We start from the raw sequence: 144,179 nt of genomic DNA, 5'->3' as shown, positions 1-144,179 counted from the left end.
TGTATGGATAGTATAATGTTGACAGACTCTTACGTTTTATAATACTATTGCTGTCTGCCATATATTAGGTGGTACATGAGGTCACTAATTCGTCTTTATTTTTCAATGTCGCGTCAAAATATCGAGCCCGTCAGCGGCGTCAGGTATATTGAAGTGCACCATTCTTTATTAAGGCGACTTGTTTTCATTATCCCGTTTAGTGCTGAGAAGTAGGACGCTAAACTTAATTTAATACATTCATTATTCAGACAACCTTAACAATTGTAATATATATAACACGATGTATATATGTGTAAACGCTCCACATTCCACATTCTCAGTTAACCAAGTTAATCTTTTAAATGAATAAACCTCTTGAGTCAAAAAAATAAAATTGTATACATATTGGATGTATTGGATATTGTATACATATATTTGTTTAGGAGAAAACATTGAAAATTGCACGCCTGTTGGTCAATCCAAATTTGCGATATAACCGTTTTTGAGTACGACTTTTAACACATTAAATGAAACTAAAACTAGTAAACATGCGGACTCACATTTAATCTTTTCAAATAAAATGTTTAATTTTTTTACACCTTACGTTTCGTACATTTTGTTGGTTTTTTTGCCCGAATGGTATACTATAAATCTTAAGAGATTGCTTCGAAACATATTTTAACAGACGAAAAGTTAAAACGGCAACCAAATAATCTGTCACTGATGCCATGTCATGTAACGGCCGAGTAAACATAACACTGCAGATCTACCCCTGAAATTTTTTTAAGCGACCCAGAATTTGTGTCTCAGCGAAACCATATCTATCGATCACGTGATACCCTTTTTTACTAGTAAAATAAAATATGAATGTCATGATGAGACGCTCGACTTCTATACGTGGACATTAAAATCAACAATAATGACGGATATAGAAATTCCCGTTGTTTCTCTTACGGAATTTATGTTTACTTGGTTTGATAAATTTCCAGATAATGTGGCACTGGTAAGTTGTATATCTCCTGAACAGCTTACGTCCATTCTACGGGATCTCGGCCCTCGGATTTGTATTTTATTATCTGGTAAGCAGTGCTAAAATATAGTCAATTATTAATTTGTAATTATGGCTGTTGACATGTCAAGGCGTGTTATTACATGTACCCGTATGGCTGACTTAAGGGTCAGGCGTTAGACCACCGACCTTCGCCCACATTCTAAACCTCGCCCACATTCCAGTTCAAGGACGGCAACCATAATTGATTACCTCTTAATGCAACTTAATTTTTTAAATTAATTTAAAACGTTTGCATCTGGTGTGTTCTTTTATGAACATTCTGATGGCGCCCCCGGTTTGTTTTACTTTAAAATGGGATATAAACAGTATTTTATCAAATCTCGTGTGTACTGATTTTTCTAGTATTATTGTTGATGGTAGCGTTTAAGATCATAGAGGGAGTGAGGAATGGGGTTTAACGTCCATTCGACACAAACTAGGTCATTTTTCATTTCGGGACTATTAAGACAATAGCCATTGACCACAATACTTAGTCTTTTTAAGAAATTGGCTAATCTTGTCTTTCCCTTACTATGAGCATATATCACTTTGATAAACCAAATACATTCATACTGTATTACATTGAACAAAGTCGATTTTTAAAGGGATATTCCGCATTTAATCGACAATACAATCCAACCAGTCTGAACTCTAAATTGGTGTCAAATAGAGAATATGCATGCACGAAAAATACATTCTTAAACAATTTCTTTTCGGACAAAAGAATATTAATTTTAAAAATAATTGATTTTAAAAGAATATATCAACCCTTAGCACTTGATAGTCTCGACTGATGTTAGTTTGATAGTGACACTTATAGGATGCAAAGATAGGAACAAATCGGACAAACTGTCAATAAATTAGTTGTCAATTTAGATGAGTTTACCGAATGCGCACGCATCATGCCTTACACCAGGTAGGTCAGTCAGTGGTTGGGTGTTCAGTAAATAGGAGAGCTTAAAGTAATGATGCGTGATTTGCATTTTTCGGAAAATATCAAATTTCTCACTGCATAATCCACGCTAATATACTAAACAGCAGCAAGCACCCCCCCCCCAAAAAAAAAAACAAAACAAAACAAAAACAAACCGTCAGTACAATTTCAAAATCAGAGAGGCACTTTAATCAAACCATTCTATAAAACGACTTACTAAATGGATCAAAGCAATTTTTTGTGAACAGTATGTTTACACATTAGGGATTAATTCATCACAATTTCAAGACATGACGAGAAGGTTTAGAATCTGTACACAGTCTATACATCAGTATCTGCTGTGTCCACCGCGAGTGTCAATAACAGCAGCGCAGCGTCTGTACATGGAGTGGACCAGACGATTGATGAACGCCATTGGCACCTGGAGCCACACTCGCAGAAAAGCCTGGAGCAATCCATCGGCTGTGTTTGGTCTCGGTTACGAGGTTATTAAGTCTCCTCTGAATCTCGTCCCAAAGATGTTCAATCGGGTTTAAGTCCGGACTAAAGGCTAGCCAGTGCATAACGTTGACACCGTTCTGCAGTAGAAAGTCCCGAGTAACTCGGGCGGTGTGGGAACGGGCGATGTCATGTTGGAAAACGTTGTTTCGATGACGTGCGAAATGTGGTACACTGAAAAAACCCTTGTGTTGGATCTCAACACAAGAACTTGTGTTAAAAATATTTAACACATGTTTGTGTTGTATTGCATTGCAATGACACAAGTTTGTGTTCTTTTCAATGTCTTAACACAAACTTGTGTACATTTATAAAATCTTATGTGGTTTTTTTTTCCATATAATTAATTACGTCGACATTAAAGATAACATTTATTATGTTCCTTTATCACATTATGTTTTTTATTTATTGAGAAAATCTGAATGGGATTGGGGAACTGGATTAGGGATCTGGCCTAGCCTATATGTAAAACCACTCTTCCTGAATTTGAATGTTGAGTAATTCACTTGATTTATTTTTTAATATTTCTAATTATCTAAAAGGATATATTAATTATTACAAACATTAAGTAGAAATCGCAATGTATGTATCGTGCGATGCATTTAATAGCTCTTTTAAAACAACGTATTTTATAACAGTATACTGATATAAGAGATCAAAGTTTTAGTCAATTATTATCTAAATATAAACTATTTATTTAATCAGATATAATAAAAGATTATTCTGATTCTACTCTTTGTTTATTTTCACATCTTGTCTAAGACAATATACAGAGACAGGTTATTACAATGTCTGCATTTGGAAGTGTCTGATTGATATCGCCCCAATAAATTTGACACATCAAAGACAATAACAATTGTGTTATATCTACGTTTTAAAAAAATGTTTGAATGGGCGTGGAAATAGTCGAGTTAATCTTTTTATTTGATTTAATTGGTTCATTAATCGAAATGGAAATTTATTCTTACCTGTAAATGACCAATTAAAATGAATTACTCTTAAAACAAAGAAAGAAATATTTATTGAAGTAATTTTGCGGTATTAAACCCTGTGGTACTGCAAATGTTAACTGTATTATTAAGCATTAGTATCGAAAAAAGTGATATTGTTGTGAAAAAAGTTTGTTCAGAAAATAAGAATATCAGGTTTGTGATTTTGGTATTTTTTAATACAATGTATTTATAACGCAAATTTTTCGTTTCGGTTAAAACAAAATATACGTCCATTTTAATTGGCCGAAGGATGTGTGACTAATAGAAATATGGCGGGCGGACAAACTGACCAAACAGTATATTTCGAGGTATTTGAGGTAAGCTAATTTAATATTATATCATAACTGCATGTGCATAATTGTGTTTCTGTTTGATTAAATATTCAAATAATCATTCTTAGGATACAACCTCGACACCAGTCCGCCCTGAATTGCAATGTTTGTTTTGTGTTCTGGGCGCCATTTTGAATATAATACAATCCAGCGATAGTGTAGTCTAATTCCTTTAAAAGGGAATCCGAATTTGTTAATTTTCTGCAATATCACTTCGGTGGAAGCGGACGTTAAATAAAGCTATTTCACGTACAAAGACCTACAATAAAATCCAGGTGAATTGGGAAAAATATTCATGTATTTTCTTGATGAAGAGTAGCTATTTCAATTTGTAAATGCCCAGTCATCTTAGACAAATAATAATTCCAACTTCAAATCAGTTGTATTTATTCAAATCATACCATGAAGAATTGTATTTTTCCACTTGCATAATAATAAAAACTTGACTTTTATTATTTTATTTCTTCAGGCCAAGAGCATGGAAAATTGGTGATTGCCTTGTATCACTGCTAACTATAAATCACAGGGAGCCTTGGGCAGAAATGATAATATGGTTCTCAGATATGTTACTGTGTACAGACTGAACAGAAAATATTTATACACTTGCTATTACAGTACTGGCCAAATTAATAGCAATTTTTTCTAAAAACGTTGCAGAAGTAACTCACTAAAATTGAAGTATGAATAAAATCATACACCGTGAATATATTGAACTGAATATTCTTACACATAACCATATTGACATCTACTTCACATTGCATGGTTGGTCGACGCAACGCCGTGTATAGATAAAGTTGCGACAACTGTGAAGCCAGGAATTTCATATGACGTCATGCAAACTTATTATCTATTTATATGACCTATTATATTGTTGGATGTCATAGATTTCAGCGAATAAGTGTATATAGGACATAAAACGTACATTTTTTAAACGAAAAGTATAGCTGAACATACTATTATTAGTATTATATAACAAGAAGCGCACATTATTGTTATATAACCTTATTCTATAAGAAAAATCAAAATAAAAGATACACTAGATAAAGGTACTATTAAACCAGGGGCGGATCTAGGAATTTTGAAAAGGGGGGGGGGCGCTGCAAAATGAAGGCATTGACCGCGGAGACGGAGCTTGCCGCTGAGGGGGGGGGGGGGGGGGTCCCAAGAAAAATTATCCGTCATTTCCTTGCATCTGTAGCCATTCCAAGAGCTATTTCCCAGACTGGTGTGTTTGAGTCGATGGTTCGAGTCATTTAGGATCCCTACAACGGGTTGGGAACGGACATATTTGAGTCTGAGAAAAGGCACTTTCAGCCGTAAAAAAGGGCACTGTTGAAAATTAGGGGGGGGGGGGGCGCCCCTCGCACCCCCCATTGAATCCGCCTCTGATTAAACATATTTAACTTGCATTCGCTTTTAAAGGAGCTAAATCGCTAATATTTGGGAACTAGAAATTGTCACAAATGGGTCGCACTAACCTTGATGTTGACAAATACGTAAGACGATATGAACATCAAGGTGATATATGCATATATGCAGCATAGATAATTAAAACTTCTATTCAAGTTAAACCAACTGTATCTATTTATGTCTTACGCTTAGCTGAATACATTTTATGATTTATTGTCATTAAAACATCTATTGGTGGTTAACAGTGTGTAACTAAAAACTAAAATTGGATCTTATTATTGCCAATGATATAATGTACCTTGAATTTTTTATCACGAAGTCTATCGCATCCAGATATTTAAAGCGCGTTTACAATATATTCATTTTTTTGTATCGTAAAATTCATCTTCATTTGACGAACTACACCCAAACTACAGTCAGTGTAAACACGGTTTGGAGACTGTATCTGAACTACAGGGTACATCGAACTACAGTGTACATCATGCTTAAGAGACACTATCTAATATCCAACAGGAAAAATGACGATTAATTTAATATCCGCCAATTGGTGTTGCTGCTATTTTGTATTTTCAAAATTTATCTTCAAATTCAGAGACATCGAAAACCATATAAAAGACATTGCAAAAGTCATATCTTATGTATCTTAAGAGATGCCCTTTTAGTCTACCAAATTTATGTTTTTTTTGTTAAATTGCCTTATACATGTATTACCAGATTCGGTAGCCCTTTTAAAAGAAATGCCCGCCACCACATGGAAAATACATTTCTTTAATTGATGTTTGTCAAATTCGATTTCCGCACATTTCGCGTACATAACCACGATATAATGGTCGAACATTACGTACATCAGATAAACTATTTTTAAAGCCCAAAACTGTTCAACTAGTCTCTTTTAGTTATCAAGCACCTGTTTTATGGGATAATCTACCATTTAGTTTAAGATGTTGTACATCTCTATATTCTTTTAAAAAACAACTTAAATCACATTTATTTAATGAGGCTTTTAACTGACTCTGTATACAATTGTTAACATGTCCATAATCTTGTTGTTTATTTATGATTACATTGTCACTTTGTAAAGTGCCCCTGAACATGTTTTATGAAAGGGCGCGCTATAAATATGCTGCAATGATAATAATAATAATAATAATAATATTACCAAATTTGGCGACCATTATGAAAGAAACGCCCGGCACCATATAACAAATACTTCTTTTTTTTAATTTGACGTTTGTCAAATTCGATTTTCGGCACATTTCGCTTTCATAACCACTCTGTGTTTGAGGAATTTAAAAAGAAATCATTTATAATCCAACGAGTAAATAGTAAAACACACTGATTACGAGATATCGATCTCAGAAAATTCCCCGATTTTGGGTATGATTTTGTTTGATATATTTATCACTGAACTAAACTGCATTGGTTTCTTTTGCATTTTTTTTTAGGGTAAAACGTTATATTATCCCTCAACGTCTAATACTGCAAAAAAAAAACAAATTTTGGTATGTAAACCTGTATGAAGCCATGACGTCATAGCTTTTATGGCGCCATAATTGGGACCCAAAATGGCGCCTGGAAATGAGTTGTCGTAACTTTCCCACAGTCTACTCACTCATGTGCTCATCGTTGTATACCAACTATCGTTGAAAAAATCAATTTACGTAGATTTTTGAACATTTTAAAAGCCGTAGTTCGATTCGGCGCCCAAGAAAAGATATAAATATACACCAAAAACATGGCAATCAATCAAGTTGAAGCGTTTTGGCGTAAAACATCTGTTTAGGCGAGATGACGTGTTTTTGGTGTACATGAGTAAGCAATAATGCTACCTGACTAAAATACCCCCCCCCCCTTGCATTCGCATGTAGTCATACATATGAGTCTCAAAATAATATAATATATTGTTAAATTATGCTCTTTTCAACTCCCCCGCCTCCGCCGCCGCCCCCTGCTCAATGAGTTATTTTACTTTTATTCTGCCATCTAAATAACTCTATACCCATGACTGGTGTACCAAGTTAAATCCACATCAAAACCCCATTTGTCGATAAGTGTATTTATAATAATCACTTGAACATCCTTGGAGAATTATATCTATTTAGTGAATATTAATACCAAAGAAAGAAAACAACTCTAAATTCTGAATATAAAGTCATCAAATTCTTTTACAGATCTTATTGTGGAAACCCAAAAGTTATATGTCACCATTGCCTTTTTAATCACATTTTTGTTTTTAATGTCAAATACCAAACCATCTCTAAAATTGTTTCATTATATAGAATGCAGTGTAATATAGAGGGATCATCAATAATTAATAGTAACATTCGATAATTATAAAAATGTATTATTGTAGGATGAAATCAACCTTTATTTTTAAACATTTAGTGAACATTTCGAATGTTAATGCCTCTTTTATATAAAATGGTTTTATTAATTAATCAATTTTTGTTTTACAAATTTTTAATTTTCTCCATTTTGTTTGATTTTTATGCTATATTTATTTTATCTATCTATAATTATTTTCCTGTGCTTTATCTATTAGTTCCCATTCATATACTGTAGAAAATTTTGAATTCCTAATCTGTTAAAGGGACTATTTTTTCTTAAAAGTATTTCAATTTAGTGCATTATTAATGTCTTTAGTGCTTGGTTTGGTTGATATTAAATTTAGATATATTTAAAATGTATGTTTTGGGACCATGGGGTAGGGATATTGTGAACATATATATTATATTCTCAGTTCTTTTTAAGGTTAATTGTAAAAGAAAATTAAATAGCTTTTTTTGAGGGGTGGGGGGATATTGTTATTATTGAACACAATTTTATTAGTATTGAAATTAACTTTGTTGATTAATATTCCAAATGTCTCGGTGCTTTATTTTTCAATTTAAATAGCTACTTTTTATTTAATAATTGGGAATGGGGGGGGGGGTATTTTTTCATTGTATAACACAATTTTATTAGTATTGGAATTAACTTTGTTTATTAACCTTCGAGATGTCTGTATTGGTATTAATTAGGCATTAATTTATTTTTTCATATCATTTATTGAATAAATAATAATTTAACAAACAAAATTATTATGTCATTTATCAATAATTACAGTTTAAACAGAACGAATGGAAGGGGTTGCATTCGAAAGGTTGCTATACTGGATATAAATTGGTAAAATACAACACAAGTTTTTGTTATACACAAGTTTGTACGAAACAACACGAGTTTCAAAAATTTCAACACAAGTTTCAGAAATTTCAACACAAGTTTCAGAAATTTCAACACAAACAAGTTTCAGAAATTTCAACACAAATAATGTGTAGATTTTCACACAAGTTTTGTGTTGTTTCAACATTTAACACAAGTTTTGTGTTGTTTCAACATTTAACACAAGTTTTGTGTTGTTTCAACATTTAACACAAGATTGTGTTGTTAAATAGAGACACCTAACTTGTGTTGAAAATAACACAAGTTTGTGTTGTTTCAACACAAGTTTTTTTTCAGTGTATGACGTGGGGTCTGAGAGCTTGAACGATGTAGCGCACTGCTGTGATTTCGCCTGCTCTCCCTGGACCAAGATTTTGGAACACCACAGGACCCACTCTCTGGTTCAGGCCGATTCCGCCCCAAACCATTATGCTTGGTCCTCCCCATGAGTCTTGTTCCATGACACATTGGTCAGAATAACGCGGACCACGTCGACGCCATATTCTGTTCCTGCCATCTGCAGTTGATACGCAATACCAACTCTCATCTGTGAACAGAACAGTTCTCCATTGCCTGTGTCGCCAGTTCTGGTGTCGATGGCTAGGGTAAGGATCGGTCCACGGTAAGGTCTACGGCAATGGATGTTCTCTCTGGTGAGACGTCGGCGCACTGTATCGGTACTGATGGGTCTTCCGTGTGTTCCCACTGTCTGACGTGCTGTCTCAGATGCCTGTGTGAAGGGATTCTGCACGTGCTGTCGCACAACGTGGCGTTCTTGTTGCCTTGTGGGACGATCATCCGTGGTGTTAGTGGCCCGAAAGCGTTGCCGAAGCCTGTAGATGGTCCGAAAATTTACCTGGAAGTGATTGGTAACGACTTGGACAGTGTGGCCAGCGTCGAGTCTTCCAAGCGCTTGGTTCCTCTGAGCTGTCATGAGTCGTATCATTCTGCTGACGTTGTAGTGTGAATGATTCAACCAGGTATGGGGGTGCATTTTATAGGGCTGGTCCCGGTGAACAGCACGTGCAGCATGAGTTACATGAAAAACATGGAGAACACATTACCATCTCAGGTTGCGTTTTTGAGAACATTCCCTGGATTCAATTCTGTTTAGTATACTTGATTATTTAATATTTAATTAAGAAATCAAAATGCCAACGCCAGATTAACTCCCGACTTGGTTCAGTCAGATTAAAAACAGGCCCGCCAATATGGTAAACGGAAAATAAAGATAGCGTGGGTTTCTTATGTAGGACACAGTATACGTCAATGGAATTTTTAATTCATCATATCTTCGTAAATACTCAACGGAATTGAGCCGTTTTTTCAACTGATATTTCTATTAGACTTTCAACTTTCACAATTATCTAGTTTGCAGGGGTCTTTAAGATTGTTTTAAATATGGTTTTTCAAAACTAATCACATTCATCTCCTTGGTGAGTGTGATAATGCATCTTTAAGTTATAAATGTATGCCTAGACCTATTCAATATTGTACTCTTGTGTGTATGTTAGTAGTGAATTATACTATATATTTAAAACTAGGTTATCATATATTGCTAGATATAAAAATAGGTCACACATGTTTGCACATGATATTGCCTAAAGTATGCTAAAAGAAATCTCCACTGGACTAAATCGTGTACTTTAAGAACAAAGTACAAAAAAAATTGTTGACTCACGTTGTCTAGAAAGAGCAAGCGCACGCTGGTCTATCTACGACACTCGTCATTTCCAAGAGCCAAATATGAGATCATTATTTGGGGCTACATTTCTAATAAAATTGTCGAAAGGCCACCAACATAATCATCCAGGCCAATGGTTTCAATACCTAATTAGGCACCATAATTGTCGTCTTTTTGTTCTTGGGAGCGATGCTCTTCGAAAAGAGGTCAATGTTTGCCAAGTCAAGTAACATCGATATGAAACTTGACATGCGTGAATGTTCCTTGAACAAATATACACCGATTGGTTTTGTAGGCCCATGAACTCCTCCAGTTGAATTATACTTTTATGAACAGAAAATATGCACTGCAGCACCATGCTTTTCTCTCGACCACCATCGACAAATTTAGAATAACTAAACCATCCTTTTAAATGCGAATGGATTTCAGCAAATTTAAAGGGACAGTTGAGCTGTTACAAATGTTTCTGGAAAATCGCTTGGCGTTTTATTAAAAATTAATACGCCGACTGTCGCATTAGGAGGGAAAATGCCCGTCACTGTAAATAAACAAACTGGCGCCGCTGTTGGTGTTCTCTTGTATCTGGGTTAAAATTAAAATTGCCGATTTCTTTATTTTCGTTGAAAATTGTACTTCCTTTTGGTAGAGCCGATTTTGAGATTGATTTTTTTAATTTTCGAAATGGTAAACTATTAATGTAACCAATATTAGTAAATACACAGACTATCATTTAACCTTTTAAAACAAACCAGTGGCTGCCAGGAAGGATACGCCCACATTTTCGAGAGATGGATAGAGAACAAGCTAAAAAAGGAAGTGATTTTTCCTACAATCAAGGGCCATAATTCAGAAAATTACAATTCGATATGCGCAAATATCGAAAGGAACCGAGATCTTTGGGTTATAAACTTACATTTCAAGTAAGTTACGGTCTGATAATTCAGGAAGTTACGGTCCGATATGCGCGAATATCGAAAGGAACAGAGGTCTTTGGGTTATAAACTTGCATTTCAGGTTTCATCAAAATCGGATAAAAATTGTGACCTCTATAGGGTCCACAACCTTGGTATACCATATTATTACGTTATCTGAGAACGAAGGGCGGCCATTTTGTATGTCAGTTTTGGGACGATTTTCACGAAATTCGAACTCAACCATCCATAGGGTGTAACGGTGATATAATAATACGTTTTTTTTAAATCGGATAAAAATTATGACCTCTATAGAGCCCACAAGTTAAAAACGCGATTTTTCGTACAATCAGGGGCCATAATTCAGGAAGTTACGGTCTAATATACGCGAATATCGAAAGGAACCGAGATCTTTGTGTTATAAACTTACATTTCAAGTTTCAACAAAATCGGATAAAAATTGTGACCTCTATAGGGTCCACAACCTTGATATACCATATTTTTTACGCTATTTGAGAACTAAGGGCGGCCATTTTGTCTGTCAATTTTGGGCCGATTTTCACGAAATTCGAATTCAGTCGTCCATAGGGTGTAACGGTGATATAATAATACGGTTTTTTAAACTAAGGGCGGCCATTTTGTCTGTCAGTTTTGGGCCGATTTTCACGAAATTCGAACTCAGTCGTCCTTAGGGTGTAACGGTGATATAATGTGGACGTATTATGCCGTCGCCCCTGTCCGTCCGTCCACAATTTGTTTGTGGACACTCTACAGGTCACAATTCTTATCCGATTTTGACGACACTTGAAATATAGGTTTATCTCCAAAAGATCTTGGCTGCTTTCGATATTGGCATGTATCGGATCGAAACTTCATGGATTATGGCCCCTGTTTGTACGAAAAATCACGTTTTTAGCTTGTGGGCCCTATAGAGGTCACAATTTTTATCCGATTTTGTTTAAACTTGAAATGTAAGTTTATAACCCAAAGATCTCGGTTCCTTTCGCTATTCGCGCATATCGGACTGTAACTTCCTGAATTATGGCTCCTGATTGTACGAAAAAGATTTTGGTTCAAAAAAGTTTGAACCAAATCGGATAAAAATTGTGGCCTCTACAGTGTTCACAAGCTAAAAACGTGATTTTTCGTACAATCAGGGGCCATAATTCATGAAGTTACAGTCCGATACATGCCAATATCGAAAGGAACCGAGATCTTAGGGTGATAAACCTATATTTCAAGTTTCATTGAAATCGGATAAAAATTGTGACCTGTAGACTGTTCACAAACAATTGTGGACGGACGGACGGACAGGGGCGACGACAATATACGTCCACATGAAAATGTGGGCGTATAAAAATTCATTGAAATAAATCACCAAACCAATCCAATTCAATATTTTAATCACCATCATAGAGCAAATAATAGATTACTACGAACGAAGAAAAAAGGTCAGGTACACTTGATTTAAAAACGGTCTTATCACGGGGAAGAAAGGAAACAAAGAGTGTTTTTTTTTTGATAATCCACAATCTAAAGTTGATTACCTGACCAATACTCTTAATCACCTGAACCGCCAGGTGCTTCTGAATTTCTTATAGATCTTTGACATAACCGTACTTTGTTTTCTAGAGTTCTGAACTATAATCGGTAAAATAGCCCATGGCATTTGGAATTCGATATAATAGTAGTCCATAGTGCCGCTGTTCGGGCAAAATATCCCTCATAGCATTTCATTTCGTTTGTTTTATTTCATTAGGATATTGTTCGTACATTCTAGGTTGATTTGGAAACAGGGAGAAGTCTGACATATAAAGAATTAAAATGTCTGATTATAAAAGCGTCGAATGGTTTACAATCTTTAGGAGTCAAAGAAGGAGATGCTGTTTGTGTGTGTTCACCTAATAATATTGATTATGCTGTGGTTTTCTTCGCACTGGTGTTGTTTGGTGCCACGGTGCAGGCAACTAATCCACAATATACAAAAGGTGAGTCAAAAAACTAAATATTCACGAAATCCTTGGACAACTGTCTTTGAGTGCTGTGCCGGTTAGGTTTTTTTCTGGTATTGAAATGCGTGTGAGTTAGTTGTTTTTTTACGCCCGCTTCCACCGAGATGATATCGTAGTCAGTCTGTTAAATTTATAGCGTTTTCTTCACATTGCCACCCGATAATCGAAACGATTTTGTTCATTGTCATCTAATTAACCACGTCAATACTGTGGTATGCTATTTACCACTTTGACACTGTGTTATCTAATTAAACACGGCGACACTGTGGTATCTAATTAACCACGGCCACACTGTTTTATCTAATTAACCACGTCGACACTGGGTTATCTAATTAAACACGGCGACACTGTGGTATCTAATTAACCACGGCGACACTGTGGTATCTAATTAACCACGGCGACACTGTGTCATCTAATTAACCATGGCGACACTGTGTTATCAAATTAAACACGGCGACACTGTGGTATCTAATTCATCACGGCGACATTGTGTTATCTAATTAACCATGGTGACACCCTGTTATCTAATTAACCATGGCGACACCGTGTTATCAAATTAAACACGGTGACACTGTGGTATCTAATTAAACACAATGACACTTTGGTGTGTCTGATATTATTCTTAAGTTGCAGTATTCGTTGGATTACATTTGAATTATTTACAGATGAGTTAATAAACCAGTTTAAACAGTGTAATACACAGTGGGTTATAACAGTACCCAGTCTCTTAAACACGATAAAAGAAAGTAGAATTAAATCTATTAAGGTGAGTTTCTTTTAATCATTGAATGGTACCGGTACAAACGCATCAAGTCCGATATTTGCAAGCAATTGCTGGGTTACTTTTTCTCCGAAACGTCACCATTATTGCGTACTGGATGCTTTATTTATCTAATTCCCGCCATCAGGAGATGGTAGCTATGGAATCGAGTAATCTCTCGCTGGCTGAATGTGCACATTCCTAAACGACCAACGAGTAAAATGTTAATTACGTCATCTGGTAATCGTAGTCAATGCTTTAATTGGCCTTTCTTTCTTTTCCAGGGGATTATTGTTATAGGCGGTGATTCAAAACTTGACAATTGCATTTCCCTGAACACAGTTATCTCCCTTGGAGAAGGCAAAAATCTAAAGAAAGCAACATTTGACCCGAAGAAGACTGTCGCTTGTTACATATTTTCCAGTGGAACAACTGGTTTACCTAAAGCTGTTATGTTATCACATTATAATATAGTCGCTAATATGGTACACGTCGTTAGGTTAGCATTTATTGTAGTTTGATTTGTACATAAGGCTAATGTTATTCAGTGCACATCAAACAGGGTACCACCGGTACCATATTCACCAACACTGGGCATGTTGATTATCAAATCTTCATCCAGCTCTTCCCTACAATATATACTCACTTCAACTCATAACAATGTCAGATGCACACTTCAACTCATAATAACTGATGCGTACTTCATTCTATCACAATTATCTGATACTCACTTCATTCCATTTCAATATTTGATACTCACTTTTTTCCATTTCAATATCTGATATTCACTTCATTCCATTACAATATATGATACCCACTTCATTCCATTTCAGTATCTGATATTCACTTCATTCCATTACAATATCTGATACTCACTTCATTCCATTTCATTATCTTACTCACTTCATTCCATTACAATACCGCTTAAGTTAACCATCTAATTTCAAGCTGAGGAGGCCATACCATCCAAAGTTGATCATGTCAAACCACATCACTTCCGGTTGACGAGACCATTATAATTTAGAAAATATAAAATCCAATATGCTCAATTCCGACTCACAAAACTAAACAATTATAAAATAAAAGCCAAATCACATCTCTCCATTAAGAAATGGTATTATTTATAGGCAGGCGATTATCGCATGGCCATTGATTGGTTGATAGGTCCTGTTGTTTGGGCCAAGCTTATGTTAGGCCCATTATTGGGCATTTAATTTGAATAATGCAAGAAATTAACGAATATCTCTTCTCCTATTACCGTCTTACCATTGTCATAATTTCATCCCTTTAAGTGAGCTCACCTGCGCCTCTAAGGTTATGTATTTGTGACATCTTGTAAGATACAAAATGTAACCATTTTATTGCAGCTTTCTGAGTTTAGAACCAGGTGATGATTGCCTAGTATTTCTGCCATTTTATCATATGTTTGGTTTAATCTCCATCTTGTGTTGTTCTTTGATGTTTGGTGTGAAACTGGTTATTATGTCCAATTTTCAACTTGTGCCTTATTTCGAAGCCATTCAAAAATATAAGGTATAAATATTAATATTTGTGACTGTCGTTTGTTGGTCTGTCTGTTCAGGGTTGGTGGCTATACTAGGGCTGAGATTTGGTGTATAGGGGTAGATCGGACCGGGGAGTAACATAGGCCTGGTTTTGATGGACTACAACTTCTAGTTTCAGAGTTATGTTGCGTATTGCACCCTCCCCACCCCCTGGCGAATCAAGCCCCTAGCGATTGAGCCCGGGTCAATTGGGTCATGGACGAATTTAAGCCCCGAACAAATTTGGGCTCCGGATATCCTGCATGTCGCTGTCGATTCATAATTAATATATATGGACAGCACCTGTTAATTACATAGTCACAGCAACGCTTTTCTTTAGGTGGTTTCAGTTGATATGTTATTATTTACATTAGTGAAAGAGGGGTGGGGGTCTAAAGCGTGAACTTTAGATCACAACCTCTGTGATTGTGTCACGTAGCGTGGTTTCGATCAAAACGCCTGTACGTAAGGAGTGTGGCCGCCTGGTCATCCTCGTGGGTTTACACCTGGTTAAAATATAGCTCAGTAATAAACTGTGCCAAATATCGTGAATTCGATCCCAGAGAAAGGTCGTCTGCCTAACCTCGTGATTTAGTCTGTGTTTTTGAATTGGAATGATCTTAATCACAAATGTCTTTCAAAATGTTTAACTATGTACTGCTGAGTGATAACAGCAATTGATCATTTTATTTTATTTTATATATTTATTTGTTTGTTTTAGATCAAAGTCATACATGTTGTACCGCCAATAATGGTGCTACTAGCTAAGTCACCAGAAGTTAAAAATTATGACCTCACATGTGTTAGAAGGGTGTTATGTGGAGCTGCTCCTTTAAGTAAAGATATAGAGTTGAAGGTCAGAGATATATTACAGATTGACTTCATAACTCAAGGTAATATTCGTTGTTATAGATAAAAGATAACTTACAGGGAGAAAAGCGAGATCTTTGTCGATGGATATGATTAGACATCTGAATGTGTTAAAATGTGAAGTTATATCAAAATTTTGGGACAAATTTGTTATTCCATCGCTGAGATGGTTCTGGTTTATGGAATCATGTTTTGGAACTTTTGTAGTAAAAAAAATTAAAGATGTCTCAGTAAATTTTTATATCCATATATAATACTATATGGGTTATTTTAGTTGTATGAAAGGTGCTCTGTTTAATATATTGAAGTGGTTAAACAAATCGGTGACAACGAGAAATAGGCTAAGTAGGTATTTTGCAAGATTCAACTGTCTTAGACTAACTTACCGACAGTCCCTGCCATCATCAATTGCCGAAAGTAGGGTAATCTTGTGCACAGATTAGTCCAATTAAACAGAATAATATTGACGTAAAACGTTGCCCATACGAAACACTTACCCAAAAATGGTAATTGCCCCGCCCTAATAACTGGCATATCTATGCTTTCTATATAAGAAATAGCGAGGTTAAATTTGCTTCAGACATCATTTAGTATTCTCGGAAGGACGTTCCCACAGCCTCCTCGCCTGAGAAGCTGGGATGCAGACATCATAGAGCATTCCGAGAAGGGAAAATCATAGCCTCCTCAGCTTAAAGGCTAGGGGGAAGACATCATTTCAGAGACCCTAGGAAGGACATCATGTAGAAATATCAAGTCGTTAGGTCTGAGTTATAAAGGATGTTAAACTCAGACCATAAATATTATAATAACTCCTAAAGTTCTATCATAGATGCAGTAGTTTGCTGTATTGTAACCTTGGTATTATGGATGTTGTATTCGATATATAAACTTAGTTTTAAACCCACAAAGTGTTCCAGAGTCAGTTAATTCATCATTCCTTATGTGTTGTCTAGACACAGGATAGTGTCACATCTAATTCCTTATTTGCAGTCCATGACCAGGATATCCACCTCTGTCACCACGACCCTTTTGTTCGGTACCGCGACACAGGATAGTGTCACAGTATTCTCTGTTTATTGCCGTGGCGAAGGATACTCACGACGTAACAACACTGTAGTGTCACACATATTCATAATGTTAAATGAACAAAATAACGTTGCCATATGTAACCTTTAAGACTGCTGTTAAAATAACTATGATTTAAACCGAGAAATCTTATTATGTTTAAAATATCTAATAACCACATTGTTATTAAATATATACGTTTTTTATTAAAGGCTATGGTTTGTCCGAATGTTTAAACACCCATCTAAATACACCAACACATCACAAAGAAGGTTCTGTTGGCAGGAATTATGCTGGCATAAAATCAAAGGTATTAATCATGTCATACACCAAATAGCACCATCTCCGGTGTTTTTGGCATTTGCTTCTATCGCTCCAGCTGAAATTGTCTGCCAGTGGTTATAGGGAGGTTAACAATTGGTTGAAAGGGGAAATGATCTTCACTACGCGTTTGACCTATCTAAGTGAAACTCCGTTGTATTCGGTTGGTCATTTTAATATATAACATCTCAAACACCATTATAACACCAACAACGGCCGTGCTTAAATAGCCAATCAAACGTCTTATTGAAACGAGCTAAGACTTTCGCGGTAATTTCTAATGAACGCGTCGTATGCATGGGAGTATGCAGAATACATTGTTAACTTTTGGATCGAGACAATAATACCCAGGAGTCATTCCGTGAAGTGCATGCGCGAACTGCCAGACAATGAATTATTATACACAATGTTTGCTATTTTGTCTGGACTAGTAATGGTTGCTGTCAAAGCGGGAAAATTTTTGACTGAGTGTTCAAACGGGGACTAGCTATACACAAGTCTTCAAATTATAGAGGTTTTGGAGATCTCCGTCGTTGTCGAGTCTGCCTTTTTCTGTATTGCCTTTTGAATTAAAATAAGTTACCATTATTTCATTTTCTGTAGATCATTCATCCAAATACTGGTAAAACTCTTGGTGTAAACGAAGATGGCGAAGTTTGTATCAAAGGACCACAAGTCATGATGGGTTATTTGAACCAACCGGAAACAACGGCGGCGATGATTGGCTCGGACGGATGGGTTAGAACTGGTCAGAATCACGTACATCTGATAGTCAAAGATAGCCTTTATAGTTAACGTTGTTGTTGTAAATATGGGTGATGTCGCAGACAAAGCTAACCCCTTTTTATTCACTCACTATATGAAATAAGGAGTTAAAAGTCCACGAGGAACAATTCTAGAATTCCAAGGTGGAAAAGAATCAAGATTCGAATTCTTGACAATCAAATACATCCCGATATTGTTGTAATTTACAGCATATGCCTGTGTGCTCTATAGAAAACGTGTACTTTGTCTAGGAATTCCATAGCCTAACATAATAAAATGCGCGTTATTGACGGATTTGCCTAACTGTTCAGAAATAGTTTGTATGTGAATAAAGATGGGCTCTGCCGATTATATTAAGTAGCACACGAAGAACTGCTGATTGACTTTGTCTGGCAAGCTAATTTTGTATTTTACAGGTGATGTAGGTCATCTAGACGAAGATGGTTTTCTGTATATAGTTGACAGATTTAAGGAACTGATTAAATATAAAGGTCATCAGGTTGCGCCAGCAGAATTAGAGGCTTTACTACTAAAACACCCCGATATTGCCGACGTAGGCGTTATTGGTGTACCCGATGACGAGGCTGGAGAACTCCCTAAAGCCTTTGTGGTTTTGAAAAACAATTCAAAAATAACAGCTAAAGATATTCAAAATTATGTTCAAGGTACAGTTTTTTTTATAGTTTTATGAAACACATGAATGCATATCGCGAAAATGTGAAGATATTACGGCATATCGCTATACTTAGACTGCATTAGACTTTGTCGAACAATAGGGTGAACACCAGTTTTGAAATATTTAAGACATTTTAGGTTTACAGCATTCGGGTTGTCTTCCGTAAATAAAACACCAAATTAATGAAGTTAAGGTATCACATGTATGTCATAATACCCTGAAGAGCCGTGGTGGCTCACTGAGTAAGTCACTGGCTCACTTACCAGGGGTTCTATCTTGTCAGTGGTGCAGTAAGGGGGACCTAAAAGGACAGCGTCTGATTGTTCGAATTATCTGGAAACTAGAGGCCCCGTGTACACGTTTGCGAAAAACAACCCTTGGCAGTTAAAATTCGATAAAAGAGGAGACCTAGCCACGTGTCAAGCCAAATGTCGCCTATAGCACACTGTGTATGTCTTCCGTATCCCAGTCCGTGTAGAAAAGTAAGATATGAAACCCTATTTCATTTCATAATACCTTGACACTTTGAATATGATAAATATCATATACTATCTCACACACCTTGATTTAAAGAAACACTTTTATTTATATCTTTCTATTCCAGAATGTACTGCTCCTCACAAGAGACTTAGAGGTGGTGTTGAGTTCCTGGAGGAAATTCCTAAAAGTGCTAGTGGAAAGATTTTAAGACGTGTTTTAAAGAAAAGAACATTAAATAGCAAATTATAATCTAATAAATTTAGCAATATTCAAAAGTAAAATACACTGTACATTCATTAAGGTAACCTGTGCTTCGTGATGTTTTTAACATCGTCAAGATCGATTGTCCAGTTAGATTTCATCCCCTGATGAACTTTTATTTGAATTAAAGATATATTCCCTTGTCAGTTGAACATAATCATGTTATCTCAACGATCGAATAAATTGGTTTATTTCTATATTAAGACAGTTTTAGGGGTGACGAAAAATAATTATAGTCCCCAGATTGGATCTGCTGTTGATTTCGTTGTGCGTGCATAACTCTTAGGTTGTCCATTCATCGAATGTCTGGTACGTTAAATTCAAATAGATTGTTATAAAGCTTGCCGTGAACTATTCAGAAAAAATATGATTTGGGGTAAAATGTTTTCCAGTCGGTGTCGAAGATTCATTTCATACCGATGCGGATGCAACATGGAAAGCTCCTTCTCAAAATTATCAAAGTATACTTAATGTCTTCGACTAGAAAACGTCGATGTAAGATATGGCAAACTAGCTTCGTGTATGCTTATAAAAATCACTGTTCAATATCACGTTTCGATTCACATAATTTCACCCTGCCTCGAAAACGAGAGCTTGGTCCTCAATGGAAACAATGATAAAACGATGTCGACCCACCTACATAAACCAAGGAACACATTTTTATTCAGAATTAACATAAATCGTTTGAATGGCAGTTAAAAAAAACCCAAATACACCAGCTGGCTGTAAGAACAGTTTAGTGTTTATTGTTTTTATTAGAGAGATCCTGTGTAGACTGAAGACGGACAGACACCATGCAGTGTGCTATGGAACTGGCCAGACCCTCTATCCAGCACAGCTGACAAGAGTAAAAGGCGCTGAAACAGTATTGTCTTCCTTATCCCAGTCCGTGTAGAAAAGTAAGACATGAAACCCTATTTCATTTCATAATACCTTGACACTTTGAATATGGTAAATATCACATACTATCTCACACACCTTGATTTAAAGAAACACTTTTATTTATATCTTTATAATCCAGAATGCACTGCTCCTCACAAGAGACTTAGAGGTGGTGTTGAGTTCCTGGAGGAAATACCTAAGAGTGCTAGTGGAAAGATTCTAAGACGCATTTTAAAGAAATGAAATGAAATGAAATGGGGTTTAACGGCATACAACCACCCACCCAAACACTCTCTACTACCAGGGGCTTGTGTTCTTACACTACATTACTATATGACGTAATAGATCGAATCAAATCTAATAATGGCTGACGAATTGATGTTTTGAGATGTTCACATTGGGCAACTCTTCCAGCTACCTACAAAATATAAAAAAAATATTCTGATATATCCTTCACTCACGCCATTTACTGTTATTACAGTGAATGAGTTGAAGAAATTATTTCAAACTTATAACAAGGGTCTACAGCTGGAGATAGAGAGAAAAAGAATGGTTTAATGTCCATTTCAGGACTAACATTGTACATTTGTATTTGAATAATTCACTTGCGTGTTAAGGTATTTAGTAGTCAGAGGACGCAGAGAAAACCAACGAGGCTAGACCAGCGACCCCACAACTCTTCACGTACAAGCTTGCATGGTGTCAAAACCCCGCCACTTTACTCAATGACAGACATTATCATTTAATAAAGCTCACACGTTAGACCACTCGGCCACCGGTGGACAGATTAAAGTTTTTTTTTAATAGGGCGAAGGTTGTACCAGGTTTTCTAAATGCATCGTATGTCATTGGTAACTATGTGAACTCCTCAGATGATAAGTGGGATTGGTAAGTATATCCTGCGTCGAAGCCAATGGGTAGAGAAGCTACTTCCCCCCTCCCCTCCGGCCGCCAGTTCTCAAAAAAATTCGACAGTACCCCAAAATGTTATCGCCAAAATCAATTTTAATCGCCACTTCGATATTTTTATCGCAGATTGCGACTTTGGCGACCGATAGCGTGAGTATCCCACTAATCTGATTTTTCCAAATAAATGCAAATTGTAAATTACGTACTTGACATTGACAGATGTATGATCTTGATTGGTCAAGCGGGTCTGTTATGGTTGATGGTTGGTTCACGGGAATAGGGGCGTGTCTTTGACTTTTTTGCGAGAATAAATGTGCAGGTACCTCACAGTTAGGACCTGGAAGAATAAAATCAAATATACATTTTGGTACATCTTGCTTAAAATCACTAGACTGCTTTCTAAAATGAAACTGTCGATTAAGGAATCGGTCTACAGCAAAGAGTTGAGATACAACAGTTGTCGACAGTTTAAGGAAAAAAGGGTGAAAAAGAGAAACTAAAATAAGTAAAGACCAATGGAATTGACTCATTCGGAAATCATCGGCAAACTGCTGTACGTGATCCAAAATAAGTATTGTATTATTGTTTGTCGTTTACTGTAATGATTCACCTGATAAAGACAATTGCCATATTACGGTGTGGACATTTGAGAAACTTGAAGCAAATCAGACACAGAAACTGACAGTTTTGTATTCCTTTGAACATTTCTACCAAAATATGTAATATCCACGGGTGTACGCATCATAATACTTTGTCGTAGTGGTCAAGCCCTGAATTTTTTGAGGCCGAAAATTATATAATGAAATGGGGTTTAACGTCCTAGTTTTCTGCTCCATCCATCCGGGCTAATGAAGGTGGGCTATGGGATTAAGTTTTACATCCAGCTCTATCGCCCCGCCACTTCATTTATAAAAAGTCATCTCGAATATAAACTTAACATTTCAAATCAGTTTTGGGAATTCATATGTTTTGGACATTAATACAAATAGCACAGGATAAAATAATTATCAAAGTTGAAAGGCGCCTTTAAAATTGTTGTCCAAATGTTTACATTTTAGCGTCGGTAATTGCATACTGTGCGTTTATGCCTAGACAACCCCACCCACCTTCCTGCTAATACATCACTGCTTCCATTTCTTACCATTTTGACAAACTGGACAGCAGATCCCCTCTACTTGAACACTGTCGACACATTTCGGTTGACAAACCTCAACTCTACAAGATGGAATACGTTGACCAGCCATACATGGACATTTTGTACATGGTCTCTCAATAGATCTAGGATAATAACTGCCAACTTCATATACACGTCCATGTTTTAAACAACCAAGTTGTTCACAACAACATCCATCAGCTGACCACTGAAATAGATAAATAACATTCATGAAATAAAGAACTCCAGTCATACACATCCTGGGTAATCCTCGCAAGTGTCAACTGTTCTGCACGATCTGGGATACTGAAGACTGAAAGTCACCATGCAGTTTCCTATGAAACATCGGTTTTACGTCCTATGCATTCTTCCTTGACAGACCCTTCAACCATATGTTAGTCCCAAAATCACCTAGTCTGTTTCGGGTGGAGGTTAAACCCCATTTCACTCTCTCTCTCTCTCATCCTGCACATATGACAAGAGGAAACATTATCGGCCTAAACTGTTTACAATTTTAAAACAACATTCGTATATGCTAATTAAATGTTTATTTTCTTTCAAAATATGAGAGAGAGACAGAGAGAAGAGGCACTGTTCCTTGCCAGACCCTCTGTCCATCACAACTGACAAGAGTAAACGACGCTGAAACATTATCGGCTAGAACCATAACGGGAATTTTACAATTTTCAAAGAACATTCGTAAACGCTCATTAAATGTTTATGTTTTCTGAGAGGGAGAGAGAGAATCCACGGGGTGGGGAATGCGACCTCCTTGACGCGTACACCCTTGGGATCGAAACCACGCCACTTGACTCAGGGACAGACCTCACCATCTTAAGCGCACGTGTTAGACTGTTCGATCAATAAACAATACTTAGGAAATGTTAGTTTTAGGGTGATAATTCTTTCTGTTATACACACCAGAAAATGGTAGGCCTACTTACTCTTGCACAGATCTGTTCGTGTGAAGGATGATATGGTATAGAACAGGTTGGTCCGTCACAATTACTGCCAACACCTAAAACACACGTACAATTTCTACACCTCTCTCTCCAGTTAAAACCTGGTTGTACCATCATATCCGGCCATATTGCACATGACGTCACAACTTTACATTGTACGATACTCATACATGTGGCAATAATTAAAATATGTAACAACATCCTGCTTTTATAATCTGTAAATATAGAAGTTTTAATTAAAGGGGAATAAGTCTTGATTTTATTGGACCAGTGTGTTAAATCGCGTTTAAGCGATATGTTATTTAGATAAGTGATACAGCAATCGCGATTAATCGTCTTTTTGGCATATTCCTGAAGCAATGAACCGAGAAATCCCTCTCTGGTCATTACTGGATTGGCTTCTGATACTTGAGCTTTTGAGAGAGTGTGTCTATTTTACCCGTTCAATCAAGTTTATCCCATCAACGTGACAGCCATTCGTTTAATCTGGGGTCTTCCCTAAAACTTTGGACATGGATTTAAGGTATTAAAGAACGCTGAAAGTATTGTTCGTCTCCAAACAGTATTGTTTACATTATAATCGTTTTGATAGCCTCGTTTGTCACGCAATTAGTTTTTCTGCAATATTCTGCTATGCACTGGTTATTTAGCGTAATAAAATTGTGAATCATGAGGTAACATTATGTAAACATATTTGGTCCAATTTGGAGCTCTGTTTAAAGCGTAATGATATTCTTACGCAGTTAGCGGTTGGATGTTAATCGGACTATTGGCCAGTCATAATTTGGAACAGAAATGTGCTTCCATTACAGCAGTGGTAAGTGGGATTAGCTCTAATCAAACGAAGCATTGCGAGGAGTATGACATTTTAGTGGAATAGGCGAAGACCAGTCGGCTTTAGCTCCGTTTTTAATACTCGCACATAAAATGTATTGGTTGCCTGTCCTATTGAAAGGGGGAATCCTATTCACCAAACTAATTGATCGAACGATTTAGCTGTTGTTAGCATATGTTTGATTACCAGGCTACCTGGATTTATTTCATTGTTTAAAGAAAACATAGTGGTCATGCCTTGTTTTTATTCAGTACAACAAATAACATACCAGCTATTTAATTTTTAGTACAACAAATAACCTACTGCAGCACTAACTAGACCATTTAGGTACTAATTATATTTTATTCCAATAACTGTGCGTGGATATCAGAGAACCCACCGAAAACCTTACAATACATAAACCGGAGACCATACTCACTGTCACACATTAGCGTGGGACCAAACCCACATCTTGCATATATAACATTCAAAACGTCAGACCATCCAGCCACCCAACCAAGAATAGGGTCAATTGCTTTTTTGCACAGTTGAAAGTAAACGTATGTCTTGTCGTTCAGATTGCACGAGAATCTCATACTTCCTACCTGGAATTTGGATTTCGAAGAACAGTAAGCGAAATGGGGTTTAGCGTACGACACGTCCTACTGTTTTGCTCCTAAACTGGGCTAATGAAGACGGGCATACGCCAAACAGTGTGCTATGAGGGCAGTGGCGTTACGGCCTACTCTTATATCGAATTCCAACTGCCAAGGGATCTTTTACGTGCACACCAATATGTACACGGGACCTCGGTTTTTCGTCCCATCCGAACGACTAGACAGCTGTCCTTATCAGGCTCTCCGTCCTGCATCAATGGCAAGGGGAAACCACGCCGGAAAATCTTGTTGAACTTTCTCGGCCAATGCCGGGATCGAACGCCCGACCTCCAGACTAGCGAGCCAGCGTCATACCTACTTAGCCACCGTGATCCCCCCTTGAAAATGTGAAGATATACAATATAATACTGAAGCTAAAATAATAATAATAATAAAAAAAACAAAGCCACGACATTTTGTTTACAGAAACAGGAAACGTCCAGCATGTACAAGAACGTCAACTTTATTATCATAATTTCTTGTTTTGAAATGCCGTTTGTCACTGTCATGTCACTTCGTGAGTCAACATACTGCATTAAAATTCAATGTTATGACTATATATCATACAACTGGCAGTTTTACATCTATATCGGTGGTCATTGGAAATTTCACGTTGAGCACAGTTGAGTTGACTTGGCATTCAGTAAATGTACAGTTACCCTTGCGTAGGGCGACTCCTTGATGACGCACTACGCAACATGTACGTCAGATGACGCAACTGTATCCTCACCCTGGCGTCAACCCTTATGGCTTTGCGTCGCAGCAAATGGATTTTGACCGACAGCTGTCGCAAAAGGCTACACAAACCCGACTCAAGTACTGCGGTAACGCATGCGTCACATCTCCCAAATTCCGTTAAACATATAAATATAAATATTATATATTTCTATGGCGTTACTCTTTGCGTCACTTTTGTGGTACGGTAACGCTGATTTTGGCTAAATTTTGAACATTTTAAAACAACGACACAGCTTTTGCGACACGCCGCGGTATCTTTACGTCACCCAACTCCCGACACATGCCTTGTGTTACCTTAGTCTCATACAGCTCTTCCACATAACCTCTGTATATATGTTCTTTAAATCTAATGTTTGTACCTTCTTTAAAGATATTTTGTATATAACATACCTCAATTTATTACACCTTTGTATCTATGGAAAGAGCTGATATAGACTTCAAGCCTGTTGCTCAATCCCATACGTTTTTGAATAAAATATTGTTTAAATCAAATCATACAGCACACACTGACCCACGCAAATACCTACGGTGGTTAGCTCAAAGTGTTACGGAAAATAGTATCGCACTCGTGTGAGGCATACTGTAGTCATAAAGATATCTATAGACTGAAGGTACGGTTAATTCAGTTCAGTTTCTTAAAAGTCGTCAGAAATATTGATCTGGAGAAGCCTTACCTTTTAGAAAATGGATAGTAGTTTAGTAGTTGTTCCTCTATCTGTGTAATCCAGGCGAGCTCCGCTGATATATTATATTAACCTGACAATCCAGGTTATTCTAGCCACTCAAATACTGACAGACGACAAAATCATAAAAATTCACCTTAAAGTAATGATTTGTCAAATATACATGTGTGACGTCAAAATGTAAAAACAATATAATTAAGCGTCATACTTTGACCTTTGACATAGGAAGGATTAATCCATTACTCTAAGGGCAACATACATACGACCATATTCGAAATGTTTGAACGAATTTTAATTTTTATAATTTAAAGGAAGCTGTTTATGTTTTAACGAATTTTATTTTGATAATTTAAAGATGTTACAGATCTTTGAAGAAAAACTAAATTACTGTTCTAAAACCTTAAGTTTAAAACGGCCAATCGAAACCTAAACTTTCGGACGTTCACGTTTTGAGTAAAGTATGAAACTTTGCACATAGGTACTATGACACCTAAGGCAGGGGCGTGCTGGCCTCGAAGAGGCACGGGAGAACGGACCCTGAAGGGGCCCGTCGGTCGCCAAAGGCGACCCGCGCGGCGCTGGTAGGGGGGTCTTTGGGGGTTGTCCCCCCTGAAAATTTTTGAAATTTGACAACGGGAAACGCGTTTTGCAAGCACTTCTGGGAGAAATCTAGGTATCCTATTTTTCAAATTTATGCTGCTATTTTGACTATAAGACATACTACTGTACTACACAAGACACTCATGACAGGTCTGCTTAATGCTAATACAATGTATTTCTATCCAAATAATAAATTGCATCTTATACATATCGAGGCATGAATACATGTATGAATCTTTAGTCTCTATGAGACATGATACTAACACAAAAATGCAGGAAATGCAATTATGCTATCAGCACCACCGATTGTTTTAATCAAAGACCATTCCATCTTAAGGTGACAGACATTTGCACGTCAGCATAATATATTTTACTAATCGTTGTGTATGTATGATTTTTCGCGTGCACACTCTCAATTTTTTTAGGGGATTCCGCGTGAAAATTGAAGCTCTCAGGGGGGGGGGGGGGGGCGCTTATACGGGTGGACTTATTGTTTAATGGGGCCTGGGAGGACACCGTCCTCCTAAACTCCCTGCCAGCACGCCCCTGACCTAAGGATCATTAAAATAATGGACACCAGAAAATGTCGGTTCTTGTCGGTGATCAGTAGAGCCGCTTTTAAACCACTAAATATAGAATGTAGAACTTGAACTTAAAATCCTAGAAATAGATAGGCAGATTTATCTCAAATTTTGCATATTATTTTGAACATTACCAAATTAACATCAAAGTCTTAAAGCCCTAGTCAGACCAAAGCACGACGGCGTTCAGATCTAAAAAGTTTGGCGATCCGACGAATTAGACCTTAAAGGACAATATTGGTATCAGCCATTATCACATATTTGATAGAACTGGTTTAACACGTTCCAAATATAATTTGAACACAGAGATCATTGCTACGATAGATGCGTATCGAAGATTAAAAAAAACGGAAGTGACGAAAGCAAAGGGAAAACACGAGTCATCCTTCTATATAACTGACTGAATGAAGGAGGGATAAGATACCCCCCCCCCCCCGCCCGCACGTACACCTTCCCAGAAATCGAAACATTCCTAGAAATGTGTTTTTATTAAAACATAACATGATCATCGTTTATGTCAACGTTATCACATTTTCCCACAATTGTAGACATTGGACCCCCCCCCCCCCCCGTTTCTCGAAAATGCCCCCTCAAACGCCTAATCACTGGTCTAAAAACAACTTGGTCTCATAAATCCACAGGTCGGGTGGCGACTCGTCCCCCCCCCCACCTTCGGTCACCGGACTATTAGGTTGCCAGATTAAACATCTAGACTTCATAAAAAACCTGGACCGATCAAAATTGCATTCGGTTCCTTAGAGCAGAAAATCAGTGCCCTACGTAATATTGTTCATATTCTCTGTTTTGTGAAACAATATACTTTGAAATGGACAAACATCTTCCCATATGCGAATGTTCCAGTCGTACTAAGAAACAATATAAGAACAATAAACCCTTTTGGAATAACGAACTAACTTCTCTGTGGAAAGGTGTCCAAACACAATAAGAGGCAGTTTGTGATGGCCAGGGGATCAAAATTAGAAGGAAATACACTACGCGAAAAGTTCAAAGCTGCTCAACAAATATTTGACCACACTTGAAGGCGACTAGAGCGATTATATATATAAACAAAATCATACAATCGAAATAGATGCGACATGTTTCGAAAATTCTAGAAAATTTTGGGACACCTTTTAAAGAAACTTGGACCTAAAATCGTGAGTTGATATCCTTCGAAGTTTACAATTAATACGGTGATATCGTTTTTTGATAGAGATGAAGTTCTGAATGAATGGGCTTCTTTCTCAAATACTGAATTCAATAGTGATTTCCATGAGCAATTCGTCAATATAAATAAGGACACTGTATGCAGGATGCCTCTTTTCATTCTAATGAGCATCTCAACTAGATATTGTCGTAATAAAAGCTAAAAATTGAAAATCATGTGGAAACGACAATGTAAGGTTCCAATACACTGAGCTGTATTTCTTTTGGTCCATTTGACGTTTTTTTATGTCTGGAAATTCGTGGCTTTCCCAATGATTTAATGATTGGCAACTTATTGAGTGTCTGGAAGGACAAGGTTTGCTGTTGTTTGTACTTCCGCCCTTTTCGCGGGTTAGAATTTGTTGAGTAAATTTCGTGGTTTTGCTTATGTATAAGTATAAGTGAATTTCGTGGTTTTGCTAATGTGTAGGTGAATTTCGTGGTTTTGCTTAGGCCTATGTGTAGGTGAATTTCGTGGTTTTGCCTATATGTTAAGCTATGGTGGATAACAAATCTGGTAACTAGTGTCATATTTAATTACTATATAAAGTTCTTTATATTCCTTGCATTTAAAGAATTCATAAATTATATATTGTAAAGCTGGCTTCACCTAGCTGTCGTAGATGCGTGGTCATATTGAGTCTAATTTAGTCGTAATGTTTGCAAGTACCCTTTATTTCGATGAATTATTTAGACTTTCGCAAACGAGTCTTTGACAAGTTCATTACAGCAGTTCCCTGTACGTTAATTGTAGTTATCTCCCTTTAATCATTCTTGTAATAATTTCTCTGATTCATTGTATTATTATTGTATATTTCAGTTAATCATTCCTCTCAGAAATTTCGTTTGTTTTTATGTCTGAAAGGGCGCATTAATAGCCACCCCATCTAAACCTGCCTTTAGTAGATAGTTGAAGGAATGTACAAGCTACATATATTAACAGATTTATTCATCTAGCCATTGTCATGGAGTCAGAAAACGAACTTATTCTTAACCAGTGTTTCTCAGACATCCAGGAATTCTAGAGGATCTGTTACGTCACTTTGCGTTAAACAGGAACAGAAGAATGCAGAACTTTTAGAAAGGCAGAAATTTATTTTAAGAAAACAAAAGTTAGAAAGGGAGCGACTTAATTTACAACAAAAGGAAGAATTATTGAATATTGAAGAAGAAATAACCATAGCTAATGCAAATACACAAGTCGTGCTAGACGTTAGTAATGCAGAGACTCTGGTTACAAGAAGTGTTGCTAATTCTGATTTAGAACTGAATTCTAATATCTGTTCCCCTACTAACACCCAAGATCAAAAACATTTTTCAGAATTAGATAATATTCATATCCATGCCCCTGCTTACATGCAAGGTCAACAACCGCTTTCAGAATTTAATAATGCTTACATTCAACCTTTGCAGACATCTGCCATTACTGATATAGTTCAACATTTAAGGAGACCTGGAACAGAAATCAAGAAGTTTGGTGGAAATCCGATAGAATTTCCTCAGTTCATGAGACAGTTTCTTACTAAGTTAGTAAGTTGTACCTCAAACGACGATGAGCGCCTTAACTATTTGGAGCAGTATACGTATGGACAGCCGAATAAGATTGTATGTGGCTACAGTTATCTGGAAGCTTGTATTGCCTACCCTGCAGTGGTCAAGGAATTGGAGGAACGCTACGGAGATCCCAATATTATTGGCAATGCCTTTGTTAAGCGAGCTTTGGACTGGCCAACTATAAAATCAGATAATCCCAGTTCTCTAGATGAATTTGGTATTTTTCTAACAGAATGCTTGAATGCAATACGTGGAATAGACGCTATTCAAGTCCTTCAGTATCCTGATAACATGAAGAAACTAATTCGCAAGTTGCCATATCACCTACACGACCGTTGGAGAAATGTAGTACAGAAACATAGAGACAATGGTGACGAAGTCAACTTTAAGCACTTGGTAGATTTTGTTAAGCTAGAAGGAAAGAAATCTACTGACCCCCTTTATGGAAAGGATGCTTTGCTTGATAACTCCAGGAAGGAATCAATTAAACACTCTAGTTCGTCATATAGTAATAACTCTTTAAGTCAGCCAAGGTCAAAGGGCACATTTACAACTCAAACTAAACCAGGCTTTAATTCTGCATGTGAACCGAAAGCCAAGCTGGAGTGCGAACACTGTAATGGAAATCACAAACTTAAAGACTGTCAATCGCTGTATAAACGTCCACAGGAAGAAAGATTAGATGCTATTAGAAACCTTAACCTTTGCTTCGCCTGTCTTAAACCAGGACACTTTAGTCCAGCATGTCAAAGTCGTTTGATGTGCACTCACTGCAAAAGTTACCATCCGTCTGTATTACATATTGATTATGCAAACACACAGCCCAAGACTGCAGCATATGTAACACATGGGAGTTATACGAGGGCCGGAGAAGCCAACTCAGATTTAGTTACGATGCCCATAATTCCTGTAAAGGTCACAACTACTGATGGATTGGTCGTAGTGGATACGTATGCTTTTATGGACCAAGGAAGCAGTGTTTGCTTTATAACAAACTCTCTTATGGAAAAGTTAGGCATTTTCGCACTAAAAACTCACCTGAATATTGAAACTATGCATGGTTCCAACTTCATATCTTCAATTCTTTGGTTAAGAATTTAGAAATTTTTAATCCTGATTTAAGTGATAAAGTCTGTATACCTATTTGTTATTCAAAAGACAACATACCTGTTACCAGACAACACATTCCAGTAAAGAGCGACATCTAAAGATGGTCTCACCTTTCAGAGGTTTACATATCAGACTTACCCAAAAAAGTTGATATTGGTTTACTTATTGGTAATAATAGCGGAGGCATATACCCCATTTGATATCAAAGTTGGACCTAAGGGAAGTCCCTACGCTTCGAGATCTGCACTAGGTTGGATATTGTGGGACCCGAGCCAATGTCAAGAGGAAATGGACATTATGTGCCAATATGCACTATATTATATAAACATATCTTCCCATGTGGGTGGGTGGGTAGGTGGGGAGGGGCGTCATCAAACAATCGGCCCACTCAGCACAACAAAATCAATTATTACCCTCAGCTAGGTAGAAAAGTTGTTAGTAAGTACAGCATTATGTAATTTTGAAATGATTCAGTTGAATATTGTTTTGTAGATCTCATGTCGGGTTGAATGAGACTCCGACAAACCGACCCATTTTCCATTTTCCACTTGGCAAAAATAACGGCCCCATTTGCCTTTCTGGACTAAGCCGCCTCCCCCCCAAGAAGAAAACCTGCTGTGCCCTCCTGTGTATCAAATGCCCATATTTTATATTTTGTCAGCATGCACAAAATCATCGAAGCATGCAAAATAGCTGTAAATTAAAAACTGTCAAACAAATCACGGCGTACTGTTCAGAATTTGTATAAAACGTTAAAAAAAAACCCCAAAAAATTTCGTGTTTATAATATTATGCTAATAAACAACCCCTTCGATCAGATGTTTGGCCATACGATTACGCGTGAACAAAATACAGCGGTAAACTTGTGCCAATTCTGCATGCTTACTACAGAGACCATCTAGCATAATGACCCAATTTCAACACTTTCGGTTCTACAAAAATTAATTTCTCGCTTGCAAAAACTGTTTTGCTTGTAATACAGAGGCGGTTATATTGCAGACCTGGTCCGCTACTGGAAAGATAAATGGAAATTAAACAGAAATCAAAGTTCAAATATAAATGATTCGAATCTGTGTACAGTCTATATAGTCTTGCTTTCATATAAATACTTATCATCGATTGGAAAACATGTCCAATTACTGGGACAGTATATCTGTTATTAGAAATGTTTTTATCGTTAGGAGCACTTCGAGGGGAGCTTTTTGATAATCAACATTTTTAAATTAGTCACAATTATGCAATACACTTCAAAGGCGATGAAGGGCCGAGCGCCGACTTTTCTGGTCTCCAAATAGCAGTTATTTGCCCATTGACATGAATGTTAAATGACAATATATAACATAACGGGCTGTGACATTTTACTCAACATCCCGTTGGTTCCAACCCTTGTTTTGAAAGGGGTGATCTTTTAGATTTTTACAAGATGGATTTGATATTAACTGGGATCAAAACGTCACTACTTCCGACGCAATGATTGTGCAGACACTTAACACCCTCAATCCCATCACCAATATGCCCCAAGTGAATCCAAAAATACAGGAAAAGTGGAAGAAAAAATATGGGTAAAATAAGCTATATTTGGCTGGCACTGCGTTCGTTAGCTAAGGGGGAATAGTAACTAGTCTTCCAGCCTTAGCCCCTCTGGATGCAGACCACAATTAAATTTCACCATCTTTGTATGTTTTGTAGTTCATCTATTTATAGCACCCCCCCCCCCCCCCCAACACACACACCTCTCTCCATAGCCATTGATTTGTTGGTCTAGAATCCAAGACATTAACTTTTACTGTCAGGTTTTGGTAAATGTTAGGAAAAAGTTAGATCCGGGCAAAGAGGCAGAATTAAAATAGAAGTCAATGGGAAAATTAATTGTGGTATGTATCCTTCTGGGAAACGAAGGGTAATGAAGGTGCTAAGATATCATCCACAGACTCATCCGTAGGGTGGCCTGTCAAACCTCGTGGAATTTTTCCGGGTCCACCCCCCCCCCTCCTCCTCATTTCTTAAAAAAAACGTACGTGCAAGCGAATCTGTTTTCTCTTCTTAAAATCAACCCATCATATTTGTAAGTAAAAATAAGTACGAAGAACATAATTTTATTGCTTTTTTAAAATGTATAATACACAAAATTTAAATTAAATAACTATTTAAACAACACCCACAATCCCAACTAGTTGCGACGGCAAAATATTATTTGCTTACTGGGTGTTTGTGAAACAGCATTATTTAAAATCTGCATCCATATTGACTAGATAACTATTATTTGATTGGAGTTTATTTAACTAATGTGTTGTTTAAGTGACATTTAGTAACTGAATGAGAATAACACATGACACAATTATATGGAATAGAAGTTACTTAGAAGTTTATTTTTTGAATACCAGTTACTAAGAATTTTATTTCTGGTCACGTTTCGATGAGGTTTCTCGTATTCCACACAATAGTGTCATGTGTTAAACTAGTACTTGGTTAGTAGATTATTGTCTACTTCCAGCGCCACCTGTTGTAAATTACACAACATTGTTGTGTGATATAATAGATCGAATCAAATCTAATAATGGTTGACGAATTGATGTGCCGAGATGTTCACATTGGGAAACTCCTCCAGCTACCTACAAAATATAACAATATTCAAATACTCTTCACACCCGCCATTATTCAACCATATCCAAATGTTATCCTCTAGTCATAAAAAAAACCGTTCCATTGCAGATATGTTTTCATGCAGATAAAAGACGCTGTCTGGACAAAGTCCCCTCCTTTGCACACTGCATATTATACTATTGAGTTGGCTTTGCCTAAATGCGCACTAATGTACGAGGGCTGGCTGAAAAGTTCTTGGCCTATCCGTGAAAGACCGCGGTACAAAGTCGATGGTTTCCATTCCTTTTCTACATAGTTCCATTCGAGATGCACGCACTTTTGCCAACGATGTTGCAATGCCGGTCAGGGAGACCCTTTCTTTAGCCACCCTTAAAAAGTCGTTCAAAGCTGGGAAAATAACGACCGACTAGTTCCTTTTTCATTCTTGGAAACAGGTCTAATCCATGGTTATAAATCTGGCCAAAAATATATTAGGATCTACTTCAAAATGGCGCTTGTTGTCACGTGACGTCAGTAATCTGACACGTTTCTGGTCCAATTTGATTAAAATATAGATCTATATTTCGTTTCGTTTTTTTATACTTTCGATGGCCTCTACTACATGAAGAATTGACCGGTTGTATTGGAAGGTCGCGTCAGAGGTCATACGAGCGGCTTTTGACCCCATGACGTCAGACATTTGATTAACCAATCAGCATTGATCTTTCTAGTGGATTATTCACACCAAAAACTCGCCGTAACAGACCGTTTCATTGACTAATCCCTCATCATCTAGAACTCTTCCAGATCCTAGTGGACTATAGTGAGCTATAAAAATCGAAACGAAATAGGATCTGTGTTTAATCACATTGGTTTCTGGTCCTAAGTCAGCCTTCACCATGTAATGCATTCAGATAATGTTCCCTTGAGTGGTTGCTGTTGGCCTTCCAGAACACGGGCCATCGTCAAGACTGTCTCGTTACACTTAAATTCCACAGCCCACTTTTTTACTGTGGGAAAGGAAGGGGCATCATCCCCTAAAGTGGAACCATGTCGACGTGCATCTGTGTTGGGGTTAGTCCTTTCAGTTGCAGGTACTTGGTGACTGTCCATTCTTGGGATTTCAGTGGGTAGGTTCACAAGATGATCTGGTACGAAGACAATAATGACATTGCAGTAGCAGGTCTTATGTCTCTGGTTCATTCAATGAGTGTACTTTATGGTGGAAAAAGTTTTTCTCAACCAATTTGATCTATACTTTATAGGCTTAGAACTTTTCAATCAGAGCTCGTAGATTATCCAAAACAAAAATGACGGTATTATAGCGTGACTGCCACTAATTAGTTTTTTGACTATTCCATTACTGACTGCCCAAGACGGAATTAACATTTGATTCCCAATAATGTGATGCGGCCAACATAAAAAAAAACAAAACAAAAACGGTGCGTCCCATTAAATTGCAAGTATAATTATACTTACTTGACATTGACAGATGAACGATTTGGATTTGTCAAACGGGTCAGTGATTATTGTCGATTGGTTCAATGCAATCGGGGCTTGCATTTGACTTGTTTGTGAGAACAAATGTGTAGGCACCTCACAGTTCGGACCTAGAAGAATGAAATCAGTATTTAGATATATGCAGTTTAAAACGGGTGTGAAATGAACAGGCTTGGTGATAATCCAGGGGCAAGTACATGTATAGAAAAAAGATAATTTAAATATGTAAATATAGATGAAATAAACTTTTTATTCAAATATAAATCAGCCACAAATGAGATCGGCTGTCAGATGTTTTATTTTAATTTGTTTTGGATTAGATATCTCAATGAAATGGATGCTGGGGGCCATCGCCCCCTCTGTCCCCTGTCTGTACGACACTGCTCCAAGTTTGAAAATCATGGATAAATGGTACTGAAAACTGAAATTACCTAATGACGAAAATAACTCACCATTTTGACAAACTGGACAACAGATTCCCTCCACTATAACACTGTCAACACATTTCGGTCGACATCCCTTAACTGTACAAGATGGAATACGTTGACCAGCCATACATGGACATTTTGTACATGGTCTCTCAATAGATCTAGGATAATAACTGCCCACTTCATATACACGTCCATGTTTTAAACAACCAAGTTGTTCACAACAACATCCATCAGCTGACCACTGAAATAGATAAATAGCATTATATGTCGTACCATCCGAAAGACCTGGTTAGCCATCCAGCAACTTACTAACTGAGCCAACGCGGCTCCAAAAATCATTCAACATCAATTGCGTCATTTCTCTTGATACGGCAAACATTCTATAAAACTTTCAAATGAAATGAAATGGGGTTTAACGTCCTACTGTTTTGCTCCGAACTGGGCTAATGAAGACGGGCATACGCCATACAGTGTGCTATGAGGGAAATTTTGCCCGGACAGCGGCACCACGCTAGTATCGAATTCAAAATGTCAAGGGATCTTTTACGTGCACGCCAATGTGTACACGGGACCTCGGTTTTTCGTCACATCCGAACGACTAGACAGCTGTCCTGCATCACTGACAACGGGGAACCACGCAGGAAAATCTGGGTGAACTTTCTCGGCTAATGCATGGATCGAACACCCGACCTCCAGGCTAGCGAACCAGCGCCTTACCCACTTAGCCACCGTGACCCCTATAAAACTTTCAGGCAGTGCGATTCAAAATTACTGCCACTATCACACTAAAACAAGTGATCATTAGACGTCATTGAAAATGAATAGGATTCTTCCTCTCAATATCCCATAAAGTTTTTCGAAAGTTTGATTGGCAGTTGTGACAAAGGGGCAGTGCTTATCACAAATCGTTGAAATCAATAGGGTTATCATACCTCGCAAATTTTAGCTTTAAAAATAATAACAAGTCACGTGTAAAATTAGAGGTTGTTAATTTTACCGAGAAAGCGGCAATTTGTCAAGGGATATTTTCAGTGCACTGCACTGCATATCCGTACACGGGATTAACACACAGGCGGCAAAGTTGTCATTTAAAAAGAAAGAATAATTCCCAGAAATTGGTAGGCCTACTTACTCTTGCACAGATCTGTTCGTGTGAAGGATGATATGGTATAGAACAGGTTGGTCCGTCACAATTACTGCCAACACCTAAAACACACGTACAATTTCTACACCTCTCTCTCCAGTTAAAACCTGGTTGTACCATCATATCCGGCCATACTGCACATGACGTCACAACTTTACATTGTACGATACTCATACATGTGGCAATAATTAAAATATGTAAAAACATCCTGCTTTTAAAATCTGTAGAAAGAAAATGCAAAATTGTTTTTATTTTGCAGTATACCAGTTTGAAGAGACATGGATTTTGAAGGTTGCAGCGCTAGTTCCTCCCTCAGTCAAAAGTTATTCCATCTGTGAATCCGGCTTATTTTAAGAGATGTTACATAATATACAACGAGTCGGCCTCTTCTACCCATAATCCTAATCCAGAGAGAAAGAGAGAGAGAGAGAGAGAGAGAGAGAGCTAGGGGTGTATTGCTTCTGTGAATCCGGCTCTATGGAGAGTCGTATTGATTTTGCGATTCGCCACAGAAGTAAATAAATATACTAGTCTAGATTTGCCCGAGGAGTATGAGATTTGCCTTACCTTTGAAAGAATTAGAGAACAGTGCTGAGGTAGTTTTTCCTTTCGGGTATAATTTAAGCCAACACTGTGAATGTCGTAGTAACCTATTTCACTATTAATACTGTAATCAACTAAAGGAATTCACTCAAATATTGTGTCTGCTAAAACAATGACAGACGATATAACTATAAATATCCACCTTAAAGCGGTGGTTTCTATTGCTGTCACAATGTAAATTTATGTAGTTTACGTCCGCTATGTAACCAAGCGTCAACAATTACACTTTGACCTTTGACACTTTACTCAGAAGTCTATAGACACAACATCCTTAACAATTTGACCCCGTTGATAAACTACGTTTTGTTATCCTCATTAAGAATAAAAGTAAGGCATACAAATCGTCTTCTAACCGTCGCAAACAGTAAGAGTAACCTACAGGCCATATATCACGGTGAACTCGACCATAGGTTCAATAATCGATCACGTAAAAAAATGACATGTGCGACAACGGACAACTTTGATGAATTCTTAATGTCAGAATAAATAGTAACGAATTGGCCTTTATCACATGCCTTCTTACAATCAATTGGCATTCAATAATTTGTCAAAGCTCCACATAGTTTTTTGATGATGTCAAGTAAATCTGATGAGCAAGGATTCCTCTAGTAGAAATTACGAATGGTAGTTATAGGCTTCCGTATTCCTTAGATGTAACTGTGTTGGGTCTAAACATGCCAAACTAACAGATGCACATATTCTAACAGCAAAGTCAAATGCTTTAGGCAGTGTCATAACTGCCTATGTTGGAGAAATTGTTAGAATAAAAAGGCAACAATTGATAATGTAATTTAATAAATCAGTGAATAAATGTGCTGCAGTGTATCTTTTATGCAAAACTCGTAAGGAGATTTCACGCAATCACTGGGTGTAAAAACCAGTGATTAGACTATATGGAAACCGTTAAAATTCGTGAAATCACCTTTGCCACAGGCGTAATTCGAAATCCCAGGAACTGTTAGCCCTTTGGATGTTTCGCCAGACCAATTCGATTTGGTTTGATTTGACCCTACAAGGGATTCGACAGACGCGAGAACAGAATTTTTGCCCTAAATAGACCGTTACCTAGATTTTCGATAATTAGGGAAGTCTAGGCTTTTTTGAATAAATCGAATTAGCGACATTATGTTCTTGCTGAAGGTAGGATTTTGGGTCTTATAACAGAGCAAAACCGCTTTGGTTCCTTAGACCACCATTTGATTCCCAGAAGGCCATGATGTAGTGGTTAGACTGTACAGGAGTGGGATGGAGAGAATGAGTATTACGTAGATTACCTATGTAACCTGTTTCCATATAAAAATAATATATACAAGAAACGGTTGTATTGTTCTTAAAAAAACAACTTCCAAGTCAAGAAGAGAATTTCAATAATATCCATGCGAGAGTCAAACCTAGGCGATCACTAGCCAAAAACATACAATATCTAGCCTACACTAGATTAATTCATCAAAATGTTCTTTATGGGCTACCGTAGAGTCAGTTTCTACGTTTCATGTTTCGTAACTAAAATGCCACAAAATAGTTCAAATACTCACGGTCTCCGAAAACAAAGACATATCAGTCATCTGTGTGGTTTTATTTTCATGTTAATAGATTGCTGTTCCGTTTTTCTACGTCACAAGAAAATATTTATTATAAGCTACCGTATTCGTTCTTATAAAGCGACAGCAAGGGATAGTTTCATTGACATTGTAATTAGAGGTATATTTGATCAAACTATATGGACAATTTTTTATGTATTTACAGGACAAAACGGGGGGTAAAACAGAACCCTGCGTCACGCCTTTGTTGATAAAAAGTGTAAATTGACAATAATAAAAAGGTATATGCAGTTTTAAGAGATCTGCAAGCTATATTACAGTTAAAGGCTATTTATTTATCCATCTTCCATCAACATTCTCTTCATTTCTATAAAAATGTGGTGGTTTTGGGGTTGTTATGTTAATTATAAGAATACGGTTTTTCTTGATTTATTGCTTCATGATAATATAACTCATCTTTTAAGTGCCTAATGACATATACATGTATATTACAAAAAACAAGAGTAATCATCTATGTGCTTAAGTATATAACATATACATGTATATTTCCAATGCATACATTTAAGTAGTATTTTTACGGCAACATTTTTTTTTCGCAAATATATATTGCAATTAAATGGCTATACATGTACGTTACAACAAAAAGAAATTATTTTAAGTCAAGTGTACAAATATTGATCATGCTGATTTATTCGTGCATTTTTTTCTATAAAACATGCAATAAAAAGTAAAGAGTTTTTTAAAAAAAGAACTTATGTGATTTCACTTGTCGTGGAGAGTGATTTTATGGCCCATAAGTTGTCGATTTGAAAGGCATAAGAGTTGGGACTAATGTAATGCCTATCGAAAGTAAAAGAGTATATACCATCACTGCATTTCTATTCAAAGCAATATAATAGTGTCCTTATATACTCTTCAAAAAAAAGTAGGGGATATTGAAATGCAAATACCTATGCAGGTTGTGATATGATACATAGTCATGGGCACTTGACATGCTTTGAGAGTATGTTCACAAATGAAGAACTTATCGCCCCAACAGAACCACTGAGCTGCACATGCGACACGCAAGAGCACCATACACGTGGGAGGTGTTCAATAGAGACTTTTGCGTGTGACGTCATCAATGTGTGTGTATTTCTCATACGTCTATGTCACACGGATACGGCAGCACGTATCGAACAGCCTTCATACGGAAAAGGTCCGTATATCATTGTCGTGTCCTTTTAACGTCTTTTTTGCTACTTTTAGACGCTGAAATGTTGTATCGTAGCGTTTTTATGAATCTGTGTGCATTCCAGAACACAAAGGTGTATATTTGATGTGATTTGAACCATGATGGTTGATCTACGTGCTAAATTTAGGAAACGGAACCTTGCAATTCTGTAAATGATTTTATTCTGTGGTAAAGGGTTATAAACTTTCTGAAATGATACATTAGTGAAACCAAAAATTGCAGTCGAGTCGAAGATTTTTAATAAGATTCGACATTATTTTTTTTAATAGCTCAGCGACTGTCGGATGACTTTATTCCCTCCGGGAAATTGTCGGCTCTAATAGGCACTTGACTAGTACTGATGGTGATCTTGGTAGATATCTGCCATCATGCTGTTATAGAACTAAGCTCAGTTGATCGACGCACACGTACGCGACGCGAAAATCTGCCAAAACTCTAAAACTACATTGACGCAACGTATCACGTATACGATACGAATACGTGATACGGATGGGGAAAATTCCGCTTGCCAAAAGTCTCTATTGTCAAATTTGACACTTCAAGGAAGGGTTGATGAAAACTGCCGTTTGCTGGTTTATCATATCCATATTTGCTTTTCTATCGGTTCTTGCATAAGATTTACTTTTTAGCGTATCTTTGCTTTAATATGTTACAGTACTGGCCAAATTAATAGCATTTTTTTCTAAAACGTTGCAGAATTAACTCACTAAAATTGAAGTATGGATAAAATCATACACCGTGAATATATTGAACTGAATATTCTTACACATAACCATATTGACATCTACTTCACATTGCATGGTTGGTCGACGTAATTGATGACGTCATAGCGGCTGATGACGTCATCGATGTCCGTCATGTTGTTTTTTTGCCGTTTTTGGAATACAGTCATTAGGAATTCTCTAATACAAGAACATCAGTTACGTTTTGGGGAGAATACAGGACAAGCACACTCAAAAAACAATGATTTCAATGGTCGTGCATGACGTCATTACGACTGTGTGACGTCACAATGACGTCATCTCGCTGAAACAGGTGTTTTACGCCAAAACGCTTCAACTTGATTGATTTCCATGTTTTTGGTGTTTATTTATATCTTTTCTTGGGCGCCGAATCGAACTACGGCTTTTAAAATGTTCAAAAATCGAGGTAAATTGATTTTTTCAACGATAGTTGGTATACAACGATGAGCACATGAGCGAGTAGACTGTGGGAAAGTTACGACAACTCATTTCCAGGCGCCATTTTGGTTCCCAATTATGACGCCATAAAAGCTATGACGTCATGGCTTCATACAGGTTTACATACCAAAATTTGTTTTTTTCTTGCAGTATTAGGCGTTGAGGGATAACGTTTTACCCTAAAAAAAAATGCAAAAGAAATCAATGCAGTTTGGTTCAGTCATAAATATATCAAACAAAATCATACCCAAAATCGGGGAATTTTCTGAGAGCGATATTTCGTAATCAATGTGTTTTACTACTTACTCGTTGGATTATAAATGATTTCTTTTTAAATTCCTCAAACACAGAGTGGTTATGCAAGCGAAATGTGCCGAAAAATCGAATTTGACAAACATCAATTAAAAAAAAAGGAGTATTTTTTATATGGTGCCGGGCGTTTCTTTCATAATGGCCGCCAAATTTGGTAATATTATTATTATAACAGCATATTTATAGCGCGCCCTTTCATAAAACATGTTCAGGGGCACTTTACAAAGTGACAATGTAATCATAAATAAACAACAAGATTATGGACATGTTAACAATTGTATACAGTGTCAGTTAAAAGCCCCATTAAAGAAATGTGATTTGAGTTGTTTTTTAAAAGAATATAGAGATGTACAACATCTTAAACTAAATGGTAGATTATTCCATTAAACAGGTGCTTGATAACTAAAAGAGCGCTGACCATAAGAGACTAGTTGAACAGTTTTGGGCTTTAAAAGTAGTTTATCTGATGTACGTAATGTTCGGCCATTAAATCGTGGTTATGTACGCGAAATGTGCGGAAATCGAATTTGACAAACATCAATTAAAGAAATGTATTTTCCATGTGGTGCCGGGCATTTCTTTTAAAATGGCTGCCGAATTTGGTAATATAAGGCAATTTAACAAAAAACCCATTTGGTAAACTTGGTAAACTAAAAGGGCATCTCTTAAGATACGTAAGATATGACTTTTGCTATGTCCTTTATATGGTTTTCGATGTTTCTGAATTTGAAGATGAATTTTGAAAATACAAAATAGCAGCAACACAAATTGGCGGATATTAAATTAATCGTCATTTTTCCTGTTGGATATTAGATAGTGTCTCTAAAGCATGTTGTACACTGTAGTTCGATGTACCTTGTAGTTCAGATACAGTCTCCAGACCGTGTTTACACTGTAGTTTGGGTGTAGTTCGTCAAATGAAGATGAATTTTACGATATATCCATCCTGAAATAACAAAAAAATGAATATATTGTAAACGCGCTTTAAATATCTGGATGCGATAGACTTCGTGATAAAAAAATTCAAGGTAGGCCTACATTATATTATTGGCAATAATAAGATCCAATTTTAGTTTTTAGTTACACAATGTTAACCACCAATAGATGTTTTAAAGACAATAAATCATAAAATGTATTCAGCTCGACGTAAGACTTAAATACAGATATAGATACAGTTGGTTTAACTTGAATAGAGATTTTAATTATCAATGCATATATCACATTACAGTCGAATCACATTACATATCTTTTTATACTCAGCCAAATTAAAAACTTGACACTGATGAATTTCAACAAAAAATTTTTTCTGGTAAGTCAAATAAATTTTAAAGTGTTTCTAACGATAGTAAGTAGTAAGAAGCCTTTAATTTCATGAAATTGTAATGTCACGTGGATCACGTGACTTTTGGGCATATAAAGATGAAAAACCTGAAAAACACGTGCAAACACAAACTCGTGAGGTCAATCGATGCAAGTTTGCTTAAACTGAACACGCACACGTAACTTGAACTGGAAAAACAAATTAAAATTGTTATTTTCATCTTTGTAAGAAAATGCCGCGCCTTTCAAATGTAGAACGTCTACGTGCTATAGGTAGGCTCTATGCTGGTCAGTCTGTGGTCACTGTTGCAAGAGCCTTTAATTGTTCACGCCAGACAATAATTAATCTTAGAATGAGAGTGCTTCGAGCTGGAACTATTGGCGACCGCCCAAGGGCGGGAGCGCCACGTGTGACGTCACTCCAGGAAGATCAAGCAATACGATTACGTCATCTTAGAAACAGATTTGTCACTGGAACCTCCACAAGTAGAGAGATGTTTGGTGGAAGGGTAACTGCACAAACTGTTCGAAATCGCTTGCAGACTGCTGGTCTTCGAGCTCGGAGGCCCTATAATGGACCAACATTGACACCTCTTCATCGCCGTAACCGACTTGTGTGAGCCACAAGACACATAAGATTTACTCAAAGACAGTGGAATTCGGTTGTCTTTAGTGACGAATCTCGATTCACTTTGAGATTTGCCGATGGCAGGGTCCGAGTGTACCGCAGACGAGGTGAACGTTTTGGTGGCGGCAGCGTCATGGTTTGGGGTTCTTTTTGTGCACATGGACGTTCTCCTCTTGTTGTTGTCCAAGGGAGCTTAAATGCTGTCCAGTACAGGGATCAGATTTTGCAACCTTTTCTTCTACCGTTTATGCAGAGACATGGGCCTGGACTAACGTTTCAACAAGACAATGCTCGACCCAATACAGCAATTGCTACCCAGAATTTTTTAAGAAATGCCGATGTCCAAGTCCTGGATTGACCGTCGCTTAGCCCCGACCTTAATCCTATTGAACACATCTGGGACGAACTGGGTCGACGTGTTCGTCAGCAAGTGAATCCACCACTGACGTTGCAGGGCCTTAAACATGCTCTTGCTGAGCAGTAGCGACGTCTACCTCGGGTAGTGTTTACTAATGTTCTGAGATCCATGAGAAGACGTTGTGTGGCAGTACGAGACGCTAGTGGAGGCCACAACCGTTACTAAACACTTTATTCCGATTGTTCTCCAAGTCTGTGAATTTCATTTTGGGGGGTACTGTGACATCACGAACGTTATCAATGTCAAGGACTTTCGGCGAGACGTATTCTTGCTTTCTGTTGATGTCAAGGTCGTCTGTGCACAACATAACACTAAAATAGTTGCCTTAAACCAAATATTAAAAATCTAGTCCCAAAAATCCCGAGTGTCAAGTTTTTCATTTGGCTGAGTATAGTTGATGTTCATATCGTCTTATGTATTTGTCAACATCAAGGTGAATTTGCTCTATTGTCCGATTTCCCTATTCAGACTTGTTACCATGAATTTACTCACCCCACCCTTGCATAGTTATGAACTTATTGTTTCACTTGACTAAAGAAACATTTTGTAGGAATGTATGCTTTTATAGATTGAACACTTGTTTGCGATATCATTGCCGGTGGAAACTGGCACTATACCTAAAGAATGATTGAACAAATAGCGGAGACGGGGTTTCAGCCGGCTGATTTAAATTATTTCTTTAAATACAGTAAAGCTTGAAATATGTGAGTTTTCACTCTTTAGAATGTTTTTGTAAATAAGTGTTTATTGTAGTTTCCGTGGCGTATTCCCAATAAGCGTTAGAAACAAAGATATATATACACTTAATCCCGGTGCCGATAAATGTTGGGTTGTGTGGAACATGCTAACAAATCTCAGGTACGATATATGTTTGATTCTGGTTGAGAACAGCATGAGAGCAACATGATTGTTTTCATTGGAGATGAGACGCAAATATTCAAAGGGGTCAGACAAACTCTAAACCAACCGTGTTCCCTTCACTGAGTCCCTTCAAAGGAGGCCCTGTCTGTCTACCTGTGGAATAACATGCATTTGTATCTGTTAAATTTGTGCGGTAGACAGATTGATATTATTTATACATAGGCGGGGAGTGATAACGTCTTACCCCAAACAAATTGCAAAATAAACCATGAAGTTTCTGAGAGCGATATTTCGTAATTAGTATGTTTTAATGGTGGGGGAATAAATAATTCTTTTTTAAATTTTTCAAACACAAACTGGTCATAGAGGCGAAATGTGCCGAAAACCGAATTTGACAAAAATCAAAAAATGTATTTTTCACATGTATGGCGCCGGGCATTTCTTTCAAAATGACTGTCAAATTTAAAATAGCATTTTCCGACAAGACCAGCTAGTCCGGTGGCTGAAGGGGTGGAATCGCCACCCGAGCTGTGAATTTATGAGACCAAGTTTTTTCTAAACCAGTTTTTTGCTCGGGTGGCGATTTCCCCCCCTTCAGCCACCGGACTCAAAGCCCTGTATAGCCTAATACTGGAAGAAAAAAATAAAACGTTTTGGTATGTAAACCTGTATCAAAGCCCTGTATAGGGAAAGTTACGACAACTCATTTACAGGCGCCATTTTGGGTCCCAACTATGACGCCATAAAAACTATGACGTCATGGCACTTAACAAAACGTTTTATTTTTTTCTTGGTATAACGTTTTACGGGCTACAATTTATACTAAACAAATTGCAAAAGAAATCAATGCGGTTTGGTTCAATGATAATATGTCAGACAAAATCATACTCAAAATCGGCCAAGGCAAAATGACATGATTAACATAATTCAATTTGGCGTTCTTCGGGAATTATCGAGAGCGCTATATCGTAATCAGTGTCTTTCAGTGGTGGTAGGATAAATAATTTATTTTTAAATTCCTCAAACACAGAGTGGTTATGCAAGCGAAGTGTGTCGAAAAATCGAATTTGACAAACATCAATTTAAAAATGTATTTTTCATTTGATGGCGGGCATTTCTTTCAAAGTAACTGCCAAAGTAATCTCAAAAAATTAATTTCGAGAATTCTTGATGGTAGAAATTCAAAATGGTGGAATTTTCATTAATCGTCATTTCTTTCCGTTGGGTTTAACTTGAATGTAGATATGGGTGATTATCCCATGGGTGTGCAAAGTTGAATGTTTTTGTGTCACTCGAGTTTTTTTCTGTTTTTTTTCCTTTAATTTTAAAATTTAAAAATATTGCATGTAACTCCCATTTATTTTTAAAGAAAATTCGGATAAGAAATTTGGATTTATTTAATAGTTTATACATTTTATAAGATCAGACATTGGAGAGCTGGGGCCCTGTGGGTATTCTTTTCAATGTCACTAACACTACATGTAATTTTCAAATTGTTCTTTACTATATTGATCAAAAAAATAATCATGCCAATCAGGGCGCATAAGCATCTACTAGGACTATTGTCAGATTCGGTATACAACAGAGTCGTTAGGTATGGTTGTAGAATCTTTAAAATTCAAATTTTAAATTGTCACTATCAAAATGCTCAACATCGTAACACTGATAGTTTTCCCGCAATATAACTTATCTACTGAGGCGAGGGTCACTTCACCACGTGCCACCGACCATCTCTGTCAGTCTGGCCTGTCCAGCTTGAAAAGAGCTCTGTTAATATTTTAGATTTAAAGGTAAATAAAATCAAAGTTCTGATTTTGCTTGCGTGTATTAATTCATAGTCAACACCGTAACGTGGTTTTCTTGCATTTGTAGTCGATTTTATAAGAAACAATGTATATATTTGAATTTGAAATGGTGTACCGATACCTAATATACGTTAACGGCGTTTCTCACACATGCGCTCTTGGCTCAAAACATCATAAACTCCATGGTTCTCAACACCGTAACGCTCAACTCCGTAACATTAAGTTTAGTTACGGTGTTGAGAAACCGATACGGTGTTGAGGTTTGGTTCACCAACGCTTAAATTAAATCTTATCTTATCAACACAATTATGTAGAATAACATGTAGTTCCTCTAATATTTCACCGGAGTGGATATTCTCCACTCGGATGGCAAACATCCTAGAACAATAAAGATAGTTATTCGCCATTCGTTTTGTACAATAAACTTAAAATTCGAGTAGATTGCTTGTACTTTAATGGAAAATACAGAATCCGAATCCCTTTCTAATGGTCATTTGTTAATTTAAGGGTGATAGTGTAAACAGACGTCCTCGTTTATAGCGAAGCGAAAGATAGAGAACCCGACATTTTGTATAGATGGGAGTAGCAGAAATGTGAGAAGTTTCATATTCTATGATGAAAGTGTGTATCTTACTAAACCAGGAACATTGTAAAACGCATTTATTTGTACTGTGTTGATCACAAATAAGATAAACTACAAACCTAATCCAATTTCATTCCTGTACAGCGAAAAAGGCAGGTACTATTGGAATGGGCTGCCTGTCTGTCTGATCCGCCCACCCGGACTACCCACATATTTCATTGTCAACCTCAAATTTTATCTGCAACCTGTATATTTGATCTCTTACCATATATTTCATTTACTACCAATCAGGGCCGTAACTAGCTCTGAGCAACGGGGGTGGAGTGGTGGCGGTGGGTGGGAGGGGAAAGTGTTCTCAGGGGTGCTGTAAAAATAACGGACAATGTATATCTAGGGGGGCTTCGAGAAATTTCCTGCACTCTGGGCAGCCTCGTCAATCGTCTTTCTCCCTTTCACACGGAAGAAATCTGTCAATTTTCATGCAAGACCCCTCATTTGAAGAAAACTTGAGCAGAAAACCTCAAAATAGCCCTCTTTGAAGATCTGAAAAAGGTAAAAAATCCAGAAATCTGGATAAAATCCGTAAACACTGAGAATCCGATATCAAATATACCGATGATTTTTTTTGCACATGGGGCGAAATTTTTTCATGGTCGACCCATTTTAGTTACGGGCGTGCTACCAATATATTTCATTTCCAACCGTGTGTTTTATTTGACACCCGTATATTTCATTTACTACCCATCTATTTCATTTCCAACCGTGTGTTTTATTTACCACCCGTATATTTCATTTACTTCCCATACATTTCATTTCCAACCGCATGGTTTTTATGCCAACCGTATAATTAATTAGTGTTAAATCAAGATTTTAATGTGCTCCCGGTAATATCGACCAAATATTCAACGAGTTTTGATTGTGTCTGGAATAAAATGTTCAATAAATTACGTGTTCTTGAAAGGTTTAATATATCAAAATGGCTATTGAATATATTTTTGTGTAAAGTAGCAAACTGTTATGTAAACATACTTTTTTTTATAATGTCTAACATAAGGTTATTGTTAATTATATAAAGCCACCAATTTATAAATATCATTCTGAGCATTATCATTTCGTATAAGGGCATATGTTATCTCAACACCGTCACATAATTTCAACACCGTCACGGGAATTCAACACCGTCACAGAGTGTAAAATCTCTCATTGCTGCTTTTTTTTAAAGTTAAAGAACCATTTTATAAGTGGACAGAAATATTAATTGATCAGTCTGTGTTACTGAATCAAGAAATCAAATACAAAATCATGTTTTTAGTGCGCTACACTTTAATACAATTACAAAATATGGAGCGTTTTGAGGTAAGTGGTATAAACTACAAATTACAGCAAAGAAATTATGACGATATGAAAAGAAATATTATTTTTGAAGTGTAATCCCCTTCATCTTTTCAGAAGGGTGAATGTTTTTGCGTTTTCTGGTTAATTTAAAATATTTTTTGACTATACAATACCGTTACGCTGTTGAGATTTTGTAAAACACGTTCCACTAAAAGCTTAATTTTTTGTTTTAAAATTCTAAAGACTGCATGTCAATTCTTAACATAGGACGTAGAAGATACTACTTGTCGAAACAAAGTCAAAAATGTATCACTTCGAGATGGTTCAATAATGCGGAACTCTGATACCATGAATGCACACTCACGAGATAATTACCCATATATCATGCATATATAGGACCTTTCGGTTGAATCATATCATAGGAATATCTTATTTGATAGTTTTACGTATTTGTCGACATTAAGGTGTACATGTTCTATAGTTCCATTTAGCCTATACATTTTCTTGTTTCACTTGACTAAACAAAACATTGTGTAGGAATGTAGGCTTTTATAGATTAAACAAAAAGCTGATAAATGTTGAGATGTGTGGAACATGCTCGAGGCGATTTGTAACAGGCACGATATACTCTTCAAAAAAAGTAGGGGATATTAAAATGCAAATACCTATGCAGGTTGTAATATTTGTAGTCATGGACACTAGACATGCTTTGAGAGTATGTTCACATATGAAGAACTTATCGCCCCAACAGAACCACTGAGCGGCACATGCGACACGCAATAGCGCCATACACGAGGCTTCATTGTCAAATTTGACACTTCAAGGAAGGGTTGATGAAAACTGCCACGTGCTGGTTTATCTATCCATGTTTGCTTTCCTATCGGTTCTTGCATAATATTTACTGTTTAGCGTATCTTTGCTTTAGTGTGTTACGTTTAATTTGATCGGGAGATGTGTTCGTCGACGTCAACGGACAACACTGTAAGAATTAGCCGTCGCACTGCAAGAGGAGTGGGCCAGATTGCCCCAAATCGTGACTGGACAGTTCATTAAGAGCATGCCACGACGAATTGCTGAATGCCTGAGGATTGGTGGAGCAATTACTCATTTTTAAGACAAAAATCAAAAACGTTCATTTTCACTTTTGACGGTGTATCTATTTGCGAGTGTAAAGGGGCCGTCAGATAAGCCGGCCATATGAAATGTTTATATTCATGTGTAGGGCATTGGCCTTTTATTAACATACACTGGTTACCTCTAATAAAAACAGCAGTGCATTTCCGCAGTTTTGTTTTGTTTCTGAATATCCCCTACTTTTTATGAAGAGTAGGCCTATATATTTGACACTAGTTGAGCATCAGAAAAACATGATTATTTCACTGGGTATGGGAAGCAAATACCCAAAGGTGTCGGACAAACTCTAAAGCAACTGCGTCTCCTTCACTGGGCACCTTCAATGTATGTCTACCTGTGGAATAACATGTACATTATTTGTATCTGTTAAATTTCTGAGGTTTATATATTCGATTAATATTATTATTTACTCATGGGCGCAGGGGCAGATTGGGGCCGGGAACCGGCTCGGGCTCCCGTGTCGGAGCCGCCCCTTTTACTGACCGCGGAGCCCGGATTGGGGGTCCGGGGGCTCTCCCCCATTAAATTTTGAAAAATGAACCCCAAATATGCGATTTGGTGGCATATCTGATTATAATCTCTGTCAAATGATATATCTCATCAATTGATTAATTTAGGCCAAAACCCCGACCTGCAAGTAATTTACAACCATCAACCTGTGAAATTATCATATCGTCATATTAATTAACGTATTATCATTGTATCGTCAAGACCAGCAACATCAAATTTTGCTGAGGCCTTAAAATTGATTTTTTTTTTGAGTTACGAACCATCGGCAGACGTTTCTGGCGACAGCGTCGGGTGAATCCGATGAAATTTTCGGATGAAATTCGGAATCCCAATCGCAGGATTCCGAATTCCGGCCAACACCCAGCACACCCGGCCCAGAAAGTCTATATACCAGCCCATTCCAGACCCCAGTGATGGCGTGGCGGCCCGTTAAAGTCACCGGCCACATACAACATGATCATCATCGCTCCATGGCCGGTCCAATACCCCCCCCCCCCCCTAATATAATGTTCAGCAGAAAAGGTTTTTATACGCCCACATTTTCATGTGGACGTACATTGTCGTCGCCCCTGTCCGTCCACAATTTGTTTGTGGACACTCTACAGGTCACAATTCTTATCCGATTTTGACGAAACTTGAAATATAGGTTTATCTCCAAAAGATCTCGGTTCCTTTCGATATTGGCATGTATTGGATCGAAACTTCATGGATTATGGCCCCTGTTTGTACGAAAAATCACGTTTTTAGCTTGTGGACACTATAGAGGTCACAATTTTTATCCGATTTTGTTGAAACTTGAAATGTAAGTTTATAACCCAAAGATCTGGGTTCTTTTCGATATTCGCGCATATCGAACCGTAATTTTCTGAATTATGGCCCCTGATTGTACGAAAAATCGCGTTTTTAGCTTGTGAACCCTATAGAGGTCATAATTTTTATCCGATTGAAAAAAACGTATTATTATATCACCGTTACACCCCTAGGACGACTGAGTCCGAATTTCGTGAAAATCGGACCAAAAATGACAGACAAAATGGCCGCCCTTCGTTCTCAAATAGCGTAAAAATATGGTATATCAAGGTTGTGGACCCTATAGAGGTCACAATTTTTATCCGATTTTGTTGAAACTTGAAATGTAAGTTTATAACACAAAGATCTCAGTTCCTCTCGACATTCGCGCATAGCGTAAAAACATGGTATATCAAGGTCACAATTTTTATCTGATTTTGTTGAAACTTGAAATTTAAGTTTATAACCCAAAGATTTCGGTTCCTTTCGATATTTGCGCATATCGAATTGTAATTTCCTAAATTATGGCCCTTGATTGTAGGAAAAATCACTTTCTTTTTAGCTTGTTCTCTATCCATCTCTCGAAAATGTAGGCGTATTCTGCCTGGCAGCCGCTGGTTTTAGACGAATTGGACAAAACTTATTTTTTTCAGTTTTTGTCCGGCCGGCCCTTCGCCCGATCCGCCCCTGCATGGGCGGGGAGAGATAACGTCTTACCCCAAACAAATTGCAAAAGACACCAGGAAGTTTCGTAGAGCGAAATCTCGTCTCACATGTCACTGATGAAACATGCCCGAAACACATATTACGCTTGACACCTTTTATTTAAAGGAGCTAAAACGCTAATATTTGGGACTTACAAATTGACACAAATGGGTCGGAAATAATGTAATATGAATGTAAATAAACTGATTCGGTATTTCGCCGAACATAACTGCTTTGAAATTAGAGTAAAAACTGAAACGATTGAACGTAAATCAGTTTATATACATTCATATTACATTATTATAGGCTTTGCGACCCATTTATGTCAATTTCTAGGTCCCAAATATTAGCGATTTAGCGCCTTTAAATTACACTGATTTTAAGCTACACTGATTTTAAATGTTATATCTAGTCAATTTAAAGAAAATTCTATTTTCGAAAAATTGATGATACAATTAATGATTGATGACCCAATCCGGAATGGCTCCAGACCAAAAAATAATGGAATTTCAGGCATTTATTTTGCCGGCTAGAAGACAAAAAGGTTTTATCTCCCAAATTACTATAGAATTTTAATTTTTCAATTTACCCGTCTGCACAAAAAATCTGATTTTTAAAAGCGTATGCAAGTTAAATATATTTAATAGCGCTTTTATCTGGTGTATCTCATTTCATTTTCTTATGAATTGGACTATATTATTATAACAATAATGCGCGCTTTTTGTTGTATAATAATAATAGTTTGTTCAGCTATACTTTTCGTTTAAAAAATGTATATTTTGTCTCTTTTTCGCGGAATTCAATGAGATATCCATCTACATCCCTGTCATTGGCAGCCAACTTAAACACAACAGTATGATAGGACATAAAATAGAAAGTGAGTAGGTACAAATACTTGGGACCCAAGATGGCGTCTTTGTGCACTTGACGTCATATATTCATGACGTGATATGAAATTTCTGGCTTCACAGTTGTCGCAACTTTATCTATAACGGCTTTGACCGGACTAAGCGATAATCTCGTAAGATATGACTTTTACTATGTCTTTTAAATGGTTTTCGACGTCTCTTCAAGGTCACCGTCTTGCGCCGAAGTCGTGAAACGCACCGTCGGGGGATTTGTTGGGGCCTGTCTCCCCCAGAAAATTTCTAGAAATTTCAAGTTGGTCTTGCCAGGCCGTGAATACGGCAACCTGAAAGTGGTCGATTTTAATGTAGACATCTGAACTCCAATCAACAAATCAATCAACCAGGCTGTTGTCGTTGCATTCACATGACACCAGACGTGTCACCGATGAAACAAATATACCTGAAACAAATGTCGCTGTTAGTACGCCCCATTTGTGACAATTTCTAGGTCCCAAATATTAGCGATTTAGCTCCTTTAAAAGCGAATGCAAGTTAAATATGTTTAATAGTACTTTTATCTAGTGTATCTTTTATTTTGATTTTTCTTATAGAATAAGGCTATATAACAATAATGTGCGCTTCTTGTTGTATAATACTAATAATAGTATGTTCAGCTATACTTTTCGTTTAAAAAATGTATGTTTTATGTCCTATAGACACTTATTGCTGAAATCTATGACATCCAACAATATAATAGGGCATATAAATAGATAATAAGTTTGCATGACGTCATATGAAATTCCTGGTTTCACAGTTGTCGCAACTTTATCTATACACGGCGTTGCGTCGACCAACCATGCAATGTGAAGTAGATGTCAATATGGTTATGTGTAAGAAAATCCAGTTCAATATATTCACGGTGTATAATTTTATTCATACTTCAATTTTAGTAAGTTAATTCTGCAACGTTTTTAGAAAAAATTGCTATTAATTTGGCCAGGACTGTACGTTTAATTTGATCGGGAGACGTGTTTGTCGACGTCATCGTCAACGTCAACCGATAACACTGCAATAATTAGCCGTGGCACTGCAAGAGGAGTGGGTCAGATTGCCCCCAATCTTGATTGGACGGTTGATTAGGGGCATGCCCCGACGAATTGCTGAATGTCTGTGGATTGGTGGAGCAATTACTCATTATTAAGACAAAAATCAAAAACGGGGCTGTCAGATAAGCCGCTAATATGAACTGTTTATGTTTATGTGTAGGCAAATGGCCTGTTATTACCATACACTGGTTACCTCTAATAAAAACAGCAGTGCATTTCCGCAGTTTTGTATTGTTTCTGAATATCCTCTACTTTTTTTGAAGAGTATAATTGGCGGTCAACTACCCGCTCTTGTTGACCACCAAAATTCAAAATCTAATACCAAGAAGGGTGTTTTACTTTAGAAAAAATTTACTTTAAAAAAATCTATTAACTGCAATCACAGAAAAGTTGATAAACGTCTGTTGTTCTTTCGTGACAAATGGCAAAAATCACAAATGTTCTGCACTTTGGAGAAGGGTTTGTTTCTTAGTAGCCATTTTAAAACAGATTAAACTAATCTAGATTGTCTGGAACATTCTGCATCCACTCCAGCTTTCTGAAAGAAACAATTTAAAATCTATGCACACGAACAATGTAATATATGCGCGGAGTTAATTATTAAATATACTTTTGGAAATATGACAAAGTTTCCAATAACTTGTATCATATTAAGACTATAATTTATACATGTAAAATATTTATTTAGATACATCGAACCAATTTGAACCCCACATCGGCGAACCCTTTGGACCTCACGTTATTGAACTACGATATAAACTATACTGTCCACTGCCTATATCCACGTGCATTACATATGGTACGTATTTAATAACGGACTGAATAATTTCCAGATGTAGTGAAATTGCTCTTGATTAAATAGAATGTAATACGAAGGTATATAAGACCCTGAGACGAGCGGAAAAACCAGACGAGAACGAAAACCGGCGTATGGCAGAAGGGCGGAATGGTTGAATTAATGTACCATGTTAATGTTATTCTTATATTCCTGGTGTAGTTTAGTTCCTGTTTGAGTTATGCTCCAGTTTGAGTTATGCTCCAGTTTTATATTCTTGTTCCTGGTGTAAATAAATTTTGTATTTACAAAACTGGTAGTGTTACATTAACACTATGCAAAGATTTCGTTCCACTTGGCCTTGGAAACTTTTGTGCTTGTTAACCAACATAATATCCAACAAGAAGGTGTTAAGTCGTACTGAAATTGGATACCAGCTAATATGTTCCAGCTGACGTTTTGTGACACTTTTTTTGAAGACACACTAACGGTCAGTATACTCGTTTTGATTATCCCAGTTGGTGCCCAGCAGTGAAATGTTAAAGCCCATTTCATTTCATTATCAAAAATAACACAATCCAAAGCAAATGTGTTTGGCAGTAATTAACTCCATCTATTACGCATATATTCCGAATAAAAGGTTATATATTTAGGATCTTCTGTTGCTTGGTATCTTTTTAAATCGTCTAAGTTAACATTAAAGATACATTATGGAAGATTAGATAAAGAGCTGAAAGTTATCACTAGAATAGTTAAAAGCTAGATAATGTAAAGGGAATATGCTGAAAATTTCAGTCATATTGCTTTACTCTAAGTCTAATTAATAGTTTATATAACATTTCAGGCTTAAAGAAAGGCCTACAATGGGAAGATTTAGCTCTTGTATAATATAAGTTTAAATATTGAAAAACAGTTTGGGTAAAAGTATGCGGATAACCTGACAGGTGCAACTCCATGAAAAGCGAGGATGTCCAATAAATATCATCTTCGTCTCCTCTAATTTTATGTACTTTATGTCACCAGTATTTGTGATACTATTTTCTTCACCTATGTTTAAAGGTGGCACTTTACAATTTGGACCTGGAACAGAATAAATACATGTATTATTTAAAAGGGGTTGGATGTTTTGATGCAGGGTCACTAACTATACAACTGGTCCACCGGTGTACACATTCGCATTTACGTGTAGATAAAATAAAAACTGGTTGTAACACAGCCATCCTGCAAAGAATGTCTTCCGTGTTGAACATATAAGAGAATGTTAGACGCAAATAAAATGTCACCGCCCATTCCCTTCTCGATAAACATGCATTCATTGCATTATAGAGATCCCAGAACAAACAATGTGTCTCCGGAATACAAAAGAAAAAATCTCACACTGTACTGTCGGCATGCACAGTGGATAAATGGTACGTTGTATTATTTGGGTGCCAGATCCATGAACTGTCGGACGTAATGGGACGTATACGTATCCATTATCAAATGTCCAGAGATTGTGTCCCAGATCTTACCACTTTGAACCAATTTACCGCCTGTGAGCCAATGTTTCAGTCTTTGACTGCGAGTTCATTTTATTATAGAAGTGGGCGTTAAATAGTTATTTTCACATTACCGCGCTTTGGTTACCCCAGCCGTCCTATTTCGGGGAGTGGGACGGTACATTTCCCCCAAATCTTCTTGGGATTGAATGGTTCCTGTTCAAATTGAGTAACGTGTGGCAACCTCTTGCTGAAAAGCAGGGGTGAGGTTCATGGAAATATTGAGATACACAAACTGGAAGTCGCATATAGATAAACATACAACCTCTTAACTCTCTTACCCTTCCATTCTCACAAAAAAAAACTGGCAGAAAATGTATATTCAAACCTTTTGTTTGATTCTACACCAAATTCCAACAGCAATCGTTATGCAAAAGGGAGAAAAGGGAAAGCGAGAGAAGGGTTAAATATAACTTTGGCACTACATTTGTTTTGTGTCCATTTGATTTCCCAATAGTCTACTGGCGAACTAGGGTTAGATCTATTTCAGAAGGCCGTCTGCAGATTTCCTTAACGTCACGAGATGTAAACAGGGCTAGCGCTAATCCTAACCCTGTTTGCATCTCATGACCCTGGGGAAATCTGCAGGTGGCCTTCTGCAATAGATCTGACGGGCGTACTAGTTAAGACACAAAAAATGTGCCTTGATAATAGGCTAGCAGTTTAAGCTCATATTTTTTCCGATACCTCTACCTATGGTAGATCAAAGGTTATTTGGTATGGCTAGAAAAGTAATTTTATCGACATGAAATCGGTTCTTGAGCGATTTTCAAAACGGGCTATAACAGTTATTTCTCCTGGTTTCGATAGTAACTGTAAAATATCATAGATATCGACTCTATGCGTAAAGTCCAACTATTTAACGATTAAGAAGCATCAGACAAGCTATATTTTGTGTTTTTCTCCAGCACACTCTGTGATTTAAATAAACAAGAGCATCGCTAACGCTGCAATATACGTCCACATTCCTACTTTGATTGATATGGTACTTTTTAAAATGAAGAGAATGAAATATAAAATGGCTGTGATATGACAAGAGGCAAAGAAGGCTGGGCGTTGGGTTTGTTTTGCCAAATTTACAGAAAAATATTAACAAAAAATTGGCCCGACACCGCCCCAGGGGGTCGGGGCATACACCAAAATAAATAGTTGCTATTATTACAGTACATGTATATGGAATAAATATGCCAAGTTCCAAGATGATCCATTTAGAATTCCAGTCTGTAGACAAAAAACACAACCCTATACAGGACCATTGCGAATTGGATATAATTCTGTATATCATTTACAGACAAAAAATCAACAGAAAGTGTGTTTGGCACCGCCTAAAAGGGGGGAGGGCGGGGCGTGCACCAACATCAATAGTTACCGTCCTTAGGGTATAAGGAATAAGTATACCAAGTTCCAAGATAATCCATTCAGAATTGTGGGCTTCGGGCGCTTAAAGTAAAAAATGTGCGTGGCTCTGCCCATGGGGGTCGGGGCATGCACCAAAATCAATAAGAATGCATATGCCAAGTACCAAGCTGATCCATTCAGCTTGTGTGTTCGATAAACACAAAAATTGGGCGTGGCTTTGCCCCTGGGGGTGGGGACGCAATTGTCGTCCTTAGGCTATAAGGAATACATTCCCCAATTTCCAAGACGATCCACTAAGAATCGTACCCTGTAGGCAACACACAGAGACACAAAGAAAAAATGGGAGTGGCTCTGTCCCTGGGGGTCGGTCAATCACCAAAAAATGAAATGAAAATGAAATGAAATGGAGTTTAACGTCCTACCAATCACCCAAAAACAATACGGGTCATCCTTAGGGTTTAAGGAATAGCTATGCAACGTTTCAAAAGGATCTGTTAAGAATTGCGGCATTGTAGGCGAAACAAAAGACACACACACACACAAAGTGGGCTTGGCTCTGTCTCAGGGGGTCGGGATACCACCAAAAATAATAGAGGTCATCCTTAGGGTATAAGGAATAGGTATGAAAAGTTTTCAAGACGATCGATTAAGAATTGCGGCATGTAAGCGACACACAGACACAGAAAAAGAAAAGGGGCGCAGTTCTGTCCCTGGGGGTTGGGCATGCACCACAAACAATAGGGATGTTCCTTAGGGTAACAGGAATAAGTATGTAAGGTTTCAAGATGATACGTTAAGAAATGCGGCCTGTAGATGACAAACAAATACAAGAAATGGGCGTATGGTTAACACCAACAACCGAGTATACACACACTCACATCCGAGGACGTTATAAAGAGAGAGAGAGAGAAATGGGGTTTAACGTCCACTCGACACAAACTAGGTCATTTCGGGACTAACACATGGTTCAATTTTATTTCAATAATTCGCTTGCGCATAGGGGTCTTTAGCAGTGGGAGGAAATCGCAGGGCCCGGAGAAAACCCACGAGGATGGACAGGCGACCCTACTCCTTGCCACGTACAACCGGGGAATCGAAACCCCGCCAGTTGACTCAATGACAGACCGTATGATACAGCGCGCGCGTGCTAACCATTAGGTCATCCAACCCCCCGAGGACGTTATAAGTGTATATCAATAATATCAATTGGGTGGGTTCAACATTCTATATCCGAGAACAGCCCCCGTTTTAGTGATTCAGCCACTTAAACTTCTAATTATCAAAACCAATCTAAGTGAGGTCTTACAGTCTGTATGTGAGCAATCGATGACTCGCACACAATCGAATACATGGGAAAAATTATTTCTGGGAATCCGGATCTCCAACAAGTGATCCCAAAATTTACATTGCGACAGTAACATAATTCATCATCAGCATCATCATTAACATTATCATCGTCATCATCAGTTTGTAATGGACTGAAGGCGATTGGAGAAGTAGAACAAAGGGTGGGGTGGGGTGGTTGAGGGTACAAGGGGAAATTTTAAACTCTAGCTATCGCTATATTATTACAAGGAATTATTTGGTAAATAAAACCAGAGGGACGGTGAACATAAAAGGAGGGAAGACGAGAAAGCGCAGCGAGTGTAGGTGGGGGAGATATTAGGAAGAAGGAGAATGGAGTCGATGATGTAATATGTCAACATTGATACCTGGCGATGAAGGTAAATCAACTGTTCATGAAATTTTAACAAGCCTTGGAGAAATAATCAGCCTATGTTTACCTAGTACATGCGTTATCTGGTTGCGACTACACAATTTCTTGGAAGACGGAATTTTAAAAAAAAAAAAAATACGTCAATAGCTTAGACCCAATTTTGGAGAGAGTCTTGAATTAACTTATAATGTTCTTTGTAATAACTTTAACATAGAACAAAACACGCACCTGTTGTACCCTTGACGAATAGCGTTACGTTATTGCTAAACGTCAACGGACACATTGGCAGCCACTATTCCTCTAACAGACATCTTACACTTACACTCCAGACATATATGGAGCCACGTCATGAGGTGAAACCTAATATTCCTTGTCCAATTGATCATGGGTGGCGAAGAAATGGTGATATGGTATAAGGAGTACCTGTTTTATTTGAGAAGAAAACTGCCAGAAGGGCGCGTTTTTCCCTGTGATTCATGCTCACGCAAGACTGTTGGGTCCGTGTTTCAAGATAGGTCGGGACCAGAGCCGCCAAACCTCTAAACTGTTGCCCAATTCCCACCGCTCCGTCGTCGAAGATCTAGCTACCGCACTTGTACTGTTAAGCCCACGAAGGGCTTAATTGTAGATGGATGTGGCAGAAATATTATAAATAACAATAATCAATAGTTCTTTTGATGAAAAATTTTGTCAATTTTGCTTACTGTGGCCCGATGTAATTTGCGTTGGGCTTTGCTACGTGGAACTATATAACACCATCTCTTATCTCGAAACACGGAGGGTTGAGAGATGAGGCTCGTTATCTATAGGCTAATTATCGTTAAAGAAACCCTGGCCATTGGTAAAATTGATATATTAGGCCATGTTGTAAATTTGCCCAAGAACCAGTTTTGAGTTCTGCAGCTATCAAAAAATATCCAAAGTGTTTGTTCTACCTCGGGTAGGGGTATCTTGTCATTTAAGCCCCTTTTGGGGCCTTGGCTGCTAGCCTATAAAGGATTAAAGCAGTGTAGACTGTATTTATCAAACGACACACAGCCAGAAACAGATGGAGAATTAATTGTTACATACCATTTAAACAAACTGGACAACATTTCCCCACTTCAAAAGCATAATCAAAATACCGAGGGCGGTCACACTGGATGAAAAAACAGCTTAAATTTCCCCAACCTTGTTTACATTTACACTGGATACATGCGTCATCTTGAAACAAGGGAAATAACTCGCCGTCTCTATACCATTTACCATGTTGATAACATCCAAATTCTATACAACAACAGCCGTCTGTTGACCACTAAATACAAACATTGGACAACATAATGTCAGTTCATTAAAGATCGCTACAAATCAGACAGAATGCATGGGTAATTGTTGTCACTGGTCAATCAAGTTCGCTTTTCGACTAACCAAACTAGGCGATACACCAACCACTATACCGGTACTTTACTCGGAAATGAAATGGGATTTAACGTCCTACTGTTCTGCTCCGACAGGGCTACAGTGTGCTATATGTGATACATTTTTCCAGAACAGCGGCACTACGGCCTACTCTTATTACCAATTCCAACTGCCAAGGGATCTTTTGACTTGCACCCCAATGTGTAGGCCTACACGGGATCTCGGTTTTGTGTTCCCTCCGAACTACTATACAGGCTCTCCGTCCTACACCACTATCAATGGGAAACCACACCGGAAAATCCCGATTAACTTTCTCGGCCACCGCCGGGATCGACCCCGCGCTATACGTAAGTTAAATTAGGAATCCGACTCAAAGAAACATAACTAATGAAAAGTTCCACTTTATATATATATAGTATGTGCAGCAGTGGTTAATAAATTAATAATGGTCGTAACCATTGCTTCGAGAATATTTTCACTCATGGTCCGAAATCAAACATTCGACTTTTTTAACTGACTTACTGATCCAAACAAGCAGCAGCTACAACAAATCACGGCATTTCATTTTCGGTAGGTTTCTTTTGCAAACGTCTGATATAAAGAAGCTTAATAGTGTGTTTTGGGGGACATAGAACGCAATTAAAGCTGGGAAAATCCACGCGGACTGTCATGGTGTCTTATATTTACCTTTAGACAAACATCCTCTTGATAAGGTTGATATGGGATGACACATTGTGGTTCTGAACACTCGGACAATCCTGTATCACCCACACAAATACACCGACGGCATCTCTCTGTCCATTTAGTTCCCGGTTGCACGAGGATGTTTGGCCATCTTGAACACTGTGAGTGTGTGGCTCTATATTTAAACAAACACACAAAAATTCAAATCATATTATTAAAACTAGGTGATGTCTCGCATGGAATTTTAGTGAATGCTCTTAGAAACCTTAACATAAACAGTCCTCTCTATCTGATACGCCTACTTTTGCGATGAAAAAATAAAATCTCACACAGTCACCAAATTTCACATTGTGTATGTGCCTGGACAACCATTTACTTGCCGAAGTTTTGCTTGCGGGAGAAACGTTAGATTACTTGGGTTTCAGATCCGGAAGCTGTCTGACTTTATTGGGACATTCGATCGTATAATAGGTATCAGTTATCGGATGATAGTTGTGCCATGGGAGCTTTTATGTATGACGCAGTACACTGGAAAATGATTGTGTCAATCTTCATAATTATCAAGACACACAAATAACTGAAAAATGAAATACCGCGAAATGTGTTACGCAACCTCGTTAAATAAATTTAGCGATCGTTTTCGAACGGGTGGGTGTGTTATATTGAATTCGATAACTATTGTACAATGAACTTACACATGTGCACATGGACGGATAGATTGTATTAATTTTACTGTTTAAACATTTTTATTTTATTTCTATGTAACAATAAACTACAGCGTATGTCAAAATATTCCAAATAAATATTAAAATGGCTGAACATTTCCCACCATACATTTTCATTAATTTGTTATTCTTACCTTGCAAAGATGAAATTCAGAGTTAACAAAATGATGATAATTAAATGTGCCGTATCCATTTCCTTTACTTTATACTAAAAATTCGATTAATATGGATATTTATGTGAATGTGTCTATTAGTGACAGCCAAATTTTTAAAGGGCCTTAATCAATCAATTAAATTACCCCAGGCCAGTGTACTGCAGTGGCTAGAGGTATACAAGGATATAAAGAAAAGAAATAATTTAAATTAAGGCCAAATATTCCAGAATAAAAGGCAAATATACACTTTCAGACCATACACAATAAAAAAAATAGTCTTAACAAAAATTATGATGGTCTAAAAAACTCTATCCATCCTGGTTGAATTAGCGTCTTTAAATCTCTTACATCGAAGTCAAGTCGGTATCTCTATGTTTGTTTTGTTAATCGTTCAAATTACTGCCTGAAGAACATTTTACAGTTTAAAAACGAGAGAAATGGATATTGGCCCTTGGGGGGGGGGGGGGGCTAGTAGTCTAGAGTGCCGTGCTTCGATCTCTAGCTGGCCGGTCACCTATGGCTTGCGATTGTGGTTTCGATCCCAGGTGTGAGCGTATGTGGCTTGGAGATAGGGAAGCCTTCTCAACCTCGTGGGTTTACGCTAAGATATTAAAAATGAAAAACAAGACTTGTTTGCGATATCACCTTCGGTGGAAGCGGACGTTAAATACTAAGCACAACAACAACATATTGGCCCTTCGCCACACAACGCCAACAACAATTGGGCTTTAATAAATGCGATCGAAGATCTTAACAACACAGTTTACGGTTGTTCGATAATTGGTTTTTTTTATCCAGGGCAGCGTATGGTATAAAGGATTCTCCTTTTAGAGTGTTTTTTCGAATAAAATGTTTTTACGAGGGTGGGGATTTTAAAAGAACAAAAATCCATTATACTTGCGTTTACTGACAGTCTTCGATGAAGTTTCTTTCAGCTTTACAAAAATTACTTGGTGCAAATCCCCCACCACCCCATCCCAACAAAAAAGGCAGGTTCGATTGTTTTGACATAGCAATATTCATTTTATTTCGACATATTTACATTCGACACTGTACAACACTCTACTTTATAAAATCACAATCACATTGGGCTTGTGTGTCGTCCGGATGGGACAAAAAATGAAAAACCCGAGGCTAACCCATGCATTCGTGAAAAAAAAACGTCACAGGTGGAAGTCGGTGAAGAGGATATATAGGCGGAAACACCACGTTTCTCTCATTGCACACTAGTCCGCTTGTTGCAGAAATGGTGTGACTTTAAACTATGCTGCATCTCAATAGCACAATCACTAGTTATATTGCTACATTAAAAAAAACACTCACATCATTATGGTTTATCTAGTCAATTTTCGGACATGGGGATGTGTGCGTCCTCCAAATATTGGTGATGTCATAACCCCTTTAACTTAATGTATAAAATTAATCAAGCTTTAAATGGTGTACAAGGCACCACCCTTGCCGTTTATATTTTTTAATTTAGTTATTCTTGTTAACACATTTTTAATTACGCCCATTCATCGGCCAGGGGGCTTTTTAATTCTAAAAGCACCCCGTTGACATTTAATTATGATACTAATAAAACTACATGTACACATGTATATGTTTTCAGTACATCTCGGCTTTATATTTGATCAGTGTAAATTTGGTTAAAATATATTACCTAGAGTGTCGCTATCCAAACTCCAACAAAAACAAAAATCGAATCTACCATAGACGCAATAATTATAATATCTGTTATACCAAAAGTATTATATCTTTCGAAATACTTTGAGGGGATGTCCGATTGACAACCTGTAAATATTAAATGACCGCCATTATCTGTGTAAGGAATAACTGAAAGTCGATGGGCGAACTCTGTCATGCCCGGGCAACGGGTGAGTAATGCACGCACTATGCTTTCAAAGGTCTATTCAGTGATTGGCGAATTGGTTCATCGGCATTTAGTAATTGAACTGGTAAATACTATATACACATGGCACTATTTAATTCCAGTGGAATATAATTTTTAGTACTATTTATTATTACTGCGCGAAGTTTCGACTAGGCTTGTCCCGTCTTTATCAAGCAATGGGAAAGGCTATACTACGAAAGCCCGGTCGAAACGTCGCTCAGTAATTGTATTCCTTAGAGTCGTTTCCTGTGCGTATTTGTGATTGGCGGTCTGTTATATTAAACATTATTATATTTACTGAGGATTTATTATGCACTTTGAATCTATAATTATATTTTTCCATGGCCAATATTAGGCTGCATGGATCGTTTGTTATTGGCATGAACTGCATCCGTTCTCCCACCCGATCACAACCGGTTTGAATAGCCAATAGTTTCAATCTATACAGGATTTTGATCGTGACTATCAAAGTGATAAACCCATCAGCAAATCAGCTTAAATCTGTAATTCCCTTGATAAAACGAATTACTTTTGTAAAACTTTGAAGCTATGTAAGGTGATCAAAGAGAGATAACTCTTTAATGATTAAATGAATTAAATGGAATTTAATGATTAAATGAATTACATGGAATTTAAAATACTACGTTTCAGCACCACCCGGGCTAATGGAGACGGGGCTACTTAATGATTTACGAAAATTTTCATAATTCTTAATAAGATGCCAAGTTCAAAGACGTGACATTTCTAATTTCGTTAAGGCTTAACAACGACCAAGAATTCTACTTTACTACTCCTAAACAAATTACAGGCCGGCTGGTGGAAATTAGCAACTCCCAAGATGTTTGACTGTCCTCCCATATTTCTAAAGCAATGATAACACAATCATTATCAACTCTTTACTAATTCAGGCACTTGTGATGGATATCAGAGTTGGTAAAAGGTAGAGCCAGGTTTCTAATTTGACTTTCAAGTAAGCACAAACCATGAAATGGGACCGGAATTATCTCTACTGTGTATATGGATGTGACTTGATACGGCTTATGCTGTTTCCATTGAACTGAACTTCTCCTTGTTTCGTTTGTATTTGAACTTTTCAGACTGGTTATACTCATATAGCTAGGTTCTATACTATTGTGAAACTCCCTTAAGGATTTACCGTGGTTTTAGATTTGGCCAGGTTACCCGGGCTGCATTTTACCAGGGTTCAAATCTTAGCTGGGTTGCCATTTATTAAGGTTGCTAAGACTACCCGGGTTTGGGAGGTTGGTTTTACCAGGGTTGCTAGTGATATTAGCAGCTACAAAGACTATGCACGAAAAGGTTTATTGATGCAAAAGACTAGGTAGACAAAAGAGACAAAATTATATATGAGTAGTCTAAACCTATTTATTGTATATGACCAAGGCCATGAATAAGTGGTGGAACTAATAAAATCAACACCGAGAGCTGAGCTTCATAATTTGGGTCTTTGAAGCGCTGATCAAACTGGTAGTTTCTGTTACTCCAAATATCACTTCTACTGGACTTTACAGTCTCCTAGACCAAAGCTTCCAATTGTGTGTGTGTGTGTTGAGGGGGGGGGGGGAATGAGGTGTAGTCCCAATGGTTGAATTCTGGGTTGGGGGTGCCAATCAGTGTGGGCCATCCCTAGCTGGTGTCTGGTTGTGGAGAAGTGGTTTCGTTTCTACTCACAATTATTTTATTACAAATATTTACAATTTTTTATTTAAATAACTTAAATCCTTTAAAATATTTTTGAATATTTTCTTTTTTATCAGGTTTTGCTGCTATACAAGTTGGAATATTTTCAGGTTGTTCTATCCACAGTTTATGATCTATATTATTTTCTGTTAATATATCGGATAATTTCTTCAAACTATCTTCATCTTTTGCCTGAAAGAAAAAAATAAATGATAATTTGAGAAGAATTGAGTCAAATTAAACAGAGGCTGATCAAATGATTTTGCCCAACACTTATTGGTGCTGCTGGCATGTTGTGGGTTGTCTTTTTTGCACGAGTTAAATTTACTATAATTATGGCAGTTTTTTTTTGTATCATAAATTTCATTTCACAAATGCCATTTGATTAAATAAAAACTTGATGGCTCATTTATTAGTCATGAACATCAAGCAATACTCATCAACATCTCACAAAAATAAGTCAAGCTCAAAGGCAGATTAAGGAACAGGCTGTCAGAGGTCTATGGGAGGAGGGGGTATACTTTGCCTTCCCAGGAATGTTTTGAAAGATGATACATATATGTATCTTAGAGCCCTTTCCTGTTAGTTTTAATACCAACTGGAAACAATAATTTCGTTTCCCTAATTTGGTTTCCCTAATTTGGTTTCCCAAATCTAAAGACCACTATGGAATACCCCTTTCGTCTCGTCTAACTCTATTAAGTCTCTTATGTGGTTAAATTCTGTGCTGAATAAAAAAAAAAAGAAAAAAAAAAGAGTTTGCAATGTGTAAAGGCAAAGGTAAATGAATGGCTTCCCTTCATTCAAGTAGTTTCTTAAAGCTAAAATATAACTTCCATTTTTAGCAAATCGTTTAAAAAATTACCTCTAAGATTACTTTATGCATTCTATCTAAATCAGCTAAATATTCTTGTGTGTTGGAATCTTGATAAAAGTTGTGCATCACGGCTGTACATGCATGACAGGCCTGTGCAATTATGGCCCCTGTTGGCCATTTTAATGCACTAATCAGGTCACTTCTAACTACAACATACTGCACAATCCCTGACATAGTCGCTACATAAAATAAGAAATGTATTGATCAATAAAGCTGTCCATAAATTATCATAAAACTAATGATTCATGTAATGTTTACAATCTGTTGCGCTTCTTGGAGGCTGACATGTTTCTGTCCCGCAGAAAATGACGCGCTTGTTTATTGATTGGTGGATAAATCAGAAGCACGATAATCTATGACGTTCTGCGTATGGCGAGATAACGGATTAGGAAATTTATCTAAAATCGAAGTATTCACAGCTGGAGGATTGTTTTGAAATGTATATCAATTCAAGCCAGAATATGTAGCGTATTGACAGTTATATTTTGTAGTCACTTCATACACCTATAGCTTGTTTTCATGGAGAAACATTCGCGTAATGCTTGTGAATTGACCCTTGTTGAGTGGTGAGTATTATGTTAGTGTTGTGATTTTGTTAATTTGCTTTCAGCTTTGAATTGGAGTGACAGCCAGGAACACACTCTCTAATGATTAGCTTATCAGGGTCAATGCCAAGTATGATAAAGTAATTTATAACTGAATAAGAATAGATTCATTATCACGTGAATGAATATGCAGATTATTAATAATATTTAGAATATTATATGATTGTTTATTTCCTCTTAAAAAACCCTGTATGTGACAAGGATCTCGCCTGTCCAACTTAGTGGGTTTTCTCTGGGCCCTCTGGTTTCCCCCCACTGCTAAAGACCCCAACGCGCAAGCTAATCATTGAAATAAAATTGAACCGTATGTTAGTCCCAAAATGACCTAGTTTGTGTGGAGCGGACATCAAACCCCATCTCTCTCTCTCTCGCAGATGCAAGGAAATCGACTTCAAACTTTCTAACTTTTCTGGAGGGAGAACCCCATACCCATTTCCAGAGGCTCCATGGCCAGAGAGGCTCCATGACCAGTCACGCAGGAACAGTCCCTCCGCCCCCTGCTTATTTTCTGCACACGCCCATATGCCAAGCACTTAAAAGTGTTCATTATTGCTGTATATTAAAGGGTGTACAATGTATATGGCTCGAGATCTATTCTTTGAAATCTTAAAATAAATGAACATTGGTCTAAAAAAACATGATTATTAATGTAATATAAATCCATATACAGTGTAAAGGGATTTATTTTCAATTTTTTAATTTTTTTATTGTAATTTCTAATAAATTATGTTTGGTGAAGTATGCATGAACAGTCCAAATTGAACTTCAGTTGTTTATACCATCTTAGTCCATTCTACATGTTTTATTTTTATTATTATTTTTTGAATCAGCCAGTACTGATTACGTCTGCATTGTCTTGTACATGTAGGATAAGTTTTTTTTGGTCATACTAATGGCAACCGAAATCATAGAATACACGACTCATGTATTGATTTTAAAATGTTCATTATTATATCTTAAGGGCGTTGAATACTCTAAAATGCACATTTTAAAGCTAGCACTGTAAGTTTTGTTCATAATCTGATATACCATTTTTTATTTGGGGTGATAAACTAAGCTTACGTATTAATCAAAAAAATACCAATTTTTTTTACCAATTATGTTCCAAACTTGGCCCAAAATTAAGCATGATAATAATAAATAAAGGATGCTGATGACAACAAAAGTAAAATTTTCTCAAATTAGAAATCTATGAGTGGCGAGTAGCCGCCCCAGATTTCTCTCATGAAGCAACTAATTTCGTTCATTTCAAACTCATCAGGTTTAAATGAAATTGTGCGGATGTTCCTTTTATATAGTTGTCAGGGACCGGAGCACAAAAAGGGTCTCCGGTGGACCTGCGTAGTGCTGTATCACCGGAGCAACTTTTGCAATGACAAGTATACGATTTCGTAAGATTTAGTCCCGAAGGGTCCCCACATTCTTTATATTTATATCAAATTTTCTCAGTTATGCCTGCATGGATTTTCATCAAATTTGTCATTAGAACAATGCTAAATGCACCTCCAAGAAACTTATGGTACATTGTTTGGCTATAGACCATGCTTGTCTGGTATCCATGGAAACACCAAAGAATGATGAGTTTTCTTGGAAATTCTATAAATTCCAGCTAAAAAGAGATATTGATAATCCTGGCAACCATACATCGGAAGTAGCTCTAGGTTATAAGCGACATTTCTACACCAAAAACGTTACAAAATATCAACTCAAAGTACCGGTATTTTAAAATCTTTGTTCATTATTTACCTTCAAACAAGATTTTGAGTAAATGCTTTGAATATGTCCACAACAAGTTTTAAACTACAACAATTCAGATGTAAAAAGTACATATTCACTTCAATGCACTACTCCACCGCACTCAAAATCATTTTATAGTATTCAAAAATGGTAGTCTATAAACGCGTTGTACAGTGAATTCCTTCTGGTCACGTGACTTAATTGGGATACTTCGTCCAGTGTGAAACTTTCTGGAGGCAGCCATGATAGTTTACTGATGTATGCAACGTCATGATTTATTCAACAATTCGTCGGTAGGCAGACGAAGTGACTTATCGTCAATAGGTACGGTATGAAGATAAGTCACTTCGTCTGCCTACCGACGAATTGATCTAGTTGGGGAGAACTTCTTGTTTGCTACAAATAGTTTTTTCTTTCCGCTTGTATATCCATTATTACACAACAAACGGTCAGACAGTGTTATGTGTCCTCTAGGTTATTTTATGCATGGAACAAGTCTACAAAGTCTTAATAAGTTTGGTGCTGAAAAGTTACATGTAATGCGTAATCCTTAAATATTGGATATTAGGATCCCATATTTTCAAGGCAAGATAACACCAATATTGATTGAAATGGACTAATATTGAATTTTAATTCATGTTTTTGATTTCAAATTTTTTGGAAAAATGGAGTTACAGGTTTAGCTCCTTTTTTATGATAATTATAAAACAGGAATACATGTGATTAATAAGAGGGTAGTTGCGGACCAAAACATCCATGTTTCAGAATGTCAGTCACGTTCATTTTCAAATATGGTGATTATAGGCTACACTTCATAACAAAATTGGAATGTCTGGATTCATGATCCATGTAACTGATGCACTTGTCACTTACCTGATTTCAGTACATGTACTTTTGCGGTTTGAATTTTGGTCCAGTTTAAGTTTTAATGTACAGTTTCCAGCAGGATCTACAAAGTTTCACTTTTATAAATACAGCATTTGAAAACTCATTTTCTGAATTAATTGGCAAACAAATGGCATAGGAGCTGTGGTGGCTTTTTACTGATGTTGAGAAAGCAAGTCCATAACTTTCTATCAAAGACCATATTATGCAGTCCTACTCACGAGTTGGACAAGTTATCCAAATTGAATTTCTGAATTACCTCTACTAACTGGTTTCATGGTAATCAGATTGCTGTCAAGGCACCATTGCTGTATTTCTGTAACTATTAAGGAAATAAAAACTTTCTTTCATAGATCAAACATTTGAAATTGTTTTGAACTAAAGTGTGGGAAATGGTTAAACGGTTGCTTTCAGCAGTATGATTGCTGATGGCAGTTAACAATCAACATGTCAGTATCCGGCTGTAGTTTGCCAAAACCTGGGTTGTGAGGCTTGCCTTCTATAGTTATATACAGTATAAACCAGGGAATTGAAAACCTATATTGACCTACAGTGTGCATGACTTTCCCATGTGGCTGCAGACATGCAATCGGTTTACAGGATCATTAATTAAGCTTTACAATGTTCAAAAAGGTTGCCTCTCAATGGATATAGTTGAATTACTGTTCGTAAAATTAGAAAATGCTAATCTTGAAAATTAACCTCTGGTGAGGATTTTATTACAGTACAATGTACATAAATAACTGAAGCATAATCAATCGTAATCGATAGTGAGATGTGAAATCCTGAGTCAGGTTAATGGTTTTGTTTAATTCAGTGTTCTTGTGCCAGCTCATGTTTTCACCATTTACATCTTGCTCAACTAGAACTAGCTTAAAGGAGATTGTCCACCTACAGTACATTTTACATGGAAATTCTACTTTTGTGAAGATGGGCACAATGTGCTACATGTATGAGGGGTATGTTGACAGGACAGTGGCGCTACTACCTACTCTTATTTCCAATTCCAGTGTTAAAGAGATCTTTTACATGCACACCAATGTACACAGGATCTCAGGTTTTCTACATCACTGACAATGGGAAGCTACATGTATGGCAGAAAATCCTGAGCAAATCAGAGACCTTCTGGTTTGTAAATGGTCACAAACATTCCTGTGGTTAAGATATGATATTCCCCCACCAAAGATGTGTTGTCAGGTGTGTTTTTAATCCATTTTTCTTTTATTTAACAATTGATAGATTCTATGTTACTTTTGCTTGACACAATGGAGTTTTACGCTCGCTGCCATTTTTAAATATGTCCATCAGATTTCCGATGAGTATATACAGGTGATGTCAATAAGTAAAAAAATAGTGTACTTGTGATGAATGAATGTATCTTGTTATTGTTATATTTTATGAATGTATATAAATAAATAAATGATGATAAATGATAACACATGTTCCTTACTTTATTACAGGGGTGGGTTGGTATAAATGCAATGTGACATTGCATTTTGTGTGACTGTCCTTGACCCCATTAAACCCGATTGATATTTCAATAGCATGTTGTTTTGTGGCTATTTATTATGTGCTAAAAATAACACCACATTCACCGTGCGAAAAATGACCGGCTGGGAAAATTTGGAAGTGGAAGCCCTGGCTCAAACTCTACTGAGAGATCAAAAAACAAATCACCACTCCAAATCAATTACCTAAATCCTAAGAGGTTTCATTCATAGAATTAATAAGAATAAATATAAATTGTCCAGACGTTATTATGAACAATATTTCTGGTAATTATGTACACGAATTATAGTTTCTGCATTCATGTAAATCATTCACATATAAAACCACTGGACCATGGAAAAAGTTCATCCATTTTATAGATCTGTGCTTAAATTTTATTTTGGTAGGAGTTTTGTCTATGGTGTAGCTCCTGTTAATTGTCTGCAGTGTTTTTTTAAATTAAAACTAGATACATGTACAGATAAATGTAATACCATTGATCCTAAGCTAACCATCTAGTTGAATGTCCGTAAATAGTTCTATTAATTTCATCTCTGCCTCATTTATGAGTTGAAAAATTTTCTTTTTCAAATAGTCACATCATATGATCAGATACCTTTTGATAAAATTTAAATTGTAAATAAATCGGGGCACAATCTTACTGTCAATTTAACAGTTGCCTATCTTTAATCAGTGTATTTTCTTTAACTTCTCTATTTGTTATTCTGTAAATTCATCTTGAATGTAATCAAACACCAAAACGTCTGTTGATCTATTAAAAGATGTTTGATGGATTCGGGTTTTATATTTTCTATCCTTTTATTCTATTTGGGGGGGGGGGGCGAATGGTTAACATGTGCACGCTGTATTATAAGGCCTGTCAACGAGTCAACTGGCGTGGTTTCGATTCCCCGGTTGTATGAGACGAGGAGTATGGTCGTCTGTCCAACCTCCTGGATTAGTTTGTGTCGAGTGGATGTTAAACCCCATCTCTCTATCTCTCTCTCTATTTGATGTAGTAGTATTACTGAATCTGATAACTTTAAAATTTTCATCGTCAAACGATGTAAGTAAATGGTTAGGTTTTTTCATTTGGTTGCTTAACATGGTCATTCAAGAAAGTGCTATGTATGGAATAACTGCTTTCCAGGGGGCTTTTATATTCTTTTTTGAGCACAGGAAGTCATAATCAGGCACCGGTTTCACAAAACATTCTCAGAATTTACTCAAATGTTTCAAATACATCAATAAAAAACTATGTGCAATGTTTTGTGTTTCTGGATTAAAGATATTTCTCATAAACAGTGATTGAAAGTTGAGTAAACAAATTAATTTTGATGTAGACCTTTGGAGATTGTGATTTGATGGAATGGGGAGTGGGGCTGAATGCTCCAATTAAATAGGCGACACACAAATATGCAGTTGAGGTATTAATTATCTTGACTTGACAATGTTATTATTAATTTATGTTCAATCATTACATGAAGTAAAACACATTAGGCTATGGCTTTAGAATCACTGTACCACTCATATGCTGATCATATTAACAATGTGAAGTGCATATTGAGTTTACCTTATGTACGGTGTACGTGTTAAATGAATGTGAGGCAATCCATTTGATCATAATTTGTTCTGCAGTTCAATCCTTTCCTTTCAATAACAAACTGAAATATGAACTTTTATGATTAATTAGACTTTGAGGTACATGTACCTGTATCTACAGTAAAAGAAGAGGCATGCTTAAAGATGAAAAGGAATGGGGTTTAATGTCATACTGTTCTGCATCGACTGGGCTAATGAAGATGGGCTTAAAAATAAACAAACAAGAGGCCATCAAAGGGATCAATTCACCCAAATTTGTACACTGTTCATTCTGACAATTACTTGGTATATGTAGCTATGTCCTGCATCTCCTTTTACTTTCTGCACAATATAGTTCCGGGGTACAATAATACAGACAAGGCTTCATTTTAAAGAAAATAATTTCGATACATTGAATTTATAGAATAGATATTAAACATACATTATGTAAGAGCTAAATCTGTCTATTGCAGGTCTTTCTTTAGGTCTGAAATGTTATATAAACTATTAATTAGACATTTATTAACAGAACAAGACCATAATCAAGTCTCGATAGCATCAGATACTTGAGATTTTAACTAGATTAGAATGGTTCGCCATCTAAAAATTTAATTTAAAAATGGGAAAGCGAGGTTAAGTCTCGAATATACCAGTGCCCTGGTTACTATAATGCACACATCTTGTCAAAACTACAAACAGTTATAACTTAACTCAGAATGAAGTAATTTTAATGAAATTTTCAATATTTTCATTTTACATTATCTATTTTTGAGCTATTATATTATAGTAAGAATGGTTAGTTCTTTATCTAAATCTTACATAATGTATCTTTTTCCATGCCTTGAGGTTAGACACCAGTTTCAGTTATATTAAAACAATTTGGATTTGAATATATACACACAGAAGATAAATTGAATCATTATATACTGTTAACAAGAATAGTCAAGGGATTTTAATATCAGACAAGTATTCTTGAAGACTATTAAACAACAAGAAACCGAAGATGGCAAGGTGACAAGCACGAGAAATAACTGTCTGTCTGAATTAACCTAAGTGTTTATGATCATTATTATTCTGAGTCTGTTATTGATTTAAAAATCAACCTATGTAAAAATAAAAACACATACATGTACTTATGAAAAACAGCTACTAGATTAGCTTGATAACGGTGAGAGAATATTCTTTGAAACACCACCTTAAAAACACTAGTGGCTGTTTTCTATTAGTATACCGGTATGTGTTTTTGTTTTCACTCTGTCCAGTTACTAAAAGCCATTTAAAGATTATACCTGTACATGTAGTATCTACCATTAGATATTGGTTGATTTTGAATAACTGAAATGAACAAGTTGTAACATTCTGATCAAAGTACATGTATTTGGGATCAGGTTTTTCCCATGAAGTAAAAATCTGATAACCACCAGATTTTAAGAGAATTTTAGTAGAACATGCTGACAAATGTATATATATAACCTTTTAATAATACATGTAGCTTAAGGTTACATGCATATTATCATACCTACTTATATACTTATCACTTTCACACTCAATTAAACATTTAAAAATAGGACAGCAACTTGTTATATATAATAACCTATAATTGACATAAAATGTGTGACCTGTTCAATATAAAATGTAATGTGCATGTGGTAACTGTGTTCTCATAGTCACTGTAATATATGGTATTTCATTTTTGTTAATTTTCATGTACATTTTTGGTCTTCTATGAAATTTACCTGGGTAACTAATAGGGAAAGAGGCAATTAGGATACCTGTTTTTTTTTGCATTTCTGCTAGTATAGCAAGGTGCTCCATAACAAACAAGGTTCTGTGTTTCGATCTCAGTGTTAGCTGAGAAAATTCCTTCAGATTTTCCGTCTTGTTTGCCCTTATCAGTGGTGCAAGAATGATGGCCTGACGGACGGAATCAGAAACTGAGGTCCTGTATGCCGTTGGCAACCATTTAAAGATACTGTGAAAGTTGAAAATTCAAGTTGAAATAAGAGAAGCTTGTAGCACCAATGTCAAGGCAAAATATCACTCTTTTTTTTGTATACGTAAGACGTTCATTCAACTCCATTCCATTTTTTAATGCCTTCAACTGATTTGATCAAGAGAGTTTATTTATATGGTAGGCCTATATTTCTGTTTGAATAATCTGTTTGTGCACAGTGATCTTTAGAAGTAGGAGGAAACTTGAGTACTTAAAAAAACAAATAAGGTTAGTAGTACATGACCCTACTCCTGTCATGTACAGGTGGTTCTTAAGCTACTCCCTTCTGAATGTCCAGTAAACATGACTTGAATATTGACAACATCACATTGTTTTTATATGCCCACATTTTCATGTGGACGTATATTGTCGTCGCCCCCCGTCCGTCCACAATTGTTTGTGAACAGTCTACAGGTCACAATTTTTATCCAATTTCAATGAAACTTGAAATATAGGTTTATCACCCTAAGAAGATCTTGGTTCCTTTCGATATTGGCATGTATCGGACTGTAACTTCATGGATTATGGCCCCTGATTGTACGAAAAAAAGACGTTTTTTGCTTGTGAACACTGTAGAGGCCACAATTTTTATCCGATTTTGTTGAAACTTGAAATGTAAGTTTATAACCCAAAGATCTCGGTTCCTTTCGGTATTCGCACATATGGCCCCTGATTGTACGAAAAATCGCGTTTTTAGCTTGTGGACCCTATAGAGGTCATAATTTTTATCCGATTTAAAAAATCGTATTATTATATCACCGTTACACCCTAAGGTTGGCTGAGTTCGAATTTGGTGAAAATCGGCCCAAAACTGACAGACAAAATGGCCGCCCCTCGTTCTCAAATAGCGTAAAAATATGGTATATCAAGGTTGTGGACCCTATAGAGGTCACAATTTTTATCTGATTTTGTTGAAACTTGAAATGTAAGTTTATAACCCAAAGATCTTGGTTCCTTTCGATATTTGCGCATATCGAATTGTAATTTTTCTGAATTATGGCCCTTGATTGTAAGAAAAATCACTTCCTTTTTAGCTTGTTCTCTATCCATCTCTCAAAAATGTGGGCGTATCCTGCCTGGCAGCCGCTGGTTATGTACATGCAGCTATAACTACTTTTAAAAACTAGATACATGTACAACAAACAATAGCATGATAATATTTTATTGCTAGCCATCTGTTCGAAAACATTTAAATGACATTTATGACACAACTATATGCAGCAAGCACAATTTTGAATTTATTACTGTGTATTTAACTGGGTAGGGGGTTAGGTCAGGATGGGTCGTCTCTTGTCTTTATCAAGCAATGATCAAAATGTACATGTAGTACAGAGAATGAGAAATGGGTAGTTTTACATCCATGTAAACCAGGCTGACTTTTTCTATTTTTCTTGCTTTCTATTATCTAGCGCCAGTCAATTATTTTTTTTTGAATTGTCAGATATTCCCCCACAGTCTCATATAACAATTTGTGGTCTTCGAAGGAATTATTAGTGAGCAGAAATTTGCCATGTATCTGTTATCACTTGTCACTTCAGTCAGTTACAATGTACATAAAAGGATAACTTAGTTTTCCTTTTGCGTCCGTCACTTCCCTTTCTTGAAATCTTCATAATGCATCTATCGTAGCAACATCTCTGTGTTAAAATTATATTTGGAATGTTTTTAACCAGTTCTATCACATATGTGATAATGACTGACGCCAATATTGTCCTTTAAATAAGTGGACCTCACGTTTTTAATTGAAAATTGAAGCAAAATTTTCTTTAGGCCAAAAAAGGACTTTGTTTAAACCTTATGTCCTCGTAGCTAAATGTTTGTTTTTCCTTGTTTTGTTTGAGTGAGTTAATTGAAATTTGACGTCCTGTTAAATAAACTTAGAAAAAAGGGCCTCATGGTTGAATCCTTTCCATTCTCTAATAAACAGTACGCAGTCTTTCATGGAAAACATCATTTCCAGTTGTTAATTACAGATTTTAAGGTAAATTTTATAAATTTAAGATGATTATCTAATTTTGCAATGTTTCTTCATTAAGGAGTTGTCCTATAATTATTAATGTATTTCGTTTCTTGTTTGTTATGTTTTAAAATTTTGTCAACCTTATTTAAAGGATAGAACAGCTATGGCTGCTTTACATGAAGGGACATGGCTGGAGGTTTGTCTCGGTTGGATTCTTGAGATTATTATTGGATGATGGTATGCTAAAAAGGTGACCATGACTGACCTGCTCATAGTCGCTTACATCTTAAATGAAGTCCAGTCATAAGATATCAGATGTTACTTTAACAGAATGACAAGCTTGTAACATCATCTTTGGGGACCTTGGGACCTGCATAGAAAAAATGAATAGCATCCGAAATGATCGTTAATACTCCTGTCAAGATTTGAGAGAAAGAAATGTGGTTGGACATCAACTTAACACTTACCAGATCATTACAGCTCATTTTCTGACAACGACTGAAAAGTTTCTCATAGACAATTCAAGAGACAAACGATGGATATTGAAAGCTACAAAAGAACTATATTAACAAGTCATCTTTGAGTGGCATTTAGCGATTAATCACATTAAAACATATAAGAACAATCACTGGGCTATATATATATGGCACAACATTTCAACAAGTGTTTTCTATAAATCATTTTCAAGCACAAGTGAAAGATATATGTAAGGAAGCCATAGGGTAATTTGTAATGTACATGTATCTACAATCAGTACTCAATTACACATAACTCAATCAAAATCAAAATAAAGGCTAATTGATCGAGTGTTAAGATAGAACTATTGTGGGGTTTCTCTGGTTTCCTCTCAATACTGATAATTAAAGCATAATTAGTACATAATCATTAGATAGCTTGCGTTTCCATAGACTGGAAGCCAGTCTAGAAGTAACATGTGTTACATTTATTTTCGTGTTGAAAGTGATACAATCTGATTAAAAATAAAATACAGATCTATATTTTGTTTCTTTTTTTATATACTTTCGATGGCCTACACTACATGTACATGAAGATCTGACTGGTTGTAGTGGGAGGTCATATCAGGGGGTGAGACATGCAGCTTTTGACCCTGTGATATCAGACATTTGTTTAACCAGTCAGCATTGATGTTTCTAGTGGGATACCCACAGTTCCGTCGCACGCCAAGAACTCGCTGCAACAGTTTTTCATTGGCTAATCCTTCACATCTACCAGAACTCTGGTTATATAACAACTCTTCAAGATCCTAGTGTAGTAGAGACAAGTATAAACTATAAAAACAAAACAAAATAGGATATATGTTTTAATCAGATTGAATGTGATAACACCTCTTATCTTGACATTGTACCTGTACTAAACTGATCATGAATGTTTACTGAGTTTGAGTATAATGATAGTGTTTATAAGTTATAGACATATATGAGAATATGGATAAATCAATTCAGACATGTTTTATGTAGTACATGTTTGTCATAACTCATTAAAGCAGCAATACACTGTAAGTCTATATGCAAGTCAGAATAATTGTCATTATTTAATCAGACCTTAATCATGCATACTAATTGTTAAAATATAACAGTTTTAAAATCTTTGACACTTTCGGTGTTCTCAAATGAGTACTAGATGAATATGCATATGAAGGTTTTAAACTGTTTAATCTTTGGTACTTACAGTATTCCAAATAATGCCTATTGTTTAGGATTCTATAATTATAATATAATTCACTGCAAACATACATTATTTTGTTTGCCAACTAAGAATGAAGTTTTCAAATATTGTAAGTTTGAAGGTGGCAATAATCTAGTACATACAGAGATTGGATGTGGCTTTATGTGTGCTAGAGGCTCAAGTTATAATGCAGTTGCTTTGAGAAAAATCCATAGATGTTAATGAGATAAAAAACACTATTGGAATAAACAATAATTACTGAGTTACACCCTTGATCACTTTAAAAGGTCTGAAACTCGTACATGGACGTGTAAAGTTAACATTTTGATAACTATTGCATGTTCATGTTAGTGTTGGGAAGAAACCTAATCAATCAAATTTTTAAAATTACTGCATGGTTGTCTTTGATCACGTTTGAATATGTTGTATATGATCCTGTTAGTGTTAGAGAAAAAAATATCAATGTGAGTGATATACCTTTATTTATAGACAGCATGGATGACTAAACTGCTATGGGCTTAATTTCACTATATCATAATTTCCAGTTTATACTCTTCCTTTAACATCCATGTCGACAATTATAGTCTGCCCCACACCAGGTAATAACAGGTGTCAAAACATACTATATTATTATTATCAATTGTGTACAAAAATCAATATTTTATATGAAAACTGTTATAAATCAATCTGATCATTGTTCAATACTTAAGCTATAGTACAGGTAAGAGCAGAGTCCAGAAGAATTGAACTTCTGTAAAATCCAATTAGAAGGGCTTCCAGAAAATTGCCCCCCCCCCCCAAACCAGGATGAGAATATTAAATGAGATACCATTCATTATATTTATAAAGCAGGCCTGAAAGTTTGCATTTATGTATATATGTCAGCTTTATTTCAAGTCTGATTATAATATTAAATAGAAACTATTTTATCTGTGTTTTCATAATCATGGTCATTATCATGTTCCTACAGTTAGAGAGGGAGATAGAGAAAAAGGGAGTTAATAATAAATGTGAACTCAATACAAAGTAATAATTATATGGTATATGTCTTTATTTCTATAATTCGACTGGACACAGGAGTCTTTAAAATTTCTTTATTGTCATTTGAAAACGACAATATTGTGAAAGTTGAGGCACTAAAAGGAATATAAGTCAAAATTAGCTACAAAAGTTCGATGAAATGGAAATTTCACAATACTCTACTGTTTATATTTTGGGTTTTATTTTCTTAATTAAAATGTTAAATACTTCATTTAGTGGGGATTAAATCATATGAAAAATCCATGAACAGGATGGGTGATTTTAACTTTTGAGGGTAAAATGGATACTCAGAGAAAACCCATATACATGTAGTTTGGTAGATGTCTACCTTAAGATCTAAATCATACCAGTACTTGTTAGTGTTTGGCAACTCAACCATCCACCGCTTTGAACACTAAAGTCAGACATGTAATGCAACGGTCAGACGTGTAATGCAACGTGACAAGAGTTGTACCAGGACATGGTGAGACCTGACATCAATTTAGTCAAACACAAGTTTTTGCAACAAGAAAATAAAACACTATCTTGTGTCCAAACATTTAGCTTGAACTCTCCTGCAGTTATTTTATAAACAAAAAAGAGGTATTCCCTCAAAGATAAATAGATGATCTACTTGTATTGCATCCCGAAAATAAAGAGATTCCTTCAAGGCTAAATATATCGTCTACTTGTATTGTATACTCAAAATAAATATACATATGTTATGTATCATCAACATGCATAGCCAAAATAAATTGACCATCTGGTTATTCCAGTCTACACCGGTGGTATTCTTCTACATGGGAAATGTTTAGCCTCATTCATCGGATCACTTCATACAAATGGTGCTGGAAAGCATTCTGGCACACGATTCTTGTCTTATTGGATATCAGAAGCCCAACTTTTCACGGTAAGATAACAACATCAATGTTGATTTGAATTGACCAAGAAGTCGTGTTTGCAATGTCAAAGACTGCATGTGAATGATATTGAGCTAGCGACTTGCCTCCTTTAAATCATTGTAATAGAATTAAAATGAAAAAAATGTATACTGCAATACATCCACACAACGCTCCAATAATAGATACATGTAAGATGAAATATACAATAGTTCTGTGACATGTAGTAAGTGATACATATGTAGCGTGGGTTTAAAACAAAATGGCAGACACTTTTAACCTTGTTCAGGCTTGGATTATATAAAATATTAAAGATGCATTAAATTATGTAAGTTTTAGATAATACATTAAATTTTTCATTATCTATTTTTGAACTATTATAACAAGAACTCTTGCTATTTAATGGTTGCAAAATATATATATATTGAAGTTAATTTATTCTCCAGGGGGTAAATTTATGACCGCTTGAAGATGTAGCGTTGATTGTTTATTTTATCCTTAAATTTGAAAATCTTGCTGGTATACCAATCCATTTAAATCTTGGCCATCCAATTGTCTACAGAGATGATTATCTTGTCATGTGACTAAATATCTAAATAATAATTTTAATATAGGATTTGTAGCCAGGAAAAAGTCCTGCTATAGGTCTAATATAATGCATCTTTAGATATAGATGAATGCAGAAGAAAGCTACATTTATACAGAATTTATACAAAGCCAAATTTTCAGTGACAGATGGCTTATTTGCAAGCCTGCTGCTTGTATGGTAAATCATGATAAATCTACTAATTACTTGACAAAAGTGATATTCTGTATAATGATTAATATGCTTTAGATTCTTAATGGATTGAAACATTAAAAGTGTGGCATGTTATGATGTACAGTGTACTTATTATTGGCAGAAACAGACATCATGTCTCACACATGTACACATGTATGACTTCAAATTTTTGTTAATTGAAAGAATCAAATTTCTCTAACATTGTGTTTAAAATCTTCGGAGGAGACTATTAATAGTATTATTACAGAATGTATTCTAAAAACTAGAAATAAATGTATTGAGTTTTTTTATGCTTTTTTTCGTGACAAGGAACCTGAATCACTGTTATTTTTTAAGTGTGATATCTCGACCATGAAGTAGTTCTACTAAGGGCTATAATATTTTCACAGTATACCAGCATTAAGAAAAATACAAAACTTTTGTTTATGAACTCTTCAAATGAGATGTGATATCAGGTGTTCTAGAAAGTATGTATAACCTACATTGTTGTTCATCACTATTTACATGTATGCAGTAAATTTGTTGATATATTGGCCCAGGATTGATACAACAGATTGCAGTCTAATAAAAGTTTACAACCTATATGATTATCAGCATTAGGTCAATACAAATGTACAACTTCAGTCAATTTAGCAAAAAATTTTGAGAAAACGCTGGTCTAGATTGGAAATACCACCAAGAAAAAAAATCAACAGAACAGTATATCTTTCGAGATACTTCTAGATAATCTGCATATTTTAACGTAGCTGTCATTATGTGGACTATTGTACATTTGTGCTTGACAGGCAGTGAATGAGCATTATGGGCAATGTGTGAGGAATGAAGGCACATTGATAGGGTAAAGACATAGTCAATACCCTTTTAAGGCACAACAGTGTTAGGGCACTGGGCCATTGACTAGATATTCATGTGTTCTGATCCCAGCGTGGGCCTAAAACTAGCAGAACCATCAGGCTTTCTCAAGATTGGTTCTCAATTGTCAGAGGTGCTTAGTTATTCAGATGTAATGAAAAAACGAAGTACACATTGGCATACAGCCGTACGCATGACACGTACAACAAGGCAGTCAGAATTTGAATAAGAGAAGGCGGATATGCTGTGGGCAAAATTCTTCTCACATTGCACTGTACACATAATCATGAAATGAAATATATACTATATATCAGTCTCAAAATGACAAGTATTGTTCCATTCCATTTTTTAACAATAAACTAATAATTTAAAGGGACAATAACACTCTTGCTGGCTTGAACTCCAGAAAATAAAAAAATAGCCTTATTCTAAGTACTAGATGTGTTAGTGTCTTACCTGTTGTGTAAATTATCCATTAAATCCTATTTTACTTGTCCAGAGGGTTCAAAAATATTTTTAAATCCAAGTCACATTCGAAAAGCTTTACGTCAGGCTTTTCAAATCATTTAGTTGAATTTTTCCAATTTGTTAAATTAGGTGTGTTAAGATGAAATTTGTATCATCAATTAATTGGAATATTGTAAAATAGTACAATTTGTTGACCAGAATAAAGATTGGGACATATTATTCATTTACAACAAGAGTGGTATTGAGCCTTTAATGATAATAATGATTTTTTTATAGAGCGCCTATAATTCAATATTTTGTTGCACTATGGCGCTATTTATCAGAATCATTAAACAGTTTGACTTTATTAAATCCTATTTTCTGGTCATTACAAATATCCTAGCAAAAAATATCTCAAGACTAGCAAGCACAGGACGCAATCTTATGCTTGAGGAAATATATCTTTATATTCATATTTTGTTTAAATGATTTATTTTATGCACAGTAATTTTGGCGACAAAATTATCAATGTTTTGGTTCGTGAGCTGAACATTATATGATTTATATACGTAGATTCTGGAAGTTATGTATTGAATGTAGCCTACATTTTGATGTGAAGTTAAATGGAAATTGAATATTTTTATAATTTTATAGCGCTATTATTTTTAATACTTGTTAAGCATATTTTGACTATACCATGTACAATGGTCATTGTTTAAAACAATATTGATTTTATTCAAATTTATATTTCAGACATGAAAGGAAAATATTGAGAGAAAATGGAGTTATATGTGATGTAAATATTCGAAGAAAGAAAAAAAACAACAACTGTATTTCTGCATGATGTATTTGAAATGGGCTACAACATAATTACAATATGGCTGACTTGTGAATTTAGCAGACCTAATCTTTGTATCAATCACTGAATACTTGGAACTACCTAAAGAATTTTATGTATGAAAGTTGCTTGAAATAGCCAAATCAGGATGTTTATTTCTAAGATGGAAGATAGAAAGATCGGATTATTTTTTGTAATGTCAGCACTTTTAATATCAGGTAAGCTTAATGTAAACATGTAATGTGAAATTCTTAAATTGATTCTTAGAGGATGTTTGTGCCTTTGGCTGAATTTATATCCATTTTATTGAATTTCAAGAGTTTTTGTCCTTGCTTACATTTCTGAATTTAATAAAATGTGATCATCTGATCTGCTTGAAATTTATATGAATTTAATTATATACGTGTATTGCTTTGTATCTAAAAGATGAAAGATTCACAATGTGATAAACTTTGTTGGTTGCTCGAATGACAGGGCATATGTTTCCTTGCCTGACAACCCCAACTTTCACACCCAAGTCATATATTGAAAGTGAAATGGGAGACGAGATTGGCACTAACTATTTTTAAATTGACCCCTGGAGGTTAAGTTTTGATGTCAGATGTAACCATCCTTAAGTAAAGACAAAAAAATAGAAGCCATGGATGCACGATGATGGTGCTCACTTACATGTAATAAGCTGTTTTGCTGTGATGTGCGTTCAAATGTTTTAATGCATTAACAGTAGATAAGGCCTATTATCTATGCAAGTCATGGGTTTGTAGTTTCCTTCTACTTCGAGGGGGGTTGGATGGCCAAATGGTTAGCATGTGCGCACTGTATCATAAGGTCTATCATTGAGTCAACTGGTGTGGTTTCGATTTCCCTGTTGTACGTGACAAGGAGTAGGGTCACCTGTCTATCCTCTTGGTTTTCTCTGGGTCCTCCGGTTTCCTCCCACAGCTAAACACCCCTACGCACAAGCGAATTATTGAAATAAAATTGAACCATGTGTTAGTCTCAAAATGACCCAGTTTGTGTCAAGTGGACGTTAAACCCCATTTCTCTCTCTTCTCTCCTGCTACTTCAAAAGATCTCTACATACAAGCGAATTATTGAAATAAAAAAAATTGTCCCAATATGGCTTAGTGTTAGTTGACTTTAAACCCCCCCCTTCTCTCTCTCTCCCTCTCTCTCTCTCTTTATGGTCTTATTTAACAATTTTCTTTTTTTCCCATACAGAATGTTATGGTACTGGAACTTTTTGTGATGGTAATCGGGATAATTTTGATAGTAATATTCACCCCAGTGCTATTCCTACTGGCGGAAAAGAAGCAGGAAAATACCTGAAAGTGAAATCGGCACAAGATTTGGTGACATGTGTGAATAGTTGTTGTCTTACAACACTAGATAACTGTGACATCGTGTTTTTTCACCAACAAGTGTGCTACTGGATTAAGTGCAACACATCTTTAGTGAATGGCTGTGAACCCAAAAATGTAACAGAAGCAAAATTTAACCAAACATTTTTTATAACCGTGAAACATGTTGGTAAGTTTTTATTCACCAACGTTTAAACATACATTATGCAAGAGCTAAATCTGCCTATTGCAGGTCTTTCTTTAGGCCTGAAATGTTATCTAAATTATTAATTAGACATTAATTAACTTATCCAGACCATAATCAACTCTCGATGTCAACGCTAGCCTGCCATATTTATTAGATTACGATCAGATTTGCTGCTCAATTTTTATTCTTGATTTAATCATGAAATGGATAATCAAGACAATGTTTCTTATCGTACCGACTTTAGTACTGATGATCGAGGCTAGGTCGAAAATTCACTTGCTAAAATCTTGGCCCAAAGTGGATGAATTCCCTTTACATGATCTGGTTTTTAACTATTATAGTGAGAACTGCCAGCTCTTTATTTAAAGATACATTATGTAAGATTTAGAACTAGCCATTCTTGCTATAATAGTTCGAAAGTAGATGATGTAAAATGATTAAATCAAAGTATCGCTGAACCATTCTAATCTATTTAATATCGGAGAAATCTGATGCCATTGAGAGTTGATTAAGGCCTGGATCAGTTAATTAATGTCTAATTAATACTTTAGAAAACATTTTAGGCCTAAAGAAAGACCTGCAATAGGCAGATTTAGCTCTTGCATAATGCATGTTTAATCTCCCATAATGTATCTTTAACTGTGGTTGTATATCATTTTCATCATTCTACAGGTCAGAGATCTTTACAGATAGTTAGCAGGGATTGGTTTTTGGCTTATGCGGAAGAACTAAATCGAAATTCAGATTTTTGGATCACATATCGTGGAGTTATTCCCCTGTTTACATTCAAATTTATGAAATTTTGTGAAATCCATACAGCCCACAGTTCAAATCTTGGTGAGACTGTTCATTAGGGTTTAGGACGATCCCTATATAACATCTAAAACTTTTATCTTTCCATTCACACACATATTGACTGTTTATGATGATTTAAAGTTTGCATGGATGACATTGCTGCTGGTGGGCGTATTACTATTAGGGGATCTATGGCCCTGTCTATGTTTCGTTGCCTAGGATCCTAGTGTGATACTTTTCTTTCTGTTACTTGATATTGTTTTGGGATTTTTTTTTTTTTTTTGAGATTTGAAAAATCTTAGTTTGAGTAAAATCTAGATGAACACAAGCTTATATTCACAGGAAAACAGAATGATACTACATGTATATATTGTTTTTTGCAATTGATAATTTAACCTCCAGCTAGGTTTTGACACTCAAACCAGAGCACATTAACATCGTAGACTTGATGAAAACTAACACACACAATTCCCATCCATCATACACTACAGTCAGGCTTTCCATGGAACTCAATTATACTCCGGATGTTTTTTATATCCTTGAATGTTACAAGACTACAGAAATAAAAAAATAATTGGAGTTCATCTAAATGAGGGAAGAAATCTGTCTGCGATGTAAGGGGCTTAATTATAAATCCATTGATTCATAGTTAAGTAGCAAATTTATACAGTCGATCTTGTGTGAAGTAATGCGCTTAAAATTATTAAAAAAAACTTAAATTTTATTCAGATTTCACTCCTTTGTTACTATGACTAGGCTGAAGTTAGTTTAAATTTAACCTATTATTTTGATACATGTAAATGGGCAAGTCCATGATGGGCATCCCTTGAAAATAAAAAATAAATATCTTACTTGGCCGTCAGAAAATCCTGAAAAATCTTATGTAGGTTATGTTCTTTAATTTATTGTTTTATTTTGTCAAATAATCACTGGACTGAATTATTTCTTATTTCCAGGTTCTATATTTATCTCACCATGCGTTTATATAGGAATTTACATAGCAATTCCCATGTTAAATAGCTAAAATTTACTGAATATATACTGCAATTCCCATGTTACATAGCTGAAATTTACTGAATATAAACTGCAATTCCTGTTACTTACGTGTAGCTAACTTATACTGAATATAAACTACAACTCTTTTGTTACATAGTCAAAATTTACTGCAATTCCTATAAGCTTATTACATGTACATGTACATACATGTAGCTAAAATTTACTGAATACAAACTGCAACTCCCATGTTACATACTGCACATGTATGTGTCTACAGCTACAATTTACTGAATATAAAATTAATATACATGTAAGCTGTGTAAGCCTACACAACTGATCTTAGTCTCGGTTTAGGTGAATATTGTTAATTCAGACTTTTTATATGCCCACATTTTCATATGGACGTACATGTATATTGTCGTCGGCCCCGTCAGTCTGTGTATGTGCATCCATGTGTCTGTCTGCCCTTTCACAATTTGTTTGTTCAAACTCTACAGGTCACAATTGTTGTCCGATTTTTACGAAACTTGAAATACATGTATAGGTGTTTCTCCCAAAGATCTCGGTTCCTTTCGAAATTGGTATGTATTGGAGCGTAATTTCATGGATTATGGCCCCTGATTGTACAAAAAATCACTTTTTTAGCTTGTGAACACTCTTAGAAGTGACAATTTGTAATCAATTTTAAAAAACATTTAAATATGTAATCGTTAAATCCCAGTGAAGGTTGATCTCAAATTAGTAAAAATCTGACCAAAAATGTCGGACAAAATGGCCGCTCCTTGTACGCAAATAGTCTAAAAGTATGTACATGTAATACCAAGGTTTCTGGACCCTTTAGAAGTTGCAATTTTTATTTGATTTTGATGAAACTTGTAATGTGTATTTATAACCCAAAGATCTCGGTTTCTTTCGATATCGCAATATTGATACAAATGACGATCCATGACTTTATACAAGTGTCTCTCCGTTTATTTGACATCAGTGCAAGTTTGGTATGATGACCAATTCTTTGACTGAACTCTACTGGCTGTTTTAAGTTGGCTTTAAAAACACCAGCCAGTCATAAGCTAGCTTAATTTTGCCATCTGAATACAAACCTGCTAATATTCATTTTCTTCAATGAAGTCTAAAAGTTAAGCTAGCAGCTAAACAGGTTATCTATCTTCTCGCATCCATTGTTCATCATCATCTGAGGTAAAATGACAGCTGCTTTTACCATATGTGCATGCGTAATTGATTAATTACATGTATAACGTCTGACCGATCAACATCAGAATCAGTGATTAGAATACACTGTAACCAGGGTATCATTTAATCTTGTGTATCTAGCACTAATATCACCAGTGTAGCGTTTACAATGACTATACAAGTATTAGACAAGCCAATCTAACTATCACTGTAACCCGGGTATCATTTAATTTTGTGTACATGTACATTTGTATCTAGCACTAATTTCTTTCACATTCGTTTAATATCAAATCTCTGTTTAAAAATTCGTAAAAATTATTTAAAATCACCCCGAATCATCTAGTTTGTACTTGTGTCCAGTTTAAAGCTGACTGATTAATTTTGATAATGAGTGTCCAAATTACAAGTATTTAATTTGCTGACCACTGTTCAAAAATTAATCATTGTACATCAATAATCAATTGGGTTGTTTATTTTTTAACAGAGATTGAGAAATTAAAATCTTGTAAATTGGACACTAATTATCACAATTGAATGGTCAGTTTTAAATTAGATGATTTTTGGTGATTTTAAATGATTTTTACGAATTTTTAAACAAAGATTTGATATTAAACGAATATTACGTTAGCTCATCTGATCAAGTAGGGATTGTTTACAGATTTATATTTAGTTCATATCAGATAGCTGCCCGAGATAATCACAATTACAAAATTTCTGTCATTCTTGCTAATCAGGTTTGATTGATGCATATTTCTATATTAGGGTTATCTTTTTAAAAAATATATAATACACATGTAGTGATTAACCTGTGTAACTGCAGATATGTGTATTGATATAGTCAGGAAATTGTCTTTGACAGTGTTACAGTTATTGAGGGGTACAAATGTAACACTAGGGACCGGGTATCATTCAGATTGGATGAAAAAAGGAAAAAAACTGAGCTTACCATCTATAATCTAATACACATATACTGTAATTCAGTTAATAGATTGCCATGCAGAAAGTGTTAAATACATGTACCATCAAGATTCATCAAAAACCGCCCAGTTTGTGCTACCGTTTAGTTTGACATCGGTTGTCTAGTTTATGAAACTAAATGGTCATAAACTGGATGACCAATATCAAAACTAAACTAAATGGTCATAAACTAGATGACCGATGTCAAAACTAAATGGTGTTTCTTAAACTAAACAGTAGCACAAACTGGGCGTTATTTGATGAATCTTGATGGTATTAAATTTTAATACTTTCTGCATGGCAATCTATTAACTGAATATGTGTATTAGATTATAGATGGTAAGCTCAGTTTCTTTCCTTTTTTCATCCAATCTGAATGATACCCGGTCCCTAGTGTAACTTAGATGACTCTATGGGAGCCGTGTTGTCTCAGTGAGTAAAACGTTGACTCGCCAATCTGGAGGTCCCATGTTCGGTCTTGGTCTTGGCCGAGAAAGTTCCTCTGGATTTTCCGGTGTGGTTCCCCCTTATTAGTGGTGCAGGATAGAGGGCCTGGCAAGGGACAACGTATACATGTACATTAGTTGTTTATATGGTACAAAAAATCTAGGTCATGTGTACACATTGGCAGGCATGTGAAAGATCCCTTTCCAGTTGTAATTCGATATACATGTATGAGTAGGCTGTAGCACTGCTGTCAGGGCAAAATTTCCCTTATTTATTATAGCACACTGTATGGCATATGCCCGTCTTCATTAGCCCAGTTGGAGTACCCCATTTCATTTCGGTAGATTCCTTACTTTTATCTGACGTATCTGAAAAATATAAAGATAATGAGTTTATTCAATGGAACTACAGTAGACGTGTATTTTAATTGGTCCGACTTCAATTTTTAGTATGGTAGCATGGTTAAAATCTATTGAATTTTTATGAAAATATCAAACTGTTCTACATCTCAATCACGCTAAAATGTACTTGAATTCCATCAGCCCATCAAAAGATTTCAACATAAATTGCAGTTGGCGCATTCTTGCTATACATGTACCTCTGTAGATACTGAACAGAACTGAACCATTTTGGTGCGATATTTTTTTTCCGAGATTCATCTTTAACAATATCATACATGTAGCTTGCAAGAGATTAACATTCCCTCAAATGACGGTTAGAGTTTTTACATGTACAGTAAGTGAGAAATTAAAAAACAACTAATTTGAAAGATGATGTATTGACTGTACACAGTCTCAATGTACATGTAACATGTGATTTTAACATTACACGAACACAATACTGCATATAAAAGTAAATAAAATTAATCAATTTGACTTCTGTTTGAACATTGTAGGATCGCGTTTCTGGTGTATTATATATTTATTAAGTTTTTATAATCAATACATGTTTTGCTATGTTTGCAGTACATGTATTGTTAATGATAAGAAATATATATATGTAACACATGTCGTCTTAATATGACTACGGTATTGACACAGAACTTTAAAGCTGATTTCCATATTTCAATCAATATCTAATCCACCCAACATCAGCGGCAGATAATCTCACAGTCTGGATTCAATATGATTAAAAAGAGGCGGATCAAAATATTTTACATAACACTTATACATGTAGGTGGCATTGGCTTGTTCATATCATCAGCAATATGACAAATTTTGTGAAATATTTAATTCATTGTTGACGTCTTTGTGTGAATTGATCCATATCATAATTATTGTTCATTACCATAGATTCAAAATCCTTCAAATGACATTCAACAGCTTTTATATTTAATTTATTAAGGGTTTATTAGGTAATTAAATATTTCCAGGTGATTTCAAATTCCACACTTATAGATAAACCTAATTATTTAAAACGTTTATTACTGGACATAAATGCACATAGCCTTTGTGTAGACAAATACATGATACATATAAGAATATCTAACTTATTTAAACATACCTTATGCAAGAGCTAAATCTGCCTATTGCAAGTCTTTCTTATAGGCCTGAAATGTTATCTAAATTATTAATAAGACATGAATTTTAAATAAAACTTATCCAGACCATATTCAACTCTCGATGGCATTTCTGGCCTGCGATATTTACTGGAATTGGATCCGAACTGATCTGCTGCTCAACCGACTTTAGTAATGCTGATCGAGGGTAGGCCTAAAATTCAATAGTTAATATCTTGGTTCAGAGTGAAGCAATTTGACTGAAATTTTCAGCATATTTTTACTTTATATTATCTAGTTTTTAACTATTATAGTGAGAACTGCCAGCTCTTTATCTAATCTTCCATAATGCCCCTTTAAAATATGGAAAAATCAATTTTTTACAGACCTACATTTACATGTATTCCACCCTATAAGTATTTTTTTTCAATGATTGCCGTGGCCATCATCATGCAAAGTTATCCAATCTTAGATCTTAATGGGTAACAACATCCCCTACATTCTGGATTAATCCTTTCACATGCTGGATGTCAGAGTATGAATTCAAATACATGTATGCTGAAAATTTCTAGAAATTATTATATATTGCCGATTCAATCATTTATTAATGGAGATTTTTGATTTTTTGGTTTATGTCATGTAAATTGTTTTGTAATTTTCAATTGCTAAATTCGTTCAAAAGCCCCAGAGAAAAGTGAAATTAGATCGCTCAACATATGTTACATTATTACATTCGACTTTGTGCATTTTCTATGGAATATCTGTCAATCTGTTGCCTCTGTCTTTCAATATTACAAAAAACTTATCTTGTAATGATGGCATCCTGGTCACGAAAATTCTGAATCTCTGTGTCTTATCAGCTTAATTTTAATAGAAACACTAAATTATATGATCATAAGATTTGTGTCTGAAAAGAAGGTTTTTTTCATTAGATATCCAATATTAATCTTAATTGGTGTTAAAGGTTGTTTAATAATGAAGCTGTATTGGTATAAAAGTGATAAGGCAGCCATTTATAATTTGTAAACAACTGGTTGTATAAAGATAATCGATTACACATTGTGTTCAATCTGTATTTATTTTGTTACTTTAGTGTTTGCAGTATTGATTGTGAAAGTCCAACATATTTAGCTTTAATAATAGTTTTGACTTTATTTATTTAGATATCAGTTGTCAATATGAAAGTTAAATTGCACTAGATCAATTGTATTTCACAATTATTTTTGGAAATTTTCAGCATACATGTATTTGAATTTATCACCCAATAATACATTCTACAGTAGATATTGCTTGTGTGACAAATTTTATAATCTACTGCGATATCTCCTTAGGAGATATCGCTTTACATGAATTTGATTGGTCAATCAAAAAGGAACTATTTTTTTTATTTTCAAAGATCAGTTTATTTTTTATTAAAAGTAACTTCTTTCTTATTAAAAAGGAACTATTTTTATTTAATTGACCTTGATGGAAATACTGGGTCAATATAAAGGACTTTGCAATGGTTGAATTGCTGTCAAAAAATGATGTATCACTACGCCATAATGCAATCAGGTTCAGTAAAAAAGTGAAATCTATAGCAAAGAATTACATTTATTTATTTGTGTATGTAAGAAGGGATTCGATGATATATAAAATCTCCTTTTTGATATCAAAAAATAACCACACTCGTCGATAAAGTAAAAAAAAACCAAGGCTCTATATGTACAAACTATGGTTACGTGTATTTCAAATATTGTATAGGGTGGCTTTTAGAGTTTAGACTAATAATTTAATGTGTACAAATATACCTATTGCTTACTATATAAAGCATTTCAGTATTGTAGCACCTCGTAGAATGATAAGGGGGGTTGGGTGGCCAAATGGTTAGCAAGTGTGCGCTGTATGATAAGGTCTGTCATTGAGTCAACTGGCGTGGTTTCGAATCCCTGGTTGTACGTGGCAAGGAGTAGGGTCGCCTGTCCAACCTCGTGGGTTTTCTCTGGGTACTTTGGTTTCCTCTCACTGCTAAAGACCCCTACGCACAAGCAAATTATTGATATAAAATTGAACCATTTGTTAGTCCCGTAATGACCTAGATTGTGTCGAGTGGACGTTAAACTGTCCCCATTTTTCTCTCGTATAATGATAAAATAATCAGTGTTCTTGATAAAAGTAACAATGATTAACAAACATGTCTGACTGATACATGTAGCTGTCTCTCTGCTTTTTCTGAAACACAATGGTCATTTATATTCAGTTATATCACCTCCATTCCAGTCACATTGATTTTATGATACATTTATTTCAGTTTTAAAGGTGGGGTTGGATGGCCGAATTGTTAGCACGTGCAAGCTGCATCATAAGGTCTGTCTTTGAGTCAACTGGTGGGGTTTCAATTCCCCGGTTGTACGTGACAAGGAGTAGGGTTGCCTGTCCAACCTCGTGGGTTTTCTCCAGGTCCTCCGCTCCCACTGCTAAAGACCCCTACCTGCAAGCGAATTATTGAAATAAAATTGAAACATGTTGGTCCCAAAATGACCTAGTTTGTGTTGAGTGGACGTTAAACCTCATTTCTCTCTCTTTCTCAAAGCTTTTAAATGTGCAGATAATTATAGTGTTAAAATTTACATTGTTAAATAAAGTTTGATAAGTCTTGAGTTAGAAAGCTATTACACTTTGGTGGTCATGTGACATGTCTTGAGATTTGTCTTGACCATTTAAACAATGTAGGGAAGCTAATGCTTGAATCAAATTTGATAAAAGCACCTGGTGGCAAATTACAATCCTGCCTAATTTCACATTCAATTATTGAGAATATTGATTTTTTACCACTCCATTTCCCAAGCTATTTCTGAATGAGAAAACAACTTACATATAAGCTACAATTGGTGTCTGGATACATGTGAATTTCTCAAAATGAGAAGTGGTATAAGGGGTTCTACAAATATGTAGCCAACCCTTCTTTCATTACCACAAACCTTTGTCATATTTAAAAACAATCTGGCCACAGCAGAGTAATTAGCTTGACCTGCTTTCGGAAATCCTGGATATGCCACTGCTTATCACAACTAATAGCTGTATGGACGTGATTCTTTATATAGCAAAAGCCATTAAGTGTTTAGACCAGAAAATATTAAGTGCTGTGGAATGGCTGATTTGTCATTAACAAGTATTTATTAATAGTAGAGATATATAATCTAGATACTTATCTTGTCACTACGACATTAATAACTCACTACTCCTGATAAAACCATTCATTGTATTAATCAGTCAATATCGTGTACCGGTTTAATCAGTCAATATTCAATCTACCATATCGTGTATTCAATCTGAATAATAGTATCATGCATTGAGTAAAATCGAAAGAATAAAAGTAATTAATATTAAAGATGTAATGTACACGCGATACTGATCCGTACATTGTCAACTTTTAAAATTGATCAAAAGACGAGTGTTAAATTAAAGTACCTTAATCAATGTTTTAAATAAATTTACTCTTAAAATATATTATAATGTATTGATTGACATACACAAAAATTAAGATTTTGGTTATTAAAAAAAGTACATAATAATAACAAAACTCATTTACGGTATATTGGATTTTTTCCTTTTTGTTTCCCTATTGTTGATTGGGTCATTACAAATTTTCAACATCAAAAAAAAATTGGTTGTGTGACTGACAAATAAACAGAAAAATTAAGAAAGGAAAAGTTTGTACTGTTTATCTTGCCATCTATTCACAGTGACCTACATGTAGTAACTTCAAAGGCAATGAGACAAATTTATGCAGGTTGCACTTGGGTGTGGTCAAATAAGTCCCACTTGAAACATCTAGCATAATCAAGCCCTGACTCATATTTGTACAAAAATTATATTTTTCTTTTTATTAATGTCATAGTAATCCCTAAAATTTAAAATGAACATACATGTACACAAAATGACTTCTGCGATCATTTCAATTATGATCCATTTACAAACCCAAGTGGAGTCGGATAGACTAGCTATACCCCGGAAACAAGTTACTTTAGAGTTTTAGCCAGTTTATAATGGCTTAGAGGAAGATAATTGTTTTCAACTAACGAATGTACATTACTAGCTACGGCAAAATCAATGAATCAGTGATTTATTAAGCAAATATCATGGTGAATTGTGGGTCTGGTGTTGATTTTGTAATGAGATCTGTGTCCACTGTGTGTTTATGTCATATAATATATAATTGACATTGAATAAGTTGCGTGAATTGTCTAATGGTTAACAATAGAATCATTGACTTTTTAAAGTAGCAGTTATATTGTTATATAAATTAATAAAATAAATCATGTCCCTGTCTGTCATTGTACTGCAGACTGTCAGTTCAGTCTTTTCAATTGTAGGTGACAATTAGTTTGTCTACCATATAGTATACAATGCCCCACAGGGTTTTTGTGGGTTCTCTGGTTTCCTTGCACTGCTGGGGAACCCTGTGGTCATGTGAAGAATTAAAGATTAGATAAGATTATACATTGTACCATATGTTGTTAGTCCCTAAATTGTCACTTTAAACAACATTTCTCGGTCTTTATCTTTCATGTCTGAACGTATTATACTAAGTTAAATGGATGGTTAACTTCAGTAGAGAAATAACATTTGAATGATTGGATATTATACCTTTAAAATAAATGTAAACACTGCAAATTGTCAAAATAGATTTTTCAACACAACATGTTCAGCAAATAAAAGTTGTGTTTCATTTTCCTCAATTGAAAGAAAGGTAGTCAAGGAAAATAAACAATAATTATAAAATTTACATTTCAATTACATGTATGCTCCTTTATTGAGCCGCAGTGGCTCATCAGTGATTAAGATGTTGGCATTCTAACCTGGAGGTCTGATGTTCGATCCTGGTGTTGGCCACACAAGTTCATTGGGAGTTTCTGATGTGGTTCCTCTTTGCCAGTAATGCAGGACAGGGGGCCTACATATACATACATGTATAGTAATTAAGGGAATTAAACCTGCAGTCCTGTGTACACATTTGCATGCATAACATGGCAGTTGGAATTTGATATAAGAGTAGGCCGGTGTTCTAATCTCCGCTAGATACAGGTGTCTGACATCGGATGGTCTAGAGAGTTGATTATGGGCTTGTCATGTTAATAAATGTCTAAATCATAGTTTATATATAAGATTTGAAGCCAAAAATAAATGAAATGAAATGGGGTTTAACGTCCTACTGTTCTGCTCCGACTGGGCTAATAAAGACCTATCAATATAGCTTACATGTACATGCATATACCCATCCAAATCCAGATACCATCTATATAAAGCTTAACAGTGTGACATAAACATACATGTATTTACTGTTTATTTATATTCACTTTAACCCAATAAAATGCCTATAGCAACTAATCAATCTTATTGGATGGGTTCAAACTCCTAGTGACAGTAATTAACTAGATTCTCATCAAATTGACATCTGAGTCTCTCAATTGATTAACTAAGTCTTAAGTATGGTCTATGAATATTCATATTAGAACTACAGACGATGATATTCTCAAGCCAAACCGGTTTCAATTTTCGTTCTTCGGTATCATGATACATGTAAATACTGTAGCCTGTCTTAAGGGATGTAACTAAAATATTAGCGCCAAGTTTTTGAGAAAAGCAACCATGTCATTTTTTAGTTTGCTTGAAATGCAAGAGAAGTGCATTTTTAATAAGTATTCCCAAAGTGCTAAAATTCAAAATTGGTGTGGCCTTAAGGTAACGGTGTAGTTGAAATGAAGATGTCAGTGGAGAGTAGTTGATTAGTATAGAATTAAAGAGATAGATTAGCTTATAGTGATCGTTATGTCAATGACTTTGACGCCAAAATAGACCAAGGTCATTGTTTTGCCATAAGTAAGATCAATCTGTGGAAAATAGATAGATTGGTTTGGAATATTTGGGTCTAAATTGGCTTTCAGTTCCTACTGACAGGTTTAGATTTAGTTCATAGTGCTCAGACCATGGACCTTATAATTAAGATCCATGTTCAGACTAATTGATTAGTCTGTTGGTGGAATAATTATCATACATGTAATTAAAGGAGAAGACTATTTGTTACCTTGTCCTTTGTCTGAAAGTTTCCAAACATTGACGATGCATTATGCTAGAGCCAAATCTGCCTATTGCAGTTTTTTTGGTGGGTGTGGGGGCTTCAAATATTTGACAAGCCAATAATGAACTCTCTAGACCATCGGATGGCTTTGATATTGCATAGATTATAACATAGCAATGGTGCAATTGACAATCAAGTCGATCTTGCCAAAATTTCAAACACATACATTCATTCATTACATGTATCTTTTTTTTTTTAACTATTATATTAAGAATGGTCGTTTATCCAAATCTTATATAATTTAAAAAATTGTGCCATTTTTACATCATTTCTAAAATTGGTTTATGGGTTACTTACATGTCTATATCTTATTTATGTGTAGTGAGTGACCTGACAAAAGCAGACTTAAGATTTGGTTATCCAGACACTACTGCAGCTGTCAGATTGGAAACCTCTCATCAATGAAAATAAAATCCCAGTTTATGGGTTTTTTATTCACACTATTTGAAAAACCTTCATTTTTTCTAATCCCAGTCTAGGGATTATTTTTTATATAAATTTAGACTAAGGCGCATGCACCAAATACTTGTATATATAGCCCGGATTATTTTGTTATATCATTTATGTAACCAACTCTGGCTGATGAAGGGCGCACAGCCCGAAACATGTTCCAGACCTAGATTATAATTTTTTAAACCATCTACACAGTGTTGTGAAGTTTTTTGCCGGGGATCCTCTATTTTTGAATGAAAATAAAACTTAACTATTTTTATTAATTTAGATAGATACAGTATTTGTATGTGATTAGGATAAACATTTCTAAAGAATCTTTGTTACAATTCACATTTTTAAAAAAAAAAAAAAACATTTCTGGTGCAGCTTCTTTAAGTTTTCTTAAAATTTTCTGTTTTTATTCACCTACCAACTTTACTGACATTGTAGAGTCAACATGTCATTCTGATCAATAGGAAATATCTAATAAAGTCAATTTTAAAATGACAAATTGCATAATGCTGAGCTACAATCAATACAAACTATTCTGAAATAGTGACATATTGATTTATAAAACTACAAAAAAAAAACCCAAACAATTGCTGTGAATTTAATATAACACAGAAAATTTATAGAATCCTACTTTTTTTTATGGGGGGACACTCTTATCATCATTAATATTATTATTGTAATGGTTTCCTGAAATGTTTGTTATATTATTTAAAAACTTTAGTCAGCAGTAGTTCGATATTAAATGGACATATTGCCAAAATCTAATTATATGGGTTTTTCCCATTTTATACACCAAAAAGTTATTCAGGAATTAACTGATTATTGTCATTATATACATGTACTCTTGTCATTCGTCCACAAGTATATGTCCTACAGGTCAGAGATAAACAATTTGATTGGTGAAGACTCCAGATGCAATAAAAGCTTCAAATAGATTTCATATAACTATAATGTTCAAACTTGTGTAGATGTTCAGTAATTGAATGTCTTGACTTTGGTTGATTATGAGCTTTTTCTACTTGGTCGAGTGGACGTTAAACACCATTTCTCTTTCTCTTTCTCTGCTTAGGCTGAGCGGAGATGAGCAATTTTATTTGTTGATGTATTGAAACACGATAAATTTGCAAATAATTAGATAAAGATACATTGTGTTAGATAACGAGCTGCCAGTTCTCGCTATAATAGTTTAAAAAGTAGATATTGAAAAGGGGGATGTGACCTGTGCTGGCAAATTCAGTCGCAATGAGGAAATTTAGAAAATTGAGTTAATGTTATTTTCACAATCTCTGCCTTAATTTCTTTCGATATTCGCACATATCAGACTGTAACTTCCACCTGGATTATGACTCCTGATTGTACGAAAAAATTGTGATTTCTTTCTGATTATATAAATAATTTAAATATTTAACCGTTACACCCTAATGATGGTTGAGTTTGAATTTCGTAATAATTGGCCATAAACTGCCTGACAAAATGGCTGCCCATTGTGCGCCAGTGGTGTAAAAATAAGTAATACCAAAGTTGTGGACCCTCTGGAGGTCACAATTTTTATCTGATTTATCTGATTTACTTTATATTTGTGCATATCAGACCGTAACTTCCTGACTTATGGCCCCTGATTGTATGAAAAATCATGTTTTTAGCTTGTTGATCTTATAGAGGTCACAGTTTTTATCAGATACAAAGGTTGTTGTGGACCCTCTAGAGCTCAGTGCAGACTTCTTGAGCAGTGCAAGAAGTGAAAAACATTACCAAAACAATATCCAGCTGGTAGCAAGGGATAGGAAATCTACTCCCAATTTACGAAAGAGAAAGTCTTAAACCAGTCCTTGTACAATCACTGGGAGCCATGTCCCATTGCTTTTTCTTATTACTTAAGCGTCAATGTAGCCTAGATCGTCATTGCTACACCATTGTTATCAACAAAGTCTGGATTATCCATTTTGAAATTGAATTATTAAATGGTGACCATGTTTCAATCTGTTCAAAATCACAACCATCCTATTGTCTAGAGAGTTGATTATGGGCTTGTCATGTACAATGTGCATGTAAATAAGTCTAAAAAATGATTTATAACATTTGAGGCCAAATGAAAGATCTGCATTAGGCAGATTTAGCTCTTGATAATGCATGTTTTATGAGTGTCATCTATTTGAATTTGGTTTGTTTCATTTCATTTTGAAAGTATAATTTTTGTATTTCAGTTTATGACCATCCAGCAGCTAAAGAATCGTCGCCACCAACTGTTAAGTCATGTGAATATGGTATCAGAGATCAGTGTTCTGATGATGAAGAATGTGTTCTGCGGAAGGATAACAAATCAAGATTTGGAATATGTCATTGTAAGAAGGGACTGGAACGGTCAAGTCTAGGAAACTGTATTCCTCCAGCTAATACCACTGTTTCTCCAGATAGTAAGTACAAACTTTTGATCTTTGACCGTTTGACGTTAAAACTGTTGTCGATCCCAAAGCCTAGCTCTTAAACAAGAAGTCTGTAGTCGTTTCAACACAAAAATCACAATTGGGCAAATCATATTTCACTGAATGCAAAGTTTTTTTTATTATTGATTTTCTAAAACATTCTCTAGCAACAAAAACTGAAATCAAGCTTAGTGCAGATATTGGCAACAAAACAGTTTACTTTCAGCCTATCACAGTATCACACTTGCTAACAACTGTAATTTAGTAGTAAAGTGTTAAATACGGTGTGAAATACAATAAAACTTTTGTTTACAATAAAAAATTTAAGTGTACCAGGAATAGTGTCTAGAATGGAACTGTTTATTTTTTTTTGTATTGTAATCTGGTCAAATATATAGAGAATCGTGCCAATCTGGACCACTGAAGTGATGTGGTCTCGGAACCGCTTTCAGTACGGTGACTGAAATTAACTTTTCTATTTCCCCATTTACATGATAATAATATGTCCATTTATAAAGCTCTATATCCACAAAACGTGCTCATGGCGCATAAATTATATTGTATAGCTATGTACATTTAAACCATGTAATTTGAAAATTTGATAACGGCATAGAACAGTTTGGATTACAGCATACTATATTTAGCTTTTGCTGATGTCTCTGAGCAGTTGAATAATTATGATAAAAGGGAAGTAACTCCTTGATGATTGTCAATCTTTTTTCACAATTCAAAATTTTTTAGGAAAAGTATTGATTTGAAAGTCCACTAGAGTTAGCTTTTATAAATAGTTAGTTTTATTTTTACACTAAGAGCTAAATCTGCCTATTGCAGGTCTTTTTTTAGGCCTGTAATGTTACATGTATATAAACTTTTAATTAGACATTTATAAGCATGACAAGACCAAAATCAATTCTCAATGTCATCTGAGTGATGGGTCCAATTTTCATTAGATTTGAATCAAATCTGCATTTCAATGGTACTGTTCATGATAAACTGTAAAACTGGATAATCAAGACTATTTATTATCGCAACAATGGTAACAATGACAGCCAAGGCTATACAGTGTTTTTAAAATTAGTATTGCTTGGCTCAGAGTGCAGTAATGTGACTGAAATTTTCAGCATATTCCCATTACTTTATCTAGTTTTTTTTAACTATTATAGCGAGAACTGTCAGCTCTTTAATTAATTATCCATAATGCCTCTTTAAGAAGAATAGTCGGAAATGATCACTGTAACCCAGGTATCGTTTAATCTTGTGTATCTAGCACTAATTTCTTTCACATTCGTTTAATATCAAATCTTTGTTTAAAAATTTGTAAAAACGGTTTAAAATCACCATAAATTGTTTAATTTGTACTTCTGTCCAGTTTAAAGATGACCATTCAATTTTGATTATGAGTGTCCAATTTACAAGTGTTTAATTTCTCAATCATTGTTAAAAAATAAACAACCCAATTGATTAATGATGTATAATGATTAATTTTTGAACAGTGATCAGGAAATTAAATACTTGTAAATTGGACACTCATTATCAAAATTAATCAGTCAGCTTTAAACTGGACACATGTACAAATTAAACGATTTATGGTGATTTTAAACAATTTTTACCAATTTTTAAACAAAGATTTGATATTAAACGAATGTGATAGAAATTAGTGCTAGATACACAAGATTAAATGATACCTGGGTTACAGTGGATGCTGTCTGAGTCAAATTCTCCTCCTGAATCTAAACATTGAATCTCAAAAGGATGTACTGTACATGTAGGTGTCGTCTTGACTGGTCATTAAACATCATTCTATTTTCTTTCGCAGACACTTTTAAACAAAAATACTTATTTAATGCTGACCGTTCGACAGATACATATACATGTACCTACAATGTTATTTAAAAAACAGAATCATATTCTTGTTGCGGAAATTGTCTGTTAGTACATGTAACTACAAGTACAATGCTCCCAGAGAATTGGCAAGTAAAGATCTGTAGGCCGAACAAGGTTGATATCTTGGAGAAAATTAAAGAGTAAGCTCCAAGGTGTCAAATTCTGTTTCTTACTTTGTTATATAACATCTACTGAAAGAATCCATTTCCAGATACTTTATTTGCCCTTTAATTTATTAATATCTCTTTCGTAGTACATGAAGATTTTAGACATAATATAGTCTCGGCCTAATGTAATTTTTGAAAAGCGATTTTCCATGTTTTTAGGCGTCTGTGTTTCAACCGGCATATTGAAAATAAAACCATAAAATTTATAATCAAATCGATTTATATACATGTGTCAGAACATAAATTTTAGTTTCATAAACTAGGAAAAATAAAATGTTTTATTATACAACCCATTTCATGTACATATTTATATACATGTATTATTATAATATTGTTATCTGCAGCCATCTTGGAAACAAACAGTCATTATATGTATTCAAATATGACCAAGTAAATCAATTCTAAAGATTAAAATGTTAATATGAATTTCAGGGCAGATCTACATGTAGGTTGTGTGGAGCTGGGATATAATGTACAGTTGATAATTTAATAAAACCATATTTAATGAAATATACATGTATGGACGGTGGAACTGCCTCCCCCCGGCCATTAAACAAAATTTTCTATTGGTTTGTATCTGGGAATATTTCATAACTTAGGTAATTTGAATTTGCCTACAACCTTCATTCAGCACAATCTAAAAGTTTAAAAAAAAGATCTGTACTTATCAGTGCATTATCATGAAATTAATTTATTCAAAATATGAAAATTTATTTACTCAATTTTATTTTCAAAACTTTCAGCAACATGTGACCAGCTCTTAAGAAATGAGATGCCTATCGCAGGCCGCTTTATTTCAAATGCAACACGAAACATATTTGTCTAGAAAAATGACATTAGTTTTATATTCAAAATGCTCAATAATATAGATATGGTATAGACAGATCACAAATCCATGAAATTTTACTATTTTTGGTTGCTATGGAGTAGTGCTCACTCGGGGTTCCATTTTTTTTCCGCTAGTTTTTCATTTTAATTTATTAACCATAATAAAAAAAAATATCGATTAGGTTTTTTCAGTAATATTTATTACATTTTTCTTTTACTTCCATATAATACATAAAATATACATACAATGTTATACAATTTACAAAATTCTTCTCTGCTTTGCAGAGGCCCATTAAACCCCATTTGTCTCCAATAATCCCAAACAAATCGAATGACTATTGTTCATATATATAGTGTCTGCCATTTTGATTATATACATGTACAGTACATGTACATGTAGGAACCATCAAAAAAGCCCTGATTTGTATTTGAAGACAAATAATTAAATCTTTTATCTCTTCTTAATTAGTTTATTACTATACTCTTGTTGTCAGTACTTATCAACACTAATCTGAGATTGATTAATAGACAAAAGATAGCCCTATTATTGATAATTGTCAACTGACTCGGCGAAGCGCAATAGACTGTAACGGATTGGAAATCAAAGCTTTGTGACAAAAATAAATTATCGCCACGGTTAAAAAAGAATCGCCATACTGGAAAAAGTTATCGCCAAATTGAATACTTTATTACCAAAATTGTATTTTTATTGCAATTGGTGGAAATGCCATTTGACAGTGTGAGCATTGCTATGGAGTATTGCTTTGATTTTTTAAGGAAATTAATGTGTATTACCATTACCGCTTGTAAAAGAGCTTAACCTGTAACTCCATATATATTATCCATAATATTTGAAATTAAAAACATGAATATCCAATACTTAAGACACAGTAAAAAAAAAACATATTAAAATTAGTATACACAATATGGTTTTGTGTGACGTTTGTAATGAACAAAGAAAAACATCCTAGAAGACATTGTGGAAGTAATTAAAACTGGCTGATTCTTAGATGACAAAATAATAATATAAAAAAAAAAAATCTTTAGGATCAACTAAGCAGTCTAAATGACTACCAATGAATTTTGACTGTTTGCGTATTTCACTATTGAACATATATTGATTTAGAAATTTCAATTTTTCATTCATTTTTTTCTGCTGGGGTACTACAATTGTTAAATCATAATGTTGTCAAGTTATGTGTGGATCATTTTAAAACATGGTACATATATATTTTATTAGATATTTTGAGAATTTTTTGTTAAACTCAATATTAGGCCTTCTTAAACAAGTTTATCGTAGTTTAGTTGCTATTTTGCAGATTTTATTTTTAAAGTATTATTCTATGAGATACTGTACAAGAAACATGATGTTTTTTAATCTTTGATTTTATCTTAACAATTAGTGGACATATTTTGATTTGAAAACCTTTGAATGCAGTCTACAGGTCACAATTCTCTGAAATACATTTACCGTTACTGCTTATTACTGAGCGACATTTCGACTAGGCTTCTCAAGTCATTATCAAGCAATGACTAGAGAAGACTAGTCGAAACGTTGCTCAGCAATAAGCAGTAATTGTATTCCAGAGAATTGTGACCTATATATTCCAGTTCAATTACTAAATGCCATTGAAACAAAATTTGAATGCAGTATTAAGATTTATTTGTAGATGCTTTCATTGTTTGAACGTCTCTCATGTATTTTTTCCTCGTGACGTATATAGACAGGCTTTTTCCAAGGTTTAGATTTGGTCCACAAACTTAAGTCTTCTATCACTAACTTTAACATGTCAACCTTCCTTAGCTCTTGGATTACTTTCCATGCTATTTTCCCCATTGATTAATCTTCAGACAGAATATATCTGAAATATCTGATGAACGTGTCAGTTTTTAATGGGAGATATACATATTGATTTACAGAAGTTGATTACAACAGTCTGCCATGAATAATTAATATTTTAGTTGTTTATAACATTTATTTACATAGCTAAGCTTTATTTGATACGCCATTAATTCATTGACAATACTTAATTAATATATGTATTAATACATTCACCGGTTTATTTTTATCAGATTGTAGTAATCATTCAACCTGTTAAATTGTTACAAACTGAGCTGTTCTAAAAAGTTATGGAAACTTCTAGAACTTGTATATAATTGAAGAGTCATTATATGCAAGAGCTAAATCTTCCTATTGCAGTTCTTTTTTCTGACTTCAAATTTTATATAAATTATTGTTTAGACATATATTCACATGACAAGCACATAATCAACTCTCTGGACTAGCAGCTGGCCGAGTTATTGAATGGATTAGACTACCCGAGCCATTATTAGTTAATATGGATGTCAGTCAATAAAAGGATTGACAATTGCGATTTTGTTTATTTTCATGGCAATGGTACACGTACTTGATAATTGGCTGTTTCTTGTCAAACATCAAACACTCGTATCTTTGCTCAGAATAAAATGATTTGACTGAAATTTTCAATATCCATTTTTCATTGTCTATATTTGAACTTTTATAGCAAGAATGACCAGGTCTTCATATAAATCTTGGATAATGCATCTGTAATGCACATTTTTTTACGGGACTGTTAAGAAAAAGAGTCTAGTCGTACAGATAAGATGAAAAACTTAGGTTCCATACATTTGCATCATGATTTTGATCCCCTGGAAGTTGAAAAGTAGGCCATAGGTGTAGCGCATCTGTTTGGTCAAATTAGCCACAGTGGCTCAGTGATTAAGGCGCTGAATCACTATCCTAAAGGTTCAACGTTTGATCCTGGTGTTGGCTGTGTAAACTTCAGGATATTCCAGCGTGGTTTCCCCTTGTTACTGGTGTGGAGCAGAGGGTCTAGCTAGGATTTCTAGAAATTGTCTAGTTGTTCAGATGGGACAGAAAACCAAGGTCCAGTGTATGCATTGGCTTGCACTTAAAAGAACCCTTGACAGTTGTAATTTGAAATAAGAGTAGGCTGTAGTAGTGCTGCTGTCAATTAAAAATTTCGCACATAGCACATTGTATAGCATATATGCTTGTCTTTATTATCCCAGTTGGTGCAGAACAGTAGGACGTTAAATCCCATTTCATTTCAATTTGAGCTAAATTTTCCTCATAGCACACTGCATTGGAATGTGCACGTCATCATTCCTGCGTACAAACTGGATGATTTGATGATATAATTGGAGTAAAAACATATTCAAACTAATTAATTTATGATAATTTTGCTTCCGATTCTTCTCAAAACATTATAATTGTCAGAGAATACCCCTGCTATAAAAAATTGATCAAAAGAGGTCATGTTTGTTTCACGTGACTAAGCTGTCTCGGTACCTAGCAACGGGTGCAGAGACAGGGGAGAATTCAATGCGTATATACAAGACGATGTTGTCTTTAATTATTTATTATAAATATCGAAGTTTTTTTCTGTGGTTTTTAACTCAGAAACTGTTGTACCATCAAGTGTATCAACATATACATCAAGCGCTCACTAACGATTAGACAATCTTCACCTGCTACATGTACCTTTGACGTTACTCGAACAGACATCACTAATCGTCGGGTTGCCGGTTAGGGAAACCCTTACCTTTTTATCCTGTATGCACAGGATGGGTGTTTTTCAGGGAATCAAATATTTTTCTAGTAAGATTGGATGTTTCTACTTTCCATATATACCAAATTGCCATACTTTGAAATAACCACCCGATAAATACTTTTCTTGGAAAGTATCTTTAAACCCCATTTCATTCCATTCAAGAACTACATTTACCATTACTATTGTAATACTTACACACATGGTTAGTTTATAAAAATTGGTACCAGTACTCAAAACTAAACATTTGTCAACTAAAAGCTCGTCTTTAAAACAAAGTAAGGTCACACCCATTTGATTTTCTTTTCTTCGGGTTCTTGTTCAACTAATAGCCACTTGAATCACATGAAAGATGTTTTGTTTTAAATTTCGAAACTTAAAAATTTTGAACTACTTGTAAACGTTTTTAAGAGCACAGCCAAGTATTTTTAATTTTTAAAGAAGTTTTTCTCAAAGTAATAAGGAGAATTTTTACATGGGTTCCCAAAGAACAGAAAATCAAATTGGTATGTCCTAGGACATGTAACAATGGTCTCCAGCACAAAAAATATAATATTCTATAGTATATGATATATACATTTATTATAATTTATAATGCGAATATGACCATCTGTTGATAACAAAAGTTTTTAAATATGAAGTGTAATTATTTTATTGCTGGCTTACAAACATTAATGAAGTAAGTTTCAATATGAATTATGGTGCACCTGTATCATACGTCATTCCCATTGACTTATTGTAACAGATAGCCTTGTTTCACCAGACATCTGTTACAAAGTTAATCAAAATGTAGTTCTTGCTGACTGGGTCTATCTTTTTACTGAATGAGGGTAGAAATGAAATGACATTCATTATGATACCAGTAACAAGTTGTTTTCTGCGGGACAAATGGAAATGAGAATGACTGGGTATAGAGAGTTAATACACATGACTTCACGTGATGAAGTTGTCGATGATGTTATCAATAACTGCATGGAGGTTTATGAGTTTGAAACTAAACATTGATGTTTTTCACTCTGCACAGAAGAATGTTCCACTGCCTTTTCATCCAGTTGTATTTTTCATGGATTATTTTTTTTCTTTCAGAGCAAGAACAAGGCACGGTAAGATTCTTGATTTTTTTTTTTAATAGTAGTCACCGTCTGTTCCATATATCTATTCTACTTTGTCCCCTTAACTTCTGCATGACTTTTGTTAGAAAATTTCACCTTGATGGATCAAAGGAGCAAGAAGTTCCTTGCCAAATTTCACATTCCCATACAGCTAAATTTGTTTTCTACCAGTGGCAATTTGATGCTCAACATTCTTTTTACAGGACATTGTCAGGAAACCATTTGTTTTGGTACTAAACTATTTCATTTTCCGAATGGTTAACGCGTGTGGGTTGTTGCATCATAAGGTCTGTCATTGAGTCAAGTGGCATGGTTTCGATTCCCTGTTTGTATGTGCAAGGTGTAGGGTTGGCTGTCTGACCCTGTGGGTTTTCTTTGGTTCCTCCGGTTTCCTCCCACTACTAAAGACCCCTATGTGCAAGTGAATTAATAGAATAAAATTGAACCATATATTAGTCCCAAAATGACCTAATTGTTGTCGAGTGGATGTTAAACCCCATCACATGTCTGCTGGGTTAAAATAAATTTTCAATTTGATATGATTTCAATACAGGCTACACTGTAGAAATAAAATCTAGAGATTAGATAACTTGCTTACTGAAAAATTAAGAAAATTACGTATTCCAGTTCTATTCTGCAGCAGTATTGAGAATTCCATGTGTAGCAAAAATGTTGTGTAAACCTATACACGACAATATTCTATGGGGCGCTAGTGTCGCTAGCTGTGAAGTTAGTTATCCGTAAGTCATTTAGTTGTACATCATTAGGATTTAAGTCACAATTCTGCGACCCATAATTCAGCAAGAGATGGTCTAAAACCAATAAATGTATTCGCCGGGGATACCTATAGCAATAAGTAAGCTGCTCTTAGACGCAATGTCTGTCAACTTAGCTTCGTTGTGGGAGGGTCCATTTTTCAGAATGTATTTATCATTACTTACTGTACATTTACCATACATATTGAGGCCTATGTAAATTCTTAATTATTTCTGTTAACTTCTTTTTCCGGCGTTTAATTGCAGAGTCTTTTGTACGTTGACACCCCTCAATGTTTCCAAAACTGCCTAACCATTTGATCAAGAAATAACAACCGCTGACTCACTTAAGCTGACCCACAATCAGCTGGCAGATAACAGTCAGGTTGCCAGTTAGTGATACCCTGACAATTTTGCCCAGTGCTTGCCCAGTGCTTGCCCCATGGGCGTTTTTTGGGTAATCCAGTAATTTTCTAGTAAGATTGGGTGTCTATACTTTCCATATATACCAAATTTGACATACTTTTATTGGAAATAACCACCCGATAAATACTTTTCTGGGAAAGTAGCCAAAACGGAATATTTTATTAATAAATAATTATCATAAGCCTTACTAATATTTAATTTTTCACTCCAATATATATTTTTTTGTGTACCCCATGCTGACAAAGTGGTATAGACACATGAATTCACAATACCCTACCATGAATAAAAAACATGAAATATGAATTTACTTTGAAAAGTTTTCGTGCATTATCAAAAATGACCGGCAGTGAAAATTTTAAGTGGAAGCCCTGGGCTACAGCATGATTAAATTTGATTGTATGCAAAATTTGAGAGAAATTTGTCAAACTATGGCTGATAATCTATCTACTTTAAGCAAGTTAGTCTGCTAATGCTGTTTGGAATATTATTCAAAATTGAAGTCGCTGATCCTCATTTGAGTGATTTTGAATCTCTTTCAAACTACGATATTGTCAAAGTTGTATGTACAAAATTATTCAGTGGATTGTATTAGACCCCTTTCATCCATGGCAGTGGTGCAGGATGAAGGGCCTGGCAAGGAACACTGTCTAGTCATTTGGATGGGACGGAAAACCGAGTTCCTGTGTACACAATTTTGTGCATGTAGAGGATGAGCCCTATTGATTTTCCCTGTTCCCTGTGAAATCTTGCAAAATGTGGGCATATCTGGCATTGCAACCACTTGTTTTTTGTACAGTGAATTCCCTCTATTAAGACCACATATGGGACTGTCTAGATGTGGTCTTGATAGTGAGTTGGTCTCATTACTGAGTGAGCATGCTTGAGGCAATTTCAAAGAAAAACAGAGTGTTACTGTTAGGTAAATTATATAGACATGTACTTTAGACATGTGTTAAAACACATCATGAAAACATTAAATCAATAATATTTATTACTATTATTATAATAATAAGTTATAATATATACATTTCATTTGATAGTTTCATATCCGGGTTGGTCCGGGGGTCAGGGGGATTGTCCATGAATAGCAAAACATTTTTTTTATTTATCTTCATTTTTCGATTAAAAACCTGCAACCATTCTTTAAACAAAAATCCTGTCATCCATGCTTTTTAAATGGATCTCCACGTAACCGGCAGATGGGAAATGTTCAAATTTCTAAAGCACCGTGGCTTCGCAGCCTTGCCTAAAACGAAGGGCTTTTCAAATTCTCCCAACATGTTGACACAAAGCATAACAGTAAGTCTGTCTCATCCATGTTGTAGATATCCAGGGCCTCGTAACCAATGACTATGTCAAGTACCCTATCAATCCTTTCTTTCAAAAAGTCGTCATCTACTCTACCACTTTCACCGCCATTCGATGCTTTAAAATCAGATTCCGGAATGTTTAGTTGTTTGGCTAATAGCAAAGCTTTTTCTTTGTATCCATCAAGAATTTCTGCCTTTCTAATTTTCAAAATCGTCTGTACCTGGGTCTTACCAATTCCAAATCCTTCGTCCAATTGTCTTTGGCTTCTACCTTCACTATTTTTGATAAGTTCTTCTTTAGCTTTTAGGGTTAATTCTACATGAGTATGCTTACTGCAGGGTTTTTAAGAAATAAGAAATGACAATCTTGACAAAATTTAATCGTATACGCAGATGAAGGTTGAATAAGAAATCAATTAACCTCGACTTATTGATTGCTTTGATCTTGATCGTTAGATTGACTAATCCCTGTCAGTGGTCGTTATCGCTTTGATCTCGGTTGGGAGCTGACTAATCCCAATCAGTGGTTCTTATCGCGAGTCACAAAAACAATGAAATTGACGGATTGGGACTGGCTTCGGTGGTCTTAATCCGTAAAAGTGAGTTGCTCATATTACTGAGTTCAATTTATAAGGAATATAGAAGGAACAAATTGGTTCTTTTAATATGTGGTCGTATGCGTAAGTTGCCCGTAATACTGAGTTGGTCGTTATGCAGGATTTCACTGTATATATATGTAGACTAGAAATATAAATATTATATAGATACCGTATGTAACTATCAGATCTGAATAAAAGACTGAAAATCAATATGTAGCGTACATGATATGTCGTATCAAGACTGAAAATAAAACAATAAGTCATGTGAAAATAATTGTTCCTTTTGAGGGTTACACCTACGAACATAAGTTTCATTAATTGTTTACAGTGTAATGTACAGCTGTTGACTATAGATTTATTGTGATATACATATTCTGATACTATAATACAAATTAAAATACATTGTGTTTCTCTTGATATTAAGTTTCCCTAAATGTGTTTTTTTGAACAGCCGTATAATGTAATAGCTAAATTTGCTGCCTATTGCAGATCTTTCTTTTGACTTCAAATGTTATATTAACTATTATTTAGACATTTTTTCACATGGCAAGCCAATAATCAACTCTCTAGACCATGTGATGCTATGATAATAAACAATCTATGCCGCATCTTGTCAAAACTTTAAACAATGATTACTTTGCTCTGAATAAAAATATTTATATGAAATTTTCAATATATTCATTTTCCATTATCTATTTTTGAACTAATATAACAAGAACGGACAACTCTTTCTCTAAATCTTACATAATGCGTCTTTAACTACAGAATATTTTTACACATTTGGGCGGAGTTTTTAGGAAAATTAATGTTGATATGGAATTTTTCCTTTTCAGACAGCTGCCATACCTCACAGTACAACAGTAAAAGGTAAATATTGATTTCAGTTCAATATCCTTGTTTCATTAAAGGAGCTAAATTGCTAATATTTGGATCTAGAAATTGACACAAATGGGTCGCAACGTATATAATAATGTAATGTGAATGTATATGAACTAATTTACATTCAGTCGTTTCTGTTTTTACTGCAATTTCTAATCAGTTATGTTCGGCGAAATACGCCAGAAGACTCATTCCAATGGCGATCTCTAGCGTCTGGTTATTCCACTCTATACCGATAGTATTTATTGTGCATGCTCTCCAGATAAGAATATGACGTCACCGTTTGACATGACTTGTGGAATATATCTAGCCTTGTTAAAAATGGCTCTGAAATGCACCAACGGTAAAATGTTTATTTTATCTTAATTATTGGATATCAGAAGCCCATCTTTCCCCCGTTAGATCACAACACCAATGTTGATTTAAATTGACAAATAAATTGTGTTTTCGATGTCGAAGATTTTGGATGATATTGAGTTAGAGACTTGGCTACTTTAAATCAGAATGGAAGGATGTGGACTGTAAGAGTAAATCATAATGTAATGTTTAAGAGATGGAATATTTTGTTATTCATTTGGGGAGCCACGTTTGCTCAGTGAGCAAGATGCTGGCTTGCTAACCAGGAGGTCTCAGGTTTGAGGTTTGCTTCTGATATTGGCCGAGAAACTTTCTCGGGTTTCCCCTTCTCAGTCGTAAAGGGCGGAGGGCAGGACAAGGAACAGTGTCTAGTCATTTGGTTGGGATGAAAAACCAAGATCCCATATTTTAACTTTGGCGTGTAAAAGAACCCTTGACAGTTGGAATTTGATATAATTTCCCTCATAGCACACTGCATGGGATAAACCTGTCTTTATTAGCCCAATCGGAGCAGAAAAGTAGGAAATTTTAATAACTCCATTTCATTTCATTTCGATATTCATTGGCTCTCCTGGACAATTTGACAAGACCCAGATGATATGTTGTAATACTAATATCATTGTTGCTATATTTTGTTTGTATTTTTAGTAACCAAGTTAACAGTATCTGCTGGTGAACCTAAAGTTATACAGCTACCTAATGAAAATTCTGTGTCGTTATCAGCTGCTGTTGTACCCTCTGCACCAGAAGGTTTGTTTATATTTCATATTTTAATGAAATAATTCATGAAAATATTTACCTACAAATATTTACCTATATTTCCATAAGATGTGTGGTTTCGAATCCCCGGTTGTACGTGACAAGGAGTAGGGTTGCCTGTCCAACCTCGTGGGTTTTCTCCGGGTCCTCAGGTATCCTCCCACTGCTAAAGACTCCTATGCGCATGCGAATTATTGAAATAAAATTAAACCATGGGTTTGTCCCGAAATGACCTAGTTTGTGTCGAGTGGACGTTAAACCTTATTTCTCTCTCTCTCTCCATAAGATGTCTGATAAATGTTTAGTCCATTGGTCATAGATATTATGTGATTCCAGGGATCTTAAAGATACTTTCCCACGCACAAACTGTGTGATTTGGTGATATATTTGGACTAAAACATATTCAGACTAATTCTATCCAAAGTTTGCTTCAAATCCCTCTCAAAATTATGTTTTATGTTTATGTTGGGGGGTCCATTTTTCACAATCTATTTTTTATTACTTACTGTCGATTTACCATACATATTGAGGCCTAAAAAAAATTATTTAATTATTTTTCTGCCATTTAATTGCAGACACTCCTCTCTGTGTTCCCAAAACCGCCTAACCATTTGATGAACCGCCCAACCCCAGTCAAGCTAGCACACAATAAGCTGGCAGACAACAGTCGGGTTGCCAGTTTGTGATACCCTGAAATTTTTGCCCAGTTCTTGCCCTATTGTTGTCTTTCGTGTAAGCCAGTATTTTTCTGGTAAGGTTGGGTGTCTATACTTTCCATATAAAACAAATTTGCCATACTTTTTTGGGAAATAACCAGGCGATAAATACTCTCGGGACAATGTATCTTTAATTGGTTGATTACTGTTAGCGCCAACCATAAACAATGTATGTAGTTTACGATAACCTTAGCGTCATCAATTGGTCAATTCTATATGATGTTGATTGAGTCGTCTGTTTTTGATTGAGTTTGACTTCAATTCTTTTTGTATTTTGTAGGAGAGGTATATCATTATACATGGTCTCTGGTATCATCTCCTAATGGTGCTGATGAAAAAGGTCAAATAGCTAGCAAAAATACAGATACTGTCAAAATTAGTAATGTAAGTTTTTATTGATATATAAAAAATGTTTCTTTTCAATTTTTAGATTAAGTGTCTGCATCTGACTTTGTTAGCAGGATTAATTAAAATATTAAACTGATTTCCCTGCTGTGAGCATGTAACAGTATGTTATGTATTAGCGCTATATAAACAAACATATTATTATTATATGCCATCGAGAGCGATTTCCAACACATCATACAGCAGCCTGATTATATTAATTACAGGCAGTTTGTTTCATAGTATTTTTGATTAAGGGCAAATCTTTAGTTTTCTGTGGTATTCATATTCCTGCAGCACCTGTTCTTTGACAGTTACCTATAAGGCTGGGAATTGATATGAAATTTCAATATCGATTATCGGCAAGAATTTGTCAGCAATTATCGATACTAATCGATTATCATTCTTCCGGAAAAAACGAACTTTACCGACCTGTTATTTGTGTTGATCGAGTTACAGTAGTGTTATTATCCTAGTCTCATACTGTGCCGATGTACGTAAAAAAATCAATTAATGTAAAATAATTAGGTGCTAAATGTAGGATTAACTTGAGTATTATGCTAAGTTTTGTTCTTGATTCATTTGAACCTTTTTTTTATTCCAATATCTCCGATAAATACAAATAGAATAAAATATAATAGAAGGCGTCTATTGATTGGACAATAAAAAAATAATTACCGGCTTTCAGAGTAGAATTTTTATGATTGGTTAATTTTGATGAAAACCAAAGTAGAATTCTTCCAAGAAATTACGAGAGATTTAGATATTTTCCCGGGAAGTCAAAAACGTGTTTTGTATGGGCTGTATCTGACATGATTTAGTAATAAAAGCTGAGTTGATCATTAATAATACAATTAGTTTTATCGTGAAAGCAGACAATTTCTCTACAAATCAATCAAGAGCAAAGAAGGGAGATAATTCTAATTTTACTATATCACGTGCGATCGTCATTGTTCAGAAAGTGCGTGACCTATTTTAGTTTCAACTAGTAATAACAACAAAAACAACGAAAATATTAAAATAATGTATTTAATCTTAAAGTTTAGTTTTTTTACAATAATATATATTTAAAATGTGCCAGTTTGTAAGCAGAGGGGGAAAATAGTTGTTGTGTTGACGTTGTGTATTCGTTCATTTGTCTGCATGCCAGACTACGGCAAGTTCAGTCATGTTAAAGTGACCGTAACTTGCCGTCAGAAGGTAAATATACCGATAATCGATATTTGAATTTCAATATCGATTATCGTATCGCTAAATAACTTCTACCGATTATCGATTATATCAATATTTTTGCACAGCCTTAGTTACCTATCCTTTTCTCTTCTGTGGATAATTTTTAAAAATATATTTCTGGTGTTTTTTTAGTTAATAGCAGGTGTTTACACGTTAAAAATACAAGTGACAGGGGAAAATAAACTTGGTGAGAGCCTAGTCAATGTTACAGTATTACCACGTAAGTAAATCTAATTAACGATTATGCAAGGTTCGCACTATCACAATTCATGTTGGACTCGTGGAGTAATCATGGTGATACTATCAAGTCTTATCATATATTGAGGTCAGTAGTAGGAATCACGTTGATCGTAACAAAACATATGTATATGGTTCTGCACTTACCAGATCATGTATCAATAGGGACAATCCTATTGTAACGCATCGCACGACAGTGGAAACCTAGCATTAAGACTAGAACCGCCAAGGTTGGAACACTGATGTTAGACTGCGAACAAAAATATTTTGTGATTGTATATGTCTGGTTCCCCTTTGCCAGAGGTAATGCCTGAAAGTTTTACAAGGAAAGCTTATCTAGTAATAGATAAGGAAAAATGCAGAAGTCATTTGTACATATTGGTTTCAAAGGTAGATTTTCACTTCTTTATTAGGATAATATCTATTTTTCGAGTTGCAAATTGCAGATACAAATTTCTCAATTGGGATTTTAAAACCTAAATAAGATTGTTCTTTGTGGTGTGACGAAAATTATTTCTGAAATTCCTTGTTATTTTATCACAAATTTCAGAAATTCTGACAAGTTCCCATCTAATTGTTAAGTTGTTTATTTTCAGCTGCAAGAAAGAATCAAGAACCAGTAGCCATTATAAAGCCAACAAATCAGGAAATAAAATTACCAAATTCTGGTTTACTAGATGGTTCAGGTGGGTTGTCTTTTTATAGATAGGTTACCTCAGATTAGAAACTTGTCTCAAATAAATTTATTATTACAGAGCTTGCATATGCAGTGATGCCGTACTCGATCATGTATAAAATATTTCTCATGGTGAAGCTTGTTCATTCATCATCCTGCAAGTGTATTTGTATAAATTATGATTTTGGCATTAATTGTCAAAAGGTTTTTTTTCGAAGTATTTCAAAGCATATATTATAATTTTTTTTGATAACAAATATATTTTCCCTGTTAGTTTAGATATGTTTTCCGCTATTGCTCTCATAATTTCATGTCTGGCACCAACCAATTACATAATCTCATTCAGTTCTCACACTGGCTTTCAATTTTTTTCCGCCAAAATTGATGATAATTTTTATATAAAAAAAATGTTCATATTTTTTTCCGCCAACTGGAATATTTTGTCTGCCAAAAATGTGTGATAAAAAAGACAACATCTAACAATGTTGTGTCTCAGCTAGACTTATTATAAAAAAAATACCGATATATACAATACAATATACAACAACTTTAAAAATCTGTCTTTACATGATAGATTAGCAAAGTTTGGATTTAATAAGATCAGGTTTTATTTTTGGTGATTTTAGTCTATTTGAGCACCTTACTGCACAATATATTTTCAGTATTAACATGTCAAATCTCATCCAGGAATTGCCAATTAATTTTCTATAAATTTATGTGTTGCGTGTACAATGGTGCAAATTGTTATTTTCAGGTACCATAGAGGATTCCGGAATCTGAATCCCTTATAGAATGATATAATAAATTTCAATTATATTTGTAAGAGATACTTACAATATACCTGTCGTTAACTTTTAGAGCATTTTGGCGACGGAAATATGATACAAATGGCAAACTGTTTTTTCGCTCAAGAATCGTCACTATTCAATTCGTGGTATATATGTTTTCAACTGAACTAGTGGTAATAATATAATTTGAAATAATGATATCCGATATGCATGCTTGTATATTTTACATGCCGTATATGAAACCACTGTAATCGGAATTCAGCTATCAAAATAATTAATTCTCTTCAAAAGGAACTGTCGGACATTTTGATTACATGTATAACCATTCTTTGTAAGACGAAACAAAACATCAAATAATCACCGCTTAGATCAATCATTAGGAGTAAATAATGACTTGAGATAGGCTTTATCATTGGCAATTATCAATCAACTAATCATTAATCCAAGACAACTGATTAGTATTACTTATTGACGTGATCTGGATTATCAGCCAGTTGATTAATTTAAAGTATCCCGCCATGTGATTGACACTTAATAATGGTTAATGCAGGATAAATACGATTAGAATTCGAAGATTTTTTTCCACCAGTTCTCAAAAAGAATCGCCTGTACCGTAAAACATTAACGCCAAAATGATCGCCAATTTTAATCGCCATTTACATAGTTTTATCGCAAATTGCGACTTTGGCGACTGACAGTGTGAGCACTCATCTCATGTCTGACATTGACCAATCTTATAATCTCATGTCTGGCACCGACCAATCACATTTCAGGTATTACATTAGACTAGATACATGTATGGCCAAACAGTTTTTTATTAACCCTTTTTCGACCATAGTATATGGGTAGACTATTGAAGTATAACATTGACATTTATCATCTGCTAGTCAATCCTCTGTGTGTGTGCATCACTGGACATGTGCACTGATGAGACAGTTCACAATCTCATTTATAGCAAGGTTTGGGGGAATTTGTGTGGATCTTTTCACCACAAGAGTTCCACAAGATATTGGACTTAAAAACATAAATACATTCCATAATAATTTTCATAGACTTGGGAAAAAAATCAATTTTTTAAAAGTTTCTTCTCACACCTCCCTATGGGCCTGTGTAGCACCACATTCCAAAATATTTTAGACTTAGAATAATTTTTATAGAGTATTTTGGTCTGTGGTGTTTTTTGTCAAAAGAGTTCCACAAGATATTGGAGTTAGAAAAAAAATCAAAAATTTCTCCTCAGTCCTCCCTATATACCCGTGTGGAATACACCTATGAGTTGATAGGATAAACTATTAATGTTCCAGCAAAATAAATAGAAAATTCCAAACGCCCCCAAACCTTGCCATGTCTATCCATAATATATCTTGTTTTTATTGACTAAATAAAGTCAGTATCAAGGATTCAACACTCAGTAAAAGGTAACATCAAAGATGATTGGCCAAATGATGACTGTTTCAGACCAGCATGAAAGGACGTCATGAATATTCTTGTACTGACACATACAAAGTTATCTTTTGATAATGATTAATTAACCAAGAGTTTTCTAATCAATTGATGTATGAAGTGTATACTTTACAGATAGTAAAGATGATGATAAGATTGTTAGTTATCATTGGGAGGAAGTGAATGGTCCGTTACAAGCACATCAGACGAACGGAGATGCTTCTATGTTGAATCTCAAAGGTCTGGCACCAGGAAATTATACATTTAAGTAAGTGAATAATGGAATGTTCTTAAAAATAAACAAAAAAAAACTTCCTACATTACAAGACATCAGTTTTCAAGACAAGAGTAAGACCAATTTTTCATAGACCAATAGAAACAATTTAACATAAATTTGTGGAACTTTCCTAAAACTAATTTGCAAACTCTTGTTGTGTTATGGTTTAATTGAATTTCTATGAATTCAATGATAGAAATTGTATATTGATACAAATGGTATGAAACCAGCCTTTAAAAGTATATATCCAAACAAAAAGAAAGTAGAGAGAAAACATTGTATCATACAGCAAAATGTTTATTGCGATATATACTGTGGATGATCCATATTCTAGTATATCCATGTACTGATTTTTTTTTTTTTTTTTACAGTCCAGCCTATGAATCTTTATGTTTCCTTTATTTTAATTTTTAGATTAACTGTGACAGATTCTGATGGAGCTACAAATTCAACACAAGCCAATGTCACTGTTGTAAAAGGTAAATTTGGTGCTTTTTGTTTTACTTATTTTATTGAAAGAAGTTAAGAGGCAGAAGACATGTAGAAAGGCATACACATATTCAACTCATTATTTTCAATATAATCCTAATTATTTTTTGAAAAGACATGTCCGATCTTTATGTCCCATCTGTCAAATATGACTTCAGTTACTACAGAACTAGTATTGTTTAATTTGGGGTTTTTACCGCTAGAATCACTAGGTTTATTAACTGTACAATGTTTCAATGAGGACACCCTCACCATTATCGCACACTGACAAATCAGTTACACAATACATTGAAATGCCGTAAATCACATCCATATATTATTTAAATCAGAAACATTATTGACCACTCTTCATGTCTTGATCACATTCAAGTACATACAATGTATCACCAGATATCAACCTCACAAACTAATAACGTGGTTATTAAAAGGCTCCACCGAACGATAAAACATTAGTGCCACTTACAGTTCTTTATCATTGTTTCCCGTTAAAGTAATATATTTTTTAAAAAAGAATAATATGCTGTTGAATTTATTTCAAAATTACCTACACAAAAACAAAAGTAAATATTTACACGACATGCACTGCTTTTACAAGTCACTGGAAATTTTTAATGATAATCTGTAAGCTGCACATTGACATGCATTCCTCTACAAGCTTGCCAGAGATAGCAGTACCAATTGATAAATTAGGGTATCTTTTACGTGCACGCCAATGTACACACAACCTCATTTTTTCGTCCCATCCAAACAACATGACAGCTGTCCTTGTCAGGCCCTCCATCCCGCACCACTGACAAGGGGGAAATGATGTCGGAAAATCGCAATAAACCTTCTCAGCCATAGTGATTTCCAAATATTCAATTTGTTTTCACAGAAACAGATTATCCCCCAAAAGCTAATGCTGGTTCTGATATTGTTATCCGTCTACCTCAAACATCGGCCGTCTTGTATGGTAATGCTAGTACCGATGATAAGGAAATTAAGAGCTATGAATGGACGAAAACATCTGATAATAAAGTTACACAAGACGTGTCTGTAAGTATATATATGATCATTTGACGGATTTGCCCCCTTTCGTTTGTTATGCACCCACATTTTCATGTGGACGTATATTGTCGTCGCCCCTGTCCCTCTGTGTGTCCGTTCAAATTTGTTTGTGGACAGTCCAGAGGTCACAATTTTTATCCGATTTTGCTGAAACTTGAAATATAGATCTATCTCCCAAAGATCTCAGTTCCTTTCGAAATTGGCATGTATCAGACCGTAACTTCCTGGATTATGACCCCTGATTGTACGAAAATCAAGTTTTTAACTGGTGAACACACTAGAGGTCACAATTTTCATCCGATTGTGATGAAACTTGAACTGTATGTTTATAACCACAAGATCTTGGTTTCTTTCGATATTCACACATATCGGACTATAAATTCCTGTATTATGGCCCCTAATTGTACCAAAAAATCACATTAGGGGTTCCTATGATTATCCAAACATTCCCAGCAAGTTTGTAAATATAATCTCACAAACTATCATCTGTGGACCCTGAACCTTTTACAAGTTTTCGGTGACAGGGGCATTAACTAATAATGTAAGCTTTGGGAGATTGACATGTGTTGCATTAATTTCATGACACATAGAATTCTTACTAAAACTTCTGATATTGTATTTTATAGGGTGTTCGTACACCATTTTTACATCTAAATAACCTGGAAGTAGGAGACTACACATATACATTAAAAGTAACAGATTCTAGTGGACAATCATCAACAGCTGATGTTCATGTGTTTGTTAAACCAGGTAAATTGTCAGTCATATATTTATACAATTTTTTTGCTCCATCCCTCTACATTATTCAAGTCCTGACCAAATGTTATGAAATTTTAAGGGTAATCACCCACACGACTGACAAGGACAATGTATCTGATTAAAAAAAATAAAAAGAGGCTGTGGTTGAAGTTGTAATGAACATAATATATTGCTTTGAAAGACGAGTAAGAGGAAATTACCAGAAATTGAAATATATTCCCCTGATCACTAAGATATTGTGTTGATCAGACATTAAAACTATTTTCCCTTTCATATAAGATTTTAGATGCAATTAATGACCCCATATAAGATTATAATGGAATTAATGACCCCCAAAACCTAAGCAATATCCAGTTAGTATATTGAGATGCTATATTTTCCACTTATAGATTCGCCAATGCTATATTTTCCACTTTTAGAATCGTCAATGCTATATTTTCCACTTATAGATTCGTCAATGCTATATTTTCCACATATATATTTGTCCACTGAAACAAACTGGAACCAAAACTTATTTTTATCAAAAAGAATTAGTTTCTAACAAACAGAAGATTAGAACCATATTTTACAGATTGTCAACTAATGTTTTACATTAATCTTATGACTAGACTTTGAGGGACATGTCACACATAGTATACAGAACCTATGTTAAAATTTATATTGTGCTTGTTGAGAAGTACTAGTATCTTGTAAAATAGCAAACATAGTTTTTCCTCTAGTTTAAATGTTTTCGATTGGTAATACGTACTTGATCTTGACTGTCAGGGAAATGAAATTGTCTTCTATCTATTTATTACAGAAAGCAACAAACCACCAGTAGCGAAGACTGCTAATAAATTAACTGTAGTTTTACCAGCTGATAATATTATACTAGATGGAAGTAATAGTACAGATGATAATAAACTTACACAATATACATGGCAACAGACAGGGTAGGTTATAATAGTAGTTTATTAACATCGCACCAGTTATAAATATGTCACATTTGATAATAAAATATACAAATCATTTAAAAAAAATACCATTCATTAAGTTTTATGAGAGACGATATGTACATTATATAAATCATAAATATTAGCAGAAAAATAAATAAGCATAGTAAATTATATATAAAGCAAACAGTTTATTACAGTTTACTGTAGAGCAAAAAAAATTTACGCTATGAAACTATTAGTAGGGGTCTTGTGGCAGTATGAATTAATAATTAGCATCAGGCATCATAAGATTGGGACCAGAAATCAGGTTATGTGTCCTCGGGACTTGTGCTTTAAGGAGTTCTAAGATACTCACACGCTTAACAGTGTTAGTGTACAGGATCGTGGTACATCTTTTTTTACGTACGCCTTTTGGCACAAGAATAACAATATTTTTATTCAGAAATATACTCCGAAGAGGGATCGGAGAACATGTGAAACCTATTTAAAACTTTTGTCACTTTTTAAAAATATTTCTTGTGGTGACTGAATGGTTAAGGTCTGTCGTTGAGTCAAAGTAGCGTGGTTTCGATTACACTGTACATGACAAGGAGTTCAATCTTGTGAGTTTTCTCCGGTCCTCCAGTTTCCTCGCACCTCTAAAGACCCCTAAAATTGAACCATATTTTAGTCCTGAAATGACCCAGTTTATGTCGAGTGGATGTTAAACCCCATTTCTCTCTCTCTCTCTCTCTCTCTATTCTTATGTTTTAATTAACAATAAATTTCAATTAAATAATTTAACAGAGGCCCAACAGCTTTGCAAATCATGAACAGTGATAGAATGGTTGCCTCAGCAACAGGTGCATTGAATGAGGGCACATATGAGTTTGAACTCCAAGTCAAAGACAATGAAGGAATTGTTACCTCGGCGAAGTTAACCGTAACCACAAAAACTCGTAAGTTATTTTCATTACATATCAACCCCCTCTATGGTGGTCATATTTTTAGAGGCATGACCTAATTTCAAATTATAGTTTGAGTCAACAGAAACCTTCACATTTTAAAGAAAAAATTAACATTATGGAACACATACCGGTATATTCTCTGGTAGGAAAATTGTCAACAGAATAATGTTAACGCCTCTAAATGAAAGGTTGTTTTTTCTCATGATGTCATTTTGGAGATGGTGTGTGCTTATGTGAAGAGGGGCAAGAATGAACTCAAAAGACATTTTGAAAAAATCATCTGTAAAGACTTATCCTCCTCCAATTTGATTATTTTGTTGCAGTCCCTCCCTTTAAACTTTAAGCGTTCCACCCACCTTATGCCTTATGAAGCAGGTTGATGCTTAATGGGGGGTGGTCTGTCATTGAGTCAACTGGCGTGGTTTCGATTCCCCGGTTGTACGTGACAAGGAATAGGGTCGACTGTCCAACCTCGTGGGTTTCTTCCCACTGCTAAACACCCCTATTTGCAAGCGAATTATTGAAATAGAATTGAACCATGTGTTAGTCCCGAAATAATCTAGTTTGTGTCGAGTGGATTAAGTTTGATTACAAATTAAAATTCCCCCATGACACATTACTGTTAAAACTTTGTTAGGCTACGATATATAATACTACCCTGCCAAATTTCCATCATTTCGTTATTTTGAGGGTAATTTGTTTACTTGCCTGATTAGAGACAATGCAGTATTTTCAACCCGTTAAACATAGTTTAAACCAAATGTAAATTTAAAAGCCCAATACAATCAATAATTGCATTGAATAATTTAAGTAGACAGCAGCACACATCCCGAATGTGTGTCCATAGTTGTCCATGATAGAGGCATAGACTTTTTGGCAAGGTAATAACCCATCCTCTAAAGGAAATGTAGTAAGACTGTGTTAACCTTAACTCTTGGAAGATGGCAAAATATATATGATGATTTAGTATTTCTTAAACTTAACCTTGTATTATTATTTTTTTACCATTACCTAGATGCCAATTTAGCTCCAATAGCAAAAGCTGGTGGAGATAAAGTTGTTTATTTACCACTATCTTTTATCAATCTGGATGGTAGAGAATCAACTGATGATCATGGCATTGTCCAGTACCATTGGAAAAGAGATCTCCGTAGCTTAGCAACAGGGGTAAGACAGAATACTGTTATACTTTATCTTGTTTTATATTATTATAAATTCCTAACTACCTTTAGATATATTTCCCCTACAATTGATATTCCCAAATATATAAACATGAATATACCCTAATATATCATCATTGATATAGACAAATATATAACCATCAGTATAACCTATAATTAATATTCACAAATATTTAACTATCGACATACCCATAAATATAGCCATCGTTATACCCTAATATATCATCATCGATATACCCTGATATATCATCATCGATATACCCAAATATATAATAAAGATTGATATGTCCAAATATATATAATCGTCAAGTATTGTTTATTACAATATTTTATATATTATAGGATATAATAAATGGTTCTGATAGTCAGGCTGTATTACAGTTAGTCAATCTAGTAGCTGGACGTTATATATTCTCTTTAACTGTAGTAGATAGTGAAGGTCTGTCTAACTCAGATTCAGCTTCAGTTATTGTCAAAGAAGGTTTGTAATATATTTGTAATGTTCTTGTAATTTTCATAGTGTGGGGAGAAGAGAAAAAGGGGCAATATCACTTTCCCCAAGACAACAGGATGATAATACATGGACCTTGAATAGACATCCAATCAAATGCTACAATTATCATTTTTTGAAAAGATATCACAGAACTTTCTGTAATGCCTTTAGACCGAGATGAAGTAAACAACAGAAAATAATATGGAACAAAGTTTTGCACAAATTTTTTTATGATTTATTTATCAATGTATTTTATTTTCAGATCCAAATAGATTGAATGCACTAGAAATGTTGTTAGATACTGATGTAAATGAATTTACAGAAGAAAATAAGGTAAGATATAGTTTTAATTTATATAGATTTCCAATATGTTAGGGATAAGGAATGTATGTCTTATACTTTTCTTGTTAAAAAAAAAAGATTCCTGTTGAAACAGCACATAGGATGACAGAAAACTTCACTCCTCGAATCATACTATTCCGGCTTTTGAGATCTTTTGCCATCATTGGAATGTTTCAGTTGGGTGTTGAAAATAGATGATGTGGCAGATTTCTCAAATCATCGCAGAGATTTCTTGAATGCTGATATAAATGAACTGCTTTTACGTAAGCTAGTACAGGGATTTTTGAATAGACAAGTCTAGTGTTATTTTGAATAATAATAATATAATAGTAATAGTCTATTTATATTGCGTAATATCCATGCATGAGCATTAGGGCTGCAACGATTCATCGATGAATCGATGAACCGCGATAGTTTAAAAATACACGATGCACGATACAATCAATGTCCGTATCGCGATTCGTTATCCAAAATTTAAAAAAAAATAGACTGACATTCTGTCGTTTAAATATCCTAACGAGGAATGCCTAAATAAGTCTATGAGTAAAATAACTTTTTTTACTTTCAGCGAGTACGTGTTAACTCGCTTTCGGCACGTGAATAATTCGAGACTTTCAGCTATTTCGTCAAGAATAAAACAAAATATCAGTCTGGATAAGCAAGTCAGGCATGAAATTAGGTTACTTGCAAATTACACACTTGAATAATATGCGGAAAAAACATACAACATATTATTATAAATACGTCAGTAATATGCGATTTGTAATAAGACTACTGTGCAAGAATGGTGATAGGTGCATACAATGATCAGCACAATTATCTTTTCTATATTTTCAATGTATAATAATATTTTGACATTCAAATTTCGTATTGTTATTTTCTTTGCCATTCTCTCATCTACGACTGACCTGACAACGAGAAAGCTTTCCATTGGCTGAAATTGTTGTAGCAATACGAGCAAGCCATTGAATTGATTCAGCAACAGAATATTTTTAATAATGATGCATTCGTCAACAAATTCAGGTCGTACGGGCGACAAAAATAATGTAGAAATTGAAAATCCCTCTGCCAAGTATAAGTCACAAGTATGGGAGTTTTTTGGATTTCCCGTAAATTATGACAAGAATGGAATTCGTTCAGTGGACCGAGAAAACTGCATCGCGATATTAATCGTATCGTGGGGTAAGAATCGTGATGCGCATCGTATCGTGGCCTGGTGTATCGTTGCAGCCCTAATGAGCATGCTCAAAGCGCAGTCCAAAAATGATCACAACTGTCACAAAGTGAATGCCTTCTTAAACAAAAAGGTTTTTAAGTCTGGATCTAAACACAGCAATATCTGGAGAGTTCTTTATTTCCAGTTGTAGATCATTTCACTCTGTTGGGGCTGAGTAGGAAAAGTTCTTTGATCAAAAGGGGCTGTTTTAGGCTTAGGCACTACAAGGAGTTTCTTATCTACTGATCTTAAGGTCCTTACAGGAGTATAGGATTGTAAGAGATCACTCACGTATTTTGGGGCAGTACCATTTAATCATCGAAATGTATAACAGAGTATTTTAAATTTGATTCTGTAACTAACAGGAAGAAAATGAAGTTCTTTGAGAATTGGTGTTATGTGACTGTAACGAGGAGCAAGAGATATTATTCTAGCTGCTGTGTTCTGGATCTTTTGGAGTCGCGAAACAAGAGAAGTAGGAGCACCAGCCAGTAAACTATTGCAGTTATCTATCCTGGAAAGAATCAACGAGGACACCAGTATCTTAGTAGAATCAGCATTAAGATATTTCCTGATGCACACAATGTTCCGTAGAATGAGATAGCACACTTTAGATATATGGTTGATGTGGGTTTCCATATTAAGATTGCTATCAAACATCACTCCAAGATTTCTTATACTATTTGAAATTGGAATAGAGAAGTTGCCAACATGGACATTGGTTATACCGCATAGATCACGTCTAGATTCAGGACCAAGAAGTAAAGCTTCAGTTTTCTCATCATTAAGTTTTAATTTATTTGCTGTCATCCACAATTTAATTTGTTCATAACACTTTGAGAGTTGGGAATTGGTTAAGCAGCTGACATTGGTGTAGGCTTGAATATAGACATAATTTGAGAATGGTCATGGTCATGGTCACTAATAAGTGAACCCAAGTCTTTGGTGTATAGGCTAAACAGTACCGGCCCCGATACAGATCCTTGGGGAACACCACAGGTTAAATCAACAGGAGTAGAGACACATTCGTGAACTGCAACACTTTGACTTCTGTCTGTTAAATATGACCAGAACCAATTCAATGCATTACCAGCAAGTCCATAGTCACCTTTCAGCCTCGAAAGAAGGTTATTGTGGTTGATGGTATCAAATGCTGCACTCAAGTCAAGTGGTACCAAAAGAACAACATTGCCACCGTCAATACCAGTACGTATATCGTTTGACACACGAAGAAGAGCAGATTCTGTTGAATGGAATGGCCGATAAGCAGACTGATAAGGCTCGAAAAGATTATGTAGTAACAGATGTACTGAAAGACGAAGACAAACTGCATGTTCTAAAACTTTGGAAATAAATGGAAGGTTTGATACTGGGCGGTAGTTTTTTTAATTCCTCAGAATTAAGACCTGGTTTCTTCAGCAAGGGTTTAACGAAAGCTGTTTTGAATATTGTTGGCATTTTCGCTTCACTTATACTCAGGTTAATTAATTGTGTAATAACGGGCAGAAAGAAGTCGAGATGATCAAAAATCAGTGTTGTTGGGACAGGATCAAGCTTACAGGTTGTTGTTTTTGACCTTTTTAGAATAGGCAATACCTCAGCCTCAGTAAGCTTTCAAACTCAAATAAGGGGGGAGGGAGGATGGGAGTACTTGATGATACAAACTCAATGTCGTCAAATTGTCTTTGGATGCTATGTATCTTTTCTGTAAAGTAATTTGAGAAAGCCTCTGCTATTGCTTGATATCCATCAAGATCAGGAAGAGTTGTGTCTCAGTCTGTTTTACCCATAAGTCGAAAGTCCAATAGAGAGCATTGGAGTTCTTCAAAGATTCACCGATCTTGGTATTCATGTAGCTCTGTTTAGCTGTTCTGATTTCCTTGACAATACGGGTTCGAGCGTCTGCATATGCTTGACGATGAACCTTCAGAGAGGATTTTCTCCATCTTCGTTCAGCTCGACGCCTTTCAGATTTAAGCAATCGCACATCATCAGTGTACACCCATGGCGTATCAGGTCTGAACTGAATCTTCTTGGTTTTTGTTGGAGCATGCTTATCCAGAAGAACCCTCAATGTACTATTATAGTTGAGAGCAAATTCGTCAAGCGTAGATGGTGGATGAAGAAAAAGGTTTGATGTCATTAAATCATGACAGAAAGCCTCACTGTTCATGCGTCTCAGATTTTTGAATTTGATTTCTGTCAACGGTTTGAGGGGCGGTCGGATATTAAGAAGGCATGACACCAGAAAGTGGTCCGAGATTTGTAGATCTGACACAGTGACATCTTCCACAGTACTGTCAGCAACATTTTAAACCACCCAATCCAGAATATGACCTTTCTTGTGGGTTGGCAAACTAACATGTTGAATAAGATTGTTTGTGAGTATCTGAGTCTGTAACTTGGCTGTATAAGGATTGTTTTGAACGTCAAAATGAAAATTGAAATCACCAAGTATAATTGGTCTGGCTTTTGAAGTAAGAACATATTCAAGTAAATTGGAAAATTCATCATGAAACATTGCCGTCTTCAATTGATTTTTCTTTGATATTGGAGGCCGATATACAACAATTATTCTTGTTGCAGTTTGTGCACTTGTCAGTAAACATTCTAAATATTCAAATGATTTAACTTCTTTGAGTTTTGGAGAATAGAATTTTAGTGAAAGATGTTCTCGATAAATTACGGCTATGCCACCGCCTCTAGACACACGGGGTTTATGTTCAAATTTGTAACCATTCGGTGTCATTGTAGCAATTTTTGATTCATCACCTTGCGGTTTGAGCCAGGTTTCAGTCAAGACAAGCATGTCAATGTTTTGATGTATAATAGTCTCCTCAATGTCAAGTCCTTTATTACATGCAGATTGAATATTCAAAAGACATAGTTTTAGCAGGGGGTGAATTATCTTTGTTAAAGATACATTTGGTAAATAAATTTTTTGTCGACTTGGATAAAATACTATCAGGACAGGGTGATTTATTTTCATTCTTTTTTAAATGTTGATCAAAATTTACAATGGCTTTTTCTGAGTTAATGAATGATCTGAACTTTACTCCACTTCTTATTTCCCTTTTTGTTCTACGGTGAACACTCAATCCCAACTCCAATAGTATGTTAAATAAGTGAGATGAAATTCTGTTGTCAACATGGTTTAATCTGAGTAGGTATTCACTACTATAGCTCACTGACATTGAAATTGATAGACCCTTTGGTTGTAACACTGTTCACAATATGTTGAACTTAAACATAAAGTAAATAAACAAAATGGTCCAACTACTGCTAATTCCTATATCAAATTCTCCCAAAATAACACATTTGGTGTAACACCACAGTTATACAGGTGCATGCAACTTTTTATAAAAAACATTCACTCTATACACAGATAAATCACTTTTTTGGCAGAGCTCTTCAGTGCAGCTTCTGAGCGCAAGAGATTATATTTATCTTCATCAGTTTCTGATCAATGCTTTCTGAGTTATTGTTCTTATTAATATTCTTGTTTTCTATAGAAGAATCATAGTGTGCTTGAACATCTCACCTACTTTGTCATTATCTGGCAACCTATCTTTGTTATTTCAGGAACGTATTGCCAGTCAGTTAAAATTATTAATACATCAAAATAAAGCTGATGGAGAAACTATTGTTGATATACAACATATTGGTAAAGATATGTCTACTGGACAGTGAGTGACTACATTTATTTATTGACCTCCAGAGATACTTCACAACCAGGGAGTACAACCCATAAATGCAAACCACAAAAAAGGGAGCATTTTTCAAACATTGTATTATTCTATTGTCTTTCATGGTTGACTGCATGTTTACAAGAAATCTCCATCTTAGTACATTGAAGATAATTATTTGTAGAAATGAGGCAATCGATAGTGCTCAAAATAAAAGTGTTTGAAAAATATATAGGAATGTTGGAATGACTGCATTAAATACAATGCTGACTGGTTAATCGAATGCCTGGCTTCATAAGGTCAAAAGCCGCTGTTATGTCCTCTGATTCGACCTTCAACTACAACCGGTCAGATCTTCATGTAGTTGAGGCCATCAAAAGTATAAAAAAACGAAACGAAATATAGATCATATTGTACTAATGTTTATTTACTTGCTTTTTATTTTCCAGTTTACATATACAGTTTTTGGTGAAGACAAAGTATAAAGAAAGTGAAAAGGTTGCTAATGGTGTAAAGATATTATCTATATTAAAACATAAACTACAACAAGAAAATGATATATTAGATTTTAAAGTTATCTCTATAGACACTGTTGGTATGTATACAATACTTAATATCATTTTGTCTCTGTAGTAGAAATAGTAATGAACACTTAAAATATCCGGTATCTCCTCTATACATTCCATCCATGTGTTGATTTGTTTTGTGCATCTATGGCAAGGTTTGGGGGCATTTGTGTGGAACTTTTCACCACAAGAGTTTTCACCACAAGAACTTTTCACCACAAGAGTTTTCACCACAAGAACTTTTCACCACAAGATACTGGGTTTCTGAAAATAAATACATTCCCCAAGACTTTCGACTTAGAATAATTTTGATAGAGTGTTTTGGGTCTGTGGTGTTTTTCACCACAAGAGTTCCACAAGATATTGGACTTAGAAAAAATATCTTGTAGAACTCTTGTGGTGAAAAATACAACAGACCCAAAACACTCTATCAAAATTATTGTAAGTCGTAAATTTTGGGGAATGTGGTACCACACAGGCACATAGGGAGGTCTGAAAAGAAGGGCACATATGGAGGTATGAGAAGAAATTTTTGAAAAAATTGATATTTTTTCAAAGTCCAATATCTTGTGGAACTCTTGTGGTGAAAAACACCACAGACCCAAAACACTCTATCAAAATTATTTTAAGTCGGTATGAGAAGACATTTTTGAAAAAAAAAGGATATTTTTTCTAAGTCCAATATCTTGTGGGACTCTTGTGGTGAAAAACACCACAGACCCAAAACACTCTATCAAAATTATTTTAAGTTGGTATGAGAAGAAATTTTTGAAAAAAAAGGATATTTTTTCTAAGTCCAATATCTTGTGGAACTCTTGTGGTGAAAAACACCACAGACCCAAAACACTCTATCAAAATTATTCTAAGTCGAAAATTTTGTGGAATGTGGTACCACACAGGCACATAGGAGGTATGAGAAGAAATTTTTGAAAAAATTGATATTTTTTCTAAGTCCAATATCTTGTGGAACTCTTGTGGTGAAAAACACCACAGACCCAAAACACTCTATCAAAATTATTCTAAGTCGAAATCTTGTGGAATATGGTACCACACAGGCATATAGGGAGGTCTGAGAAGAAATTTTTGGAAAAAAAAAAAGATTTTTTTTTTAAGTTCAATATCTTGTGGAACTCTGATGTTGAAAAACACCACAGATTAATATATTTTGTAGAATATATTTTCCCCGCATCTTACAAGATGATAGGATAAACTATTATTGTTCCAGCGAAATAAAAAGAAAATGTTTTATAAATATTTCATTGTCCACTTTTCCAACCTCTGAATGGTGAAAAACACCACAGATTAATATATTTTGTAGAATATATTTTCCCCGCATCTTACAAGATGATAGGATAAACTATTATTGTTCCAGCGAAATAAAAAGAAAATGTTTTATAAATATTTCATTGTCCACTTTTCCAAACGCCCCCAAACCTTTACATGTCTAGTTTTGTGAGGTGACAAGTGTCTGTTCAAAATATTAAAATTAATTTGCATGTTCAGAAGCAAACTGCGACTCATATTTTAAAAAAAGATTTGTTTACATAGTGTTTGACCTATTCCTTGAATAGAATTGTGATAAATATTATACTGGTGGTATATGTCCCTGTTCTTTAGATCTCTTTTATAGGCAGATACCCAGTAAAATCTGGGACTGTTCTTTCAACTTGTTACAAATGACCAGAAAAGCTTTTCTTCAAAACATGGTAATAAAAACAATGTCAGATTGTTTTGGAAAAATTGGAAAAAGTATTGCGGAAAGAGAGAGAGAAATGGGGTTTAACGTCCACTCAACACAAACTAGGTCATTTCGGGACTAACATATGGTTCAATTTTATTTCCATAATTCACTTGCGCGTAGGGGTCTTTAGCAGTGGGAGGAAACCAGAGGACCCGGAGAAAACACACGAGGTTGGACAGGCGCCCCTACTCCTTGTCACATACAACCGGGGAATCGAAACCCTGCCAATTGACTCAATGACAGACTTTATGATAGAGTGTGCACATGCTAACCATTCAGCCATCCAACCCCCCAAAAAGTAATGCAGAAGAAATCAAGAATTAATGACAATAAGAGATATAAGCTTATCAAAAGATTTTGATTTAAGAAATAAGAAAGGGTTTGGGCAAAATTGCAGCCAAAATGTGTTTAACAGGGTTTTTTTTAAAATAAACTCTATATGTACATATATTTTCTATTTTCAGTTTGTCAAAATAATTGTTCTGGCCATGGTCATTGTGATATAAAGACAAAACTGTGTGTTTGTGAAGCTTTCTGGATGGAGAATATTTTTACCTCGACATTCTTTCTACAGGAGAGTAACTGTGGTATGAAAAATTGCCTTTCATAAAAGAGTGCCCATTAAGCTCTCTCTACACTAGAACCTGAGTAACATTTAGATTTATATGGTGTTTAGTTTTTAGACCATATAAATCAAAATGGTAGTGTACATTTCTATAAGCAACCAAAGAAACTGTATGGCCGATAACAAAACTAAACTGTGTTTCTCAAAATATACGGTAGCACAAACTGGACTTTTTTTTTATGAATCTGGTTACTGAGTGGAGACTTGAATGTGGGTTTGCTAGTGAGTGGAGCCGGGAGTATTGATATCTCTGAGCTAGCAGAGCATGATGTTTGGGGTTAGTCTCCGTGCTTCAAACCCTCGGACTACCTCAACCCCATGGGGAGACCCCACCCCACCCCCTGCCGTTTGGACGTTCAGGCATCCCTGAATCTATTAACTGAAATTGGGGTATTATATTCTAGATAATAAGAACAGTTTCATCATATATAAATGTTATTCAGTTCCTTGTGCTATAATTCATCAGCCATAAAAATTAATTGTGTTTTTATATTACTTGCTAGTTCCTACAAATATTGAGAAAAACTTTTGTCTCAGCAGTAATCTTGTAATTATGACACTGGACCGGAATATCTTCTGTTAGAATTCATATCACATTCAGGATATTTATAGCCTGGTTCCCACTTGATAGTTAAATGTGTCTTATTCTTTGAAAGGGTACAAGATACATGTACTGATTTCCTGTGTACAAGTTGGTAGTTTAAAGGTCCCTTATTTAGTAGTTGGAATGACTGTCTGGGCAAAATACAGTATGTTACCGTAGAAATAAGAGACCAAGCGAGGAGTATTATGAACTCTGAACATATGAAGATTTTTTTTTGTGTTGCTTTAAAGACTTTACGCTATTGGAATAATAGTCTGTTTGTTTTTTATTACAGAGTGGAGTATATTATATGTAGTTATAGTCTGTTTTGTAATAGTCATATCAATAGCTGGGGGAACTTGGGTTATAATTTGTTTATGTAGATCTAAAAAGTAAGTATATACAATTCAAAAAGAGATATACATTGAATGACAAGTGATGTCAGATTCACTTTGACAGGTATAAATAGTCTAGGTTATTGTTGTGGATTTTGCGAGCGGTGCTAATATTCTATTCCCATATGTAGACTTTCTATAATGCCCTAATGCTACATTTTCTTATATTTATCTCATATATGTTAATTTAATGTACCTTTGTGATGCCGATGTTCGGTGCTTTGAGGTCACACCATATTTTCTAATAACTGCTATTAGGTGTGAAACTTTAAGATCTAGTTACAGAACAATTACTTATTCATAAAAGTACTTATATATTTTTAATTACATTGGTTGGTGTTTTGTATTTTTTCAGATGTAGTTTATTTCATTGTAAGTTAAAAACGCGGAAACGTCATCGTTATTCTTTATTAAATACACGAGAAGAAGATATACATGAAATGAAAGAGCATAAAGATTTACTTCCTAAAGGTAGGTCTGGTTGTTGTAACTTGAATATCAAGGCCAATTACTGTATGTTAAGGCATAGTTAATTATGATGTTTAAAGTTACAATTTCATATTTTTAAGTTATATTTTTAAAATGTATTAAAATAAAGCCTTAAAATAGATGGTATCTATAAACAGTCCTACCTTGTTAAAGAATAATCCTATTAATCCTATAATTCACTATTGCCAGTTGAGAAATTGGCAAAAATATAATTTTCAACTTAAAATCAAACGTTTGAAGATAGCTATTCCATGGTGGGGAATAGGAAAACAAGGGAGGTAATTGTGTTATTATTTCCGGTGTGAAGATTTTTAAGTGTGAGAAAGATAACCTATGATCGTATAATAGTGAGTTGACAACCTATTGAGCAAAAGACATAGAAATAATTATGTTTTGACTTTCTTAGAAACTATGAAATTGTAACTTTAACTATGGGTAGTCTACCTACAGTCTGCTGCTGGGTAATGGAACATGGTGAAATAGTATTAATTAGATATTATTTTTTTTTGGGGGGGGGGGGGGCCTGTTTAATCCCGTTTTGATTTGGTACGCAGCAGTTGATTCTTTTTCAAACAGTTTTAATTTGACACAGAATCTATGTTCTGCATACAACTGGAAGGTCGGCCACAAATTGATGATTAACCCTTCTAGTCTATTACATCATGATAGAAAATTACAAATCGAGAAGAGTTATCTCCTCTATGATGAGATTTCTAGTTGCACAACTGCTAGTCAGTGGTATAAGTAATCATAAGTTTGAGGTCACACATAGCCGATTTAATTTTTACAATTTGTTTATTTAAATCATGGTTTGATTACCTTATTGACATACACCGCTGTGGTTGTACAACTGCTAATCAGTGGCATTAATCTCTTGAACTTGCTCATAGCCACTTATATTACAATATTTATTCAAAAAATGACATATTCCTTTATTTATTTTTTTTTAAGACATATTTTATTCACTATAAATGAATGGGAAATTGGGGAAAAGACAAAATGCCTATGTCAGATCCCTATCCCTATTTACAATACAAATTAAATACTAATAATGAAAAGCAGTAGATTCACTATATACAATATATACAACCCGTACTTAGCTGAATGTTGTAAGAATAATAATAATAATAATTTAAAATCGTTTTGTTAAATTGAAATATGATTGAACTGTTATAAAAGATAAGGTTATTAATTTCGTTGTTGGAGTTATGTAGGTCGTAGAGAAGAGTTTTGCTGTTTTAATACTCATCAGGTAATGTAGAAATGGTTTTTCGTCGAAAAGCATTGAAGTTTGGACAGTGTACCAGTTATGTACCAAAATTGATTCAGCAGTTGTCATAGTAATCATTTTATAATATTCTCCTATTTTTTTATTGCAGGAAAAATACAAAACAGTAGTGTTATGATGTCTGAATCAGATTTTTCCAGTGAAGAAGAAACACTTTTTGTAAATAGTAAAAAAACTAACGGTCATGCTCTGAAACCTTTAAACGGTTTTACGAAAAATCATTATAAATCCAAATTACGGACATAGCATATTGTGATGATGTCAGTGATGTGTGAGTGATGTTTTGTAAATTTGAGCAATATGACAGCAAAAAACAAAACAAAAGGTACTATGAAAATTATACAAAATATATATTTGCATATTGTTTACAAAATGTTATCCAATGTTGAATTTATTGTTATTCTGTGACTACTGTGGGCATTTTGTGTAAATACACAATTTTTTATTCCCTTGCTCAAAAATTGTATAACGTCAAATGTAAAATTCGGAAACTTATATTGGTTGTCTTGTTCGTAACTCTGCTTCCGATATATAGTGTTGTGTTCTGAAACCCCAAAATTTATTTCCAAGTGTTAAAATCGAGATGTAGATCACCAATTTAGACATGACAAAACAAAAATGTGGCTTTGCCAACAAAAAGGTATAAAATGGATTGATTTGTGATATCAAATTTGGGTGTGTGTTAATAATGTTCTGTGAACGTGAATTGAACATGATCTCTTTTCTCATGTGAACAGTTGTTTTAGTGAACATTTTATTGAAATGTTCATAAAAGAGCTGTGAAATATTGTTTAAAGTATTGATTTATAATATGAATATTTAAAAATCTGTGCTATTTGATCTATTGCGAAAAATGTTGATTGATATCTTGTCGGTTCATCCAGTTGGAATATTAAAAAGTTTGTGTGAAGACATCCAGCATTGTTAATTTGTGATTATCTGTGATTTGAGTGAACAGGTACTGTGAACAGCACATATCATTGAAGAATTACATTAAAGTCAATGTAAACTGTTTGCAGACATTAAGAAATATATAATATCCACCATTTTTGAAAATGGCGCTCATGAAAAAAAAGTATTAATATTTTCTAAATATTTTATTATAACCAACTTTTTAGTTATACTATATGAAATTGATTTACTACTGAATGTTTGTTCTTTGATTTTCAATAATAGTTTGGTGGTTGTGAGCGATACTTCCATTTTTAAATTTTGAGGGGTTTTACTGATAACATCAATACCTGTTTGGACCCTAGACAGGTTTTTCTAATGAACTGAAAAAATAATATATTAGACTACTAACTAACTGCCATGCACTAGAAAGATAAACAACAAAAATCAACACAACATTAGATAATCTGTGATGTAGTGAATATTATTAAATGAAAAACAACAAATGCCGCTGACTGTAAGCCTATACTATCTTAATACTAGTGTGTGGAGGGGTAGGTGGACGAATGGTTTTATGCATGCACTTTAGATCATAAGGTCTGTCATTGATTCATGTGGCATACTTTCGATACCAAACTCTAACATCTTAGGGTTTTATCGAGGTCCTCTGGTTTCCTGCCACTGCTAAAGACCCCTATTTGGGCAAGCGAATTATAGAAATAAAATTGTACTATATGTTAGTCCCGAAATGACCTTTTTTGTGTTGAGTGGACGTTAAGCCCTGCACTTTCTACCTTTTATGTGAACAATATTTTAACCAAGCCCAATAATTCAGATACATGTACTGATATTAAAAATATCCAAAAGTAAACACTAAAGAAAGTCATATATGTGCCAGATAAAGCCTAAGTCTGATAATGTTTGTAACAGATGCCTTATTTATAGGATTGTTACAGTATTGTTTAGTAAATATACTTGTATCTGTTTATCAGTTGGTCATGATATAGATATTTCACTAAATGAGATTACACTTTTTAACAGTCAAAAACCAGAGATTATTTTTGTATTGTTAAAGTTACTATATTTTTTATGTTTATTTGCTTTAGTGTAGGAACATGTACACATTAACAATAAGACAGTGCTTTGATGTATATGTAGTATATTTTATTTTCTTTGTTGATATTATGTTTTGTTAGCAGACTAAAGCTAGGAGTCCATGTGTTTTGTAGTATATTATGTACTAAATTGTTGAAACTTGTTTCCATGTGTTTGTAATCGGTGAATAACATTATGTACTTTATTGTTGAGACTTAATTGTTTCCATGTGTTTGTAATCGGTGAATAACATTATGTACTTTATTGTTGAGACTTGTTTCCATGTGTTTGTAATCGGTGAATAACACTATGTACTAAATTGTTGAGACTTGTTTCCATGTGTTTGTAATCAGTGAATAACACTATGTACTGAAATCTTGAGACTTGTTTCCATGTGTTTGTAATTGGTGAATAACACTATGTAGAGACTTGTTTCCATGTGTTCATCATCCATATATATCACTTTGTACGCGTAATGTGTATACGCTTATCCTGGAAATCTCTCAACATCATTCCAGTATGCAATATGCCACTATACAATTATTGCCCACCTGTGTAGGAAGTATGTATATCTCAAACAACAATAGAGTCAGAGTATATATGTAACATGGGCTATACAGGTGTTTATAGATCTAAATAAGTTAATGATGTGTAGGAAGTATGTATATCTCAAACAACAATAGAGTCAGAGTATATATGTAACATGGGCTATACAGGTGTTTATAGATCTAAATAAGTTAATGATGCGTTATGTTGGAGTTAAACCTGCCTATTACACGTGCAGGTCTTTATTTTGACCTCAAATGTTATATTAACTATTAATTAGACATTTATTCACAAGATAAGCCCATAATAAACTTTCTAGACCATCAGATGGTTGTGATTTTGAATGGATTGAAACATGATCACCATTTAATAATTTAATTTAAAAATGTATATTCAAGACTTTGTTTATAACCCTAACAGCAGTAGCAATGAAAATCAAGACTACATAGTTCTTCAAACAGCCATAACATCGCTCAGAATGAATTAATTTGACTGAAATTTGAAATATATTCCTTTCTTCATTATCTATTTTTAAACTTTTATAGCAAGAACTGTTGGCTGTTTACCTAAATCTTACATAATGTAACTTTAATTCGAAATAGCTAGAACCTACACTCATTTCATTTATTTGAATACACATATTTAAGGTGGCATTAATTTCAGGTCACATGATATTCTTGTTTTAGTTTTAGTTTTCTGATTCAGGTAACATTCATTCAGGATTATATACCACAATTTGAAGGCATTATTACAGTCTACCCGGACTGTTTTAGAAAATGTTTGACATGGTGTTGGACATTATAAAAATCTATATGAGAGAGTCATCCATTACTATTAAAACCCAGGGGTATTATATGAACATTTTCTTTTGCTCAGCTCAAGTTTTATATAAAGGCTTGTTGGTAGTGAACTATTCTATTCAAAATGGTATCGGTATTTCGCTTTTGACAAAAGTTTGTTAGCTTCATGTGTGTGAACTCCTCAGTGGTATTAGGTACTTTATAAGTAAGTATACCTTACATTGAACCTGATACCCATCCCTATTCATTATGCGACTGGCGTGGTTTCGAATCCCTGGTTGTACGTGACAAGGAGTAGGGTCGCCTGTCCAACCTTGTGGGTTTTCTCTGGGTCCTCCGGTTTCCTCCCACTGCTAAAGACCCCTATGCGCAAGCGAATTATTGAAATAAAATTAAAACCATATGTTAGTCCCGAAATGACCTAGTTGTGTCGAGTGTACGTTAAACCCCATTTCTCTCTCTCTCTATTCAATATGAATGTAAAAGAAAGCAAATTTGTAAGTAAAAATGGTTTTATAAGGCCTGAAGCCCTGTACCATTAATCTGTGTAAATTAATTATTGTGTGATAATTTGTATATAAATTTCCTTTAAAATGTTGGTCCAAAATCCAAAATAGACCCAATAATGATTTGTGATAATTTTGTATATTATAATGTATAATTGAAATGAAATAGTAATGATATTTTTATTTTGTTATTTCAATTTTGAGACTGTCGTGCAACCATGCTTTATTTCTAGCGCTGTTTTATATCGACCCACCAAGAATTTATTACAGGAACATGGTATTCTTGCCAACCTACCCCACTACAGCCAAATTAATTCATAATGGTCTTATGATGTACCATGAGACAATTAAATGAGTAAGAAAATATGTTCTTCTGAGAACTCATTTTGCTGTAGTCAGAACAAATGTAATTATGTTGCCGATATAACCTAATCGAAACTTTGGACAGATAGCTGAATTGAGTCTAAATTTCTGTTTGAAAATGTGATGCAATTTGAAGAAATATAAATATGGAAGAAAAAAAAGCAAAAAAATGATTTTTTTTTCAAATATATTTGTATTGGAATCCTTATCTTAACCAAAAGCAGATGCATGACAGTTTCAATATTGAATTTATCTACCATATTCAACCAAATAAAATCTATGCACTGTCAAAGGTGATGGAAATTGTCATTTGAATAAACACACAGTTTGTCTGTATAATGAAGCAATGTCAGTTTCATCATGTAACAGGAAACGTCAGTTGTTTTGTCACCAACACCAAATTTAGAGTGTTAGGATTTTTTTTAGTTGAATACAGTAATTTGAATTCCTTTTTTGTATGATTTATTAGTAGGGTGTATAATTCCATTAAGTACACCACATTTTCCCTGGATAAATACTGAGTCCCATGAAGTTTTTATTTTCCTATTGATATTACTTTAAATCCATCCTTAGATTAATGTAAAATGCACAAAAATATCATTGTTTTATAAATGTCTAATCAACTTTGTACTTTTCAATAGCTTATTGACTTTATTATTATTATTATTATTATACTTTTCAATAGCTAATCTACACAACTCTATACATATACCGTACTCTTCAGTAGCTAATCAACTTTTCCTATTAGTCTTCCTGTTAATTTGTTGAACTTGCAGCTAACTTGTAGCTGGAAAATAATAGGAGAAAATAATAATACCAGAGACAAAGTACATAATAGTCCTATACTGTTGAGACCATGGTGGTACATATATGAATGTTTTTTTGCTGTTATTGGTCTATTGTTTATTGTCGCGATCTTCTTCCGTGGTATTTTAGGTCACCAATTAGAAATTACATTGCTTGAGGCATCTTGAAGATCTAGGCTATGTGCCAATAATGTCCATGATAAGCAATTTACAGTTATTAATTTAACCATACATTTGTGATTAATCAAGGTCATAATCATTTGAACAATCTCAACCATAATAATAATTATTTTATTGCTTTTGTTATAGCGGGTCATAATATTATTTAAAATACCAATAAAATATACCAATATGCATATGATGTATTTGCTTGTATGAATCACCACAGACCATAATTAAGTCCTAAAATTGGTGAGCAGGCTTTTTTTTCTTTTTTACATTGGCTCAATCTGCTCCCAAACCCCAAAACTTACTGAATGAAAATAATTTCAGCGGTTTACACTAAAGTTACATTTGCATATTTTTAATCACAAACATTTCTGAGGCAGTCTCATTATTCATGGAAAAATCATCATTTTAGTCTCCCAAATAGATGTAAAAAACCCCATGAATTTCATTGTTTTCAGTTTCTGTGAATCCTTCAAGTGAAAATGAAAGATTGAAATTACTTGTTAAATACATGGTTGTTAATTAAATGCTGAAAAACATGAAACTTTTGCACCAATTGTACATGTGTATGTAGATCTAAAAGTTCCTTAGGCTGTGGAAAATACGGACAAGCATAATAGACACTAAAAATGAATTAGTGTATAGACTGATAAATGCATGTACATATATATAGCTTTTTTTTTTCTTCAACAGAAATTCTATACCTTATTTCAAACAAACTCTACAGTAGTTAAGGGGATAAACAACCTTTACACCACCTAGATTCTTCAGTGATTTGCTTGGAAGTTGAAATATCCAGTCCAAACTGGTACTAACCCTAACAAGTGGGAACCAGGCTTGAAATTTCTGAGGTTCATATCAGGGTATGGTACGCTGTGATTCAGACCCAAAATCAAAAAATATATATTGAGAGGACATGCAGTCATTCTAATGTTAATCTTAAATTCTACTTAAGAACTCTTTATTATGAAATTAATGTGATGTGACCAGATTGTTTATTGCATCAATATCATGTATGCAATAATTTCATGTTTTACAGTTATGTGTGGCCTTCTGATTGAACGTTAACTGTGTACAAAATCAATATATTTGTAATTGTATAATTATACTGTACTATATATTGTATTGTAGGTTACAATTGTATATTATACTGTACTGTATATTTGTAATTGTATATTTTACTGTACTGTATACTGTATATTAATTGTTAAAAATGTTGTAATATGTGATTTAGTTGTTTCTGTTCAGAAATAAATATCTTCGTTTCTTTTTTTGTTATCCCCTGTGAAATACATTTTAAATAGGAATTAACATGTTGTAGATCTTTGCTGACAAGGCAGGAAACAAGCCACCTATCACTGAAATAAAGGTAACAATTAATTTGATTTGAGCTGGATTTAGGATTCAGTTACAACTGGGTTGTTTACATTTAATTCAACTTTGTACAAATTCAACATAGACAAAATAATTCAAGATAAATGTTTAAGTGGTTTTAGTGATTTTGTGGTTACTTTATGATATTTTAGTATACAAAGGTAATTATATTTTCTTAGTGAGAATGACAATACCTGTTGAACTCTATACCAAAGTTTAGTTAGTCAGAGAACAGCAATAACCTACCAGCTTTGTGGCAAACCCTAGTCTATTAATTAATGTTGTGCTTTCTGCTTTTCATATAAATTATTTTGACTTTACTTATATCTACATGAATGTATATTTATATATTCATTACCTTTATTCCAATGATGAAATATATATCAAATGTTACTTATGTTTAAATTCTATGTAATAGTTCATTTTTTTACAAAGGGAAATCATTGAAAAATAAAAATATGAAAATTAGACAATTGGAGAATTTGTTATTATTTAATAATCATATAAAAACTCAGACCTGTGTAGTGTTTAAAAGGTTTTGCTGACTGGGACATAAAATTAATGTACAACTCTGAATCTCGATAGGGTTTAACCTTATGACCAGCCAAATAATTGCAACATAAAAGACTCCGAAGTGTAGAGTGTTTACTAAGTTTTAATGACAGGGGCAACAACTCGACATAAAATTAATGTGTGACTGAATTTTGATTGGTTTCCCCTTTAACTGAACATTCCCAATCTGATTGAAACACAGATGCTACATCCTATTTCATGTTGTTTTTTACAGTGCAAAATTTCACTACACTAGGATCTGGAAGAGTTGTTATATACCCTACAGAAATTGTTGAAATTTGACAGGTTTTTTCATTTTATTAATTTAAATAATGCATATAAATTTAATACAGATTGGATAACTTTAGTTATTCAAACGTTCACAAAGTAAAATAAGGGCCATATAAATTTCATACTATCGAATGATGACTTTCAACAATCAAGCATTAACAAGGTTGAACAAATTGAAACAAGGGCCATAACTCTAGAGGTAATTATTGTAAATAGCTGAAATTCAATAAGCTTCATCATTTCACTAACCTTAAAAATGCATATAAATTTCGTACAGATCGGATGATAACTTTTGGCATCGGAACATTCAAAAAGTTCAACAAACTAATACAGGGGCCATAACTCTAGATGTAATTAATGGAAATTGTTGAAATTCAATAGGATTCTTCTCTTTACTAATCTAAATGACGCATATAAATTTCATACAGATTAGCAGATAACTTTTGATGTTCGATGATTCACAAGGTGCAACAAAGTGACACAAGGGCCATAAATAGGCCTCTTCATCTAAATAATGTAAACATCATATATCAATTTTAAAAGAATCGGATAACTTTTGGCGTTAAAGCATTCACAGACGGACTGACAGATATTTCCATGTGGGCGTATAAAAAACGAAACGAATATATGGATCTGTATTGGAACTAACCCAACATATTTGAAAAAATAAAACCCAAATGTCCAAATTTGTCTTTTATGAGTGTTTAGAAGGTTGGAGGGACAGAAATTTGAAATCTAATCCATAGAGCATTTACAATAGAGTGTATTAAAATTACTCTTATCAGGTAACATTGATTAAAATCAGATAAGTACATTTCCAACACACATGCATTAAGGCCCTGTCTTTGGCTACCTCCTCCATGTTCTATTTTGATAGTACTACCTTAATTGGTCATTGAACATATGCTTCCACAATCTTTTTCTTATCCACATCTACGTATCTACAAAAGGTGTAACTTAATAGATTGGCGACCATTTAAGATTCAAATAGGAAAAAAAAAAAATTCAAGAATATAGTTCTTCAAAAATGATGATCAGGAAAGTAAGAAAGAAGATAGGATTGTTCCATTGAAACTGACCGAGTTCAAAACATTCTGGACATTACAGAGTCAGAATGCAAAACATTTCTCAAAGATAAAATAATAGTAGTTTGTTAATTTCATTTTCTTGAAAACGTTTCCAGATTCTATTGGTTGACTGTACTTGCAAAGCGAGAGAGAGAGAAATGGGGTTTAACGTCCACTCGACACAAACTAGGTCATTTTGGGACTAACACATGGTTCAATTTTATTTCAATAATTCGCTTGCGCGTAGGGGTCTTTAGCAGTGGGAGGAAACCGGAGGACACGGAGAAATCCCACGAGGTTGGACAGGTGACCCTGCTCCTTGTCACGTACAACCGGGG

At 34.9% G+C, this 144,179-nt stretch overlaps 3 protein-coding genes and 3 long non-coding RNA genes across 8 annotated transcripts; 3 read left to right on the top strand and 3 right to left on the bottom strand.

Annotated features, from left to right (window-relative positions):
• The first annotated feature begins 849 nt into the window (after positions 1 to 849).
• LOC126815758 (uncharacterized) lies at positions 850 to 19,734 on the top strand. Its single transcript, XM_050541671.1, has 10 exons — positions 850 to 982; positions 12,773 to 12,980; positions 13,670 to 13,770; positions 14,049 to 14,263; positions 15,132 to 15,297; positions 16,030 to 16,201; positions 17,456 to 17,553; positions 18,168 to 18,312; positions 18,746 to 18,994; positions 19,610 to 19,734. The coding sequence occupies exons 1-10, from the start codon at positions 899 to 901 to the stop codon at positions 19,732 to 19,734; spliced, it is 1,563 nt and encodes a 520-aa protein (XP_050397628.1). The 5' UTR covers positions 850 to 898.
• Positions 19,572 to 26,684, bottom strand: LOC126815923 (uncharacterized). Its single transcript, XR_007678123.2, has 5 exons — positions 26,535 to 26,684; positions 23,635 to 23,867; positions 22,679 to 22,898; positions 21,744 to 21,874; positions 19,572 to 21,046 (listed from the first exon to the last, which is right to left on the bottom strand). It is a non-coding gene; the product is annotated as an uncharacterized LOC126815923 (long non-coding RNA).
• A 2,563-nt stretch (positions 26,685 to 29,247) lies between these two features.
• LOC126815871 (uncharacterized) lies at positions 29,248 to 32,441 on the top strand. The gene is made up of 2 exons (XM_050541884.2): positions 29,248 to 29,447; positions 29,751 to 32,441. The coding sequence occupies exon 2, from the start codon at positions 30,287 to 30,289 to the stop codon at positions 31,583 to 31,585; it is 1,299 nt and encodes a 432-aa protein (XP_050397841.1). The 5' UTR covers positions 29,248 to 29,447; positions 29,751 to 30,286; the 3' UTR covers positions 31,586 to 32,441.
• A 1,233-nt stretch (positions 32,442 to 33,674) lies between these two features.
• Positions 33,675 to 38,091, bottom strand: LOC126815914 (uncharacterized). The gene is made up of 5 exons (XR_007678121.2): positions 37,820 to 38,091; positions 37,241 to 37,473; positions 36,130 to 36,349; positions 35,657 to 35,787; positions 33,675 to 34,206 (listed from the first exon to the last, which is right to left on the bottom strand). It is a non-coding gene; the product is annotated as an uncharacterized LOC126815914 (long non-coding RNA).
• A 16,479-nt stretch (positions 38,092 to 54,570) lies between these two features.
• On the bottom strand, positions 54,571 to 61,784 carry LOC126815932 (uncharacterized). 2 transcript variants are annotated; one of them, XR_007678129.2, is made up of 3 exons: positions 61,640 to 61,784; positions 55,878 to 56,020; positions 54,571 to 54,703 (listed from the first exon to the last, which is right to left on the bottom strand). It is a non-coding gene; the product is annotated as an uncharacterized LOC126815932 (long non-coding RNA). The 2 variants fall into 2 exon arrangements; XR_007678130.1 differs by lacking the exon at positions 61,640 to 61,784 and adding an exon at positions 60,626 to 60,746.
• Positions 61,785 to 67,219: 5,435 nt separating this feature from the next.
• On the top strand, positions 67,220 to 138,015 carry LOC126815670 (dyslexia-associated protein KIAA0319-like protein). Of its 2 annotated transcripts, XM_050541537.2 has the most exons (25): positions 67,221 to 67,551; positions 83,673 to 83,975; positions 84,979 to 85,287; positions 99,959 to 100,168; positions 107,736 to 107,752; positions 111,685 to 111,718; positions 112,736 to 112,837; positions 113,843 to 113,946; positions 115,312 to 115,399; positions 116,013 to 116,102; positions 118,459 to 118,591; positions 119,015 to 119,079; positions 119,964 to 120,124; positions 120,763 to 120,886; positions 121,695 to 121,827; positions 122,617 to 122,768; positions 123,793 to 123,944; positions 124,301 to 124,439; positions 124,714 to 124,784; positions 129,592 to 129,695; positions 130,145 to 130,290; positions 132,467 to 132,589; positions 133,506 to 133,602; positions 133,961 to 134,076; positions 135,474 to 138,015. In XM_050541537.2, the coding sequence occupies exons 2-25, from the start codon at positions 83,906 to 83,908 to the stop codon at positions 135,626 to 135,628; spliced, it is 2,895 nt and encodes a 964-aa protein (XP_050397494.1). In that variant the 5' UTR covers positions 67,221 to 67,551; positions 83,673 to 83,905; the 3' UTR covers positions 135,629 to 138,015. The 2 variants fall into 2 exon arrangements, with proteins under 2 accessions (XP_050397509.1, XP_050397494.1); XM_050541552.2 differs by lacking the exons at positions 133,961 to 134,076; positions 135,474 to 138,015 and having other exon boundaries at positions 67,220 to 67,551; positions 133,506 to 133,606.
• Positions 138,016 to 144,179: the final 6,164 nt, after the last annotated feature.

This window comes from Patella vulgata, chromosome 1 (genome assembly GCF_932274485.2).
Source record: "Patella vulgata chromosome 1, xgPatVulg1.2, whole genome shotgun sequence".
Taxonomy (NCBI): Eukaryota; Metazoa; Mollusca; class Gastropoda; family Patellidae; genus Patella; species Patella vulgata.
The sequence above is the reverse complement of the archived record's forward strand: the minus strand, read 5'-3'. Positions and strand labels throughout refer to the sequence as shown.

Bases quoted from the DNA above. Each gene is read 5' to 3' on its own strand.
- LOC126815871 (XM_050541884.2), top strand. From the start codon at position 30,287: ATGCAAGGTCAACAACCGCTTTCAGAATTTAATAATGCTTACATTCAA.
- LOC126815670 (XM_050541537.2), top strand. From the start codon at position 83,906: ATGTTTATTTCTAAGATGGAAGATAGAAAGATCGGATTATTTTTTGTA. The intron at 111,719-112,735 runs GTAAATATTGAT...TTGTATTTTTAG, and splicing joins TCACAGTACAACAGTAAAAG to TAACCAAGTTAACAGTATCT. The intron at 118,592-119,014 runs GTAAGTGAATAA...TTTAATTTTTAG, and splicing joins CCAGGAAATTATACATTTAA to ATTAACTGTGACAGATTCTG.
- LOC126815758 (XM_050541671.1), top strand. From the start codon at position 899: ATGACGGATATAGAAATTCCCGTTGTTTCTCTTACGGAATTTATGTTT. The intron at 15,298-16,029 runs GTATAAATATTA...TGTTTGTTTTAG, and splicing joins AAGCCATTCAAAAATATAAG to ATCAAAGTCATACATGTTGT. The intron at 16,202-17,455 runs GTAATATTCGTT...TTTTTATTAAAG, and splicing joins GATTGACTTCATAACTCAAG to GCTATGGTTTGTCCGAATGT.